We start from the raw sequence: 144,179 nt of genomic DNA, 5'->3' as shown, positions 1-144,179 counted from the left end.
GCACAGAGAGATGGATCCTGGTGCTCAGTTGCTTTCTCCATTTTATTCAGCCCAGGATCCCAACCTACAGAAGCGTGCTACCATCACTTAGTTAGGGTGAGTCTTTCCTTTTATATGGTGCTAACTAGAAATTCCCCTGCAGATGTGTCCACAGGTTTATCATCTAGGCAATTCTAAATTCCATCAAGCTGACAATCATTATCCACCCTCACAGAGCTACCAGTGAGTAGGTGGTGATCCTCATTAGTGGGAGCACTGGATGTGGGGTCAAAGGACCTTGTTCTTGCAATTGCCTTGCTGGTAGGCACACTTGTGGGAAACAGCCAGACTCTGCTGTCCTTCTTGCTTAGTCCTGGGTTCCAGCACCATATGAAATGGGTTTGGAGGTACATGCCTGTGATGATACTACTTGCAGTGCAGTTTGTTATTGTTTGTTTTTCAAGACAAGGTTTCTCTATGTAGCGCTGGCTATCCTGGAACTCACTCTGTAGACCAGGCTGGCCTCCAAATCAGAGATTCAGCTGCCTCTGCCTCCTGAGTGTTGGGATTAAAGTCTTGCACCATCATGCCCAGCTCAAGATTATCTTTATATCAGACCAACCTGGGATGCATAAGACTCTGTCTCAAAAGACAACAAACAAACACAAAACCCCAGTGTCTCCCATAACAGTAGTTAGTTTAATATGACTGTACCATTCATCATTGTCTTCTTCACTTCCTGGGGTTATGTTAAAAAAAAAGGTTAACAGGGTGACTTACATTGTAATGTATCATCTTAGCATTCTAGACTCTAAGGGCTGAGATCAAAGTGCTGAAGGGGTTGTTTCATGTGAGGCCATGTACTGGGTGGTTTTAGGTTGTCAACTTGGCTAGGGTTATCACAGAGAAAAGAGCTTCAGTTGGGAAAGTGCCTCCATGAATCCTGCTGTGGGGCATTTTCTCAGTTGGTGATCAAGTGAGGAGGGCCATCAAGTAGGTGGTGCCATCCCTGGTCTGGTGGTCTTGGGTTCAATAAGAAAGGAAGCTGAGCAAGCCATGGAAGCAAGCCAGTAAGTACTACCCCTCCATGGCCTCTGCATCAGCTCCTGCTTCCTGACCTGCTTGAGTTCCAGTCCTGCCTTCCTTGGTAATGAACAGAAATGTGGAAGTGTAAGCTGAATAAACCCTTTCCTCCCCAGCTTGCTTCTTGGTCATGATGTTTTGTGCAGGAATAGAAACCCTAAGACAAGCCTGGAGGCCTAACTTTGCCCACGTCTCTCTTTGGCTTGTGTTTAGCCATCTTCCTGTGTCTTCCTTCTTCTATCCGTATTTGCTTCTGTGTCCAAATTGCCTTTCCTATGAAACAAATGGAGCAAAAGTCCTTGCAGGCTGAAGTGATGACATGGTGGACAGAATTCTTGCTGTGTGAGCTTGAGATCGGTGATTCTTTTCCCAGTACCAACATAAGCCAGGAGTGACTAGCTACATGCCCTGTAAGCCCAGCACTGTGGTGGGTGGAGACAGGAGGATCACTGGGAGCACTGGCCACCTGCCTAGCACCAACTTCAGCGAGATAACCCCCCTGCCTCATACATTAAAAAAGTAATTTTTAGAAGTCCTTGATTGTAATGGCTTTTAAACCAAATGAAAATGAAAAAGAAGAAAGGCTATTTTTTTCTTCTCAGAAAGACACGGATGCTATTAGGACAGACACACTGTGCTCACTTCAGCCAAGATCTTATTTCTAAATAAGGCCACACATTGAGGCACTAGGGCCAACTTCTTCATAGCTCTTCTCTGGGGAATACAGGATGTTAAATGATTTAGGGGTGTAAGCACAGAGTACATGCAGGGAGCGCCGGATTACAGTGACAAGGCTAGATTGTAAGTTTCAGCTCTGTATTGTTTGAACAAGCTGTTGACAAGGGGAACGGGACCTGCACTCACTGGTTGTTGGTCACTGTCTTCTGAGTTGAAGGTTTCCTAGAGTTTGGGCAGGAGGCGCAGGTGGCAGGCATAAGATGGCAAGGGTTTGCCATCCCTAATTTGTGTGATTTCTCTTCACTGGGCCAAGGGTGTATAAAAAGTACTTGGTAACTTTCTTCCTTCCTTCCTTCCTTCCTTTCTTTCTTTCTTTCTTTCTTTCTTTCTTTCTTTCTTTCTTTCTTTCTTTCTTTCTTTCTTTCTTTCTTTCTTTCTTTCTCTCTGTCTGACTGTCTATCTATCTATCTATCTATCTATCTATCTATCTATCTATCTATCTATCTATCTATCTATCTCTGTCTATTTATCCAACTATCTATCTATCTATCTATCTATCTATCTATCTATCTATCTCTGTCTATTTATCCAACTATCTATCTATCTATCTATCTATCTATCTATCTATCTATCTATCTATCTATCTATCGTGAGACAGGGTCTATGTATTCCAGCCTGGCCACTATATCCTGTACATGCAGTGTTGAGGGTAGAGGTCAAGGTCTCAGGTATGTTTAGCATTCATTCCATTGAGCTACATCCTGACTCCCTTTCAATAATTGATTTCTTTCTGAGACAGGTTCTCTCTATAGAACCTTGACTAGCCTGGAACTTACTATGTAGGCCAGGCTGGCCTGAAACTCACAGAGATCTGCCTGTCTCTGCTTCTCAAGTGCTGGGATTAAAAGCATGTGCCATGATACATGGCTCAAGAATTGAATTTAAAACATGTGAATGTTTCTATTATTATCGAATGAGCCGGGCACTGGTGGCGGATGCCTTTATTAAGAGCACTTGGGAGGCAAAGGCAGGCAGATTTGTGAGTTCGAAGCCAGCCTGGACTTCACAGTGAGCTCCAGGACAGCCAGGGCTACACACAGAAGCCAGTATTGGAAAGAGAAACCTGTCTCAGAAAAAAAGGTATCAATTTAAAATCATGTCACAATAATGACCCAAGCTGCTATGATCATTTTTTCAAAAATGGGAACTAATTAAAAACCTGCCATGGATAAATAGGACCTAGATCCATCTTAATTCAGCATTGGGGAGGATGGGCTTCCAAGCTGCAGCCATGCAAATGCCCCAAGAGACATATGACTCATTAGTAGCCAAGTGCATCCACTGCATTAGGCCAGCCATGACAGCTAGTTAGCATCTAGTTAGCATCTGGATACTGGTGGAGCCACACTTTGTTCCCTAGTCTGTTTCCTCATTGGAAGACAGAGACAAAAATATGAGACTGAAGCTGCTAATTTTCTTTTCTTCTCTCTCTTTTAAAGGAAAAAAATCCTTTATGTGTCTGTTTGCTTTGCTTGCATGTATGTATGTGCACCATGTGTGTGCTTGGTGCCTGTGGAGGCCAGAAGAGCACATCTGATCCTCAAAGCTGAATGGAAAACAGTTGTGAGCTGCCATATGGATGTGGGAACTGAACCTGGTTCCTCTAAAAGAGCAAAAAAAAAAAATGTCTCCTCAATGCTAAGCCATAGCTCCAGTCCTCTCTACCTGTTCTTCAACATTAACTTTCACTTCAAAAGTACTCTCATCTGAGTCATCTGAATGTTTTCAGCATAGGAGAATCCCTTGCAGGGACAAAAAGGAAGTGTTCCTCGCTGTGAGCACTCTGGAGTGTAAAATGGGGAGCCAGGGCCATGACCGCTTGTGGAAAGAAGACAGTGCCATAGTTACTTTGCTATTACTATGGTAATACACTTACCAGTTGAGTAAATGTACATTTACAGTTAAAATAAATGTCTAAGAACAGGCAGAGATGGCTGGAGAGATGAATGGAGAGATGACTGGAGAGATGAATGGAGAGGTGGCAGGGATGATCAGTGCTCAAACAGCTCTCCACGTTCTTTCATCTAAGGTGGTGGTTCTCAAACTCCGGGTCATAACCCCCAATCAGATATCCTGCATATCAGATACTTGCATCAAGAATTATAATATAAGGTGGGTGTGGTGGTGTACGCCTTTAATCCCAGCACTCTGAAGGAAGAGGCAGGCTATTTCTGAGTTCGATGCCAGCCTGGTCTACAAAATTATTTCTAGGACAGCCAGGGGAATGTCTAGTTCTAGGACAAAGAAACCCTGTCTCAAAAAACAAAAACAAAAAAACAAAAAGATTCATAACATAGCAAAATCACAGTTATGAAGAAGCAACAAAGTAATTTGATTGTGGATGGGGGGTCACCACAATGTGAGGAGCTGCGTCAAAGGGTCGCAGCATTGAGAACCACCGCTCTAAGATGAAGTTGCTACTTCTGTATAATTCTATTTACACCATGGGTTTACTGCCTGCAGATGCATAATAAAATCATGGACTTAGAATCACAAGCACGAGGATGTAAAGAGGCTCAGAGTAAGCAGAGGCCCTTGGTGAGCACCATGCTCGGCTCTTAGGAGCTGAGTGACAGTAGCCTGGGGGAACAGGCCATTTGCTAGAGGATCGAGGGCCTGTCTGCCACAGCAACCCAAGGGAACAGCAAGCTGTTGTCATTACATGCACTTTGCATGGGTGTTTTCTCTTACTTCACAGGACTCTCGATCCATGCTACAGAAAAGGAAATTGAAATCCAAGCACTTTTTGTCTTTTTGTGGTATCAGGAAATGAACGCATGGCCTCATGTGCACTATGCAAGTACACTACCCCGGAGCTATACCCTCGTGCTCATTTTTATTTATCTTGTTACAAATAAGACAAATATGGCTCACTATGTTGCCTAGACAGACCTTGAACTTGCAATCCTACTGCATCAGCCTCCTGTGTAGTTGGCAAAATAAGCATACCCTAGACTGGGGAAATGACAGAATGTGAAGTGTTTTGCTCCAGAGCACAGGGATATGTGGTGGGCAGGGATTCCTAGGATCTTTGGTTAATTTTAGATTTTATCCTTTCCCTGGGCTCTCCTACTCTGCAGAGATGAAAGCAGACAGGCCCCAGAATTTGTGCAGTGTCTCATCAATACCAATAGATTCTCCAGGCTTCATCTTTTTCTTTTTGATTGAGACAGTCACACTCTGCAGCCAGGCTAGGCTGGTGTGGACTTCCTCATGTAGCCTTTGCTGGCCTTGAACTTGGGACAATGTTTCTGATTCAGGTTCCCAAGTGTTGAGTCTGCATGTACAAGTCACTGGGCCTGGCAGCCATGTCACTGCTGGCTGTTAAAGGGCCTTAGTTACCTTTCTATTACTGTGCTAAATACCATTGCCAAGACAACTTATAGAGGGTTGGAAGCTATGCTGGTAGAGTGAAGGAATGGCAAAGGCCACTGAGGCAGCTGCTGGAAGATCACATCTTGATTTTGCAAGTAAGAGGCAGAGAAGAAACAGTGGGAATGGCAGGAGTCTTCTGAAGCTTAAAGCCCACCTCATAACACACCTCATCCAACAAATCCACACCTCCTAATCCTTCCCAAGCAGTTCCATCAACTGGAGCCCCAGTATTTAAATATAGGAGACTATAGGAGCCACTCTCATTCAATCCACCATACTAGGATGGACTGCAGATATATCTTCAAATAGAGGTGATTCCAGGAGTCCCTTTCTCATCAGGACTTGTTCATTGAGATATTTGTGCCTAGGCTTCCTGGCTACTGAATAGTTTGAAAATCACACTGGTTTGCCTAACAACAAATTCCTAACAAACTGAATTCCTCCAGAGGGATCCAGGGACATTAACAAAAACTGAGTCCAAGGCTGGATTATTTGCTCTTTAAGATTAGATTTAGCCAGAACAGACTGGGTAACCTGCAGTGAGTAATCTTGTTGCCCCCGGAACACTTAGCCATTGGGCCAGTAATTTCTGAGAACAGAACTCTCCTTACAATGGCTGTATAGCTCCCAGGATCCAGACACCAGTGAGACAGTCCCTTCCCCCAGGGATTTCACTGTCTGGTGGAGACAAACAAAGGACCAAGGAAAACATAAGCAAGCAAGCAATGAAAGATTCTATAGTAGGCTGGATGAGCTTCAGAGGGCATGGACCATGGTGAGGATGAGGGAGCAAAGGCAGGGAGGCTGGAAGAGCCAGCAAGATTCAATAGGGAAGATGCTTGTGCCATATAGAGAGCACAGATTATAGTTCTTTAGTCCTTGGATGAGGTATGGAAGACTGAGGGAGTCAATGGGCATCCCCAGAACTTCAGGGCACTCTCTAGGAGATTCCTGGGATCCTGGCTCAGCCTCCATCCAGGTCATTTTTGCTGTTTACTGACCTGCTCCCTCCATCTCCCATCCTACTGATAACAGTTTAGAATGTGTCACCTCAGCTCTAAGGGGCAGAGATAGGGACATTCCATAGCTCTGTTGCCTTGGATGAACACAGTGTCTGGAAGGCAATGGCCTCACCGTGCTCTGCAGTGTTGTGAACAAATGTGTAAGTAAGTGAAAGAATGAGCAAGTGGGTCAGAGAATGGAAGGTGCAGTAAGCCATGCACAGACACTTGTGTTATTGTCCCGATGGTTTTAGGGAGATGAGATCACAGGTTGTCCTGCTTAGGACACCATGACTAAAAGCAACTTGGGGAGGAAAGGGTTTGTTTGGCTTACACTTGCACACGTAGTTAGTTCATCATCAGAGAAATTCAGGGCAGGAACTCAGACTGAGCTGGACCCTGGAGTCAGGGCCTGATGCAGCAGCCATGAAAGAATGCTGCTTTCTTGCTTGCTTCTCATGGCTTGCTCAGCCTGCTATCTTATAGAAACCAAGACCACCAGTTCCGGGAAAGCTACCACTCATAATGGGCTGGGCCCTTCTCTATCAATCATTAATTAAGAAACTGCTTACAGATGGAGGCATTTTCTCAATGGAGGTATGACTCTGTCCCTGAGATGAATCTACCTTGTGTCAAGTTAACATAAAGTAACCAGCATATACATGAACTTGGGGAGCAGAGAATGAGTTCCAATTGCTGAGAACAGGAGGAAGAACTTGGGTGTTGTTGGTGGTGTTAGTGGTGTTGGCGGTGTTGGTGGTGTTGTTGGTGGTGGTAGAGGCAGTCAGGGCAACATGCTCTTGAGAACAGCATGTAACCTCTGTTCTGGGCTTCTTCTGTATCAGATAAGGGATCGTGCTTTTCATGAAAGCCTGAAACAGGGTCTGATCACAAGGTCAGTGAGGAAAGCCGGCATCCAACTTGTGCTCTTGACCTCTGGGCTCTCCCAGCCTATACACGATTGAGTGGAGTTTGGAACGGGTGTCCAGGGAACCCTCAACTGGAAGCCTGCTTGAGATACATAGGGTGAAGGTATCAGAGGCCCAAGAAACACTCTGGAGTTTATTCTATCTCCTCTCATCCCATATGCCTTAGGTGTCTTTATTAATCCTGGGGACTGAGTGGAGAGTTGTCCCCCAAAAGAGTGAAGACCATCCTGGGAGCATGATGCTCCAACAGTGAGCTAGCCTGGGGAAACACATTGTGTCCTTTTTTTTTTTTTGAGACAGGGTTTCTCTGTATAGTCCTGGCTGTCCTGGAACTCACTTTGTAGACCAGGTTGGCCTCGAACTCAAAAATCAGCCTGTCTCTGCCTCTACCTCCCAAGTGCTGGGATTAAAGGCATGTGCCACCACTGCCCGGCTTAACACATTGTGTCTTCCCAGCGAGCTAGCCTGGGGAAACACATTTTGTCTGTCTTTCTTCCCTGATAGAACAAGCAGGCTGCCTATGACTGCTTACCTGCCAGACAACATCTGTGAGTAAAGGATGCTGAGAATTCTGATGTCACCTCTGTAATGCTCGGTCAGGACAGCCCCTTCTCTAAGGTGCCTGTGGGAATCTCTGGGGCATGTTTTCAGATCTTAAAAGATTCTATGCACACACACTGTTGAAGCTGAATTGCCTGGGAAGTCACAGACTGAGTTGTCTTTGTTCCTGCTAAGTGACTCATGGGTGCCCTTTAAAAGAGAATGTAACAGACATGTTCTGATGGGGAAAACACATGAAGAATGCAGCTGCTGTTTCCCAAACAGCCATCAGCCCATCTACTTTAGGCCAATGAGGGGAAACGCACCCAAAGATCCCAGTTGACCTTCCCCATGAGCATCTTGTGTCCTGGTCCTGGGCCCAGAGTGGGGGTGGGGGATAAAGAGCCTGGCCTTGGTGGCAAAGGGAAACAGCTTTCCCAGGGCTATTTAGAAAAGATGCTGTGTCTACAGTCTGCTGTGCTTGTAGGCGAATCACTTTCTGTAGCAGGATAATAGATAATCCTGAGTCCCCTTATGGAACATTTACTATATGTACAACACAGTTCTTTGCGTTGTACAACCAAGTTTCCTAGCCTCCCAAAGAAAGAACCAGGGCTCATTAAGTGTTAGAGACTTTCCAGGGTCACATAGAGGATGTCTCTGTGGGGACAACCAGGCAGCTAGATGCAGTGCCTATCTAGAGTAGCAGGTCTCAACCTGTGGGTCATAACCCATTTGGCAAACCTCTATCTCCAAAAATATTTACACTACAATTTGCAACAGTAGAAAAAAATTAGTTATGAAATAGCAACAAATATAGTTGGGGGTCACCACCATATAAGGAACTGTATTTAAGGGATGAACTATATTTAAGGATGGCAGCATTAGGAAGGTTGAGAGCCACTGCTCTAGACTGTACCTGATGGATAAAAATTTACTTAGATTTTATTTATTGTTTGTGGATGGGTGTCTTGCATGTATGGCTTTGCTCCACTCAAGTGTCTGCTGACCACTGGGGTCAGAAGAAGGCATAGGATCCCCTGGACCTGGAGTTACAGATGGTTGTGAGGGGCCATGCAGGTGCTAGGAACTGAACCCAGGTCCTCTGAAAGAACAGCTAGTGTTCCTGACTGCTGTGCCTTCTTTCCAGCCCTTCACTTAAAAATTCTAATGGAGGTGGTGGATGATACTGTTATTGGAGGAGACAATCAGTAAACATGAGCTGATCTGGATTGTGGTATGTCCTAAACATCTGCCTCCTAGTCTTATCTGATTCACTCAGGCTTTGAGCCCTCTGTGTGCAATGGTTGGGTGGAGAAGCAGAGGAAGCAGCCAAGTTTTCTATGGGCCTCCAGCACATCCTGATCTGTTGTTATGAGAACTGCTTGAACATACAGTGGTGGTAAATGTGTCCCTCCTATACACACAGCCAACAGGAACCCATCAGTTGTGAACCACAGTACTCCATGCCAAGCACAGATTAATGCTGGCAGTGGTTCCTGCAGCTTTCAACCTTGGTTTCATCAACTTATCCTGGGCTTCCAGGGGGTTTCCAGGAAATGCAGCTGGTTCGTATCAACCTCTTTGAATGGTGGAAATCCCATGTTGACAAAGGGAAGCCACAACAAATCACAGTGAAAGAGCAGGAAGTAGCTCTCTGATTTCTGTCCCCAAGTGTAAGTTATCCAGGGCAGCCCTGGTCCTGAAGCTCTCTCCTTGATTCCTTAACAGGAAGGAAATGATATCCACATGGAGGAGGGGTTTCTTGTAAATGACTTGCTCTGGGTGGGCATTCTTGACCGCTTTACCTCCTCTCCTTGTTGGGAGTGTTTCCCTCTCTCCTTACCCTAACTACGGAAGTCCTATAGAAAGTCCTTAACACCCACTGGGGGGCCACCTAAAGAGACAGCAGTAGGCTGCCCTGCATGCCCATGTGTGGTGATGGCATCAAAGCCAGAGCTCAGAACAATCAGTGCCACACCTCCCATTTTTCTGCCACTTCATTCCCCCATGACTGTGTGCAACTCCTAGGTCTTGCCTCAGGAAGCCAGGCATGCGGTAGCCTCTCTGTGACTCCCCTGTCAGTACTCCTTAGTGGGCAGGTAGGCATGAAAGCCAATCAACATATGTTTCTGCAATTATGTCCCTTAGAATAGGACTTTGATCGCTCAGAACAGAGAGAGCCCTGACTAATACAGAGGGATTTTAGACAGTATGTAGAATGCTGAGCAGTGTTAACTGGTAGGAAGAGGAGACTCCTGGGAGGTGTTGGAGTCTAAAGGGACATCCTCACATGTGTTCTGTCATCCAGCACATCTCCTAGGTGCTCCTATGACTGTGTCCCTGTGTTGTGTCCCTGTTCCAAGTGTGGTCCTTTCTAGGAACACCCTCTAACCTCAGTTGTTAACTGCTGATTATGTATAAGACACTGTGTGAAGTCCTTATCCAAATAAGGTGCTTACAGCAACACAGAGGCAAAACCTCTATTGTTAGAAAAATCAGACTGGTTGAACCAGCTTCAGGAATTCCAGAAGTCAGAACAGAGATATAAATGTCCCTTTGGGTGACTCTTGAGAGCCCAGCTGTGAGGCTGGAAGGTGACAGGAAGGACAGGCAGGGTGGGCTGGTGCCTCACCAAGCTCGGGAAAAGACAGGAGAGACCCACTAAGAAAGACAGGTGTGTGCGTGTGTCTGCTTGGGGACAACTTGATTGCGACTCTGTGAGCAGCAGTGTCATTACAGGAGAGGATCATGACAAACATTGAGGATAATGGGCAGGTAGCTTTGTCACATGACCCTTGAGATCAGGTATGGAGGCATTTCTTACCTGTGGGCTGAATTGGGGCACAGTGTCTAGGCAGAGCTTGAGAACTGAAGGATGAGGTCAAGCCCAGCTTCGCTCTGTGACAATGAGTGTGCCACTTTGCCTTTCTGAACTGCAGAGGGCATATTAGTGCCCACCCCCATTTTGTCTACCTACCGGTAAACCAGATAAAATCTTGTCACTCCTTGCATACCATTTGCATATCTGTTACTAGGGTAGCAATAAAAAGGTACAAAATGTATAAGCACATTTTTACAAAAACCTGAAAATATAAGTAATAGCAATTTGTGGACTAGAATGTGGGGACCATGCCATTTTCTGGGATGACTACAAAGACAGATGGAGTTTGGGGTCTAAGTGATGGAAATAACCTTGCAGGTCTAAGTTAGACCCGGGCCCTAGGATAGGATGAGAGTTTGGACATGCTTTCCCTCCTGCATGCTGCTGCTGTCACAAGGCAAAGCTGTCACTCAGGAAGCATGGCATGTAAAACTTCATCTGCTACATGAAAAGTCAATTATCTCTTCCCAGACATTGCCTTCCCTGGGTGATAGGTGGGAGTTATTAGCGTGCCCTTGTTAAAGACCTTGCCATGTTTTAATTCTGTCTTTCTGGCTGGACTGTCCCTGGCCCAGACACTTCTGGGGACCCAAGTCTGGGAACTTTCGAATCTGTGGAAACTTCCCAAACTCACTTAGACCCCCCCAAGTCTCTCCTGTCTGCTGTGGAGGGACCTCAGTGCCCTTGGCTCTTGTTACTCTCCTATGTGGCTTTTGTTAAATCATCTGTGATCAGAGGAGTTTATACAAAGAACTTTAACAGCAGGAGATGAAACACATATCTCCCTGATGTGGGCAGAGCCCTGTGCTGGTCCCTTTTTTGCAGAGCAACCTTGGACAACTTCACCTTGTGACCATGACAATGGAGCAAGCTGTTAGCTGAGACCTATTTGAGATCACATTGTATTTGAGTCAGCTCAGGCAGGCAGCTGTGAATACTCTCAGTGGGACTGACTGACCATCTAGCTTCCACAGAGAAACCTTCAGTGCTCAAGCTAGGAAGAGGGGGGTTGGTGAGGGTGGCCAGGCTGCAAGGCCAGGCCTACTCCTGGCTTTTTCTCTGGGAGAAGTAACATTTTGGTATCACTATCCTTCTTGGTAAGTTTTCAAGATGGTAAGGAGGACTCTGAAGTGCTATCTCCAAGAGCTGGTAGGCTTCTGGCATGTTCCTCCCATGGACAAAGCAAATACGGCTGTCTCTTCTCCCATCTGATTTTGGCAGCTTGTTTTTATTCCCTTGCCAAGGAAGGTGCACTGTGCACTGTGCAGCCAGCTTAGTTTGAAACCTAAAAAGACATATTCCTTTAGCTTAGGTTATACCACCTCCATATGGACCCTGATCCTTAGAGTCTGGCTTATATAGAACATTCACAGAAGGACAACCAGACAGCAGGGAAGCTCCTGAGCTTACAGATGGGCAAGCACCACTTTGAAGTGATGTTAGCTCACAGAGCCAGCTGACTCTTGTTTGTAATGTGTGCATGGAAAGCCTACCTCACAGATAGTTAAAATGGTGAAGTATGACAGAACACAGGCCACACCTCCTTTCTGTGGTGGTTTGAAATAGAAATATCCCCTAGAGCAGTGCTTCTCAACCATCCTGATGCTGTGACCCTTTAATACAGTTCCTCATGTTGTGGGGACTCCCAACCATAAAAGTATTTCACTGATAACTCATAACTGTAATTTTGCTACTGTAGTGAATCATAATGTAAATATCTTATTTGTGATCCATATGAAAAGGCCATGTGACTCCCCACAAGGGGTCGTCACCAACGGGTTGAGAACCACTGCCCTATAGGCTCAGGGATTTAAACAGCGAATCTCCAGTTGGTGGTGCTGTCAGAGAAAGTTTAGAAGGTATAGCTTTGATGGAGCAAGCAGAGCATAGGGGTGGGCTTTCAGAGTTTATAACTGCTCCCCCTTCCAATTCTGCTCTTCTCCTCTTTCTGACTGGAGTTGAAGATGTGATCTTTCAACCTCCTCTTCCTCCCTCTGTGCCTGTCACTTGCTGCTGTGCCTTCCTGCCATGAGAGACTCGTATCCCACTGTAGCTATGAGCTAAAATGAACCCTATCTTCCATGAGCTGGTTTTGGTGAGGGATTTTGTTATAGCAACAGGAAAGCAATGAACCCACTTTCCCTTTCTATCATCCCATGGGATCTGCTTTCTAAGGAACTGATGGGGAAAAACACAGAACATAGATTTTTGCTTCTATGAGGCTTAGTGTGCCAGCTTAGTCTTATTATCTTGGAAATTCCTCCTTCTTACTCAATGGCTAGATATGCAATGATAGGCCTTGGTTTCTCTCTGGAGAAACATAAGCAGCATCTACTCCCTCCTCCTAAGGCCCCAATGACAAACCAACATATGTTTCTACTGAGGATCATCCAGCAGAACCAATTACTTTACTGAGGTTACGTCCTGGTTAGTTTTTTCTCAGCTTGACACAAGCTGGAGCAAGCGTAGCAGAAAGAACCACAATTGAGAAAATGCCTCCATCAGATTTACTATATGCAAATCTGCAGGGTTTTCTTGACTGATAATTGAGAGAGGACAACCCAGCCAACCATGGATTGTGTTCCCCTAAGCACATGCTCTTGAACAGCATAAGCAACCCATGGGAGCAAGCCAGTAAGCGGCATACTTCCATGGCTTCTTTTTCAGTTCCTGCTTCCAGGTCCCTGCTCTTAGCTCCCTCCCCGACTTCCTGTCATGATTGACTACAAGCTGTAAGATGAAATAAACCCTTTCTACCCCAAGTCACTTCTGTTAACGGCAGTCTATCCTACCAATAGAAAACGAACTAAGCAAACTATTTCCTTACAGTGTTGGGGTGAAGAGTTGCAAGCAGGTACATGGGTGAACCCTAAGAAGCCACACTGGAAACTCTTCACTCAGCACATTTGATACATCCCATCTAACTACATCCCCTCCACAGCCATTGTGCTTTAGTAATCCCTAAGCCCCAAACTAAGTACAATTAGGGCAGAATTGAATTAAATGCCTGCAAGGAGAAGCTGGAGTCTCACCTAAGGATCCAGGGACTCCTTTTTTGAGGGAAGGTCAGCATTCCACAGGTTGCTTCTGATGGTCTCTTGAGAGAATGCATGGTTGATGAGGGAGAATGCATGATAAAGATGATGTCTGTTTTGGTCAGAGGGCTGTGTTCTACAACAATGTTCACCTGCTAAAGGCCCGCTGGCCAGCATTCCAAAACCATGATTCCTGCTATTTATCTTAGTCCTTAGGATTCAGTCCTCTGGGTTTGGGTCAGAGATCAGCTCCATTCACAGTAGCAGCAACAGGTGTAGGACTGAAGGACCCAGGTCTATCCTCTGAAGGTTCCTTTCTACTTCTCATGCCAACTGTTCTTCATCTTTGAGTCCAGCACTTTGGTAAGCCTGAAGACAGAGGTTTGGACACCAGTGTTTTAGCACTAAAAACTTTTCTCATCCAATAATTCCATCTTTTTTTTTCTGAAAACTTATATTTCAGACATGGAAAACTTACCATTACTCTATACAAGAACTGATCCTTGTAAGCAGATGTTTATCATGAATGAATAATCATCAGGCTGCTTAGTATAATTATTTTATAGATGCTAAACTCTATTCAAAAGATAGCTATGAAATTATAAGATTGAAAGCAATCCTATCTACCAAGATCTTTTGAAAGCATAATAAATTTGAATGGTAGCAAACCATAGACATGAACACCATAGACCACACTAAAGCATCCATAACAGTAGAGAGCCTAGGGTAACAGGTTTCATGTAAAATAGATCCCTAATGACTAGGTTGTGTTTCCCAGGGGAGTCCTGGTATGTAATGTAGATACAAACTGTATTCTATATTTGTTTGTTTATAATAATAGGATCTCAATATAACTATGGCTGACCTCCAACTTGCTGCAAGGAGGGAAATGGCCTTGAACTTTGACCTTGCCTCCACCCTCCAAGGGCTGTCATAATAAGCCTGTACCATCCCCACACCCACATTGTGCAGTGCTGGGACTTGAAGCCAGGACTGAGTGAGCACTCTACCAACTGAGCTCTAACCCCAGTCAGTCAGACATGCAGTTGTTTGCTGAACAGATCTTGAAAGAGTTAAGAGCCTGGATACCAAGCACTCCCTCCACCATGAGCTTTACTGTTCTGACCACACTTCCTTTTACATCCACAGCCTGCTCCAGCTCCAGAGACACAGGCTCTGTGGTAAGCAGAGCTATAATAACTGACATGCTATAAAACTCCAAAGAATTAGGAAAAGCCCACAGTCTGCCTTTCTCCTTGCTGCCAAAGAATGTGCTTCACGTTTTATTGCCTAGGAAGATAAAATCGAACACAGAGAACAATCTGGAGGTTGTTCTGCTAATTTGAAGCCCTCCTACCTTATGTGTGCTTGAATGGCATAGAGCCCCTTCTTAGCCTCTTAAATTTTAGATCACTGGAGCAGAGGCTATGACATTTCAAAGGTTAGTGCCAGGGGCAGAGGCTTGCATAACTCAGTCCTTCCACCCTTCTGTTTTCAACACCTCCTGATGTTTGCATCCTTCCAGGATGATAGAGCTCGAGAACCAGAGTTGCATGCAATCATTTGCTCTGTGATCTCATCCTCTTTTGTGCATCTCCAAATTCTGTCAGTGCCAAGAAGCTGCCTCACATGTTGCCAGTCTGGAAGGTTCTTCCTGGAGCCACGGAGATGAATCAATGATTAATGAGAGATGACTCAGCAATTAAGATCTACTGCCCCTTCAGAACATTTGGGTTCAGTTCCCAGCATTCCCAACTGGGGATTGCAACCAGGGGATCACACTCTGGCTTCTGGCTTCTATGGGAAAGCACACTCATGAACTTACCTGCGGGTGAGCCCACACACACACATAGACACAGAGACACACAAACACATGCACACACATAATCAAAAATTAAAAAAAAAATCAAAGTAAATAGTGGCATAAAATTTCATTCCAGCACTTTGGGAGGCAGAAGCAGGCAGAGTTCTGTGAGTTCGAGGCCAGCCTAGTCTATATAGTGAGTTCCAGGATAGGACCTTCTATTGCAGGTCATTGGTATTTCCTGACATGCCTCAGTTCTTAAAGGGAGAGGACCCAGACTGAAACCCTACATTATGTCCTAAACTAAGCACACTTATTTAGCTTTGTAAGTAGCACAGTGGCGATTATAATAGATGCACTAAAAAGGCTTTGTGAGAATAAACTGTGCAGAGTCATTGCTGGGCACAAAAGTGATGCTTGGACCAGAAACATGGCTCAGTAGGTAACAGTGCCCACAGGCATTTCTGACATCTTGAGTTCAATCCCTGGAACCCACAGTAGAAGGAGAAAACTTACTCTTGAAAATGGTCCTCAGATGGGGCTGGAGAGATGGCTCAGTGGTTAAGAGCAGAGACTACTCTTCCAGAGGTCCTGAGATTACTTCCTAGCAACCACATGGTGGCTCACAACCATCTGTAATTGGATCTGATGCACCCTTCTGGTGTGTCTGAATACAGCAACAGTGTACACATAAATAATAAATAGATAAAACTTTAAAAATAAAAAATTTTTTGAAAAAAGAAAAGAAAATGGTCCCCTGACTTTTGCATGCCTAGTGTGATATGTGTGTGATACAAACAGATTAATAATGATAAAAGTGATAAAATAATAATTTTAAAGTGTTAAATGAAATAAAAATATTAGAAAAGCGGTCCTTCATGAACATGTTGAGTGGATGAATGAAGAAATGAATGAAAGAATGAGTGAATCTAAGTTTTCAAGGATTCGTACATAGAAATCAGCTTACCATTTCAGCAAAGATGTTATGTGCATTCCGAGTTCGAGTCCCAACGTGCTTCTTCCTAAACTGATTAATCTCAATTAAAGACTGACAAGATTTAGTCACAAATTCAGTCAAGCTTCTCACTGAAACACCCCTTCTGGTTTTCAAACCTCACAAGCTTTACTATGTCTGGTCAGTTGGGAGCTGTTTTCATCATGGGGAAGTTACCTATTCCTCTTATTTCCAATGTCACCCATAGGCCATGAGCCCAGGAAATCTGCAGGTCGATCTTGCCAACTGTGAAGGTCAAGGAAACCCTTCCTCCCCATAGTTCCATGTCACACAGTCTGCATGGCCTTCTGCCCTGCTTCACTGAAGCCTACTGTGAGTTTACACCTCCCATGTAGGTCTGTCTTCAAGAAACTTCTATTTCAAATCATGCAATATTGGAAGAATGCTCAAAACCCCCCTTCCTTGGACTAAGGAACAGCTCAATGGCAGAGTGCTTGTCTGGAAAGCTTAAGACCCCCCGTTTGACTCCCTAGGACAACAACAGCAACAGCCAAACCTAACCAAATCAATAAAAATAAGCCCTCTTTCCCGTTCCTCTAGAAGGCTGTTTGTGGAATATTAGCAACACACAGGGTCCACCTATCCCTTACAAGATTTTTGGGTCTTAGATGGACAGGGTCCTCCAGTAGTGAAAGACAGTGAATAAAGGCATTTTCTATGATTCAAAGGAGGACCTTTCTGTACTCTCACCACACACACACACACACACACACACACACACACACACACACCAGTATAAATGTATCCACTCAAAGGATACAATTAAATCAAGTGCTGGGTTTTAGGGACATAAAGCTGAAAGGATTATATACCTGATCTGCTGCAAACTCATCTAGTGACAAAGACAGACCTGTGAGTGGAAAGTGCTGTGTGTCACTCACTTATACATCACTGTGACAAAATGAAAGAATCAATTTAGGAGGAAAGAGTTAGGTTTTGGCTCATGGTTTCTGTCCATGGTTGCTTGGCCCTGTAGCTTTGGGCATCTAGCAACTTAGTGCATCATGGTAGCAGCATGTATCAGGTTTACCATGGCAGAGAAGCAGGGAGGGGAAGAGGAGCAAGGTCCCAAAAGAGCCTCAAAGGCATGCTCCCAATGACCTAACTTTCTTCCTCAGGCCACAACTAGAGGAACAATTCTCAAAACTTGGGTCTTTGGCAGACATTTCACATCTAAACTACCACATGCTATAACAGAACAAGGCACCATGGGTAATGTTGAAGATATGCTCAACATGGCAAGGGAAGAAGGGAAGGAGTGCTCTTGAATTTTAAAGCTTGCAAGCTGAGTTTTGAACTGTGGGAATGAATTCATCAGGTAGACTGAAGTGGAAGTCAGCCCTAGTGGATGAAAGGTTGGTTGGTTTCTGTTAAGCACAGAAGACCATGTGGTAATCTGGGTCAAGGCATTTGTTTTGGATTTTGTTTTCTCGAGACAGAGTCTCACTATGTAGCCCTGGCTGACCTGGAACTCACTATGGAGATCAGGCTGGCCTCAAACTCACAGAGATCTACCTGCCTCTGCCTCTCATTTGCTGGGATTCAAGACATGTACCATTATGCCTGGATTTCAAAATGTTCTTTCATTTCCAATCAGGTAGATACTTTGAAAATGCAAAACTTCTTGAAGTGGTTTGGTGACTTTCCATGAGCAGACAACAGGAGTTTGATCCTGTGACCTAAATCATGTGAAGATAGCAACCAATTCCTGAAAGTTGACCTCTGGCCTCATGCTAGGGCTAATGCACACTCCCTTATATGTATGCTCCTTCCCCCCCTTCCCAAACACTAATTCTGTAATGATAAATAAAGCAGGAACTGGGGATGGAGAGATGGTTCAGTGGTTAAAAGCACTGACTGCTCTTCCAGGGGTCCTGAGTTCAATTTCCAGCAACCACAAGGTGGCTCACAATCATCTGTAATGGGGTCTGATGCTCTCTTCTAGTGTGTCTGAAGACAGCTACATGGTACTCATATACATACAATATATAGATACACCTTAAAAAAAATAAAGCAGGAAGTTAATGAGGAAATGCCTGAGTCAATAGATTATGGTTCAATCTCTGGGTACAAGAAAGGTTGGAGGAGAAGTGAGGCAGTACAGTCAGGCATTCTGGGCCATGAAGGATCTCTTAGAGCATATTGAAGAATTTAGGGTTTATTCGTAGACTGTAGGGAGACCCTGGAAGATATTGAGCCACTTAAAACTGCATTTGCTTTTTAGAAGGATCAGTATGGGAAAGAGTCTGGCACCCAGTAAAGAGGGTAATTAGAAAGTTAATTAACCCAGAGATGGGAAGATTTATTATAAAATAATACTTGCAGATTAGGAGAGACCTAAATGGATAAGGGCACAGTGGGAAATGAGGGCTCAGGACCACAGTGCCCGTGGATAATAAACTGAAATATCCAATCCTATGACACGTGGATTCGTTGCCAACTGATTGTCATTAGTTGAAGAGGAAGAGCCTGGAAAGTGGTGGTGAAGCTTCTGCTTAGATAATTAGAGGGAGAAGAACAAAGACAGTGAACCCTGGGCAAGAGAAGCGTCCACTCCCTGTGGGTTGGCAGCCACTGGGACCTCCGTGAAAGTGAGCATGTTTTACTGCCCCAAGTAGTTAATCTGACAAGGGACCTGTTGAAGTCAGGGGTACCATTACTGTGATGAAACAGCATGACCAAAGCATCTTGGCAGAGAAAAGGGCTTATTTGGCTTAGGCTTCCACCTCACAGTTCACCATCAAAGGAAGTCAGAACAGGAACTTGAGCAGGGAGAAACCTGGAGGCAGGAGCTGATGCAGAGTTCATGAAGGAGAGAGTGCTAGTTATTGGTTTGCTCCTCCTGGCTTGCTCAGCCTGCTTTCTTATAGAACCCAGGACCACCAGCCCAGAGATGACAGCACCCTCAATTGGCTGGGCCCTCCCCCACCTAATTATGAAATTGCCTTAATTTCTTCCTTAAGAAAATGCTTTACAAACCGGGCGTGGTGGCACACGCCTTTAATCCCAGCACTCGGGAGACAGAGGCAGGCAGATTTCTGAGTTCGAGGCCAGCCTGGTCTACAGAGTGAGTTCCAGGACAGCCAGGGCTACACAGAGAAACCCTGTCTCAAAAAAACCAAAAAAAAAAAAAAAAAAAAAAAAGAAAAAGAAAAAAAAAAAAGAAAAAGAAAAAGAAAATGCCTTACAGCTGGATCTTATGGAAGCATTTTTCTAAATCTAGATTTCTCCTCTCAGATGACTCTAGCTTGTGTTAAGTTGACATAAAACTAGCCAGGACAGGATCTGTAGGATCAGATTTCAGACAAGAAAGAAGCCTGCTTATATGGGCTATGTGTCCCCTGAGACATGAAGGATGGAGGTTACTCCTGGCTTGCCATCAGTGCTCTTCCTGGTTCACAGTAGTGAGTAGCATCTTCCAGGGATGCTGCTTGTTCCTAAAAGATTTAGGCTAGATCACTGTGTCATCTTTTTTGGAACAAGGGACAAGGACCACATTGATCAGCTGGCAACCCTGCTGTCAAATCCCTTGGTCTTGGCCTTGCTGGGCTTCCATCTCCAGCTAATTACTGAGAGGGACCCAGAGAGTCTGCCTAACTAGACATTTCTACAGGTCTGGCCCATGCAGGGGCCTTCTTTGCTACACTCAGGGGTTCTACCTAGGGGAGGGTTCAGGGCATGCCCCTGGGGAGGCTGGGAGCCCCTAGGAAACTTTGACCAGGATAGGAGCTAGCTGCTTCTGCGTTCACTTCTTGGCACTAGTAAGTGGGACTCACCAAAATGCAATGCAGAGTCAGCCAGTGAGATCAGCATTGGCTGTGAAGCCCAAGCTGAGTGGGAGAGGTCAGGAGAGAGAGGAGAGGAGTACTGGAACAAACAGAACCAGAATGTAACCCTGTTTTTTAAGCACTAACAGAAAAGGGAAAGTTTGGGGGCAAAGTGCCTGGCTCCCCACTGCTGTCTGGGGGATTATGCCCAACCCTCAGGCTGCTAGAGTTAGTTTTCCAAGCAAATCAAAAAGACTCAGGAAAACAATCTATAAGCTTTTTGCAAAGAAAGCCCCCCACAGGGCATCAGACACTAGGAATTCCACTGCACTGAGAAAACAGTCTGTAGGGACTAGGTCCCCTCTGTGATTTGGGCATTGCTTCCACTTACAGGTAGCTCAGAATCCTACAAGCAAATCCCTCTGCCTCAAACACATACCAGGAGAGCAAAGGAGTGATCCAAGCATGGATATTATCCACTTTCAGCTCCACTGGGAACACTTTTGGTCTTAGAAATAACTCTCGTTATATTTGTGTGAGCATACACTAATGTGGAAATCAGAGGGCACTCTGCAGGACTTGGTTCTCTCTTCTACCACGTTGGTTCTGAGAGCTGAACTTAGGTCACCAGGCTTTGTGGCAAGTGTTTGTCCCTACCCTTTGGCCATGTTTATTCTCGAGTCATTTTGTAGACTGATCCTCAGAGGTTTGCTGGATTGTGGGCTCTGGAATGGGCTCACTGCTCACCTACCTCCAAGAATGACCCCCTGCCTGCCTACACTCATAAAGAAATTCCCAACACTCTGGCTTTGAGCTTCTCCACCTAACTGCCACATAAAGCTTCTGAATTTTGTTTGATGGAAAATCCTGGAAATCCTATTAAGCATACAAGCTACCTGAGCTCCTCTCCTGAAGACTAATTTTAAAGGTCTAAATAAGGCCTCCCAGAATCTAGATTTGGAAAATGAGGTCAGGGCAAGTGTACTTATTGGGCAAGCATGACTTGAGTTCAAAGCCTAGCACACATGTGGAGAGGAATTTTAATTCAGCAGCATGACAGCTCTGGCACGGGATCACATCCAAAGAGATGACCATGGCTTGGACCATGGTCATTGTAACCATAGCCCCAGTAGGTGAGAAAAGATGCTGAGGACTGTACCTATGGCAACCCAGGAGTGGAGAGGCCTAGGCTGGCCATGAGAAAAGACACAGCATTCTGAACAGGTGGAGAGGGGAGGTTTTGCTGGAGTATTCTGTGTGTTGGAGTTCATAGCCCATCCTTGGGTAATACTTCTGAAATAACGTGGGGCTGCTGTTGATGGAATGAATCCTGAGGTGAGCACCCACATGGCAGTTCACAACTGTCTGTAACTCTAGCTCAAGGAGATCGAACATCCTAACACAGACATTCATGCAGGTGAAATACCAGTGCACTAGAATGAAAACGAATATTTTCTTTAAAAAAAAAAAAGAAAACTATTGTGGAAAAGTGAAGAAAAAAGATAGACATGAGCTCTCAACTGCTGGTCATGGTGGGGCTTTTTCTCAACAATAGGAAGTAACTAATATGACTGCTGTCCTAATGAAAGGAGAAATGTGGAATGCTTGCCCAGTTCCAACTAGGCTGTCCTCTCATTCTGTGGTCTAACAATTCCCATGCTCCCTTACCAGACCTTCCCTTATATTTGTTCTATCTTCATCTATTTATCCAGCTAAATTTATCTTCTAGTATCTGTCTCCATTAACTACAGATCTCCTGTATGACAATCAATCTCTGTGACATCTTCTTCTATGATCTAGACCTGTCATCTATTTCATCTGCATTTTGGTTTTGTTTTATTTTTAGATTTTCAAAACAAGCTTTCTCTGAATAGCCCTACCTATCCTAGCACTCCTTATTTAGATCAGGCTGGCTTTGAACTCACAAACACCCTATTGACTCTGGCCCCTGAGTACTGTGGTTAAAGAATCAGGCTATCATGCTCGGCTACTTTATTTATCTATTGTCTTTGTTATCTACCTAGCTCTGTCTTCTCTTTTCTTACCTCTTCATCTGCCGGTCATGTACCTTATTATTCCCTATCATCTATAGATAGTATCGTATCTGTCATCTATCTCTCTTCTATTGTCTTTTACCTATCACCTGAATCATTATTTTCTATCATCTTCTCTATCTATCTATCTATCTATCTATCTATCTATCTATCTATCTATCTATCTATCTATCTATCTATCATCTATCTCTCTATCTATCTATCTATCTATCTATCTATCTATCTATAATTTATCTATCAATCTATCTATCTGGTAAACTGTCTTCTATTATTCACCACTATCATCTATAATCTATATTTGTCAACCATTATCTACTTTCCTATTTTGTGGTATTGGGGATGAAACCAGGGTTTCCTGGGTAAATGTATTTATTTATTCATCTATCTCTTTTCATATATGAACTTGGCACAAGCTGGAAGAGTGAACCATAATTTTTAAGAAATGCCTCCACAAAACTGACCTGTAGGCAAGACTGTAGGGCATTTTCTTAATTAGTGACTATTAGGGTTAGGCCCTACCCATTTGGGCACCTCTGGGCAGGTGGTCCTGGAATGTATAAGCAGGTCGAGCAACTCATGAGGAACAAGCCAGGAAGTAGCCCTTCTCACTGGCCTCTGCTTCAGTACCTGCCCTGAGTTCCTGCCCCTACTTCCTGTAATAAGGAACAGTGACAGGTGGAAGCAAAAGATGGAATTAACCCTTTCCTTTCCTTCCCAATTTGCTTTTGTTCTTTGGTTTGTTCGGGGTTGTTTTGTTTGGTTTTGGAGACAGAGACCAGTTTCTCCATGTAGGCCCAGCAGCCCCAGAACTCCCTCTGTAAACAAAGCTGACCTCAAACTCAGAAATCTGCCTGCCTCTGCCTTCCATGTGCTGGATGAAAGGTGTGTACCATCACCGGCTTTGGTCATGGTGTTTTGTCTCAGCAACAGGAACCCTAACTAAGACACAGGGGTTGTTGCATGCAAAATAGTCTACTGTTTCCACTGAGCTTTAATTTGAATTTTCAGTCATTCCTAAATTTTTTTAGGCTATAACCCAACCTATTTGATTTATGATTTTGATTGCGATAATATTTGTAGATGGATATACACACATATTCATATCTGTGTATATGTATATCTCCAGATATGTATTCTCTAGCTATCCAAATCATATACTTTATATAACCTGTAGGCAAGTTTGTAGGGCATTTTCTTAATTAGTGAGTAATTAATTAGTGATTAATTAATTAGTCATGGATTAACATGCAGTTGACTGTGCCAGCTACTTTTCAGCAAAGCTTTTAGGAAGTCCCATATTGGTCTTGGAGGAGACACTTGATGAGAATTAAGAATCCAATGAAAAGTTAGTGCTTGGTCAGGAGGGACTCTTCTAGAGCTCTGATAGACTCTTAAAACCCAGCATCCAACAAAAGCTTCTAATTCTTGCATTCTGCTGCCTGTAGCTCATCACCATGCCCACCTCCATGGCTTGCTTGCTTAGCAGCAGGCAGCAAGGCCAGCACTGCGAGGAGCCCCCTTTATCTGGAGCCCACTGTGGCTCCTACCTTTACTTCCTTGATTCGTGCTGCCAAAGCACACCCATGTATAATTTGATAATGAACCCTGTCATTTTGTACAAATAACATAAGGTAATTAATTTAACAGGTGGATGTAATTTGACTTTATATCACTAATAAGTGCTTTACCATCTGTTTTGGCTCTACCCTTAACCCATGAAATTATTTCTCAAGCAGCCAAAGGAATATGTGTGTGTGTGTGTGTGTGTGTGTGTGTGTGTGTGTGTGTGTGTGTGTGTGGTGAGTGAGTGTAGTGTGTGGTGTATGCATGTGTGTGAGTTTCTGGAGAACTGTTAACATTGGATTGTTGGATATCCCCTTTCATTGCTCCCCTGCCTTCTTGTCTTGTTAAGCTTAGACAGGGTCTCTTGCTCAACCTGATGCTCACCAATTGGCTACAGTGCTGAGCAGTATGTCCCTGGGATTCTCCTGCCTCTGTCTATCAATAACGGGATGAAAAGCTACCACACCTATTTTGTACCCGAGTGTTAGGGGTCTCCATGCTGGAGCAGTGACCACTTTACCTGCTGAGCCATCTTCCCAGAGTCAAGTCTTCTTTGTTTTTTAAAGTGAAAGGACAGTTATGTTAGTTGCAGACATGAAAAACCACACTCTAGAAGGTTCTAGGTCCCTGTGCAGTCAGTGCCTGCCAATGTCTGCAGCACCAGCTTTTGTGAGAGACCATCCCGTGAGAAATCAAGCTCTTCACAATCTCCCTAGGTGAAATGGCCTTTGCTAGGAGCTGGTTATCATCCCCTCCTCCCTATTCCCTTCCTGGCACCTGAGGCTGTAAAAGCTGAATTATAGTCCCCTCTTCCCTATCTCTTCCTGAACTCCCATGCCATCCAAGGCCATGAGTTACGCCTGAGTCCAGCCTGACACCCAAGGCTGTCAAAGGATCTATGTTTCGAAGATAAGATGCAGAGTGCCCGCTGCCTGGTGCCTGACCTCGCCCCCCATGTCAGCAGATGCCCGCTTCTTTGTTCTTTGTAAAATTCCCCCTCGACCCCTCCCTTACTCCCCGAGATGTATGCTTTAAAAAGAAGGCACCTCAGCATAATAAACGAGACCTGGACAAATTTGCTTGGTCTCCTGCTTTCTTTCCCTTCCTCTCATCTCCTTCCAGGTTTGTGGTCGCAACCACGAATAACTGAATATGGCAGGATGAGATAGGCTTTTTTTTCCTTTGCAGGCAGGGCTCTAACCCATGTAAGGCCTTCTTTCTCACAGCTAACAAGTTCCCACCTCAGGGCCTTGGCTCTCTACATTCCTTTGGAGGACTCTCCCCAGCCCCTTAGGCTCAGCTGTTTCTTCTCTTCATCTCAGACTTAGCTCAAAGTTTGCTTCCTCTAGGAAGCCTTTTCTGACTGCCACTGTTGATGTCCTGCCCCTGCCCCAGTTATTATTACGTCACCTCATTTTATTTCTCTCAATAAGACTCACAGGAGGACTGTAGATGTAGCTCAGTGATAGAGTTCTTCTCCAGCATGCACAAATCTCTGAGTTGTAACTCCGCCCACCCCTGTCCCCACCCTGACCCCAGAACAAAATAAACTGTGCATAGAGTGTATTCCCACGTATGAGAGGTAGAGGCAGGAGGCTCAGGAGTTCAAGGTTATCCTTAGCTATTCATCAATTTAGAGGAAAACCTGGGAGACACATGAGCCTAAACACACACATACACACAACTTCAAAATGACACATTCATATGATAGAGACCCAAACCTCTGATTTTTCTTAGATTAAATCCCAATAGTACAATAGAGTTCACATGCTTTGAAATTGTACCCTTCTGACAAGATGAGAAAACAAAGTCCTTGTTTTTGGTGTATCCCTGTGTAAGCTAGAAAAACATCTCTCAAAGGTTAAGTGCAAACGAGTTAGCTCGAGGTCTCCCTAAGTCTTGGTAGGAGTGAGTTCTGCATTTCTACCAGGCTACCAGGCAGCTGCTGCTCTCCAGACCACAGTTGGCACACCACAGATTGAGGCAGGAGTTCCTCTATTCATATGGAACTGTGTTCATGGCTGTCATCTTTAGCCTTAGGCTTCCAACATGGAGGAGGAGGAGGCTTGAAAGTTACTGTGTCTGATTGGGGGCAGTGTGGGGAAGTGCAAGGTGGTCCAACCACCACCCTCCCAACCAGCATGTTCATTCCTCTGTAAATAAGTTTCCCAGACTACTTGAGCAGCATGCCTAGCCTATCATGGATGAAGACCCCATTCTGTCTTGGCAGATGGCAGACCAATGGCTTTCTCAGTAAGGATTTCATGTCGCCTCTCATTCTGCCTTCCAAAAGCTAAGTGGTGCCATGCAATTAGTTTTCTAGTAATGGTTATGGAGTCCATAGAAAGACCCAGTCTCAAAAAGACAAATGAAATTTATGGAGGTCCTACTCTGTGTCTGCCCCATTTTAGAGCTTCCCAGAAGCTGAGTGAAAGAGGTGAGCATCAAGCAGCATATTCTGGTGAGCTGGCTCAGTGGTTAAGAGTGCCAACTGCTCTTCGAAAGGTCCTGAGTTCAAATCCCAGCAACCACATGGTGGCTCACAACCTTCTGGAGTGTCTGAAGACAACTACAGTGTACTTACATATAATAAATAAATAAATAAATAAATAAATAAATAAATAAATAAATATTAAGAAGCAGATGCTTTGGCGATAAGTGCAAATCGTTCTATAATGGACGCTTCTAGAACAGATTGGGGTTGAGATGTATTGTAAGTTCAGTGAAATGAGTGGTCTCACCTTGTTAATTTTTGGCCTAAAACCAATCACTTCACATATCAGTGAGATTGGAGACAGGCAGAGAAATGGGTTGTAGGCGTCTCACTGTGCACCAAGATCTATTAGTATTATTCTTATTAATAATAGTTCTTTTTTCTACAGTCCAGTCATTATCCCCCTCCTGGTCTAACCTCCGACAGTTTCTCATCCCTTTCTTCTTCCCAGTCTCCAAGACGATGTCCCTCCCCGCTGCCCCCATGCATCAAGACCTTAGTGCTGTGCTCTGCTCTGTTTCTTTTCTGCTGCCTCACAGATTCTCTGTCTAATGCTTCAAGGAAGGAGAGTAGCCAAGACTACCAATTTTGCCCAGACAGGCTGAGAAAGAATTGAAAAGAGCTGGACCCTCAGGCTCATGTTTGTGGTTGATTCTGAAAGATGACCAAGACACTTCCTAAGCAGTCAAGAAAAAGAAAGTGTTCCAGGCCAAGGATTTTGTGCGAAGGTGTGAAGGTGTGTGAAGATGAGGAAGCTCACAACAATGTTCCAGGGTCAGAAGCTAGCTAGCCTGTCCTACAGGAAGCCAATGAGGAGCAGAGCTGCTCTCAGTGGGGAAACACAGAGGGGCTCTGTGAGCTGTGGGGAAGGGCAGCTTGAAGTCTCAAGGCTGTGGCTGACACTCTCTGCTGAGAAGGTCTAGTGTACTGCAGATGCTTTAGTGTGGGGCTCTTGGGTGAGTGCTGCAACTTCTCAACTCTCTACAGGTGAATGAATGGTGTGGTCAAGAAAGTTTCTCATACTGGGCATGGTGGCACATGCCTTTAATCCCAGCACTCAGGAGGCAGAGGCAGGTGAATTTCTGTGTTCGAGGCCAGCCTGGTCTGCAAAGTGAGTTCCAGGACAGACAGGGTTATACACAAAAACCCTGTCTCAAAAAACAAAAATGAAAGTAAGAAAGAAAGAAAGAAAGAAAGAAAGAAAGAAAGAAAGAAAGGAAGGAAGGAAGGAAGGAAGGAAGGAAGGAAGGAAGGAAGGAAGAAAGAAAGAAAGAAAGAAAGAAAGAAAGAAAGAAAGAAAGGAAGGAAGGAAGGAAGGAAGGAAGGAAGGAAGAAAGGATAGAGAGAGAAAGAAAGAAAGAATGAAAGAGAGAGAGAGAGAGAAAGAGAGAGAGAGAGAGAAAGAAAGAAAGAAAGAAAGAAAGAAAGAAAGAAAGAAAGAAAGAAAGAAAGAAAGAAATAAAGAAAATTAATTAAGTTTCTCATAGGAAGAGAGGTAAAGCCGGGTCACCTCTGAGGAGACAGTGACGGGCTGGAGTGTGAGTAATGGTGTGGAGTTGTGGTTCTAGATTCTCCCTGGCCTCGACATTATGGGGTGTGCTTGATCATCCCTAGGGTGTCCACTGCATACATGCACAATTTCATCAACAGGGGCAAGGAAACAGCTGCTCAAGTTCAGTCCCAAGGGCCTGGAGATCATTGACTCAGGAAGTGTTTTCCTGGCTGATGAGAAAAATCACTCAGCTATGGTCATCTGTTCCTGTTAGAAGGCTATGCAGCATATTATATACCATGCACATGTTATGAAATGCATAATAAAAAAAGTTTCCCAGGCATTCATGTCTGAGTCCCACAGAACCTGTCAAAGTTATTCTTAGTGGAAGGCCCCTACACATGCAGGCAGGGTTTGGAGGTGCTTAGAGGTCAGAGGGTAGCTGGGAGAAGGGTTGGGGGAAGGGCTAGAGTAGAATCAAGAGCTTCACTTTTATTTCATAGACAATAGGAAAACACTGGAGAAATGGCTGCCCCATCTAAAGGAGAGGGAGAGAAACCTATGAATGCATCCACACGCTGAAGAGGGATATTTTGTTTGTTTGTTTGTTTTGTTTTGTTTTCTAGAAATAGGATCTTACTATGTCTGGCTTCTAATCAGCTCTGCTGCCCGGAATATGTAGCTTCAAATTCCTTAGCTTCCCACTCAGCCTCACAGGTGCTGGGATCACAGGCATGCACCACCACACCCAGCTATGAAGAGAGTGCTGTGATCTAAGAAAAAAAATAAAGTATGCAAGCACTCTTTAAAAGCTTTAGCAAAAGCTATCTGCATATGGAGTGCTAATTAAACTCTTATTTTTTTGTTTTGTTTTGCTTTCCCATGAAAACAAACCCCACCCTTCGCTGGCACTTGTTTGTATTATTCTAAGTGCTTAAAAACAACAAATAGCATTTCCTTAATTGCTGAAACACAAATAATATTTTTAACACTAGTTGCCTTTACTTGCATTTCAGCATATCAGGGCTTTAATCCTATACATATTTAATTCCAGGAGCATGAATCAGAGTTGGGAGGGCCACTGCTCTGCCTATTGGCAGGAAAGATAGAATTGTATTCAAAGTGGACTGGTAAATACTGAAAGGCTAGTCTCTGAAAATAGATGTGTGTGTATTGCGTCCCACTCGACCGGCAAGAAAGATGCAACAAACTGGAATCTTCTGCGGCAAAGGCTTTATTGCTTACTTCTTCAGGAGCAAGAGAGAAAATGGCAAAACCCCGTCCCTTTTAAGGAGAATTATCCTCCGCCTAGGACGTGTCGCTCCCTGATTGGCTGCAGCCCATTGGCCGAGTTGTCCTCAAGGGGAAGGCAGAGCACATGGAGTGGAAAACAACCTTGGCACATGCGTAGATTATTTGTTTACCACTTAGAACACAGGATGTCAGCGCTATCTTGTAACGGCAAATGTGAGGGCGGCTCCCCACATGTGTGTATATCCATAAATACACTTATTTTATGTTTGCTGACTTACAGACTGGACAGCACACAGCCTGCAAAGGATTCAGAGTTATCTGCTACTCTCTAGTGAAGCCCATGTAGATAATTGATTCTCATACATGCTTCCATTGATTTTTGCCAAGTGCTTACATCAATACCCAGTCAGCAGTTTAACCATGCCTGGACAAAATAAGACGTAAAAGAAATGCTTATTATCCAGCTCAGTCAGCAAATAAGTAGCTGCTGTCATTGACAGATGAGTCTCTTTCCGACATCAATGTCAGTTGGCATTTGTTTATGTTAATGAGCAAGCAAGGCTGGTAAAGATGTCTGGTGTAACTTCTTCTGCCCATGACACCTGTGGCCTCCTTGCTATAACAGAGAGGATTGGCAGCGTTTTTGCCAGAAACATCTTTGCTACTCACAAAGCGGTGGCTCAGATGTGCCTGCCTGTGAATATAATCCTCAACAAAGTCACAACACTCCCCTGCCTTGTTTGGCTTAGACAATCAGTTAAACAAGAAGTCCAGTCATGATCAGCGGCTGCCCATTTCTCTGGTGTAAATACTCCTACGAAGCAATTTCAAGCTGCCAGACTATGGAACTGGGAAGAGATGCACAGTGACATACCACCATGTAGTATTTCTACCACATACACAAGTTCCCAAACCCAGCTTTCCTGACTGTGTGGCAGAGCTCACCTGACTAGCCCCCACAGACTCCAGTTTAAGGCTCCTTTATCTAGGAATGTCTACTTTATTTCCGCACGGAGAGTCTACAGACTTTATTAAAATGTCAAAATGAACAGTCTTTGTGTGCTGTTCTGTAAAATAAGCTGAGGATAGATCTGCTTGTCATTCATTTTCTAAAGTCAGTCATAAAGGTGACCCAGAATACACACATTTTCAAATGTTGAGGCCTAAACTGGGCATGGTGGCACTTACTTTTAATCCCAGAACTCAGGAATGTAGAGGCAGACCAGTCTCTGTGAGTTTGAAGCCCGCCTGGTCTACAAGAAAATTCCAGGCTATCCAGGCTACAAAGTAGACCCTGTCTCAAAAAATAAGAACAAACACAAGTGTCTGGGCCCAAGGATGAGCTTCCTAAGGTATTTCTTTCTTTGCAGAAACAAACACAAAACATGGATAATGGGATTGTGAACACTAGAGCAGAGACTTGTGGTGTAGACATGAGCACATCTAGGGCATACCTCAGTGGAAGAACACCTTTTAAAGGGGGGATGATTCAGAGGTTGAGAGCAGGTTCAACGCCCAGCACAGAAGTTTACAAATATCTGTCATTCCAGTTCCAGGGAATGTGATGCCCTCTCTGGTCTCTGAGAGCACTGCATGCATGTGGTGCACAGATATACATGAAAGCAAAACAGCCACATACAATAATGACAAGAACCTTAAAATGTGTGTGTATGTGCGCATGTATATGTGTGCACTTGTGCATGTGTGTGTGCATGTGTATGTGTGCACTTGGACATGTGTGTGCATGCCTGTGAGTGTGTTTTAAAGATAGGGGTAGGGTGGAAATAGATGACTTGGCAGTTAAAAGTTATTTTGCTCCTCCTAGCACTCACATGGTGGCTTACAACTATCTGGCCAGGCAGTGGTGGCACATGCCACCACTGGGACACTTGGGAGGCAGGGGCAGGTGCATTTCTGAGATGGAGGCCAGCCTGGTCTACAGAGTGAGTTCCAGGACAGCCAGGGCTATACAGAGAAACCCTGTCTCGGAAAAAAAAAACCCAACTATCTGTAACCCCAGTTCAAGGGGATCTGACACCCTCTCTGGTCTTTGGGCACACCAGCAAAAAATTGACCCCCAGCTCTAAGTTTCCATCTGTGTTATAACTGTGTGCTGCCAAATCCTCCTCTGCCTCTGTCCCCAAAGCACAAACCGTGAGGTGAGTGACCCATACATGTGGCTTCTCTCACCTTGGGGTGTAAATGGCTTGCTTTCACAACATTATCTGGGGGTAAGTACTCTATGAGGTGGAGGAGAAAGTCCCAGTGACATTTCCCTGTTCACATCACAGGTACTTGTGGGTGTCCCTATTTTATTGCATTGTTTACCACAAAGTTCCTTTAAGGCTCAGATCTGTTCATTCCAAGAGTAATCATTTACAAGTTAACTGCAAGCAAACTGGAAATGTCTGTGTTAAACCAGCCAAACCTCCAGAAAATTCCGGAGCTGAGAACATTACCTTTTCCCTTGGCTAGACAGTGAGAAATCTCAGGTTCTTGGGAATAACTAGAGGCAGAACATTCCTCTGGAAAAGGGGCTGTTAGCCAATCTTACTGGGCACCAGGCATGAGCTTTTCTATCCTTCTTCCTTTGGTTTCCTTAGCTGAATTGAGTAAAGGATGAAGCTTATGTTGGCTCACAGGATTAGAGATTTCTGTCTTTTGGTCTTGCTGGTTTGGGGACTGTAGGTGAGGCAAGACATCATGGTGGAAGAATGCAGGGGAGGGGAGATGCTCACAGCATGACAGAGGGGAATCAGAGAGAGGATAGAAGTCAGACTTCCAGTATTCTCTTCCCTGAAAGGATCTAGTAACACTTGCCCAACAAAGGCCTGTCTGCTAGCTTCCATTATCTCCCAGAAGCACTGTTGAGAGGATGCTGATGATGTCTTCAGAGGTCTACAAGTCTTTATCCAGACCTTTTTAGCTCTTCAAAGTCTCAAAAAGAATCCACTTGTCTGAGAGAGAGTCTCACTGTGCAGCCCAGGTTAGCCACAGCCTAAGAGAGATCTGCCTGTTTCTTTCTTCAGAGTCCTGGGATTAAAGGTATGGCCACCACACCTGGCAAAGGTCTAGATTTTAAAAATAACTCTCAGTGGTAAAACTGATCTGAAGTGCTGGGCATGGTGGCACATGCCTTTAATCCCAGCACTCAAGAGGCAGGGGCAGGCAGATTTCTGAGTTTGAGGTCAGCCTGGTCTACAAAGTGAGTTTCTGGACAGCCAGGGCTACACAGAGAAACCCTGTCTCAAAGAAAAAACAAAAACAAAAACAAAACAAAATAAAACTGATCTGAAATGAACTTGTATGAATTTATGCATAGTTCTTGCTTATCCCAACTTCTGGGATAACAAACCCTTTCTCTCTCTGCTACTGCTCTGATGTGGTTTGTCCCCTAATGGTCCTCGTATTGCAGCCTAGGCCTTGGTGTCATGGTGGGGCTCAGGTGGGGACTAGGAGGAGTTAGGGCACTGAGGGTACTATCCTTGGAAGCAATTAAGGGAGTTTTCTTGGGAACCTCCAATAGTTCTCATTAAAGCAAGTTCTAAAGTAGGAAGTTTGATGTCTGTTTTTCTGGCTTCCAGCCTGTGAACAATCTTACAAGTAAATAATGTCAACATTATGCTTCCACCTACGTGAAGCTACATGGAAGGGGCTGCTTGATCTTAGACTGTACACCTCTGTCCTAGTTTGTTTTCTGTGCTGTGATAAAACACTGATTAAAATGAACTCGAGGAAGGAAAGGGTTTAACTGGACTACAGGTTATAGACCATCATTCAGGAAAGCCAAGGCAGGAACTGGAGGCAGGAGCTGAAGCAGAGACCTTGGAGGAATGGTGCTTACTGGCTTGCCTTCCTTGATCTACTTAGCCTCTTTCTTACACAGGCCAAGCTCACCTGCCTAGGAATTGTGCCACCCACAGTGGACTGGGCCATCTACACCAATTAATAATCGTGAAAATGTCATACAGACATGTCTGAATCCCAATCTGATGGAAACAATTCCTTGACTGAGATTCTCCTTCCAGTTATATCTAGGTTTGTGTCCAGTTGACAAAACTAACCAGGGCAGCTTCAAAAACCACTAGCTAACTTCCTCCCCTCTCCACTCCTCTTGCTGTTCTTATTTTCTCCTGGTGTAGAGATGAACCCACAGGCTCTATATACTTCAGATAAGCACTAACAATGCACCATTTGGGCAACATCCTAGCCAACCTCCTCTTCTTCAAAAATTTCAACCTCAGGTATATTATAGCAACAGAAACAGACCAGTACACCCAAGGGAAAAAATAATAGTCTTTTATATGAAAAATATAGGCTCAAATATATGTGGATTCATAATTTCTCAGACTTTAAAAGTAACATAGTTTTACATGGTATGTATTTCGAACCAGCCCCTAGTGAGGTCTAAAACAATACTGTGTGATCAAAGGCATTTATATTTTACAGCAAAACATAAATGTTTGTATGGTATGGGATAAGTGAAATTGTATATTGCTTTAATTCAGTTTTAGGACAATTTTATCCTTGAGAATTATTATATATTTTTTGAGTCAGGGTTTCTTTGTATAGAGCCCTGGCTATCCTGGAAGTTACTTCTGTAGACCTGGCTGTCCTTAAACTCATAGAGACCAACCTCTCTCTGACTCCGGAGTGCTAGGGTTAAAGGGATGTGACACCATGCCCAACAAGAATTATTTTAAAAAAATAGATATTTCAGATATTTTTTAAAATAAACTTAGTGGTGTCCATGTCTCTAATGGTAATATCAGCATCTTCTTTTCTTGATGCATTAAAAATATGTAAATGAGGGCTGGGGTAGTAACTCTGTGTTCGAGCACTTGCCTATAGGTTCAAGGCCTTGGATTCAGTCCTCAGTACCACATACAAAAGAGTGGGTAGTGTTCTCTTGATTCCTGTTCAACATGTAAACCTTAAATTATGTTCATGTCTCTGTGTGTGTGTCTCTGTTTGTGTGTGTATCCCTTTGTGTTTGTCTCTGTGTGTGTGTGTCTCTGTGTATGTGTGTGTCTGTGTCTATGTGTGTGTCTGTGTCTGTGTGTGTATGTGTGTCCCTGTATTTGTATGTGTGTGTATATGTCTATGTGTATGTCCGTGTGTGTGGTGTGTGTGTGTGTGTCTGTGTGTGTGTCTGTGTGTGTGTCTGTGTGTCTGTGTGTGTGTGTCTGTGTGTGTGTCTCTGTGTGTGTGTGTTTGTGTGTCTATGTGTCTATGTGTCTGTGTGTGTGTGTGTTAGACACATTGATTAGTTTGACTGGTACTATATTATGTCAAGGAAAAACGCTATTTCTCTTAACTTCCCAACTCATCACAGAGACCATGTCTCCAAAAATAAAACCTTGAAAAGTCACAGGGAATATCCCTCAATTTCAGAGAAGAACAAAAGGACTTATAGGTGGGAAGAGAGGCAGAGGGATCAGAAAATTCCCTTGTGAAGGAGAGCCTGTACTATAACACAATACCCTCAAGTTATACATGCTGAGATAGGTGTGTCCCTGAGACACTAAATGGAAGGATGTTCACAATGGTGGAAAGTGGCAGAGAGTTGCAGAGTTTTGGGATTGCAGTTTATTGCCTTGCGCCGGAATAAAAGCTACCCACTGGCACAGCTATTTTTGAAGGCTGAACTTATTCACAGGCAGTGCTGGTAAAATACCAGAAGCCATACATAATGTCTGATCTCAGCTGCTACCTCATACAGTATATTTGTACATGGGAGCCTTAAGAAGATGGACTGCTTTACTGTCCTATGGCAGCACTTTTATTTCCCATGTTGGGCTTATAATGTCCCTCACATTCCCTTCTTTTCAGACCCACAAAAGGTTTTTGTAAAGTTTCTCTAGGCTGTATTGTTGGCAGCAGCAGTAACCATGCCTCTTGCCTCGGGGAGTTAGAGGGTGTGATTTTTGACTAGTGTCTTCAGAACCTCTGGGTTTTTAAAATACAGCTGAGAATTTCTGAATGAGATATAGATGAAAATGTCCTAATTCAGATGATTTATTGGCCCAATTGTGTCTGTGATCAGTCAGCTGTGGGTTGGAGTACTCTCTGAGAACCATGTGTACCTCTGTTTCTCTTGGGTATCCCCCACTTCCCACAGCACATCAGTGCATTCTATGATTTTCTCAGGGTGAAGCCTGGCCTAGCACCCTAAAACTGTCTTCAGGTAACTGGGAGTGTCCCTAATTGTACAAGATTAGGGAACAGGATGCTTAATAGGGGTTGGAGTATTCTTCCAAGTCGAAGGTCATGGGTTTGAATTCCCATTCGGCTTGTACCATGGTCAACTCCCTATGCAAAACACGTACCTTTACCCTTTATCCCTGGCTTCTTAAGGCTGTGAGAAGGAGCACAGACAGAACATGGTTCCTATCATTGCATCCCCATCTAACTGTCCCTACATCTTGTCCTGCTAAAGTGCCCTGGAGGATTTCACTGTCCTGTAGGGGGCGAGCTACCCACACTGTCTCACTGGCCCTTTCCTGAGGTTCTAGTGGGGAATTCAGGGGGTTCTGAGGCTAACGGTGGGGTTGGGGAGCAAAAGGGTGGGCTCCCTTCCAGCCGGGAAGCCAGTATCCCCGGTTCCACTCCACGCCTTCTGGGCAATGTTGCTAGAGGTCATGGCGGGTGCGGGGTGGGAGCCGGGCACCGCAGCCCAGGACAGGGTGAAGAATAAAAATTTACTGAACTCTTCTTCACTCCAGAGCCCGACCCCTCCCAGCTAGAGATTGTTCCCGGAACACTCCTGAACTCTTCATCCCAGAATGCATTCCTGAACTCCTCACCCTAGAGTTCGAACTCTCCCAACTCAAGACTGTTCCAAGAACATTTTTGAGATAAGGGCCTCCTGGAACAACCTCAAAATGAACCGGGTACATTGCCAAATAATAGGACATGACCCCTTAGTTACGTAGATTCCCTTGGCAGAACCCCTTGTCCCTTGGCACAACCCCTTAGTTATGTAAACTTGTACTTTCCCTGCCCAGCTCTCCCCCCTTGAGTTTTCCTATATAAGCCTATGAAAAATTTTGGCTGATTGTCGATTCTCCTCTACACCATACTAGGTGCATGAGTTTCTACCCCAGAGCTCTGGTCCATGTTCCATGTGCTTTCTTGCTGTTGCTCTATTAAATCTTGCCTTCTACATTTTAAGTACGGTCTCAGTGTCTTCTTGGGTCCGCGGCTGTCCCGAGGCTTGAGTGAGGGTCTCCCTTCGGGGGTCTTTCATTTTGGTGCATTGGCCGGGAAACAGCGCGACCACCCAGAGGTCCTAGACCCACTTAAAGGTAAGATTCTTTGTTCTGTTTTGGTCTGGTGTCTGTGTTCTGTTTCTAAGTTTGGTGTGATCGCAGTTTTGGTTTTGCGGACGCTCAGTGAGACCGCGCTCCGAGAGGGAACGCGGGGTGGATAAGGATAGACGTGTCCAGGTGTCCACCGTCCGTTCGCCCTGGGAGACGTCCCAGGAGGAACAGGGGAGGACCAGGGATGCCTGGTGGACCCCTTTGGAGGCCCAGAGACCATTTGGGGTTGCGAGATCGTGGGTTCGAGTCCCACCTCGTGCCCAGTTGCGAGATCGTGGGTTCGAGTCCCACCTCGTGTTTTGTTGCGAGATCGTGGGTTCGAGTCCCACCTCGCACCTTGTTGCGAGACCGTGGGTTCGAGTCCCACCTCGCGCCTTGTTGCGAGACCGTGGGTTCGAGTCCCACCTCGTGTTTGGTAACGGGATCGTGGGTTCGAGTCCCACCTCGTGCAGAGGGTCTCAATCGGCCGGCCTTAGAAAGGCCATCTGATTCTCTGAGTTGCTTGTGGTCGACGCAAAGTCGCCGCCGTTTCTGGTTTCTTTTTTGTCTTGGTCTCGTGTTCGCTCTTGTTGTATCTACTGTTATTCTAGAAATGGGACAATCTGTGTCCACTCCCCTTTCTCTAACTCTGGAGCATTGGAAGGAGGTGCAGGTCAGAGCTCACAACCAGTCAGTGGAGGTCAGAAAGGGTCCGTGGCAGACCTTTTGTGCCTCCGAGTGGCCGACATTTGGAGTGGGCTGGCCACCAGAAGGTGCTTTTGACTTGTCACTAATCGCTGCCATTAGGCGAATTGTTTTTCAGGAGGAAGGGGGTCACCCTGATCAGATCCCCTACATTGTGACCTGGCAGAATCTCGTCCAATTCCCACCTCCGTGGGTCAAGCCTTGGACCCCAAATTCTTCGAAACTGATGGTCGCGGTTGCCCAGTCTGATGCAGCCGGAAAGTCCAGCCCGTCAGCACCCCCCAAGATTTATCCAGAGATCGACGACCTCCTCTGGATGGACTCCCAACCTCCCCCTTACCCCCTGCCCCAGCAGCCACCTGCAGCTGCCCCACCACAGGGACCAATAGCGAGAGGGGCTCAGGGACCGGCGGGGGGGACTCGGAGCCGCCGAGGCCGAAGCCCTGGGGAGGAAGGGGGGCCGGATTCAACAGTTGCCTTGCCACTTAGAGCACATGTGGGAGGGCCAGCGCCAGGACCTAATGATCTCATTCCTTTACAATACTGGCCTTTTTCCTCTTCTGATTTATATAATTGGAAAACTAACCACCCTCCCTTCTCAGAGAACCCCTCTGGGCTTACTGGGCTCCTTGAGTCACTTATGTTCTCCCATCAACCCACTTGGGATGATTGTCAGCAGCTTTTGCAGGTTCTTTTCACCACAGAAGAAAGAGAAAGAATCCTCATGGAGGCGAGAAAAAATGTTCTAGGAGAGGACGGCACACCCACTGCCCTCCCTAACCTCGTGGATGAGGCTTTCCCCTTGAACCGCCCCAACTGGGACTACAACACCGCGGAAGGTAGGGGACGCCTCCTTGTCTATCGCCGGACTCTAGTGGCAGGTCTCAGAGGAGCCGCTAGACGGCCCACCAATTTGGCTAAGGTAAGAGAGGTATAACAGGGGCAGACTGAACCACCCTCAGTCTTCCTTGAGCGTCTCATGGAGGCATATAGAAGGTACACCCCTTTTGACCCCTCGTCAGAGGGACAGAAGGCCGCTGTAGCCATGGCCTTCATTGGTCAGTCTGCTCCCGACATTAAGAAAAAGCTGCAAAGGCTGGAGGGGCTCCAAGATCATACGCTCCAAGATTTAGTAAAAGAAGCAGAGAAAGGCTATCATAAGAGAGAAACAGAAGAAGAGAGGCAGGAGAGAGAAAAGAAAGAAATGGAGGAGAGGGAGAATAGACGGGATCGCCGTCAGGAGAGAAATCTGAGTAAAATTTTGGCCGCAGTTGTAAATGATAGACAGTCAGGAAAAGGTAAAACAGGGCTCCTGGGCAACAGGGCAGTAAAACCGCCAGGTGGCAGAAAAATACCACTGGAAAAAGACCAATGCGCCTATTGCAAAGAGAAAGGACACTGGGCTAGAGACTGCCCTAAAAACCGGGAGCGATCTAAGGTCCTGACCCTAGAAGATGATTAGGGAAGTCGGGGCTCAGACCCCCTCCCTGAGCCTAGGGTAACTTTGTCCGTGGAGGGGACCCCCGTCAACTTCCTGATAGACACCGGAGCAGAGCATTCAGTACTCACTAGCCCCCTAGGCAAGCTAGGCTCCAAAAAGACCATGGTAATTGGAACCACTGGTAGTAAATTTTACCCCTGGACGACCGAACGAGCCCTTCAGATAAATAAGAACATAGTGACCCACTCCTTCCTGGTGATACTTGAGTGTCCTGCTCCCATCTTGGGGCGCGATCTGCTAACCAAATTAAAGGCTCAAGTCCAATTTAATTCAGAAGGCCCACAAGTAAGCTGGGGAAAAGCCCCTGTTGCCTGCCTTGTCCTCAACACAGAGGAAGAGTACCGGTTGCATGAAGAGCAACCCAAAAATACAGTCTCTTCAGGTTGGCTAACTGCGTTCCCCAATGTCTGGGCAGAACAAGCAGGAATGGGGTTGGCTAAACAAGTGCCTCCGGTTGTGGTAGAACTTAAAGCTGATGCCACCCCCATCTCGGTAAGACAATACCCCATGAGCAAGGAAGCTAGGGAGGGCATCCGGCCTCATATCCAGAGGTTGCTAGACCAAGGAGTTTTAGTGGCCTGTCAGTCCCCCTGGAATACACCACTTCTGCCGGTTCGAAAACCAGGGACCAATGACTATCGCCCGGTACAAGACCTCCGGGAGGTTAACAAAAGGGTCCTGGACATTCACCCCACAGTCCCGAACCCGTACAATTTATTAAGCTCTCTCCCACCTGAGAGAACATGGTATACAGTCCTGGACTTAAAAGATGCCTTCTTTTGCCTGCGTTTGCACCCTAAGAGTCAGCTCCTGTTTGCCTTTGAATGGAGGGACCCAGAGGGCAGACAGACTGGTCAACTAACTTGGACTAGGCTACCACAGGGGTTCAAAAATTCCCCCACCCTGTTTGACGAGGCCCTCCATCGGGATCTCGCGCCTTTTCGCGCTCGAAACCCTCAGCTTACCCTACTACAATATGTGGATGATCTCTTGGTTGCGGCGGCCTCGAAGGAGCTGTGTCACCAGGGAACTGAGAGGCTCCTCACAGAACTGAGTGACTTGGGGTATCGAGTCTCGGCTAAAAAGGCACAAATCTGTCAAACTGAGGTAACCTACCTGGGGTATACCCTCCGAGGGGGTAAAAGATGGCTCACAGAAGCCCGGAAGAAGACTGTTATGATGATTCCATCGCCAACCACCCCACGGCAGGTACGTGAGTTTCTGGGGACTGCTGGCTTTTGTAGACTCTGGATTCCAGGCTTTGCAACCCTAGCGGCACCTCTATATCCTTTGACTAAGGAAGGGGTTCCTTTCGAGTGGAAAGAAGAGCACCAAAGAGCTTTTGAGGCTATCAAGTCGTCTCTAATGACTGCCCCCATGCTAGCATTACCAGACTTGACTAAGCCTTTCGTCCTATATGTGGACGAGAGAGCGGGTGTAGCCAGGGGAGTATTGACACAAGCACTGGGACCCTGGAAGAGACCTGTAGCCTATTTGTCAAAAAAATTAGATCCTGTTGCTAGTGGATGGCCCACATGTCTGAAAGCTATTGCAGCAGTAGCCCTGCTGATCAAAGATGCTGACAAACTGACCATGGGACAGCAGGTGACTGTTGTAGCCCCTCATGCCTTAGAAAGTATCGTGCGGCAGCCACCTGACAGATGGATGACAAATGCCCGAATGACACACTATCAGAGCCTGCTGCTAAATGAGTGTGTAACCTTTGTGCCCCCTGCCATCCTCAACCCAGCTACCCTTCTCCCTCTAACAAATGATTCCGTCCCAGTACATCAATGTATGGACATCCTCGCTGAAGAAACTGGGACCAGAAGGGACCTGACTGACCAACCCTGGCCTGGAGTTCCCAGTTGGTATACGGACGGCAGCAGTTTCCTGATAGAGGGGAAGCGAAAGGCTGGAGCTGCGGTGGTAGACGGAAAAAAGGTAATTTGGGCAAGCGCCTTGCCTGAAGGAACATCGGCACAAAAGGCTGAACTTATAGCGCTTATACAAGCCCTCCGAGAGGCTAAAGGTAAGATCGTTAACATCTACACTGACAGCCGGTATGCTTTTGCTACCGCACACATCCATGGGGCCATCTACAGGCAGCGAGGGCTATTGACTTCAGCTGGTAAAGACATTAAAAACAAAGAAGAAATTCTGGCCCTGTTAGAAGCCATACATGCACCTAAGAAGGTAGCCATCATCCACTGCCCCGGCCACCAAAGAAGAGAAGACTTGGTGGCCAAGGGCAACCGAATGGCAGACTTAGTGGCAAAACAAGTTGCTCAAGGGGCCATGATCTTAACTGAAAAAGGTGATCCGCCCAAAAGCCCTGAGGATGGAAGGTATAACATAAAAGAGCTATGGTGGACCAGTGATCCCCTTCCATATTTTTTTGAAGGGAAAATAGAATTGACTCCCGAAGAAGGAATAAAATTTGTGAAAGGACTACACCAATTCACCCACCTGGGAGTTGAAAAAATGATGAGACTAATTAAAAATTCCCGATACCAAGTCCCCAACCTGAAGTCAGTGGCTCAAAAGATTATAGACTCCTGCAAACCATGTGCATTCACTAATGTGACTAAAGCCTACAAAGAACCTGGAAAGAGACAACGGGGAGACCATCCTGGAGTGTATTGGGAGGTAGATTTTACTGAAGTTAAACCTGGAATGTATGGTAACAAGTATCTGTTAGTATTTGTAGACACCTTTTCAGGATGGGTTGAGGCATTTCCCACTAAAACAGAGACTGCCCAGATTGTGGCCAAGAAGATCCTTGAAGAAATCCTGCCAAGATTTGGAATCCCTAAGGTAATCGGGTCCGACAATGGACCAGCCTTTGTTGCCCAGGTAAGTCAGGGCTTGGCCACTCAGTTGGGCATTGATTGGAAATTACACTGTGCTTACCGCCCTCAAAGCTCAGGACAGGTAGAGAGGATGAATAGGACCTTAAAAGAGACCTTGACTAAATTAGCCATTGAGACCGGCGGAAAAGACTGGGTGGCTCTCCTTCCTCTTGCGCTCTTCCGAGCCCGAAACACCCCTGGACGTTTCAGGCTCACTCCTTTTGAAGTTCTGTATGGAGGACCTCCCCCCTTAATGGAAGCTGGTGGAACATTGGTTTCCGACTCTGACCCTGTCTTACCCTCCTCTTTGCTTATTCATTTAAAGGCCCTAGAAGTGATTAGGACCCAGATTTGGGACCAACTGAAGGCAGCCTATACCCCAGGGACCACCGCAGTACCCCACGGGTTCCGAGTTGGAGACAAAGTCTTGGTCAGACGGCATCGAACCGGCAGCCTCGAGCCATGGTGGAAGGGACCCTATTTGGTGTTACTGACAACCCCTACTGCGGTAAAAGTTGACGAGATTGCCTCCTGGATCCACGCCTCCCACGTCAAGAGGGCCGCCAGTCAAGATGAAGAAAACCACGAAGACAATTGGACAGTGGCAGCCACTGACAATCCTCTTAAGCTTCGTTTGCGCCACAGGCGCCACCCTGAACCTAGGGAACCACAACCCTCATGCTCCAATTCAACAGTCCTGGGAAGTGCTTAATGAGGAGGGAAACATTGTATGGGCAACCACTGCAGTCCATCCCCTCTGGACTTGGTGGCCTGATCTCACACCTGACATCTGTAATTTAGCGGCAGGATCCCCCAATTGGGACCTCCCCGATCATACTGATCTTAGCAACCCACCCTCTGAACAGCGGTGTGTCCTGGGCGGGATAGGGAACTCGTATGGATGTTCGGGGCAGTTCTACCGAGCTAATCTTAGAGCTGCACAATTTTATGTTTGTCCTGGTCAGGGTCGGAGCAAAAGACTTCAACAAGAATGTGGGGGGCATCAGATTACTTTTGTGGTAAATGGACATGTGAAATGACAGGGGAAGCTTACTGGAAGCCCTCCTCTGACTGGGACCTAATCACGGTAAAACGAGGTAGTGGCCATGATAAGTCAAACCAAGGAGAAAGAAACCCCTATAAATATAAAGATAGTGGGTGTGCTTTTAAAAACAGAGCACCCTCAGGACCATGCAAAGATAAATACTGCAACCCCCTACTTATAAGGTTCACCGAGAACGGAAAACAACACCGTTTGAGTTGGCTTAAAGGAAATAGGTGGGGTTGGCAAATATACATTCCACTAAGAGATCTGGGGTTCATTTTCACAATCAGACTGACAGTGAGAGACCCGGTGGTGACACTCGTGGGGCCCAACAAGGTCCTTATAGAACAGGGCCCCCCAGTCGTACCGGCTCCCCCAAAGGTCCCGACCGTACCAGCTCCACAAACTCCACAGTCCAACACAGTGGTACCCTCCCTAGGAACTAATACTCCCCTCATAAAGCCTATCTTGGCTTCCCCACCGCCCCTAGGTACAGAAAACCGTCTGGTCAGTCTAGTCCAGGGAGCTTTTTTAGCTTTAAATAGGACTAACCCTAATATGACTCAATCATGCTGGTTATGCTATGCTTCTAGCCCCCCTTATTATGAAGGAATAGCTCAGATCAGGACTTATAATACTACTTCAGATCATTCTCAATGCCTTTGGGGAGAAAACAGAAAGTTGACTCTAGCAGCAGTTTCAGGAAGAGGGCTTTGTTTGGGCCGGGTACCTCAGGATAAAGGGCACCTCTGTAATCAGACCCAGGACATCCAGTCTAGCAAAAGTGGTCAGTATCTAGTGCCTCCCCTAGACACAGTGTGGGCTTGCAATACCGGTCTCACTCCTTGTGTGTCTATGTCTGTTTTTAATAGTTCCAAAGATTTCTGCATATTGGTTCAGCTTATTCCCAGACTCTTGTATCATGATAATAGCTCTTTTTTAGACAAATTTGAGCATTTGGTCCGCTGGAGAAGAGAACCCGTTACCTTAACTTTGGCAGTTCTATTAGGATTGGGAGTAGCGGCTGGAGTAGGTACAGGAACCGCTGCCTTAATTAAGACCCCCCAATATTATGAAGAACTACGTGCAGCTATGGATATTGATCTTAGAACTATAGAACAGTCTATAACCAAATTAGAAGAATCTTTAACTTCCCTGTCCGAAGTGGTGCTGCAAAATAGAAGGGGATTAGACTTATTATTCCTTAAAGAAGGAGGACTCTGTGCTGCCCTAAAAGAAGAATGTTGTTTTTATGTTGACCATTCAGGGGTAATCAAAGATTCTATGGCCAAACTTAGAGAACGCCTAGATATACGTAAAAGAGAAAGAGAAAGCCAACAAGGATGGTTCGAAAGCTGGTTTAATAAGTCCCCTTGGCTCACCACTCTCCTCTCCACTATAGCAGGACCTTTAATTACACTTATGCTTTTGCTTACTTTTGGCCCCTGCATCCTTAATAAGTTAGTAGCTTTTATTAGAGAAAGGATAAACGCAGTCCAGGTTATGGTACTAAGGCAACAATATCGAGTCCCCCAAGAGGTTGAAAACTCGCTCTAAGATTAGAGCTATTTTCTAAAAGGAGTGGAGAATGAAGAATAAAAAATTACTGAACTCTTCTTCACCCCAGAGCCCGACCCCTCCCAGCTAGAGATTGTTCCTGGAACACTCCTGAACTCTTCATCCCAGAATGCATTCCTGAACTCCTCACCCTAGAGTTTGAACCCTCCCAACTCAAGACTGTTCCAAGAACATTTTTGAGATAAGGGCCTCCTGGAACAACCTCAAAATGAACCGGGTACATTGCCAAATAATAGGACATGACCCCTTAGTTACGTAGATTCCCTTGGCAGAACCCCTTGTCCCTTGGCACAACCCCTTAGTTATGTAAACTTGTACTTTCCCTGCCCAGCTCTCCCCCCTTGAGTTTTCCTATATAAGCCTATGAAAAATTTTGGCTGGTTGTCGATTCTCCTCTACACCATACTAGGTGCATGAGTTTCGACCCCAGAGCTCTGGTCCCATGTTCCATGTGCTTTCTTGCTGTTGCTCTATTAAATCTTGCCTTCTACATTTTAAGTACGGTCTCAGTGTCTTCTTGGGTCCGCGGCTGTCCCGAGGCTTGAGTGAGGGTCTCCCTTCGGGGGTCTTTCAAGGGCGCGCCCTCGAACCCCAGCACGTCCGGAAGGCAGATGCAACGCAGCAGCCCACAGCCACTGACAGGCCCTGATCCCACATAGCCCTCCTTGCTGAGGCCTCCGCTTCCTGGCGGCGCGGTAGCGGCGGGCGACCCGATTGGTGGTCAGGCCTGCGCCCGGCACCGCCGGGCGGTCCTCCGCGCCATCCCCAGCCGGGCCCTCCCCTTTCCGCGGGAGGCGTCCGGGACAGCGGGTTGGTGGCGCGCAGTTCCCCTTGACTGTGCGCGCCCACGTCTGGGCTCCTTTGCAGAGGACTCGGTAGCTGCAGCTCCCGGAGCACAGCAGACAGAGCTGCAGGCTGCGTGCGCCCCTGCTGCCACCGGACCTGCCGCGGTGGCTCCCGCGCCCCGCTGCGACTTCCGCACCCGCGCTTATCTTTGCTTAAGTCCCCGAGCGGCGGCGGGGTCGGAGCCCGCGCCTTGGGCGACTGAGGCGGCCGCAGTTCGCGTCCCGGCGCCCTGGCGATGCCGGACCAGATCTCCGTGTCGGAATTCGTGGCCGAGACCCTTGAGGACTACAAGGCGCCCACGGCCTCTAGCTTCACCATGCGCACGGCCCAGTGCCGGGACACCGTGGCGGCCATCGAGGAGGTGAGCGGTAGCGTAGCCCGCGCCGGGCGGGAGGCTAGAGTCGCGGGGATCGCGCTGCGCCCTGGGCACCCGGTAGGCTTCCGCGCCTGTTGCCGGATACCCAGTGCCCTCCGCCTGCGCCCACACCCGGGAAAAGTTTCTGGTACCCCAAAGCCGGACGCAGCCGGACCAGCAGTGCCCGACACAGAAGCCCTTTGTTCCCTGCTCTAGAGAGAGGCTGCTTGGCCACCTTGGGCCTTTTTTGGGAACGCTCCTGTCTGTTCCCATTTCCCTCGCAGGGTTTCAGGTTCTTTGCTCCTATCCTGGGAGAGGTCAACTTAGGCCGCAGAGTCTGTGGCGGCTTGGAGCCAGGGACCCCTGCGAGCTCTGCTCCCCAGAGTGATGGCTCTCCCTGCGTGGACCTCTCCAACTTGTTCCGGACGTAGCCCGGCGGGGGCAGCTGTGGATTCTGAGCCAACATGTAGAGCAGATCCAGGGACCCCAAGCTGCTTAGGCACAGGTGCCCATCCCATCTTGGGAGGCCTGGCAGTGCCTACTACTTGCCACAGAGCAGCGCTGTAGAGGGATGTGGAGAATGGTCTTTTTGGGGTCCAAAAGGTCTTTGGTGGCCACTTCTGGGCTACCTGTGTGGTGCCTTTTGACAGTATGATCAGCTCCTGTGCCATTAACCTGGAAAGGGCCTGCATAGTCATTGTATTGAGTGGCTAAGCAGAGAGCTCTCCAGATCCTGGGGGAGAGGGACAGTGAGAAGGAAGCAATTTGGGTTGAAAATTGAAGCAGGCTTGGAAGAGGCTGTGTGAGTCCAGAGACCACGCTGTCCACAGCTTGGGAAAGCCTCACTTACATCATTTTCTTTACCTCCCCAACAGAATTTAGAGTTTCGTGTTTTCGGCTCTGTAGGCTTTGTTCGTCCATCTGGACTCACAAAAGGTAGCTGGAGAATGAGACACACATGTGTAGCAGTAGTGAACCGATGACTACATTTCCTTTGCTCAGAATTTTAACATCAAGGTACATATTTTAAAATACTTGTGTCAGAGGCTGGTGTTCAGAGAGCTTTTAAATTAAGCTATGTCATTACACCCTTTCCCCTTGCTTGAACAAAGCATTCGCTTTTAGGCTTTGCCTTGGGCGGGGGGGTGGAGTGGGGGACTAGACTATTATTCTTTCTTGTAAAATATTTGTCTTTGTAGACCTACACAGTCAGGACTAGACTCAATGAAAAATACTAGGTTCAGCATCCTGCTCTTGGAAGTGAGCTAGGGTATCCGTTCTTCTCCTTCATCCTCTTCTCCTTTCTTTCCTCTCACCTGTCTTCCCAAAGATCTGCTTGTAAATCTTTTGTAGCAAATTCAGTGAGAGCAGATTGCTTTAGTCCACTTTTCTCAACCTGGCCTTTAGGTGGCACTGATGCCTTTAATGAGGCAGGTGGGGGATGAGGGGGATGAGAGCCCATCCCCCATGAGGGCCCTTGAAAAGTACTAGGAAGATAGTCACAGTGTTTTGAAAATACGTCATTAATGCTTATGAAAATGATTACATCCAAAAAGGTAGGATTCCCTCTGTGGAAAGGACACTTGTGTGTGATGTCCTTAAAAGACAGCCCATGTTTATAAAGTTAGGACGCTTCTTTCATTGTATTGAATCAGTTAGGTATCAGTAATACTGGCAGATGTTGGAAAGCCTGGCAAATAGGAGTTGCAATTAAAGTTGGCATGGCCTCTCTCTCATTAATTTTAGTTTATTTTGGATGAACCCAAAGCTGCCTTTGCATGCAGTGTAGGAGATTACCCAAGAGCTCAGTTACTGAGTAGATTAAAGAGAGACTGGATTTGGTCATTCTGTCAAATTGCAGGCTGGCTTCACTCAGCCTCCAAAGCAGAAAATGGATTTGAGTCGGAAACAGGGAAAACCTGAACTCTTTGCAGGCTTATCTCATTTTAAGTGAGGCCAGCATCCACTCTAAGCTAATAGTGTGTATGAACTGATTTGAAGGGTGAAAGGACTCAGTGTGGATTACTTAAAATAATGCTCTTTCTCCTCCTACATTATTTAATGTTTACTTCCAAAACAAAAAGTTGTTCTCTGTCTAGTTTAATAACACACCATGTTTACAATACTTAGACTTTAAGCAAATGTCTTTTTATGGTCAGATGAGACATTAGGGTAGGTTTTGTGACATACAAAAAGTTACGCATTTCATAGAAATACAACTAAAAAAATAAGTCCCTGGCCTTCTACTTAAATGAGTTATGGAATTAGTAAACTTATCTGATTAACTTTGGCAAACCTGATTGCTCCCAATGGAGAATATGTCTAGCTGTTGTCATTTTCTGACTGAAATAGGCTTTCTTTCTTTTTTTTTTAAGATTTATTTATTTTTGTTATATGTAAGTACACTGTAGTTGTCTTCAGACACTCCAGAAGAGGGAGTCAGATCTCATTAAGGATGGTTGTGAGCCACCATGTGGTTGCTGGGATTTGAACTTCAGACCTTCAGAAGAGCAGTTGGGTGCTCTTACCCACTGAGCCATCTCACCAGCCCCTGAAATAGGCTTTCTTGACTTGCACACCTGTAGCTAGAATGTCAGTAGTTAGCCAGTGCCTGACCTGTATTACAGGTATCAAACTGTTGTGTTTAATCTCTATCCCTGCTGTGCAGATAAGGAATTTGAGGCTAGGTGATTAGTTCAGGTTATAGACACAGCAAGTGGAGTTTAAACTTGACTGGATGCTGCTTTCTCAAACTGCATGGCGTTATCTAATGCTTAGTTATGGTGCTTTCTCAAAACTGCCCATAGCTAGATCAGCCACCTCCAAGTCAGGCTCTATCACTTTCCAGTTGTATGAATTGGGATGAGAACCTCCCCGCCCACACACTCTTTTACTGTTTTCAGTCCAGTTCACAGTCTAGATAATCATGTCTATTTCTGAAGGTTCTGGTACAGTACCCAGTAGACTTAGTAAATGGTAGCTGCTTTACCAGATTTCACTGTAGTTACTGTATAGACCCTGGAATGAGAATGGAAGGTGGGTAGAAGAAAATGGATGAATGGATGAAGGTGTGCATATAAATGGAAATTGTTGTCCCTCCCCCTAGGTGTGCCTGTGTGTGGATGTGTGTGTGTGTGTGTGTGTGTGTGTGTGTGTGTGTGTGTGATGGCTCCTGTGCTGACTGAGCAGAGAGGCTGAACTTGCAATGCTTTGCTGAATCAGTTCCCCACAGCCTGTCTCTGCTTCCCCTGAATCCTGGGGATCCCCATGCAGGTTCACAATCTTGTGCAGCAAGCACCTGACCCCCTAAGCTGCCTTCCCAGCCCCCATATATTCTCTCTAAGGAGTTTATTGTCTTGGTAACAGGTGAGAGTGTAGGTGGTTTGAAACTTTTCACTTCCTGATGACTTTCTCTGGGTGACTTACTTTGCCCAGTTTGCAAAGTGCAGAGCGCAACTGGTGTCAGCTTTGTGCTTTGGAAATAAGGGAGAAAATAAGTAATTGTGGCATAAATCTGAAAACTGAGCGGCGCCACCCCCCACCTTCTTCCCAGCTTTGATTTTTGTATCTTAGTTTTTTTAAGCCTCTGGTTACTTCAAAATACTCTGGAAATAGAGAAACATTGTGTGCATTCTTGGGACAGTCCTTTTGTTTCTTAGGGCTTCTTCATAGCTCCATTCATTCCTACCCTGCTTATTTGGCATTGATGTAGTTTTAAAAATAAATTTGATATTGACTCTTAAGTATTAAAATTTAACTTTTTCCTTCCATGGCCATGAGTCTCTTATTCTGTTGTCCTTGGTTATCTTGGAAATCGCTTTGCTGTTCTAACTGCCAAAGGAGAATGAACATCTAGACTGTACAGACTCCCACGGGGTGCTGTTCATTGGCCCAGGCTCTGCCCAGCAGTTCCAGTGGGAACTGGCCTTGCATTTGATTCTGAGTTGTAGTCCTTTGTGACATCTTGTTTGTAAACCAGCTCCTTCAGAATCCCAGGCTAACAGATTTTGAATCTATGGTCAGAAGGATGCCCCCTTTTTCTCAGTGTATCCTTGGAAGGGAGTAGGTTAACAGGTGATCATTTTATGCTGCTCTGAAATCTGAATTGGTGTCTCTGGAACGTCTTGAATCAGTTAGGGTGGAATTGGTTTCCCTCCAGCTGAATTCAATTTCTCTTTTATGATTAGTAGTGCAGTTACTATGATACCACTCCTTGTGCATCCCAGCTCTTGCTGTGGTTCATTTGGGACCTGCTGCTGTGTGTTAGGTGAAGGGATTAGACATCTCTTCTCTTTGAAAGAATCTGTGGTTCCGTGGGGAGAAACCGATTCTCCAGGCAGATCAGTGATGTGAGGTCATGTCTGCGAGAGCATCTATGGTGATGATGTAGAGAACAGGAAGACTGGGACCACTTACATGTGATCAGAGCATCTATGGTGATGATATAGAGAACAGGAAGACTGGGACTGCTTACATGTGATCAGAGCATCTATGGTGATGATGTAGAGAACAGGAAGACTGGGACTGCTTACATGTGATCAGAGCATCTATGGTGATGATATAGAGAACAGGAAGACTGGGACTGCTTACATGTGATCAGAGCATCCATGTCGATGATGTAGAGAACAGGAAGACTGGACTGCTTACATGTGATCCGGGATGTGGATGAAAGGGCCTTGAATGGAAGCCTGGTGTAAGAGGCTCCAAGGTGGTTTAATCCAGTCTTCCATATCTGTGTCCCTACCTTAGAGAAATATTTATCCACTCTTGGGTTGGTGATCAACTAGGCCCTTGGTGGAATTTTCCTATCCATCCAGGCTGTAGAAGGCTCCTTAGGCCAAGAAATTACAGAGTCCTTTCATGGTGGGGAACTGCACTTCTGGCTTTTGGTCAGCATTTTAGACCAAGAATGAAGTCAGCTCTTTGTTTACATTACTTGGTCTCAGATACTTGGTGGCCACATGGGTTGGTGGCCACTCTGTTGTGTGATGTAGATTCAGGACTTTGTTCTCCATACTTGTAGGAAGTCTTGTTGATGAGCACAGTTTTAGGCCCTTGCAACTGCAAAATGCTTCACCTGACAGCACCAGTCAGTGTGGTGTGGAACTTGCAGAGCCTCAGATTCCATGGCAGAGCTGTGGAAATAGAGTGTGCATTTTAACAGCACTCTCAGGAGCAGTGTGTGCACCAGGGTTTGAAAGTACTGTTGTAGGCTGCCCTGAGTCCTGGCTGTGTTCAGAGTTGCCTGGCTGGGGAGGGGGTGTCTGTGGACTGGAAGAACCTGGTTCTGCTCTCCTGAATTCTGATTTCATAGAATTTGGGTGAGGCCTGGAGCTTTTATATTTGTAAAAGGCTCCTCCCTAGTTGATAATCACTGATAGACAGGTGATTATGTCATGTTGTGTGCCAGGTAGTGATGAATCAAGGTTATGCATAACTTGGGGATAGGATGTGGTTTTGGAGGGGAGGAAACTGAAGTCAAGACAGGCATCTCTGCAGAGGTGACCTTTGAGCAGTCTGGAATGTAGAGGCTGCCTGCTTGCAAAGACCTGGGCATAGAGGAGTCCTGGAAAAGGGTTGAGATGTGAGTATCAGGGCAGAGAGAAGGTCTGTGGTCAGAGGTGAGGGAGAACAGAGGGGCCTGTGTGGAGGGGTGGCTTAGGTCCAGATAGCACTGGGCTTTACCTTGAGGAGAGAATTTGCACTTTGGCCGTGGAGTGGTGCGAAGCTGTTTAGAGGGTTTGGGGCTCAGACTCCCATGGTCTGATTTCCTCTTTAGAATTTACTTTTTATTGATTTGTATCTGTGTGTGACACTCAGAATGCAGATGTCCTTAGAGCTTATGCAGCTGGAGTTGTAGGCAGTTGTGAATTGCTTGGTTGTGGGTGCTGGGCATGAAACTTGGTACCTCCAGAAGAGCAGGAAGTTCTCTTACAATAAACCATTTCTCCAGTCACTGCTTCACAGTTTAAAGACATTTCAGTGCTTTTCCTAGGCCTAGGAGAAAAGTGGGGAGACCAGCAAAGGAGTAGGGGTTCATTTGGATGCTGCGGTGGTGTCAGTGCAGAAGATTCCTTTGAACTGGGTGTCATTCCCTGGTACTTGAAGCATGGGTCTCCTATCATCCCCAAGGTAAAAGTGGCACTGTCCAGCATGCCTTAGTGGTAGAGACCAGGTCTACTGTGAAGATTGGCTGGCTGGAGGACTTGTATTGAAAGCAGTCTTTTTTGTTGTTGTTGTTTTTGTTTTTTTGTTTGTTTGTTTGTTTTTGGTTTTGGAGCTTTTTTTGGGGGGGGGGGTTGAGACAGGTTTTCTCTGTATAGCCCTTGGTGTCCTGGAACTCACTTAGTAGACCAGTCTGGCCTTGAACCCAGGAATCCACCTGCCTCTGCCTCCTGAGTGCTGGTATTAAAGATGTGCACCACCACACCTGGCTATAACTAGCATTTTTATGAGGCTTTAATTCTATGTTAAATAAATGTGCTTTTGTCAGTTGGTTGCCTAATACCAAATGGTCAGCACCGAAGCCAGGCATATAAATAATATTATACAGATTGTGCAGGCTGTGTTTATATGTTTAGGGAATATACATATATGTATAAAATAACAAAGGAAAAGAGAGGTTATGAATTTGAAAGAGCGGAAGCAGGGATATGTGGGTTGGTTTGGAGAATAGAAATAATGAGATTATATTACAATTTCAAAAAATAAAGAAAAGTAATTGTAAAGTAAGAAAGCATTAAATGGGCTCATTTAAGATTATTTCTTTATGAGAGAGGTCATATTGGCACCATGGAGTCATGTGACTCTGGGTTTCAGCAGTTTACAAAACAGGAATTCTGACCACTCTGGTTGGTTCTTCAATGTCCTTTCACTGTACAAAGGTGGGTGGGTTTACTTAGTGCAAGCTGGTGTCCAGTGAGTCTCTGCAGGCCAGCTTCCATTGTTGTCAACTTAGAGCGCCAAGACTGACAACTCCAGAGATATCAAGTGCTAACCCCTGGGGAGGCATCAGAGACCCTTTTTTAGAGGCTTTTCTTTTCTTGTTTTACTTTTTAGTCAGGGCTTCAGGGTTGCCTTGAACTCTATGTACCAAATATAACTTTGGATTTCAGACCCTCCTGCCTCTGCCTCCACCTTGGAAGGCTGCAATTACAGCATGTGTTATCATGTTTGTTTTATGTGGTGCCAGGGATCAAACGCTGGGCCTCTTGAATGCCAGGCAAACATTCTACCAACTGAGCTGCCTCTGTAGCCTCTAGAGGCATTTACTGAGAGGCCTTCACTACCACAGAGTGAGTTGTCTAATAATATACCTGGTCCCTTAGGGCTGTGGGTTCCAGAAAACCATCTGGGTTGTGTACATAAAGGCCTCATAGTGAATGGACTCAGGCTGGGTCTTCTAGGCCAGGAGATCTGAGTGTGGTGGCTGCTGCTTCTTAGAGGGGCACAAGATAAACCTTGCCAATTAAGGTAACTGTTAGGGACAGACCTTCCACCTAGGGCTGTCCTAAGCATCAGGATCCATTCTTCTCAGATCAAAGAAAAAGTCTCCAAAACTAATACCCACAGGAACATGGCAGAAGAGTGGCTAAAAAGAACATCAGAGGACACATTTGGTAAAACACTGGTTTTCTGGATATAATGCGACCATTGCACCCTGGGCAGTGCCATTCCATTTATATGCACAAGATCCAGCCTAACAGATATTGAGTAATATTCCATCAGGAAGCACTAAGTGACCTTAGTAATGATGGTGATTGTGATGAAGAAGGAGAAGAAGGAGGAAGAGGAGGAAGAAGAGAAGAGGAAGAGGAGGAGGAAGGGATGGAGAGGGAGGAGAAATGGGGGAACTAGGAGGAAAAAGAAGACACAATGGAGACATGAAGGTGCAAGTGTGATTTGCTAGTTTGATTTTTAAAATTGGTATTGGAAAGTACTTATTTCTTCAGAATTCTGGTACATAGTGAATATCAGCTGTAATAACCTGCAACATGAGATAACTCATCTTTGATTTTTTTAAGTTCCCTTGGCCAAGAACCTTTCTATATTAGACATTAGAGAGACATTCTATTAAATTTCCTTTCAATATGCACAGAGAAATTCATTCTGATTTGAGATATGTTTATCTAGAGAACCTGTCCTAATACAACTGTGGCTTTTCTCTACTTTGCCAGTGATGGCGATGTGCTGGCTAACAAGATGGCTCAACAGTGTTTCCCTTACATTTCTGGCTTTCCTCCCAGGGTTGGTTGGTACCTATCATCTGGGAAAGGGAGCTGCAGTCTCCCTGAGCCCAGCACTGAGCCACAAACAGAACTCTTGTTTCCTAAAATTCCTCTTTAATGTTCATTGCCTGGGCACCCTCCCACTCAGATTGATAACCCCACTGCACCTTGGGTAATGGGCTATGCATGCTCTTCCCCTGGATTTCAGGAAGAAGGCAAGTGATGTGAGGCAAGCTCAGCCAAGGTCTGAAGTCAGGTCCTGGTAATGCAGGATCATTGCTCACAGAGAACAGGGGCAGGCAGCTGACTAGCCTGAGCTGGAATGTGTTGGACACTAAAAGGGGGCCCTGGGCAAGAAAGGAAAGGGGGGAAGGCTCACGCCCTGCCAGAGTTCCACCTATGCTCTGGACAGAGATGTGGGAGAGCTGCCATACACTCTCTGCTCAGCCCCGGGTGGGCATCTAAGCCTTTGACCCACTCTTTGGGTCTGAACAAGGGGCAGCCCAACCTGGGAGCTCCGGGGCTACTTTCCTAAAGCCCTGGAGTTATGGGAGAGAGGGATGAGGGATGAGAGGTTCCCACACTGGTGAGAGTGAGCACAGTGGATCTGGACTGGAGCACATGAAGGCCTTCCATCTGGAGAGTAGAAATGGCTCATTATGAGAAAGCCTATCCCATCCTCCAAGCGCAGTGGGCCTTGATGAGCAGAGACATTCTATGGTTTTAGAGCTTTATTATAGAAAGGCAGGGAGAAAGAGAGAAGGTAAAAGAGAGAGAGGCCCCCCTAGAAGGCTAGAAGAGGGAAGGCTAGATAGAAAGAGAGTAAGAGGGAGAGAGGAGAGGAGAGGAGAGGAGAGGAGAGGAGAGGAGAGGAGAGGAGAGGAGAGGAGAGGAGAGGAGAGGAGAGGAGGGGAGAGGATAAAGACAAAGGAAAGAGGAGAGAGGAGTGCAAAAAGTGAGAGGTAAGAGATAGAAGGAGTGAGAGCAAGAGAGATAGGCGGGGCTGAACAGCCCTTTTTATGGTCTTTACTGTTGCTAGGTAACTGTGGAGGAGTTTAGCCTGAAGGTCAGAAGCTTGGGATATTGCCTACCTGACTTTTAGCCGTGCTTCACTTGTGGTGGCTGGGGTGGGGGTGGGGGATGGTAACTTAGGCAGGAGCCTGAGTTCCAGAAGCATGAGGGAATTGATGCATTCCTTGTCAAGTGAATTATCACCCTCCCAGGGTTTAGACCTCAGCTCAACTGAAGACCAACCTGTCTGTGCATAGCCCAATGCCCCTCATGAATGTTGAGTTCTCCCCCAGAGCTGGGAGGGGTGAGAGTCCTCTTGGGGGACTGGCTCAAATGCTAATGTAGTGCAAACCACACCTGAGATATGGAAAAGGTGTGGCCCTGGACGTGAAGCACACTTTAACCTTGAGGAAGGGTGAGACCCACTGGCCAATCAAGGTCTCCACAGGCAGACCTGCCAGTCAGACAAGGAGGCGGGATCTTCCAGGTGCCTTTCCCCAAGTTCACTTTGGCTGTGCAGGCTTGAATGGTTCTGTGTCCTGCTCTGAGCTCTACTGTTGGGTGCTGTGAGAGGACCTCAGGGAAGCTCTGAATTCGAGGCATGGTGAGCACAGGGTTACTGCCCACAGAGGGTAGGAGCAGGGTGCTGAGCAGTGGAAGCTGGGGTGGTGAGTCCTCTCTGGGGCTTGATGGGAAGTATAAGCCATATGTGAGCACCTGTGAGGTCTCTCGTGTTGCTCCTCACTTGCTCCATCAGGGGTGACCTCTAATAACTTGCCTATCATTGCCCAAATCGTTTGGACCTTAGTTAAGCTGGCTTGTGAAAACAAGGGTGGTTTCTTTGAGTCTGTAGCACAGGTGTCCAAACCCCTTTGTCTTTTAGTATACATTACCAAAACAAGTAAAAATCTAATAGGTCTGATTTCATACATTATACTTGTTTTTGTTTTCTTAATTTTTTTTTCTGTTGCAGTTTTTTCATATTTTTTTGCATCACATGCTAAATGAGTTGATTATTATTTGAGAAAGGGACTTTAATAATTTCAGAATTTTTTTGTGGTTTTATTGAAAAATGATAGACCTCTGAGCTGATATTCTTCTATTCCAATCGTTTGTAATTTTCGCCTTCACATATTTTGCAGAAGTCACAGTTGTTTATTGCCATGAAACTTTTAGAATCCACATTTTTTAAATGAGATATTAATTTTTTCTCTTCATCTTGAATCCCTGAGATTCTGTCTTCCTTTCCTGTTCTGTGGGTGAACCTTGCCTCTGTAGTTGTCAGTGTACAGGTAATCTCATGTCCTTCTCTTAGGGACTTAGCAACTGCTTATGTCATTTCCTGCCTCCATCCCCTGTGTCTGTTGTCAGGCGTTCTTTATATACATGGACCACCAGCTATAGCAGCTCTCTATTTTTGTTCCCTGTCTCTGTTCTCTGCACATGCACACTCTCTGTCATCTCTCTCCTCATGGCTCTCTTTCTCCTCCCTGTCTGTGTGCCTGTCTGCAGGTCGTCTTGTGTACTTCTATCCCTTCCCCAGGTTCTCACTCCTCTCCCTTCCCCCAAACAACCTCTTTTGCACTTTATCTGTTGCATGCTTTAATTTCTCAGACCTGCTGTGATGGCATAGCTTTGATTTCTTGGTTGCAATTGTTCCTGGCTGTTACTCTCTATGTTGCTATGCTGGTGTGTAGCCATCTCTGTTTGGGTGATTATTGACCTAGGTACTGGCCTCTGGGTTTATCTTTTTGGGTGGGAGTTTTGTTCCTGGGTTACTGTTTGATGCATGGATTTGAAGAGAGTGTTCACTGACAGTTTCCTATTTTACTGACCTATTTTGTGGGTATGGTCAACAGGGGATGCTTTGTGATATTAAAATCTGGGAGAAGCAACAGGCAGGAACAGAAGATCTTAGTAATCCACAAGGAGACATAGACAGGAGAGAGGTCAAGCAGCCCATGGTATTTAATACAATGTTGGAACAACTGGGAAAATTGAATCTGGGGTAAATCAATCAGTCATGAAGTTGATCTATGGAAGCTTACCTTGTGTCCTTTCAGGCATGGAATGTGGTTGAACAGGGAGTATCTGCCCAAGTCGGGGCTGAGACACAGGGATGAGGCAGGAATGGACAGGCAAGTGGGCATTGTCTATGGTATCTATAGGAGGCTTGCACAGGAGGAGAGGAAATTTCCACTGCTACTCTTTTCCAGTGTTAAGGGCAGCTGATATTAGGGTCTGCAGTAACAGATAGTGAGGTAGGTATTTGGACAAAGTCTAGTCTACAGACAGGCATGGTTGTGGTTAACCAGGAGTTTCTGTCTATAATCAGGGGGTTAGGAACAGAGATGAGTTTGTAAATCCCAAACAGTTTGCTTTTTGAGAATGTACATTTGTACATTCCAGCAAAAATCCCATGACAAAATCCCCTTATCAACAGCCAGTTAAGGTACATCAGCAGGGTCAAGCTACATAGAGATAACTAAGACCTCCTATAGAAAACAAAAACAAAAACAGCTTACCCATCATGGTTGTTAGATTTTTTTTTTGTACTCCCTTGCTTGGTTCCTGCACATTATGCCAGACATACAATTTTTAAAATATTACAATGCTGATTTGTATGCAAACTCCCCACTCTTGTTGTAACTACAATAAATACTCAAAACCTCTAGACTTGATCTCTCAGTTTGTACCTAATGGGAGTTTGACTGCTGAGAGTCCTTGTTACTGAGCTCATAAAAAAGACCTCTGTGTGTTTGCATTGCAATCGGCTCTGTGCTGGTCATTGCAGTTTCTGTGATTTAGGCATAAAACCTTGATGCTTTGACTGGAACCCCAAGACCCTCAGGACTCCCATTGGAAGGGTTGAAAGACTGCTGTTAGGATGTGTCATTGCTGTTCTTTGTGTCAGTGACCTGTCTGTTAGAAATGTGTCCGTGTACATGGAGCTTAATCAGTTGTTCCCATAGGGTCTGGAAGATTGGAGTGTTGATAGTAATGCAGCCACACGAAGTTGAGGTCATACTATTTCAGTGGAGAATAGACTGAAAAACTTTAGGAAGAGGTCATTTCCGTGATATTTTGGCCAAACAAACAAACAAACAAACAAACAAACAAACAAAAAAAACAGAAAACTTTTGTACTTGGCTTATGCTCTGAGATATTGAGTAGGTCAAACAAACAAACAAAAATATTGCCTGATTTGTATATTTTTATGTGATTGATAAGTATTTGTTCAATCTTCCTATTTCTTTTTTTTTCCCTCTGAGACAGAGTTTCTCTGTGTCTCCCTGGCTGTCCAGGAACTTACTTTGTAGACCAGGCTGTCCTCGAACTCAGAAATCCCCCTGCCTCTGCCTCCAGAGTGCTGGGATTAAAGTCGTGCTTCACCAGGACCTGACTTCCCCTATTTCTTTATTCAATTTACATTCTAATTGTTACACCCATCCCATTCCACCTTCCTCAGTCCCTCATCACTGACTCCCTTTTATCTCCCCAGGGAGGGTGGGAACCACTTGAGTATCCCCCAACTATGGCATGTCAAGTCTCTGCAGGGTTAGACACATCCTTTCCCACTGAGGTCAGACAAGGTCAGTTAGGGAAACAGTTTGCACAGACAGGAACAGCTTAAGGGACATGCCCTGCTCTGGATGTTGGGGACCCCATGACGACTGAGCATCATATCCACTACATATATGGTGGGGGCCTCCATCCCAGCCTGTGTGTGCTCGTTGGTTGGTGGCTCCATCTCTGAGAGTCTCCTAGGTTCCGGGTTAGTTGAGTCTGAGGTTCTCTTCATGGACTTCCTATTCCTTCAGAGGCTGTCAATTCTTTCCCCAACTCTTTTAAAATAATCCCTGAGCCCTGTCCAATGTTAGGCTGTGGGTCTCTGCATATGTTTCAGTCAGATGCTGGATGGAGACGCTCAGAGGACAATGATGCTAAGCTATTATCTGCAAGTATAACAAATTATCCTCAGTAATGCCAGCCTTGGTGCTTGCCCATGGGATGGGTTACCAGTTGGGCAGGGTATAGTTTGGCCATTCCCTCAGTCTCTGTTTCAACTTTGTGCCTGCCTTACTTGCAGACAGAACAAATTTTGGGAGGAAAGGTATTTGGTTTTCTTGGTGTACTGAACACTTCACTGGTGGGTCTGCCTGACTGCAAGAAGTCACCTCTTCATGGTCCATAACTCAATGCTAACTATCTCAGCTAAGATCACCTCCCTAGCTGCATTTGTGCCCTCCCATTCATATTCTCAGGCACATTCTACAGGTGCCCCCACCCTAACCCCACTCCCTCACAGCATCTGCTGATTTCATTTCATTTTCCTGGCTCTCTGGCCTTCCCTTGTCTCTTACCACAATTGTTCCTAACACTCCCCTTCTTATTTCTTAAATACTGTCCCATCCAGTTTCTCCCTCCATCTGCCTCTTCTGTCTCTTTCAGACCCCGTTCTGAGTGAGGTTCAACCATGCTCATTTGTGCCTTGTCTTGTTTACTGTCTTTAGGTCTATGAAGTGCAGTGTGGGTATCCTGTACTTATGGTTATTATTCACTTGTAAGTGAGTATGTACATGCATGACCTTTTGGGCCTGAGTTACCTCATTCCAGATATTAGTTTCTAATTGTACCCATTTCTCTGCAAAATTCATGACGTCCTTGTTTTTTATACCTGAATTGCATCCCATTTTGTAAATGAAACATGGTTTTTGTGTCCGCATTTCAGTTGAGGAACATCTGCATTCTTTCCTGTTTCTAACTGTTATAAATAAAGTGGCTATGAACTTAGTGGAGCAAATGCCCTTGTGGGTATATACCTATGAAGGTACCCTGAGTGTAGTACTTCCTCCTGCTTGCCATGTTTTAAATTAATGGAAGGAGTATTCAAAGTGTTTCCTCATCCCAGAATGGAACCTTAAACAAAACCTACTGCAAATGTGGTCCAAGGGAGGCAGGGTCCATTAATTTAGAAGCCAAACTTCACAGGATCATCCATATTGTGCTGCTTCTAGAAACTGAAAGATGAAAATAGCATGGTCATAGATTCTTTCTCTATGGTTTCAGTTTAGCAGCACTCCAGCCATCTTTTGACAGAGTCAGGATCCCAGGGAAGACTCTGTGAGAGTTCCTTGCATTTAAGTGGTGAGGTTGATGCTTGAGTTGCATTTTGTGACAACAGGTTGTGGAGAAAACTAACGCATTGAGAAATCTGCCATGGAGAGATGCTTACAGGGAGATGAAGTACCCAAACTGAGAGATGTATGAGAAGTTACAGGAAGAGCACCATCTATGCCTTTAGGAATTGAAGTCCAATGTGTTTGAGACAAAGCTATAGGATTTGTTGTTTGCCCTGCTGTTTTTCTTGCCTTTGTCCAATCTTCTCTCCCTACGTGCACATTCCTATTGATTGGAATGGGAAGGGGTATTCAGTGCCAGTTTATGTTGGAAAGATATAACTTGCTGTTTGATTTTTGCAACTTTGCTTTCTGATGTGGCTGTCAAGATATTGTCTTGAGTGTCAGCAGAGACTTTAGTCACTTGAACAGTGCAGGAGGAGCCTTTCTAGATTCATCTTGGGGAAGATGAAAGTGTATATACACTCAAAATTTCCTTTTTCTTTCTTTCGTTTTTTTTTTTTGTTTATCCTATAATTTAGATATTCATTATCACCCTGATCACTGTCCCTACTCTAGGTCCATGCCCTCACAGACTCCCTCCTCCCAATCTCCTCTGTTTCTCCTTTGAGCGGAATTGGGGCCCCCTGTCTAACTGCTGGGCACATAGGTTATATTCTATTATTTTAGCATGGCATATGCTCATGACATCAATACTGCCTGAGGCTTCAGAGTCATTGGATTCTGGGTGTTGATGTTTCCCCAAACTCTTGTGTTTGTTTTGAAATTTTTAAATAAATAGGAGTGTTTTGGCTGTGTGCCTTTAAAATGAATATCATGTGTCCCTCATCGTTAGTGTTGTTGGAAGGTGGACTCAGAACTCCTGTTCATAAAACCATGGGTCATGTAAATGCTAGTAATTGACCACTGTTATCTGGAAGACCAGCAAGAGCTTTCCACGGCTGAGTTATTGCCCTCTCCTGCTTTATGTTGCTTTTTGTGTTCAACACTTATATTATTAGTATTTTCATCTGTCCATTGGTCCACTAAATGTGCCTTGATTGCCAGTAAAGTTTTACTAATGGTGCAGTTTAAACTGGTACACTTCCTGTTTCTGCTAGATGAGTACAGAAATGCAGGGAATGTATACTTCTTTGTAGGAACTGTAGTACACAACTGAGTTCTTTCTATCATTTTTGTCTCCCTGGTTGATTTTTGCAGTGGAGTAAGGGTCTTAATATGTAACTTTTGCTGTCCTGGAATGTGTTACATAGAACAGACAGGGATCCAGCTCAATGACGTATACCTACCCGTGACTCTGGGATTGAAGACTTGAACAAATACACCCTGCTTGTCCATGATTTTTCTCGTTAGTGATTCGTCATACAATTTCTAGGATGTGTCCTCAGTACTGTTGATCTGTTTCGCCCTACATCTCACTCTCAATTGGAATTCCTCTCGAAAGACTTTACCCTATTTATTTAAAATTTTCTTAAGCAACACAGGTGAACCTTCAACTCAATTTCTTTTAAAATGTTATGGTACTTACATTATGACGTCTATGTCCAGAAGTCAGTGGAGGAAGCACCAGAATTACATGAATATATGGTCAAGGAAGTGTACGTTTACTTTACAGTGATGTCAGTACCATGTCTTGTGATGTACACATGTATGGGACATTTTAGGATGCAGTGACTTATGATGATGTACATGTGAACTTCACTGGGGAAGAGTGGAAGTTGCTGGATCCTTCCCAGAAGAGTCTCTACAAAGATGTGATGCTGGAGACCTACTGGAACCTCACTGTTATAGGTATGACTGTGAATTTTCTTTTGCTTTTAAAAATAATGGGAAGACATGTCTCTTGGTTAGTGATGGTGGTCTGTTATTACAATTGAGAACAAGGAAGACTGAGCTGAATAAATAGTGTCCAGTGATGTGAAAATTTACAGTACCTTGAATTTTGCCTTATTTCCAATACTATATCATTCATTTTTCTGGTACTGTCTTTTAGGCTACACTTGGGAAACCCATCATATTGAAGGACATTGTCAAAGTTCGAGAAGAAATGAAAGGTAATTTTCATGTGCAAGCTGATGCAATTATGCCTCTGAGGAAATATTACTATTTTATGTAAGCTCTAAAGAAAAGCAGAAGTGTAAAATGTCAATACTTCAAGTGTAACTATAATTACAATATTTTTTTAAAGATTTATTTATTTATTATATGTAAGTACACTGTAGCTGTCCTCAGATACTCCAGAAGAGGGCATCAGATTTCGTTACGGATGGTTGTGAGCCACTATGTGGTTGTTGGGATTTGAACTCAGGACATTCGGAAGAGCAGTCTGCTCTCTTAACCACTGAGCCATCTCACCAGCCCTAATTATAATATTCTTTTAAAAAGTTCTGCCTCAATGTAGTTATCTGATTTATCTGTCAAAGAATTCCTCCTTTAAAAAAAAAAAAAACAAGGAAACATTGCCTTAAGAGATACCTTTATTCAATTTGTACCTCTATTAGACCTATACTGATCTGACAATGTGTATAGACTTACAAGATATTGCACATCGAATAGTGATAAATATATATAGTATATAATATAATATAAATATTATATAATATAATATAAATATTATATAATATAATATAAATATAATATAATATAAATATAGTATAAATATAATAGTGATAAATATATATCCAAAACCTTCCAATAAGCAAATAATCCATTGGAAAGTTGGTGATACTCATATTCTTATACTGAAATTGATCATTTGTTTAGGGTACAGTTTATGAGAGTCAAGAGTGTTGTCATAGGAGAAACCTTAATTCATGTATTACACGTCTATGAGGAACAAAAGGTCAAACAGTGTGAATGCAATGTGGAAACCTTTCATCTGTTATTCTTCTTTTTATATGTATGTCATGTGTCACAATGGATAAAAGCCATGTGAACATAGGTATATTGAAAGGAACAATGTTCTGCTTTCTATCCCAGAATAATGAGAAAATATGTCAGATTCTGTCTTTGGTAGACAATCTGAATATGATAAAAGTTTGCAGTGAATTGGTTTTCTAATTTTACTGGGAACTTCCCCAAGCTCACACTGAAGAAAATCTTTATGGGTACTAGAAATTTGGAAATTCTTTTGTTTCTCCTGGTTCACAGTCAAATGTGGTATAATTCATGGTATAGGAAAAATTATGAAAGCAATTAGTTGTATAAAGCTCTGAGGTGTTCCATTTTCCTCATATAGATGAAATACATCATATAAATATCCCATATAAAAAGGATGTTATAAATATCAGCCATGTAATAACCATCACAGATATCTCGAAAGATGCAAAACAACCCACAATGAGGAAGAACACCATGAACATATGAGTGATAAAACCAGATGATCTGGTCCACCTTTATCAGTAGACCAATTTGTAAACTTTATTCATCTTGATGAAATGACTGAACAGGGAAATTAATGTAGTAAACATATCACATGTGCCAATTTTCATTGCAGGTATGTAAGTAATCATAGTGGAGAGAAACTCTATGAATGTAATGAACGTTCTAAAGCCTTTTCATGTCCCAGTCATCGCCAATGTCATAAAAGAAGACAAATTAGAGAGAAAATACATGAACATAACCAATGTGGTAAAGCCTTTCCAATACCCAGTAATCTTCAATATCATAAAAGAACCCATACTGGAGAGAAACCCTATGAATGTCATCAATGTGGTAAAGCTTTTACAAGTCACAGTGGTCTCCAATATCATAAAAGAACACATACTGGAGAGAAACCCTATGAATGTAATCAATGTGGTAAAGCCTTTGCACGTCACGGTCATCTCCAATGTCATAAAAGAACACATACTGGAGAGAAACCCTATGAATGTAATCAATGTGGTAAAGCCTTTTCTATACACAGTAGTTTCCAACGTCATAAAAGAATACATACTGGAGAGAAACCCTATGAATGTGATCAATGTGGTAAAGCCTTTGCACGTCACAGTGATCTCCAATTTCATAAAAGAACACATACTGGAGAGAAACCCTATGAATGTAATCAATGTGGTAAAGCCTTTGCACGTCACGGTCATCTCCAATGTCATAAAAGAACACATACTGGAGAGAAACCCTATGAATGTAATCAATGTGGTAAAGCCTTTGCACAACTCAGTATTCTCCAACGTCATAAAAGAACACATACTGGAGAGAAACCCTATGAATGTAATCAATGTGGTAAAGCCTTTGCACGTCACAGTGATCTCCAATTTCATAAAAGAACACATACTGGAGAGAAACCCTATGAATGTAATCAATGTGGTAAAGCCTTTGCACGTCACGGTCATCTCCAATGTCATAAAAGAACACATACTGGAGAGAAACCCTATGAATGTAATCAATGTGGTAAAGCCTTTTCTATACACAGTAGTTTCCAACGTCATAAAAGAATACATACTGGAGAGAAACCCTATGAATGTGATCAATGTGGTAAAGCCTTTGCAGAACTCAGTCATCTCCAATGTCATAAAAGAACACATACTGGAGAGAAACCCTATGAATGTAATCAATGTGGTAAAGCCTTTGCACAATTCAGTAATCTCCAATGTCATAAAAGAACACATATTGGAGAGAAACTCTATGAATGTAGTCAATGTGGAAAAGCCTTTGCACAATTCCATAATCTCCAATGTCATAAAAGAACACATATTGGAGAGAAACCCTATGAATGTAATCAATGTGGTAAAGCCTTTGCACAATTCAGTAGTCTCCAATGTCATAAAAGAACACATACTGGAGAGAAACCCTATGAATGTAATCAATGTGTTAAAGCCTTTGCACAACTCAGTAGTCTCCAATATCATAAAAGAACACATTCTGGAGAGAAACCCTATGAATGTAATCAATGTGGTAAAGCCTTTGCACAACACAGTCATCTCCAATGTCATAAAAGAACACATACTGGAGAGAAACCCACATCATTGTGGGAAAGCATTTGCACATCACACTCATCTCCAATATCATAAAAGAACACATACTGGAGAGAAACCCTATGAATGTGATCAATGTGGTAAAGCCTTTGCAAGACCCAGTCGTCTCCAATGTCATAAGAGAACACATACTGGAGAGAGACCCTATGAATGTAATTGGTAAAGACTTTGCATGTCACAGTCATCTCCATCGTCATAAAACTGAACATACTGGAGAGAAACCCGATGAATGTAATCAATGTGGGAAAGCCTTTGCACGTCACAGTCATCTCCAGTGTCATAAAAGAACACAAACTTTCCTGATATAGCTGTCTCTTGTGAGGCTGTTCCAGTGCCTGGCAAATACATAAGTGGATCCCCACAGACATCTATTGGATAGAACACAGGGCCCTCAATGGAGGAGCCTGAGAAAGTACCCAAGGAGCTGAAGGGGTCTAAATCCCTGTAGGCAGAACAACAATATAAACTAACCAGTACCCCCAGAGCTCATGTCTCTAGCTGCATATGTAGCAGAGGATGGCCTAGTCTGCCATCATTGGGAAGAGAGGCCCCTTGGTCTTGCAAACTTTATAAGCCCCAGTACAGGGGAACGCCAGGGCCCAGAAGTGGGAGTGGGTGGGTAGGGGAGCAATGTGGGGGGAGTGTATAGGGGGACTTTCAGGATAGCTTTTTAAATGTAAACGAAGAAAATATCTAATAAAAAATTGAAATGTAAAAAAAAAACACACACACACTGGAGAGAAACCCTATGAATGTAATCAATGTGGGAAAGACTTTGCAGGTCACAGTTGTCTCCAATATCATAAAAGAATGCATAATGGAAAGAAACCTTAGAAATATAATCAATGTGATAAAGCCTTTTCACAAATTTATTGTCTCTATAATCATAAAAGTACCCATATTAGATAGAAACTCATGAATGTCGTCAGTGTGCTAAAACCTGTGCATATCCCACTTGTCTTCAAAACGTAAAAGATTCCACACTGGAAAGAAACCTCATAAAAGCAATCAATGTGGTAAAGACTTTTTACAACTCTATAGTCTCCATTATTTTTAAAGAACACATAGAAGACAGAAACCTTTGGAAGGTAATCGGTGTTGTAAAGCATTTTGATGTCACGGTCATCTACGATGACATAAAAGATCACATACAAGTGAGAACCCATGTCAATGTTATGAATGTAGTAGAACAGTTCTTTAGGCATACACAAGACAAACCACACTGCAGAGAAACCCCAATTTAAATGTTTGCTTTTCTGAGAGTTGGTTTGGTCATGAGATCTGTTCCTAGCCATTGAAAGGCTGAGGGAGAAACCCTCTGAGTATATTTAATATGGCAAAGCCTTTGCACAATTTTGTAGTCATCTTCATCATGGAAGAATTTGAACTGGGTAGAAACATTGTGAATCTATTTAGTATGATGAAGCTTTTTCACTGAACGTCTTTTTATGTATATTCTTCTTTTTATGAGACTATTAATACTGGAGACAGATGCTATGAATGTCAGCAGTGTGGTAAAGCTTTTAAGTTGTTGGGTCCACTGAGGTTCAACACAACTCACACACCAGGACAATGCAAAGGATAAGAATTTATTGGGCTGGGTGGTGGTGGTGCACTCCTTTAATCCTAGCACTCGGGAGGCAGATGCAGGCAGATTTCTGAGTTAGAGGCCCAACAAGTCTAGAGTGTGTTCCAGGACAGCCAGGTCTACACAGAGAAACCCTGTCTGGGGGGGGGGGGAGGGGGGGAAAGAACTTATTAGAATTAAGTCACTACTTATCAGTGAGAGACACAAAAGCATACTCAGAAGTTTATCTTCAAAACCCCACCGCCCACACCCAACCTGAGACAGAAAGTTGTATAGCTTTCAAACACAAAAACCTCAAAGTCCTGGGCCAACTTACAGCTACATTTTCTCCCAAATCAAAACTTATTTTTATTGAATGAGTCAATAAATGGTGATTGCTAACTCCTTGTATTTTGTTGTTGTTGCAGCTGCGGGTGGTGTTGGTGTTGGGCTGTGTGTGTGCCTTCCCTTCTTTTGTAGACAGTAAGAGATTATTTACTACCTGTGTTTTCACGTGTATCCTTAACTTCCTCGGTTAGATTCTACCTCTATCTCTTTGTGTTGGTCAGTATGTTTAGAGAGAGGTTGTTTAAATTTGAGTTTATCGTGGACTATCTTAATTTTTTCCATTAACGGTGTAGTCCTTTTTTTACATATTAAAATCCAGGCATCTGTTGTTTTTGCAGCACATGTGTGCAAACCCTTCTGGCGTCTACAGACTCCAAGAAGACATCTGTGATCTTTTTTTTTTTTGTTTGGTTTGGTTTGGTTTTTTTTTTGTTGTTGGTTTGTTTGTTTGTTTGTTTGTTTTTGAGACAGGGTTTCTCTGTATAGCTCTGGCTATCCTGGAATTCACTTTATAGACCAGGCTGGCCTCGAACTCAGAAATCCGCCTGCCTCTGCCTCCTGAGTGCTGGGATTAAAGGTGTGCGCCACCACGCCCGGCCTGAAGACATCTGTGATCTTAATAGATCTTCCTTTATGTTTTTCCTGGCTTTTTACCTTTGCAGCTTTTAGTATTCTTTCCTTGAACTGTATGTTTTGATTATTACACAGGAAAGAGACTTTATTTTATAGTCCCTTCTGTTTGGTGTTTTGATGATTCTTGTGTTTTCTTTATGTTAGGAAGTTTTTCTTCTAGGATTTGGTTGTCAGTACTTTCTGAGACTTTGAGGGAGGATTCTCCTTCCTCTCTTCCTAAGTATTCTTATGTTTAGTCCTTTTACAGTGTCCTGGATTTCCGTGATATTTTATATCAGGAAGATGTAGACTTACCGTTTTTTTTTGTTTGTTTTTTTTTTTTTGTCTGATTTACCCATTCCTTCTATTGCTTATTCAATGATTGAGATTTTTTCTCCGTATCTCTGTTCTCTGGGTGAACTTTGCCTCTGTAGTTCCTTTTTGCAGTCCTAAATTTTTATTTCCACTATTTCCTAAGATTTAGTTTTCTTTTTTTGCTTCTATTTCCACTTTTATGTATTGAATAGTTTTGTTTACTTCACCCATTGGTGTGTTCTTTCTACGCTTTGTTTATAGGAATTTTGGCTTCCTCTACTTTTTGGTTTGTGTGTTCCTGGCCTTCTTTATGGAATTTATTGATTTCCTCTAATTTTGTTCTGTTTTCCTGGATTTCTCTAAGTGATTTGATCATTTCCTCTTTAAGGAACTCTGTCATCTCCATACATTTGGGGTTAGAGTGTTTTTCTTGTAATTTAGCTTTGTTGGAATATTTAAGACCTTCTTTGACAATATAAATGAGATCAGAGTCATTAGCCAGAGAGTGATAAATGCTGGTCCTTATTACATTATCGAGTACCAACGTCATGGAATGGAATGGCGCTATCTAACCTAAGTATTCAGCTTAGATTTAACCCAATGTTTGATTAATCCCAAGGCTGTCCTTTCCCTTTACACTGGACAGGTAGCCAAGTGAGGCACTTTTTGAAAGAGTTACTTTTTGTGAGACACCTGTTTTTATCACTAACCTTGGAGTCACCATTTAAAAAAAAAAAGACCTGATGTTTACAGGGTGACTGACTTTGTAATTTTCCAGCATGTATTTATTCATGTCTTGTGAATGAATACAGACCAGATTGATAGATATGTAAATTGGGGACTTTAGCTTGATTCAAGCAATATTGAATTTCTGACTTTGGAAATATGTCCAATGCACTTTCAGGCTTTATTCAGCTCAGATGATTGTGACACAGGCCATTGGCTGTAGTTATGTGTCATGTTACAGATCACAGCAACTGATATTGCACACAGGAGCCAGGTCAAAGAGTATTGTATTAATGCCATTGTTTTCTGCCAGATAACTTCTCTCTCTCTCTCTCTGTATATATATATATGTATATGCATATATATGTATATATATATAATTATGTTTCATTTTTCCTTTTTTAATTAATTAATTAATTTATGTACATCCTGTTCCTGTTCCACTGTGGATAGAGAGACAAGGCAGTCCTCTGGTACATATGTGCCTGAGGCAATGAGCCAATCCCTGGATGCTCCTTGGTTTTTGCTTGGAGGTCTGAAGTGTCCAGGTCAGCTCAAAGTTTTGTTCTTATCGGGTTGCCATCTTCTTCACCCCCTTAAGTCAGTACAGTGACCTGCCCTTATGTAACATTTCAACCTACAACAATATATCGATATATCGATCTACATATTTCTATATCTATCTATCTATTCATCTATATATCTATATAGCTTTAATCTATACATCTATATATCTATATATCACCTATTAATCTATATATCTACATATCTATATGTATATATCTATACACCTATACATCTATATATCTATCCATATATCAATAAATATATATAATCTCTATATATTATCTATAAATCTACATATCTATAAATCTATATACAAAATCTATATATCTAAAATATATATACACATATATGTATATTTTTAAATCTATCTATCTATCCATCCATCTATGTATCTATAAGTCTATCCATATGTTTAGCTTGATGTAGCTTTTTTCTTTTTCTGCCAGATAACATATACATATATATTCAATTATGTTTCAATTTTTATTTTTTTAATTAATTTTTTTATTTATTTAAGTACATCCTGTTCCTGTCCCATTGTGGACAGAGAGACAAGGCAGTCCTCTGCTACACATGTGCCTGGGGCAATGAGCCAGCCCCTGGATGCTCCTTGGTTTTTGGCTGGGAGGTCTGAAGTGTTCAGATTGGCTCACGGTTTTGTTCTTCCTATCAGGTTGCCATCCTCTTCACCCCCTGAAGTCAGTACACTGACCTGTCCTTATATAACATTTCAACCTACAACAATATATCAGTATATTGACCTACATATTTCTATATCTACTATCTATTCTTCTATATATCTATTTATCATCTATATATCTTCAATCTATACATATATATATCACCTATAAATCTATATATCTACATATCTATACATATATATTTATATATCTATACATCTATATATCTGTCCATATATCAATAAATCTAGATAGATAGATATCATCTATCTATCTATCTATCTATCTATCTATCTATCTATCTATCTATATAAATCTATATAAAATCTATATATCTATAAATTCTATCTCTATCCATCTGTCTATCTATATGTTTAGCTTGATGTAGCCTTGTCTTAAAGGACTGTTATGTTCTAGGTTTCAGACGTTCAGGCTGAGAGGAAACAGTATGAGTAACATTTGATCTAATACCAGATCCTCGACTCTGGACCCATATTTTATGATAATTTTGGGATTATGATTACATCATTCCTACCTCCTGTGATCAATCAGTAAACACATCTAATGCCAGCAGCTGGCAAGAAGAAAGGTTGATGGCATTTCAGTTCTCGGCCTCGGTGTCTTTGGAAGAGACCATGACGGAGAGGGAAGAAGAAGCAGGAAAAAGGTCCCATGGGTGGATGGATTGGGAGAGCATGTCCAGGAGGGCGAGCCTGAGAGTATGAGCAGCCTGGGCAGAATATGGCAAGTGAGCCGGGCATGGTGGCACTCGCCTTTAATCCCAGCACTTGGGAGGCAGAGGCAGGCAGATTTCTGAGTTCTAAACCAGCTTGGTCTACAAAGTGAGTTCCAGGACAGCCAGGGCTATACAGAGAAACCCTGTCTCGAAAAAAATTTAAAAAAAAAGAATATGGCGAGTGATATCTCACAGTTCTTAGTAAAGAAGTAAAGAAATTAGCATAGGGGAATGGTATCTGCCCCATGCTGGTGCTTTAATGCTTATAATTATAATTATTATTATTATTTCTTATTTTATTTTTTCACATTATCATTTACTACATTATTATATCATATTATTTAATATTATTTCTTTTTATTATTTCATATTATTTATTTTATTATTTGATAGCATTGTTTCTTATTCTTATTATTTCTTATTAGTTTATTATCATTTCTTTTTCTCTTCTTCGTATTATTATTATTTCATACCTCTATAATTTATGTGGTGGTAAGAGATCCACAAGTAATATTTACCACAACAAGTTGGATGCAAAAACAGCTTGTACCCAATGAGAAATATGGCCAAAAGTTATTTTCTTGGGATACAGGAAGAAAGTCCTCTGGGGTCTCTGCTAATAAGGTCACACACACACATACCCCATACACATACCCCCACACAAACATGCACACACACACATACTACATACATACATTAACACATATACACACACCACACACACATAAACATACATGCACCACACATACACCAAACACACACACATAACCATGCCCCCACAAAAACACGCACACGCACATATACCACATACTTACATTCACACCCATACATACACATACACCACAGATACACATGCACACACACCATGTACAGTAACACAGACACACCACAATACCCTCACACAGTCACATACATACCACATACATACATTCACACATATACACATACACCACACATACACATGCACACATTCACACACATACACCACAGCACATGCACACACATACCATATACATACATTCACACGCATACATAGAAACACACCACACACACCTCCCTTTTTGATTCTGCTTCATTTTGCTTAACAATGATTTCTAGTTCCTTCTGTTTCTGTGCAAGTATCATGATTTCACTTTTCTTCCTGACTGCATGAAATCATGTCATGTGTACACCCTGTGATCAATTTGGTTAACAAGAATGAATGCATAAAGCAGGGCCTGGGCTGAGGAATTTGCATTGTGGGTATTCCGCATAGCCAAGAGTAACAAGGCATGTCCCAGAGTCTCTTCTCCCTCAGTGAGCCCCTTGGAGCATGGCTCTTGACCAAGGTTGTGGGGAAGGCAGGATAAGGAAATAAGTAGCTGACATTGTTTGTATACCTACTTGCCTGGTGATTTCTGCTGCAACCACCAGGTTGTGTGTCTGATGAACTTCCACAGGTTCCACCATCTGCCTGCACTTTGACCCCATGAATGTCAAATCAGAACTCCTGGAAGCTATTGAATCTGGGGGCTTTGAAACACTTTGAGAAAATATGGACAAGGTGGAGCACGGGGTATCCGAGGTCAGTGAAGCTGGTCTGTATACATTGTAGAAGACATGCATCTGTGAACCCAGAACATGCAGCTCAAAGCATGAATGCTGTGTAGGCTGTAGACCGAGTGAGGACAATGATTGTCCATGCTACATATGCCCCATCCTGGTGGAGAGTGTTGACCAGATGGGCCCAGGGAATGTCTCTGTGCCTGTCTCTCAATGTTTCTATGAATCTAAAACTGCCCTAAAATAAAGTCAGTTAAAAATACATATGGGACCCAAGGAGATGAAGGGGTTTGCAGCCCAATAGGAGAAACAGCAATATGAACCAACCAGTACCCCCAGAGCTCCCTGGGACTAAACCACCAACCAAAAAGAAACCCATGGCTCCAGCTGCATATGTAGCAGAGGATGGCCTAGTCAGTCATCAATGGGAGGAGAGGCCCTTGGTCCTGTGATGGTGCTATGCCCTAGTATAGGGGAATGCCTGGGCCAGGAAGCAGGAGTGTATGGGATGGGGAGCATAGGAAGGGGGGAAGTGATAGGTGATTATCAAAGGGGAAACAGGAAAGGGGATAATATTTGAAATGTAAATAATGAAAATATCTAATAAAAAATACATATGGGGACTGGCGGGGTGGCTCCCTGCTTAAGAGTTCTTACTGTTCTTTGAGCAGACACTAGTTCATTTCCTCCCATGTTGAGAGGCTCACAATCACTGGTAACTCCAGCTCTGGGGGATCAGGTGCCCTCTTCAGGCCTCCATGGGCACCTGCACTAACGTGCATATTCTCACACTAATGTGCACATATCTGATAGGGAACTGCATGGCTTTTCTAGTCCAGATCTTGGATTTTTGGTCTGAGTCTGAATTCAGGGGTAGTCCTTTGTAAAGCACTGAGTATTGAGTGCCGGCTTTGTTTATAGCTCCTGGTTAGGCACTAATGCAAGGTAATGAATGAAGTGATGCCCTCTTGACTTCATGGTGTCCAGTCAACCTGGCTGGGTGGGAGGAGGGCAGACACACAGTCCTCACCCCTACCCCCAGTCTGCAGAGCAAGGGGAGTCCTAGGTCCTCCTGCTCTTTAGAACACACTCTGGGGCAAACCAGTGTTTGGTTCAGGAAGAACATTGCAAGTATGATCATTGCTGTGAATGGAGAGACTGCACCGTAAGGGGAAACAGAGACAGTGCTGTAGCCTAGGAAGAGAAGTTGTGCTCCGGTGACAGGACTTTCCTGTCCCATTCTGACTGCCACTTAGCTCTTGAGTCAATTACTAGCCTCCCTCTGAGCCCCATCTTCCCTCTTGAGGAAATGGAGGTAACACTGGGCCTCCCTCCTTGGTCTGTCCTGAGGATCTCAGTGGACAATGACAGCTTTGAGTGAGGTACAAGACTATTCAGGAACAGTCCCATAATACTGTTCACTGGGAAGAGGCCTTCAGTCCCCAGGTGGGGAGCAGACAGGGAGGAAAGAGATGGCCTTCTGAGCTGGCTCTACAAGGGTGGCTAAGTTATATTCATGATGCTGACTGTGTATCTTTGACCAGATTGGTGATGGTAGTGTGCTGTCTGAGTTGGGATATATTTTTACTCCATGTGTACATCTTCTTTGTGCCCTTTTCTGAGCCAGCGAAGCACGTCTGGGCAATATGGGCTTTGAGGAAAAGGACTGGCTCAGGTCACTCGCAATAAGGTCCAGAGCAGGACCTTGGGTGCTCCTTTGAGCCTTCCCAAGCCTAGCCAGGATGCTCCATCAAGCATCCAAATGACCAGAAGGCAAAAAGGTCCTGGAGCCACACACAGCTGCATCTGGATAGCCCAGTTACCTGAATCCATAGAGCAATGGCCATGACCATCACCCACATTGGCTTGGTGACAATGTTATTCCAGCTGAGGGTCACCAGTATCTCACTAGGCTTCTGTCAATGGGGGATCATAGGAATTACACACACACACACACACACACACACACACACACACACACACAGAGAGAGAGAGAGAGAGAGAGAGAGAGAGAGAGAGAGAGAGAGAGAACATGCATACACAAATGCACACATAATACACACGTGCATACTCACGTAAACACACACACATTCAGCTTTACTTGGGTACTTGGGGTAAGTGAAGGGATGTTGTGAGCTCATCCAGGTGCCAGTGCCCTATGTGATCTGTGGTATTCTTTTCCACGGGCATGGTCTAGCAGCTTGTCCAGCCTGTGCATCATCCCCCAGTGGTTCTGATCACTGCTCTGCCTTGTCCTACACTTGGTCCTAGATAAGTCACCCCAAGGCCAATAGGCCTGAAGAGCATTAGAGCTGTGGATGAAAGGGGTGCCATTTGCAGAGACTGTGGGGACAGTCTCTTTAGGAATCTCAGAGGACAGGTAATGAAACGGAGGCTGAGAGGTAAGAAGAACCCTGTAAGTACCAGGATGAGCCAGGCCTACTTAACCATGAGGCCAGCATCACCACCATTGTTCAGAGTTTGTGCATGTGTCATGGTTCTTTCTAATCCCAATGGCTGCTACCTCAAGAGGTCTGCAAGATGCAGAGGCAAATGTCAAGTGGTACGTCTGGCCCTGGCTCTAGTAAAGGCAGCTAGTTCCCTAGAGACTTAGACCAGCAGTTCCCAGCAGACCTGGGAGTGGCTGGGTCTCCCTCACCCCTATCCCCAGCCCCAGACACCCAAGCTCCTATAGCATTCATAGAGGGAATTTCATGGCACAGGGTGACCTCAGGACTTCCTGTGGGTGGAGTTCCTTTCTGGCCTTCATCTCCTGGAGGGAGAGGATATCTCCTGTTGCCTTTTTCTTCACTCCCCCACATTCCATAGACACTGTCCAGGTTGTCATTGAGTTTGAAGGAGATACCCAGAAAGAGGCCCTTGTCTTCGGAAAGAGGGTCTTTGGGTCCCCTCAATTGAAAATAAACACAATGGAATATGGTGTGCACTGCTGGGGCTAAAGAGAGCAGTTCCTGAGTCTATATGACTGAATGTCACCTGCATACATGCCTCCAGGCCCCAGGGTCCTCGACTCCAGGTGCCATCCATGCACAAGTGTATGGCAGGGTCCAGTCAAGCCTGGAAACTGATGTCTGGAAGCTAGAGCAGACAAAGAGGTCAGAGGAGTACAAGTTCTAGCCTATAGTGCCTCTTCTCATCCTGAGGCTCTTGGATGCTTTGGTGTACACCCAGTGACTCCTCTGTAGCCAAACACACCTCGGCACTGAATGAGGAGAGTCTGGGTCAGATAGTTCTTAATCTTATGTCAGAACTTTGCTATGATGTCAGAAGTCAGAGGATGGTCAGTAGAAAGATCCCTCTGATGATGGGCACCTCCTCCATTCCCACCCACCTGCCTGTGGATGAAAGCATGTACAAGTCTGGGGCACAGCCTTGCTGCTAGCTGTCTACCTTGGCAGGCAGTATGGCTGTGCTCAGCATGTATTAAGAATATATTCTGTCCCCATTGATCTTGAGGGCTCTGGCTTCTAACGGCAAAGAAAAACAAAGTAAAGCCTGGGCCTTGAACTCATTATAATATTGGGAAAAGTAAAGCTGGAAAGAGGTTAGGCTTAGAAGGTTTTGTGTAGAGGCTTCCCTTTTCAACCAAGTATTCCAGGAAGGCTAAGAAATGTGAGCTTGGAGAGAGCCTGAAGAAGGTGTGGGAGCAAGGGCCCAGTGGCAGCCATCAAGATGGATACAGAAGCAGTGGATATATTCGTGGCCAGAGAGGATGGGTAGATGGTTCAGGCTGATGGGGGTGTAGTGAATCTCTGCAGCTCAGAGCTCAATGTGTACTGAGTGACAGCGCTGCGGTAGTAGATAATGACCTGCTCCCTCCCTACCTAATTTACCCATATGTTCCTGCTCTCTCTGTGTCATAGTGACTCACCTCTGAGCACAGTGAGGCTTCCTCTGAGCATCCATCTTTACCGTCCACCAGTCAGCATCTTCTCCATCTGCCCAAGTTTAGGGTCATTCCCTCAGCACATCTTCAGGCCAAGTCCATGCATACTTGGTAAAGGTGGCTGGATGAATGAATGAGCAAAGCACTTGTTTTCCTGTGTGTAAGAATAGCGAGCTCCCAGGGGGGATATCTTCCGGAGTCCTATGTGTGCTCTGAGGAGTCCTCCTCCTAACAGCTCTTTCTCCTGGGCTATCACTGGAGCCAGGAGGGATGGGAGCCTCTGAGTAGTCAGTGAGGTAACACATCTCTGTGTTGGGGGAGGGATGTTCGGCTGTGTGTGTGTGTGTGTCTGTAAACTTTACAATGCGTATGATATAAAGTGTGAGCCACTGCCTGAGGGTCCCTAACCCTCACAATCCTATTCCCAAGTAGTAGGCATGGACTTCCCAGGATACCTGCTGACATGAGAGAAGGGGCCTTCTTCCTTCTGAAAACTCACCCCTGTGTCTAGCAAGCCCTTGGTGCTTGGGCCCCTGTACTAGACCTGCCCCTCAGCAACAGGACCCTCTGCGGTCCCTGCCCTGATGTTTCCCTGGCTACATCCTTCCTTCCCTCCCCTTATTTCCTCTTTGAAGTACAGGAGTTAGGATGTCACTGGCCCTACCCAGGGATGCTTCCAGATCACAGTGACCCCAGGCTCTTTACCAGCACAGAACATGGTTTTTAATGCCACTGCACTAGGTGTGACCTGCAAGAGAAGCTTTTCAGGTCGGTGGCTTCCCTCCTCACAGGGTGCTGTACTCAGATGGAGCTCATTGAGGAAGCCTGTGGTCTTTCACAGTAAAAGTCCTCCAATGTCCCCACCAAGCATTTGCCTGGTGGTTCAGTTTCTCTGTCTCCTCATAGCTTCTGTTTCCCTTCCTTTCATAGAAATAGGCTGTAAACTCCACACACAGGGACCTTCACTCTTGGTTTACAGCTAAGGAGACAGGACTCAGAGAAATCAAGGTAGCAAGAATATATGGGTAGAAGGGAAGGCTGTAGGCAGGGATTGACCCAGGGGCTACCAAATCTGCTTGTCCCATTAAAGCCTGACACAGTGAACTGCAGTTCCTTTTAGAGAAGGACATACTACATAGGTTCAGTCACGAGCAATGAGAGATATTCTACACTGTTCTATGCTAGGCCTGCCTCAGCACCCTTGGGTTACTGCTGGACCCTTCCAGGACTGTTGAGTGCTGGCCCCTGGACAGGGCAACCTCTGTCATTGACCATGGAGAACCAATCTTAGAGGCCCCGTGCCATTCCCCTGGTTACTGGGGAAAGGCCATTGCTGACTTCTTGGCCTGCAGCATCAGAACAGAGTTGATATGACCTGTCATCCCAGCCAATCAGGAGCCCATGTGTGAGTCATTCCATAGCTGGCTCAGGGACCCCAAAGAACCTGCTGCATCAAGCCTGGGGCCAAAGTGCCAACCTGAGCCTCGGTGTTGAGCAGTAAGGCAGAGAAGCCTATTCTGGCTCAATCCCACCAGGACTGATTGCACAAGACGTCCATCTGTAGAGGGACTGGCGGAACGAATTGGAGGCCTCTGCCCTCTCCTGCCTGCAGCAATGTCTATCATATCCTTCAAAAGAGCACTTAAGGCATGCTGTGTTCCAGTAATTTCAGCAGACTGAGGAGTGTCTTGAGTGCAAGGCTGGCCTGGGCTAAATAGAAAGACTCTATCATAGCCAGATGGTGGTGAGGCTCTCCTTTAATCCCAGTATTCAAGAGGCAGAGGTAGATGGATCTGTGTGAGTTCCAAGACAGCTTGGTCTCAGAAGGAGTTTCAGGACAGCCAGGGCTACACAGAGAAAAGACTGTGTCACTGGAAAACGGGAGGGGGAGGGAGAGGAGGGAGGATAGGCTGGAGTTGGCTATGACTGTTGGTAGAATGCTTGCCTAAGATTCACTGAAGTCTAAATCTATCCCTAAGTGCACCATAAAATGCATGTGGTGGTGCATGGCTCTAACCCCAGCCCTTGGGAAATCGAGGCAGGAGGATCAGGAGTTCAAGGTCATCGTCCTTTACATAATGAGTTCAGTGTCCAGCCTGGGATACATGAGACCCTGTCTCAAAACCACAGGGTGTGGACTCAGCCCACAGGAAGAAGACTGTTTGTATAACACAGGTGTCTGTTCCTCTGGCTCAGCCTTGAGCTTCTACTGTGCAGTTGAGCATTGATTGTATCCTGATATTTTGACTTGCTAATTCCCTAAGGTTTCTATAAAGCTGGACATTAGGTGAGGAATGTGAGGGCCTGGATCTGCCCTGCCTTTCATGTCTTTACAGCTATCCCCATTGCCAGTTCCTAATCTGCTTGGGTTGGTCATCTTGGTTGTGCTCCATGTTACCTGGCCGACCTCTGTCCCTGTGGGGATACTATCACTTCCTCATTGGGCAGCTGTTGTGTGCTGCAGGGTAGTGAGTTCTCCTTAGCTCTGGCCCTGGCACACACCCACACATTGCTTTTTGCTTTCCCCTCTTCCACCACAGGGAACTGGCTGCCCAGATGTCCTGCTGGTCCCATACAGAAGCAGAGGCCTGTAAAAGGTCTGGTCTGGTGATGAGCCTCTTTGATTAATGACCTCTTGGGAAGCAACAAAAAGCCTTACTTGGGACCCCATAGCTGGATTGCTGTTCAAAAGGAAGAACATCAGCATACGGCAAGTGAACACCTCCTAGTGTGGCACATTCCTGAGTGTGTATTCTACTGTTGCTATTGTGCCAGAATGGAGCTTTCTAGAAGACTAATTCACCCACATCCCTCACATTCCTTCCTGAGTCCCTAACCCTGGAGGTCACAAAGTGTTTGAGCCTCCAGAATAGGAAGAGTCTCTTGGGTCTCATGCAGAGCCTTTGAAATGTCATGCAGCCCCGATTCATAGTTATAAACAGTGTGTGTACCCTGCCTTGTTTTGGGGCACTGTGGGGGTTCACGGTGGCAAAGTAATAAATACAGAAATGCAGGAAGCCGCAGTCTGAGAGGTGGAGTGCTCCCTGTGTGTAAGCATAAGGACCTGGTTTCAGATCCCCAGCACCCGTGTAAAGCGCCACATATGTCCTTGTTTGCTGTGACCCTGGCACTGTGGGATAGAGACAACAGAAACCAATTCTAGGGTCCTTCTGGCCGGCTAGTCTAGACAAAATGATGAATAATACTCTCTGGGTTCAGAGAAAGGCCCTGACTCAAAAACAGGGGCAGGACTCTGAGGCCTGTAGACCTGGCTCTGTGCTTACAAACAACTACTACTGTTTCAGAGGACCTGAATTCAGTTCACAGCACCCACATCTGGCTCTGTGAGCCACCAATATCTTCCGTTCCAGAGCCCTGACTTCTTCCTGCCTCTCTAAGCATACATACACACACACATACATGTGAATAGAAATTTGAAAGTCCTTTTTAAATCAAAAAAGATAGCTGGGCAGTGACAGCACAGAACTTTAATCACAGCATTCGTGAAGCAGATGGAGGTGGGTCTCTGTGTGTTTGAGGCCAGCCTGGTCTACAAAGTGAGTTCCAGGATAGGCAGGGCTACACAGAGAAATCCTGTCTTGGGAGAAGTGCAGAATAAAGAAAAGCAAAAAGAAGGAAAAAACATTCTCATGTCGACCTCTATATCCTGCATGGGAAAGCATGCCTGTGTGTATGTGCATAAGGGTGCATGTGTGTGTGCATGAGGGTACATGTGTGTGTGCATGAGGGTGTGTGTGATGGTTTGTATATGCTTGTTCCAGGAATTGGCACTATTAAAAGGTGTGGTACTTTTGGAGTAAGTGTGGCCTTGTGGGAGTAGGCATGTCACTGTGGGTATGGGCTTTAAGACCCTCATCCTAGCTGCCTGGAAGTCAGTATTCTGCTAGCAGCTTTCAGGTGAAGATGTAGAACTCTCAGTTCCTCTTGCACCATGCCTGCCTGGATGATGCCATGTTCCCTCCTTGATGATAATGGACTGAACCTCTGAACCTGTAAGGCAGCTCCAATGAAATGCTGTCCTTTGTAAGAGTTGCCATGGTTGGTCATGGTATCTGTTAACAGCAGTAAAACCCTAACTAATATAATGTGTAACACACACACACACACACACACACACACACACACACACACACACACACACACACACACAGGAAAAGGGAGTTCAGTGTCTGATCTGAGGAAGTGCTCTGAACAAAACAGGACCGGAGTCTGAAGGTAGATGAGAATTGATGTTAATCCTAGAGGCCTCTTCCAAGAGAAAACACATATACCCAAGGACTGACCCTCTCTTAAACAGACAGCAAGAAGGGCAGAGAGGTGGAGGATCTACAGATGCAGAGACCCTGGGGCTGAAACATATTTACCAGGGTCCAAAGGGGGGGGGCGCGGGGGGGAACACAGTAATGATGTCCCACAAGTGTAAGTCTTAACAGAAGGTCAGAAATGCCATTCGGGATGTTGGGGAGAGTGGCCATGGAGTCTGGTAAATCTGCCCCCAAGGAGTGGTTGGATGTTTGTGTCTGAACAGGCTGCAGGGTGTGAGTAGGAGCTTCCTGGGTGACTGGAGTGGGTGTGAACCAGATGAGCCTAGCTTAGTGAGGAGAGTCACCCACATGGCTCCCATCCTGTTATAGTAGCAGTTTTTATTAAGAAAAAAGTTCTTGGGGATTTCCTGTTGTTTTCTTCACCTTCTCTGGATCCCCAACTCTTGTAGGGCCTCTCGGGCTTGGGAAAGAGCATAGGGAGAGAGGTCTGGCAGTGCAGCGTGTGGCTTTCCGTGCAGCCTTGCCAGCTGCCACTCTTTTTCCTTTTACATTGCACTTTTACCTTGTTGCTTAAGTTTTATGCATATGGATTAATTTGTGTGTGATGGGCAAGTGTCCCAGTTAATGTAGGTCAGAGGACACAGCCTCTGGGATTCAGTTCTCTCCTCCTACCACGTGAGTTCTCAGGCTTAAACTCAAGTCATCAGGCTTGGTACCTGGTGTCTTTTCCCAGGGAGTTATTTCAATGGCTCTGATGCCTTTTTTTTATTATTATTTAAAAAAAACAAAAACAGAAAAAAAAAACAAAAAACAACAAAACAGTCATTGATGCTCTGGGGAGTTGGGAGTTTGAGCTCTTGGGGTGTAGCTTGGGAGTCTGGAAGGATTTGCAGTGACAGTGCCTTGACATGGGACTGTGGCTCAGATGGCAGGCTGAGGTTGCATGCTGGTACCCAGTAATCCCCTATCCTCCCTCCCATAGATCTCACTGCGTGGCTGTGTGTTGTCCCACTCAGAAGAGGAGGGTACATCTCTCACTGTAGCCTTCGCCCTCCCTGGCTGGGGTCAGAATGGCTTGTCCAGAGAGGTACAAGTATCACTGCAGCCTAGGTCTGTGGACCTGAGGAGGACTGTGGGATGGGAACACATTATCTCTCACTCTTGGTATCCATGAGTAAAGTGATCGATCACTGGATGCCATAGGATGCTAATTGCTGTGAATAGGATCCCTGTGTGGTGGCATCAGCTCCAGAGTCCTTGGTACTGCCCAGCACTGTCCAAAAAAAATATGATGACATTCATATATAATATGAGAGTTTTCTACAACCACGTGGAAAGAGGAAAGAAGAACGAGGTGAACTATGTCCACAGTCTGTTGGTTTTAACGCTTTGTATACCAAGCGGGCCCAATAACTGTGTATTTTACCCTAAGGACTTACTTAGTTTGGACTAGTGGTTCTCAAACTTCTAATGCTGTGACCCTTTAATAAAGTTCCTCATGTCATGGTCACCCCAACCAAAAAAATTTTTTTATTGCTACTTCATAACTGTAATTTTTGTTATGGTTACAAATCGTAATATAGATATGTGCTTTCTGATAGTTTTAGGCAACCCCTATGAAGAGTCCTGCAATCCCCAAGGACTTTGGACCCACCTATTGAGAAGCTCTGGTTTAGACCTACTATGCTTTCTTGCCTAGTTTAGAAATTGAAAGGGGTGCCTGCAGAAAGTTAGGGAATCCGCCAGCCAGCCTGCGCCCTATCGTGTCCGTTCAGACTCAGTGCAGCTTGTGTGGCTCCAGGTGCATCTCCTGCAGCTGATGGCCATTCTGAAGTGGCTGCACTGAAGTGGAGGCTAAGGCTGTTTGAGTTTAAACTACAGCAGGATGGAGGAGGACAAGGGAGAGGACGAGGACGAGGACAAGGACAAGGAAGACGAGGATGGGGAGGACGAGGAACAATATTCTGTCGGTCACCATAAGGAAGAGCACAGTTGAGGCTGATTTCCCCCTGCCACCTTCTGTTCCACCTGACATGGAACAGGCTCTCCATCAGGCAAGCCCAGATGGTCTGTTGAAGTTCAAATTCACAGAGAATGCATCTAGTCTCTCCTGAGTCCAGGGCTTCATAGGGATTTGGTACCCACGTCTCCCACCACCTTCTTTCCAGGTTCTATGTCTAGCAGTCCTTGAGGTTTGGCAGTCTGACTGATGATATTGCTGCGTGGTGGGATGAACTGTACCATGCGTGTTCCTAGCCAGCACTGAGCTTTGGTTAATGGGACATTGGAGCTCCCAAGGGCCTTTCCCAGCGACAGCACATCTGTGCTGTTAGCAAAGCTTTTTACTCGCAGTGCCAAGCTCAGGTTAAATATTTTCACAGAGCTCCCCAGCTACTTGTTTGGTCTTTCTTTAATTTACAATTCAGTGTGTTAAGGACAAGAAGAGCATAACAGACCCTGGGAGAAGGGGTAGGGGCTGTTAGCTCCCTCCCCTAATTCCCATTACTGTGAAGTCACATATCCTCGATGCTCCAAGGCTGTTGTCTGTCAGATCTAAGCCCTGCTAGAATATGAAGTGAGAGGTTGCCGTGTGAAACCAAGAGACCCTCATTCCTCCCCACTAAAATGATGAAAGTAGGGTTGTCTGATCAATGAAGCCTGGGTTAGTCTGATGGCTGGAGCTAGGTAGGTATTTTTCTTCAGGGGAGCAGGCACAGTGATTTTTCTGTCCCTGCATAAAAGCGTTCTTTTTTTGTCAAGTGTTTTACCAGATAGCTAAACATCACTAAGGTTGGCTTGGTTGCTTAATGAATGACAGAGGATAAAGTGGTGTGTACCATTGAGCTCGTCACACATCTTTGCTGCTGTCCCAGTGCCTCCAGGAGAGGTAAAATGAGTTCTCTCATATTAAATGTTTTATCCAGGTCTCTGTTAGGCATCTACGAGTGAGCCCCAGGAAGCATCTGTGAGGCTGGCAGCATTTGTGGGCTCCACTTAGCAGGTTCATGAATGTGAGCATTAAGAGATCATGGCTTTGACAGGCACTTTATTGGCCAGGATCTTCTTTGGGTACCAGCTAAACGCACCTTGGAAACTCATTGCCTCTCAGGATGATAGCAGGGAAGGGGCCCAGGATAGATCAAAACCCAAAGGACAGAGCCCAGCTCTAACCTAGATCTTTTCTTTCTCAATGGAACTCTTTCTGCTAACTCCTAGTGTAGGACCCCCAATATGGGGACCCCCACTCTTTTCCAGGGATAGGGTGCACCCACGAACACGCAAGAATTCTTCTTGTTGCAATACACACGAGGCTTTATTGGCAGTGCTCTGGGCCTACACGTACCTCACACAGGAGGCAAGGGAGTCGACTCTGAGTCTCCAGAGCTAGGGGTTTTTATGAAAGAAAAAGGGATAGGGGTGCGAAGAATTTCAACAAAGGTAAGGGATTGGCTCATTCAAACATTAACAGTAAGATTACATGTCAGCCAAAGGGCATCAGGACCTTGTTCCTGTGGGCTGGGGGCTTATCTTTGTTCACATAGCAACCAGTTGATGTATGACTTTACCCTGGCGCCAAGGGTCAGTAGACAGGGAATGTTCTGGCCAGATGGTGTCGACTCAGACGAGATAGCCTTGCCTGCGTCCTTGCATTCTTTTTCATCCTTACAGTCAAGAGCCCTGCCCTGGCATCTGGGCTCCTAGACAACTCTTTTACATGAATCACAAGTTACAAAATCTCATTTTCCTTCATTCCCCTTTTCTTCTACTAAATAATTCTAATCCTAGAATTTTAAAAACCTGTGTCTCCTAATTCTTCTTCTATCTGAAATATGGGTTGATATTGTCATTGTAAAACCCGGAGTTTGACTGCATCTATCCTACTCTGGATAAAAGCTATTCCCCTATTTATTATGCAAGGGTCAAAGATCAAAATTAAACATATGAAAATAACTGGTCCAGCTAGGGCAGAAAATAGGGATGTCATCCACGGTGACCGAGAATACCATGACTCTAACCACCCCTGTTGGGCCTCTCCTTCTCACTTTCTCTGTTCAAGTCTTTCTCTCAGCTTTTGCATAGAATCCCTGACTATCCCGGTGTGATCTGCATAAAAACAGCATTCTTCTCTTAGGGCTAAGCACAGTCCTCCTTCCTTTAGAAAGAGCAGATCAAGGCCCCTTTGTTTTGTAGTACTACTTCTGTTGTGAGGACAAAGATTTTTCTAACGCATCAATAGATTTTTCTAACACCTCTAAGTCTTCATTAACAGCATCTCTTAAGGATTGGATCCCTTGTCTCCTTTCGATTAAGGCTGATACTCCCATCCCCACTCCTACTGCCACCCCAATGCCTAAAAATGTGGCTAAGGTTAAAGTAACAGGTTCTCTCTTAAATCTTGTATCAGCGTATGTTTCTTCTAGACTAGATGCAGAATGATAATACGCTCGAGGTAACAGTTGGATCATAACACAGAAATCATGGGAAGATTCAAAAACCTTGGTTGATACACAGGGGGTAAGCCCTGAGTTACAGGCCCACCAGCCAACCGGAAACGGCACAAGGTAATAATTAGTTTCTGTTTTGGCTACAGACTGAATTTGGCCACACAAATGTTTGTGGGTAGGAGGGGGAGTACCTATACAGAGACCTGGGTTTCTTGCCGATACTTTGGTCAGGGTCAGTTTCTGCCCTGTCCCCCATGAGCAGAAGGTATGGCTGCTAGTTTTATTGAAATCTCCATTAAGGGCAATTCCTTCATAATAAGGGGGGCCCGAGGACAAACATAGCCAACAGTCCTCTGTAGCATCTGGATTTGTTCTATTGAGGGCATAGAAGGCTCCTCTCACTAAGTTAAACATTCGCTGTCCTGTCGAAGGGTTTGTTGGGGCCACAGTCAGAGGGTTTTGTAAGGTATCAGTGGGAGTGAGAGTGTCAGTATAAGAGGGGCCCGTGGGCTAGGCAGGCATTTGAGCTGGGGGTTTGGATTTGGCTGGGGGGCCCTGTTCCAGAAGGACCTTGTTGGGCCCTATGGGAGCCACTGCCAGGTCTCCCACTGTCAGTCTGATCTTAAAAATGAACCCAGGGTCTCGTGATGGAGTGTATACTCGCCAACCCCACCTATTTCCCTTAAGCCAACTCTGACGATCTTGTCTCCCTTTCTTGGTGAATTTTATAATTAGGGGGTTGCAGTATTTACCTTTGCATGGTTCTGGGGAGCCGCTTTTAAGAGCACGCCTGTTCTCTGGATACTTAGAGGGGTCCCTTTCTCCTTGGTTTGACCCATCATAGTCATTACCCTGTTTTACTGAGATTAGGTCCCAGGCAGAGGAAGGGTTCCAATTGGCATGTCCTGTTGTTTCACATCCCCATTTATTGCAAAATAAACAAACAAAAAACAAAAAAAAAAACAAACCTTGATGTCCCTCCACACTCCTGTCGAAAGCTTCTGCTCTGACCCTGACCAGGGCAAACATAGAATTCTGCCGCTCTAATATTAGCTCAGTAGAAATGCCCCGAACCCATACGTGCTCCCTATCCCACTCGGGACACACCGCAGGGGGTAGGTCATTAAGATCTGTATGATCGGGGAGGTCCCAGGTAAGAGACCCTGCTACTAACTTACAGATGTCAGGTGTGAGATCAGGCCACCAAGTCCAAGGGGGGTGGGTGCACTGCGGTGGTCGCCCAGACAGTGTTTCCCTCTTCACCAAGCACCTCCCAAGTCTGCTGAATTGGAGTGTGAGGGTTAAAGTCCGGTGGGGCTGCCCCTGAGCAGCAGGCACAGCTTAAGAGGATTAGTAGTCCTTTCCAGGGTCCACTCATCTGGATCAGCCTCGGGGGGAGCCTTCAGGACGTGGGATGCATGAACCCAGGCGGGGATTCCTTCTACTTTAATGGCAGTGGGTGTTGTCAGCAGTACCAAGTAGGGTCCTTTCCACCATGGCTCGAGGTTCCCCCCTCGATGTCTCCTCACCAGGACAGCCTCTCCCACTTCAAACTGGTGAGGCACCTGAGTATCACCAGCAACATAGGTTTCTTTTAATTGTTCCCAGACTTCTTTCCTCACCATTTCAAGAGCCTTGAGTCGGGCTAAAAGGAGAGTAGAAGGGACAAAGGAAATGTCTGGGCAAATCTTACTTTCTACAGTCATATAGATGGGTGGTGGTGCCCCATATTGAATAATATTTTAATTATTTGAATTTGAAAATAATATTTGAATTATCATTCAAAAGGTGTTAGACCTAGTGCTCTGGGGCTGTTCTGAACCCAGAATAAAGCACAAGGGAGAAGGGCTGTCCAATCGTTCCCACCAGATTCTAATTCTAATTTGGTCAAGGACTCTTTTAGAGTTCTATTTATCCTTTCTACCTGTCCTGAACTTTGGGGTCTGTAAGCACAATGTAATTTCCAATTTGTCCCCAGTTGTCTGGCCAATCCCTGGCTTACCTGTGAGACGAAGGCAGGCCCATTGTCTGACCCGATTACCTTGGGTACTCCAAAGCGAGGAAGAATTTCTTCAAATATCTTCTTGGCTACTATGGTAGCTGTTTCTTTCTTGGTGGGGAATGCTTCAACCCACCCTGAAAAGGTATCTATAAAGACTAACAGATATTTATTTCCATATCGGGCTGGCTTTACCTCTGTAAAGTCTACTTCCCGGTAGGTCCCAGGTCTATCTCCTCTTAGGCCTACTGGATCCGGCATTGGTCAGTGTGCAGGCTCGACAGTTTCTCACTAAGCCCTCTGCAGCCTGTTGTAGTCCAGGGATGTGATAAGGGGACCTACTGACCAGCTTTATCATCTTTTTAGCTCCTAAGAGAGTCAGGTGGTGAATGTCAGCTAAATATTTTAGCCCCTCTTCTTCTGTGAGAACTCTTTTTCTCAGTCCACCCTTCAACCATCTGGAGCACTTTTTTGATCACCAAAGTCATTGTCCCCTGGGCCGCCTCCTTAGCCACTTGGTCTGCCATCTGGTTTCCTCTCTCTATTGGTCCAGTTCCTTTTTGATGTCCTGTACAGTGGATGATTATCACCTTGAGAGGTAGGTGGACAGCCTCTAGCAGGCTGAGAATCTCTTCTCTATTTTCAATGTCTCTCCCTCAGAGGTTAACAGGCCACACTGTCTGTAGATTGCCCCATGGACATGAGCCGTTAAAAAAGCATATCAGCTATCCGTGTAGATGTTGATAGCCTTGCCCTCTGCCAGTCTCAAAACTTGTGTTAGAGTGATAAGTTCAGCTTTTTGGGCTGACGTTCCTTCAGACAAACTGCTGGACCATATAACAGATTTTCAATCCACTACTGCTGCCCCTGCCCTGCGCTTACCTTCTACCACGAAGCTTCTCCCCTCAGTGAACCAGGTTGCTGCTCCCGGCCACGGCTGATCTGTGAGGTCTGGTTGAGTTCCAATTTCTTCCGCCAATATTTCTTTACAGTTGTGCACTGGAGTGCCTACATCCTTGCATTCTTTTTCATCTTTACAGAAGAGCCTTGCCCTGGCATCTGGGCTCTTAGACAACTCTTTTACATGAATCACAATTTACAAAATCTCATTTTCCTTCACTAGCTGAGCCATTTGAGATGGCTTACCACTCACTGTAGGCTCTATCATTTTCCAACATCCCATCTGGGCCTTCAGTTTTAACTGTAAATTCCATCTTCTTGGCCAGAGCACCTAGTTCTCCTGCCTAGGAATGTGCATTTGTAGCACAGGGCACTCGAGAGTAGGGACCACAATCCAGCATGACTCAAGCATCTATACTTCAAGAACCCAAGAGACTGGAAAACACTGGAGCAGGTCCTGACTGCTTGCTAAAGTATGGGCTTCTCTGGTGATGCAGTCTCCCAGGTGACGGGGTGTTTCTGTCAAGAAAGAGGCTAAGGTGGGGATGGGGGGCTTTCTGCTTCTGGGAGCCTGCTTTATTGTCCTTCTTGGAGGGTTATTTAGCTAGCTTGCTCTATGACTGTTGGTCCTCTGTCCGAAGCATCTGTACTGAATCCTTGTCCCCTTTGGAGGGGAATAGTGTCACTGTCACTGACTGCAGTGGCTGAGAGTTCCTATGGCTCAGGGCTAGCTGCTGGATATTGAAGAGTCTCAGCAGCACTTAGCATTGTAAAGGTGTGTTTTCCCGTCTGGGTGTAGTGGAACATGGCAGGGTGGGAGGACTATGCTCCACGGAGTCCCTCTAGGACTGAGGCTTCTTTACATAGAGCCCTTCTTTACTGGAGTTTCAGAAAAGGATCAATCCTACCCTCTCTTTCTCCTTATCTCATACTGCTTGTGCCATTGGTCCCAGGTGCTTAAGATGGCCAGACATATTCCCATTGTCACCACCCTTTCTTTGAATGACATTGCATGCAGGAGCAGATCTTCAAGCCATTGCTCCTCAGAACCAGGTCCTGAGGATCAGACCCTTCCTTTTCCCTTTTCTACATCTCATGAACCCCCAGCACCTCAGGGATAGCCCTGAAACATGGATTGAAGGCTCCCGAGTGGTCTCCATCCTCCTGATGCTTACGCCTTGTTCTGTGCATCCACAGAGGGTCACTTGGGATCTGCTTGGATGTGAGCTATGTCAAAGTTCTCCCTGCCTCCAAATTAGTATTAGTACATCCTGGGAACAAGGCCATCTGTGTATATGTGTGTGTGTGTGTGTGTGTGTGTGTGTGTGTGTGTGTGTGTGTGTGTGTACTATAACCACAACAGCAAGAATGTCCAAAACCAATGCAATGCATGAATTTTAATTAGCAGCCTGATACCAGGAAGGAGGCAAAGGCTGGGCAGAGGCACAGCCCTGTGTTCTGGAGCTCCCACCTCTGAAATATTTGGTAAGGAGCAGAATTTCAAGCCATTGGGAAGGGAATGAGAAATAAGGGAAACGAAGCATCTCCTCCAACACCTCCAAGGCTGTCTGCACTGCAGCCTCCTCCCGGCAGATATCTGCAGAGCGGGTACAAGAAGTTTGGCATTCTAGTAGCATCTGTTAGATGATAAATCACAGACACAGCAGTGATGTGTGTTCAATGAGGTGAGTGGATGCTGCGTGTATGAGCTGGAAACTAAGGGTCTGTGGCAAGGCTCTGGGTTGCAGAGCTGTTGATCATGAAGAGGAGCCACAAGCACAAGGCTAGCTATGGTGGCAATGCAGCTGTCTCCACATTGCCCTCTCTGGGACTGTCATACCAGCACAATCCCATACCCGGGTCCTGGAGTCAGGTCCTGGCTCACATAGGAGAGGTTCTGCAGCTCTGGTTAGCAAGATGTATCTGATGGGTGACATTTCTAAGTGAACTCCAGGTCAGAGACACATTGTAATTTTCCCTGTGTGAATGGTTCAATGGCGAGGGCCTTGAAGCTACATGGCTTCCCCGGGTCTAGGTCTTTTCTCTCCATTACTAGTATTTGAGCAGGGGACACCACACCTCCCATCTTGGTTCAACCTGGCTTCTCTACCTTTTACCTGCTACTACCGTAAACTCTGCCCTCTTTTCTGGGGTCTCCTGCTCACCTTGTTTCACAGTTTTGTCTACTTCCTGAGGGCCTCCCGAGGGCCTGCCTCTTATAGTAACATCCTAGTAGCCACCTCCTGGGCTCAGCCCATTGTCCCTTCCTCTAGGTACTCCAGTTCCCTTCTCTCTCCCCTCCTTTTCCCTCTCCTTCATTTCTTCCTTTCTTCCCTCATTCTTTCCTTCCTTCCTCCTCCCCTCCTTCCTCCCTTCCTTCCCCATCAATATTTCTGGATTATCCCCAGACATCTCTTTTTGCACCTCTTGTCCTGCTCCACTAAGGGATTCTTTGGACCAAACATCACCAGGTGTACTACCCTCCCACTGTTGGCTGCCCTATTCTTACCTACACCTCCGTGTTCCCAGGGTGGCTTCAACTTTACATGTGTTTTGTTAATTGAGTTTCCAAAATGAATTACCTACAATAAAACTAGGGCATTTCTATCCCTTCCCAAAGAGTCATGATATGGTCTTACTCTATGTTGGGGTGTGGATTAGAGGCCTGGGTAGTGGATTCCATGGAGAGCAGCTCATCTGTATGCTTATCCTAGGCCTGTGGTGACCCCTCAGCCACCAGCAGTCGCATTTGTCCTCTTAGGGCAGAGTCTCTGTGGCTGGAGAAGTTGGTATTATGTGCTCCTGTTCAGAGCTGGATGTAGGTAGCTTCTGGGGGTACTTCCAGCCAGCACTGGCCACCCTGTCAAGCTCAATGTCCAGTGAGCAAGGGAGAGGTTGGCTGACTCGTGGTTGAAGCCCAAGCTGTAGGTGATAAGGAAAGAGGACACTAAACCGTGGTAGAAGCAAGGCTGTGAGATAGGAAGTGCTTGTAGCAAGAAAAGAGAGGATCTGGCAGTCAGCCATCACTGAGGGACTTAAGAGAGCCTGGGCCCCTCTATGCAGGCCCTCCAGGACTGCAGTTCTATGTTTCGGTTGTTTTTTGTTTTTGAGACAGGGTCCTCTCTCTGTAAACCAGTCTGGCATGGAGCTCAAAGTTTTCTGGCTGCCTCTGCTTTCTGACTGCTGGGATTAGAGCTGTGTGGCAGCGCCAAGTCTCTGTCTCTATTTCTTGTTCCTGAAGCCCCTCCCAGACACATGCCATCAGTCAAGAGATAGAGGCTGGGCGACTATGATTTGGTGATGCTTCTTCTTTGAGTAGAAAATAAAATCTCAGGGGACTGGGATCCTGGAGAGAGGGATCTTGCTGTTCTTGCAGAGGAGCCCAGTTCAGTCCTGTTCCCTACACCCACATGGTGGCTCACAACTTCTGTAACTCCATTTCCAGGGATCTGACATACTACTCAGGCCTCTTCAGGTACCAGGCAACCTCAGAATGTATTATATAACAAAGAAAAACATTTGTAACATACTATATAAGTAAATATTCTTAAAGCATTGAAAGAGAAAAAAAATTAAAAGAACACATGTACAAATTTTGACATCTTAAAACTGCAAATGACATTTAATCACAGCACTAGGGAGGCAGAGTCAGGGGGATTTCTGAATTCGAGACCAGCCTGGTCTACAAAGTGAGTTTCAGGACAGCCAGGTCTATACAGATAAACCCTGTCTCAAAAAACAAAACAACAAAAAAACCAAAAAACAAAGCAAAAAAAAAACCTGCAAAAGAGCCAGGCTTTGTGGCTCACACCTGTGACTGCTAGACAGGGGAGGCAGGAAGGCAAGGGTGCAGGTTGTTCTCAGCTACGTAGTAAGTTTGAAGTCAGGATGAGGTACTGTTGGGAGCAGATGTGGCAGCAGTCCAAAGATGGCACCCGGGACTGTAGCCAAGTCTTATGACTTGCCCCTGACTTCCTCATACACCTGAAAATAAGCCACCACCATCGTGAGAACTGTGCAGGTGCACCATGATGCAAGACCAGACCATATGACGAGTGATTATTCTGGCCAGTGGACTGCTGTTATGTGAACTGTGCTGATGGGGCGTGGATGAGGGGTTATATAAGGGATTTCGATTGGGGGCAGAGAGATACACAAGAGACTATTCCTGGAGAGAGATTCATGCATGCATGTTGAAAGGTTCCTGAATAAACTGCTTTGAGAAGAACGTAGTGTCATCGCTCCTTTCTGCTGGTCGGAATCGGAAGTTACAAATGGTGGCCCCTATAGGGACGTTCAGAGCTCATCACAGTCAGGGCAGCTAGCTGGTAAGTTTCCCGGGTAAGTGGGACAATTTAACTTCTTGGATTGAGACTATAAGGTTCCCGGTTTTGGGACAAGTTAAGGTTCCCGGTTTTGGGACAAGTTAAAGTTCCCGATTTTGGGACAAGTTGCACCAAGCACCATGGGGAATTCAACCTCAGGTCAAACAGTTAGCCAAGCCCTTAAGGACTTGCTGAAAGTGAAAGGAATCGGGCTGAAAAAGGAGAGACTGGAGAAGTTTTTAAAAGTAGTGGATCAGGTCGCTCCTCAGTTCTCCGTATCAGGACTTCTTACAGGGCTCAGGTGGGAGAAGTTAGGGAAGGACTTGAAGTTTGCAGAAGAACAGGGAGTTCTTGCTAAAGGGGTGTTGCCAGTGTGGAAGCTAATATGGGATTGTATCAAGGATAAGGAAAGATGTGGAGCAGAACTCCAAAAGGGCAATGAGGCACTGAATTAGGTGAGAGAGGAGCGATCCCAAAAGTCAGAGGCAGAAGGAACTTCTAGTGATGGGGATATGTCTGAGGACATCTGGAGAGTATAGCCGACAGTCTAGAGAAAGTAAAAATGAAGGTAGAACCTTCAGGGCCAGGGCCGCCGTGGCCGCCTCCGTAAGCCCCTAACAGAGGATCCAGGCGTAGTCTGCATTCAGAAACCTGGAGGGAACTGTGAGCCCAGTGCTTTCCTGTATTTCAGGATGCACAGCAAGGTCATTATCATGAGCTGGTTGATTGGAAGATTGTTCAAAGTATAGAGGAAGGGGTTTGTACTTATGGTGTCAGTGCTGCTTTTGTAAGAGCACAATTAGAGAACCTGCACTGCTACTGCATGACTCCAAGCAATTGGCAGAATCTGGCTCGCACCTGCTTGTCACCAGGCCAATATTTAGGCTGGAAGGCATTTTTCATTGAGTTTGCTGCCGAGCAAGCAGCAATAAATGCTGGCAATGGCCACCCAGCCTGGGATCAGGACATGCTGCTGGGACAAGGGAGATTTGTAGCAGCTCAAACTAATTATCCCATCCAAGTGTATGTCTTGACTGGTTGTTGGTTTGGGAGAGAGGGTCTGTTTGTGTGTTTCCCCAGGATCACCGACAACTGTTGTGGGTCCCAGAGCGGCTGACCAGAGCAATTCAGGGCAAGCAGAGCAATGAGGACGTGGATATTCCTGTTGCTGGGAATGCTCCCGCTAGTGAGAACTGAAGAGCTACGTTGGGAAATTAAGTCTGTATTCCCGAAAACCATGCCGTTGACGTATTCGGCACAAGTGTTTCCTCCATTCTTTACATCTAATGCTTTGCTACAATTGCCTTTTTTATCATGGGATGGAGAGATAGCTCCAGTGCGGGAATCTATGCTGCTTCAGCTAAGGGGATTGTTGTGTTTTCAGATGATTCAAAATATTTCACAGATGAGTGATTGTGTTCAGCTGTATCTACAAAGCTAATGCTACCTGGATTCAAGGGGTGTGGCCTGCCAGTATATCCAAGGGCAATACCACTATACCCTCCTAACCTAGATGGGACCCTTTTTTGTAGGAGTGTTCGTGATTCCCTTACACCTTGGACCGGCTGTCAATCTAGAAAATTACCTTGGGCTGTGAAGAATTATTTTTCATTTTCCCCTTATATAGATACGGTCCATAATAGTTCCTTTTCAGGGTATAATTGGGCATATCAAAATCCAGCTCAAGTAGGAGCTAGTAATCCTCTTAATGTATGATTGTTAGGTGGGGTGAATGGTAGTTGCACTGATCTTCCCCCCTTAAACATGGTGGCGGGAGGGGCCTTGGGCAATGCAAGTTTTTATTGGAATGGTTCTAATGTGTTTAAAACTTCTGTATTTCAATTTGCTGGAGGGAGGAATGCTTCTTTTCAGGCAACATCTGTTTGTATGTGATGGTAGTTATGAGAATAATGTTGTGAATTGTAGTAGTGATATTTGTTATAGTATGTGCTGGAATGCATATGAATATCATTTAGCTGTTGTGACTAGGATGCCTCGCTTTGTACCTTGGCCTGTTCAGGCTCCTTCTGCTATGACTTTGTTTGGACCTAAGAGGGATTTTTGGCATTGCTGCAGCCATTGTCACTGCTGTAGCAATCTTTGCCACCGTAGCCACCGGTGCGGCCATATCCCTTATAGAGTGCCGCAGATGTGAATAATTTAACCGTTGGTGTTGCAGAAGCTTTGGATTGCTGACAGCTGTCTCCCACTTGAAAGAGTGAGCCGGAATTGATGGACTTGCCCTGTGTCTGATATTAATCAGCATCCTGGCCTTCTGGTGCACCTGCTGCATGCAGAGTCATCAAGAGCCCAAGCCTTGATGATACAGGCTTTTGCGGCAGCGAAAACAGGACAATCTCCTCATGTGTGGCTTGGCATGCTAGAGAAGTAGTCAATGACGGTTAGACTCCCTGGGCGTATCACCAACCTAAGACAGGGATCAAACCAATGCTGTTTGTCTCCCGATGATGGGTAAGGGGCATTGCCAGAGGGTGCAACCTAAGTCGGACATTCTCTCTGCCAATACGTAAAGAAGGGGGAGATGTGGGGAGTGGGTGTGGCAGCAGTCCCAAGATGGCGCCTGTGACTGCAGCCAAGTCTTATGACTTGCACCTGACTTCCTCATACACCTGAAAATAAGCCACCACCATCGTGAGTACTGCGCAGGTGCACCATGATGCAAGATTGGACCATATGACGAGTGATGATTCTGGCCAATGGACTGCTGTTACATGGACTGGGCTGATGGGGCGTGGTTAAGGAGTTACATAAGGGATTGCGATTGGGGGCAGAGAGATACACAAGAGACTATTCCTGGAGAGAGATTCATGCTTGCATGTTGAAAGGTTCCTGAATAAACTGCTTTGAGAAGAACATAGTGTTGTTGCTCCTTTTCTAGCTACATGAGACCCTATCTCAGAAAACAAATGAACAAATAAAATTATAAAGGAAAACACGAAAAGATCCTACAAGTTACCTGTCCATTCAGGCAATTCCCCACTTCAACTTTACCTTTCCAGTAAGTTCTTCCACAGGAGGCCTCCACTCACAAACCCATCGGACTTGTTCTCACTGATGGCATCAATCACCACATGCCCTTGTGCATAATCTTCCATTTGTAGATCTCTCTGTCTCTGTTTCTCGGTTTCTCTCTCTCTCTTTCTGTGTGTATGTGTGTGTGTGTTTCTGTGTATGTCTTTGAGAGAGAGAGAGTGTTTGTCTGTGTAGTCCTGGCTATCAAGAACTTGTTCTGTAGCCCAGGGTAGCCTTCCTTGAACTCCTATCTGTCTGCACTGTCACTGAGTGCTGGGGTTAAAGGCATGCACCACTACTGGCCTTCCTGTTTTCTTTCTTTTAATATAACTTTTTTAGACAGGGTCTCATGTAGCTCAGGCTGGTCATGAACTTGCAATATAGTCATAGATGACCTTGAACTCCTGATAATCCTGCCTCTACTTTCCCGTTCTGGAATTACAGATGTGTGGCACCTGGATACCTGAGTTGATGATTATTTCTGATCAAGATACTGTGGACATTTGAGTTGGTTGTTTGTACAGGGGAGGACATGTTTAGATAAGTAAATGTGTGCTTTGAAAGGCAATATCAAGGTGCCATATGTCTGTGTTGGACAAGGAACTTTAAATATCTCCTAGTCCTGTAGATAAATAAATAAAATATGTACATAGAGCACTAACATCCTGGGAAAGAGGTGAAGAAGATGGGCGGTAGCAGGTAATACTGAGTGCATGTCTCATCTTCCTTAACAGGACCTAGCACCTAGTGCTTAGAATTCACAAGCTTCTGAGCAGTTCAGAGTGGTTTCCTTTGGGACTTGGGTAGAGGAGACTCACCCACACTAGTTCTTCTACACATTTCAAAAAAAACTGAGCTATGCAGGTGTGTTATTGTGAACGAAAGAAACCAAAATTGAGGTAGGGAAGTGAACGAGCATTCATGTCCGGTGGCCAATCACTGCAGGATCTCACACTTGGGCCTTGTGGGAGACTGCAGTGGGGTGTGCTGGACAATGGAGCCCAGTTCTGAATTTCCATTGAGCCTGTTTCAGCTGTTAACATTCACATCGACATTCACCGACCAATTGATGCTAATTGTAGACCTCCCTAGCAGAACAATATCTCATAGGCATAATAAAGAGTGGCGACTCACATAAGGTCCCCAGGTGTCTCTTCTAGGGTTAAAAACAGCATGGCATGTGCTGGTAACTTCTCCCAGTTTTATATGGAAGGGGAAAGGGAGGTCTTAGGGGGTCTAGAAACCCCCTGTCAACATGTTTCAAAGCTTTAATACCTGGGTCCGCATGAAACCCTACTCACCCAGATTAACCCAGAAATCTGGGTAAGAATGGGGTTTTAAAATATCATTTATAAAATTAGGGTTGCTGATAAATGAAGTTGAACTTTGAAGGGCCAAAGCCATGTTCCTGTTCTCTGGTATCATCCCTGAGTCCACTCAGGATGGGTGTCAACTTAGTTCTAAATTTACCCTAGCTGTGTTAGGTAGGAATGTGAACCACTAGCATCCGCCTACATAGGCAAGATTTATTTACTACGCAGCATCAGCAAATGTATCTGTGACAAGGAAACAAACACACACACCGGGTCCCCCATGAGAAAAAGAGCTAGCTGTTCAAAGCAAAGAGTCAGCATTGGATCCATGAGACCCCTTTGCCCCAAGCTGATGAGCTGAGGGGTTTGTCTCAATCCTGACTCTTGTGTAACCCTTACAGGACATTTGACAAAGCTTCATTCCACTGATTTTAGGTTGCCTCTTCCTGTCCCCTTATACCACGATTCTGCATGCATGCTCCAAGTAGACTGTATTTAGCCATAAAAAGATATTCTTTCTGTCTTTCCTAGAGTGTTCTGGGTCTTGCCATGTTATATAGAACCATTTTGTACCTCCTGAGGAGAGCCATCCTGAAAATGCTAAAAGTCAGAGCTTGCACTATCATGGTCTTGAGTTCTTCTGACCCAGAAGATCTCAACCTGTGTTATCATAACCCCTTTGAGGATCGAATGACCCTTTCACAGGGATTCACCTAAGACCCTCCTGCATATCACATATTTACATTATGATTCATAACCATAGCAAAATTACAGTTATGAAGTAGCAACGAAAATGACTTTATAGCTGGGGGTTCACCACAACATGAGGAACTGTATTAAGAGGTTGCAGCTTTAGAAAGGCTGAGAACCACTGCTGAAACTGATGGCACTGGACATACAGAGGATGTTGCTTAACCAGCATGGTGGTAGGGTGTGATAGGAAGGCAGACTTGGGGCTTCAGGTATCCACAGCTCACCTTGTGTCTTGGCCTTGCAGGTTTAGTCTCCACTGCCAGCTGCCATGGGCAAGCAGAACAGCAAGCTGGGTCCTGAGGTATTGCAGGCCCTGCGGAAACACAGGGAGTTCACCAATCATGAGCTTCAGGAGTGGTACAAGGGCTTCCTCAATGACTGTCCTACTGGCTACCTGACCATGGACAATTTCAAGATCTAGGCCAACTTCTTCCCCTACAGAGATACATCCAAGTTCGCTGAACATGTCTTCCACATGTTTGACACCAACAGCGACAGCACCATCGACTTCCAAGTGTTCATCATTGCTCTTAGCATGACCTCTCGGGGCAAGCTGGAACAGAAGGTCAAGTGGGCCTTCAGCATGTCTGACCTAGACAGCAATGGCTACATCAGCTGCAGTGAAATGCTGGAGTTAGTGCAGATACCTGCACTTGACAGGGCCTGGTGCATGGGGATTGCAGGGATCCAGGACCCCCATCCCCAACCCCATACACCAGGTTATTCCTCTGCCCACTTGCTACCTGGTGTACTAAAGGACTGCATGTCTTTGCAGAGAGTAACGATAAAAGCCAAGCATCTATTGATTGCTTGCTGGACATCAGGCCCCAGCTGAGCTCATCCATAAGGTTTATTCACACAATTCTATAAAATGTGTCTTTTTTTTAAGCTCTAATGAGATCTGAGGCTCAGATAGGTGATTAAGAATTGTCAAAGCAAGAACTGGTAAAATGGCTCAGTGTTGAAGAACGCTTGATGCCCAGCATGAGGACCTGAGTTCTGATCCCAACACCCACGGAAAAGTCAGGAGTGGCTGAGCATGCCCGAAACCCTAGAACTAGGGGACAAGTTAGTCCCAGAAGCTTGCTGAGCAGGCACCCTAGCTAAAATGGTAAGCCCCGGCCGGGTTCAGTGAGAGAGAAAAGGGAATATTGTGAACACCGGGATTCCTGTTTGGCCTCTGCACAGATGAGTGTTCATCTGCACACACATGTATAACATACACACACATTAGCTGTCTATAGGGCTTCCTATAGAAATCAGAACGACACAGTAAAGGATGAGTCAGCAGTCAGTTCTTCACAGGAGCGATGCTTATGTGCACACTGTATCCTTCCTGCTCCATGCTCTAAACCATCTCTGTATTTGGTCCAGTGGGCTGACTCTGTGGGTAAAGGTGCTTGCTACCAAGCCTGGCAGCCTGGGTTCGATCCATAAGACCCACATGGTAGGAAAAGAGAACCAGCTTCCACAAGTTGTCCACTGAATTCCACATGAGATCATCTCCCCCAAATAAATAATTACATACATTCATAAAATAAGTAAAGTAGTTATATACAGTGCCTAATACAATGTCTATAGATGTTAATAATAATTTGTATTATTTGGGAAATAAGAAGAAACTGTCTGTGTACCACCAGTTTCATTTTCTAGACTATTTCCCACCTGTAGTTTGTTGGATCTGCAGATTCAGGACCCATGGGTGGGCAGGGCTCAATGTATTTCCACTTTGACCTTCCCTCCAGGATTTCCCAGCTCCCCACCAAATATTGTCCATTCAGACAGATGCTTTGCCACACAACCTCCCCTCTACTCCCAACCAAGGAGCCCTCCATTCTTCCATGCCCCAGCTATATCCTGTGCTCTTGAACGTCACTTAAACTTTCCTGGCTCCCTTTGCCCAGCACCTTGTCTGTGAGACTTGTTCTGATGAGAGAAGGGTCCTGACTCTGCCCTGTATATGCTCCTTGGTTAGCTGAGTGAGGACCATAACCCACCCTCCGTCCTCCAGAGCACACTCACAGATGTGCCTTTGCAGGCCATCTACAAGATGGTGTCCTCCATGATGAAGATGCCTAAGGACGAGTCCACGCCCTAGAAGCGAACAGACAAGATCTTCAGGAAGATGAACACAAACAATGAAGGTAGGAAACATGGCAGGAGTGAGAGTGTGGGGAGGGAGGAGGGGATTGGGAGAGGGAGTGGGGGTGGGGAGAGGGGAGTAGATGAGCCTGTGAAACTGTTGATGGCCCAGATCTGTTTGGGATACACCCTCTGCCCTATGCAGCCCTGCTCCTTCCCAGCCCACTTGATTCAGCTCTGATTGAGGGAGGGAGACTAGAATTCAGGGTCAGGTACACCTAGCCTGCATCCTGCACCTTTCCTACGGCTCTTTAACCATGGGCATTTCAGTAGACCCTCTGAGCTGTAGGCTTCATCCGAGTTGTCTGAGTTAGGATTTCCATTGCTCTGATGAATCACCATGGCCACAAGCAACTTGGGGAGGAAAGGGTTTATTCACTCACAGTTTCCATATAACTGTTCATCATCCAAAGCAGTGAGGGAAGGACTCACACTTTGTCAGAACCTGAAGGCAGGAGCTGATAGAGAGACCATGAAAGTGTTGCTACTTACTGGCTTGGTCCCCATGGCTTGCTCAGCCTGCTTCCTTATAGAACTCAGGATCACTACCCCAGGGCTGTACCACCTACAATGGGATGGGCCCTCCTCTATCAATCACTAGTTAAGAAAATACCCTCTGGTCAGGCATGGTGGTACATGTCTTTAATCCCAACTCATAGGAGTCAGGAGGTTCTCTGTGAGTTCAAGGCTAACCTGGTCTAAAAAGGGAGTTCTAGGACAGCCAGGGCGGTTACACAGAGAAGCCCTGTTTCAATAAACAAAACAAAACAAAAGGGAGGAAAGGAGCAAGAGAGGGAGGGAGGTAGAGAGACAGCGACAGAGAGAGAAAGAGAGAAAGACAGACAGACAGACAGACAGACAGAGAACGCCCTGCATGTTTTCAGGCTGACATTTTATAGAGATATTGAAGTGAGGCTCCCTCCTCCCTGATAACTGTAGCTTCTGTCAAGTTGACATACCATTAGCCAGCACACATGTTGACAGAAGGAGTGGTCTTACTATTTCCACAAGTATATATGCAGAGGGGAGGCAGGTGTACTGGTGGCTGAGAGATGAGACACTGTGAATCAAGGGGCTTTGAGTCTTGGGATTCTGAGAGGCCGTCCAGGCCATCATCCTGTGATGTGAGGCACCCCGGATACTCATGGGGCTCATCAAACATAGAAGCCACTGAGCCTCATCGTACCTAGGACTCTGAGGTCCTACCACAGCTGCAAAAAGGCAGGTCTCAGAAGGAGGTGAGGTGGTGAGAGGTCCTGCTGTGCCTTGGCTGAGTTTCTCACAGGACCTCAGCAAGGGTGAGGTAGCTGCATGTTGAGTTGATTCTGCCAGTCTATGGCTTTGTAGAGCCAAGACTGTTTGGGTTTTGTTCCAACAGGAAATGCAGCATTAAAGCATGAAAGGCTCCCAGGTCGAGCTGAGATTGAATGTAAGTTTATGCACAGGAAAGAGCAGTGAACAGCCTCCAGTGCTCTGTGCAAGTGAGCTAAGGACCGGGCTCAGCGGGACTCAAGGCTCCCATGGAATTGTAGACAGCAAAAAAGCTTTCCAGATATCAAGGAAATGCTTTTCAAAACATGTCCACACACAAAGCAATGCAGCCTCTTGCCTGGTGCTGCCTTTCAGTCATTTTCTAGTGTTCTTTACTCTCTTGTGTACTCTGACACAGAGGCTTGTGTTCCAACAGACCAAACTGAGGATGCCCACTTCCCAGGCCTGCCTTTCTTCTCCGTGAAATGGGGATAAGCCCACTTGTGTGGGTGTGAGGCTAAAGTAGCACTATGTTGGTGGCACACTTAACATGGATGGCCATTGTTTCTGATTGTCAAAGCCGTCCCCACTGTGCACTTGTCCAATTGTTTGTGTCTCATGAAGGAGGCCACTGAGTGCATACTCTGCCCTGTAAGCCAGGGCCCACTTACTAGCACTTAAGAGATGAGAAGTCTGGGCTGTCAGAGAAACTGGTACAGAATAGGACAAGAATAGGACAGCAAAGGTGGATAGCTCGAAACACCTGAAGCTGGCAAGAGTCTACACTAGGGGGCGCTGTGATGGTTTTATTGTCAACTTGACTCAGTTTAGAATCACCTCAGAAGTCTTTTTTTTTTTTAATTTTAGATTTAGTATTTATTTTCTACATGAGCGTTTACCTGAATGTATGGTTGTGTGATATGTTACAGGCCAGGAAAGGGCACTGGGTCGCCCTAGAACTGGAGTTACCAATGATTGGGAACCGCCCTATGGATGCTGGGGACTTTATCCAGGACCCTCTGCAAAAGCAGCAACTGCTCTTAACTGCTGAGCCATCTCACCAGCCATAAAGGACACTCTTTTTTTTGCTTGTTGGTTTGTTTTTTAGAAACAAGGTTTCTCTGTGTAGCCCTGGCTGTCCTGGAACTTGCTGTTTAGACCATGTTGGCTTCAAACTCAGAGATCCACCAGTCTGCCTCCTGAGTACTGGGATTAAAGATGTGTGCCACCACTGCTCAGCTCAGAAGAATCTTACTGAAGAATTATCTAAATCAGTGGTTCTCAACCTATGGGTTCCAGCCCCTTTGGGGGATCAAATGAGCTTTTCCCAGAGGTGGCATAAGACCAACAGAAAACACAGATATTCATATTCAGATTCATAACAATAGTGTAATTACGGTTATGAAGTAGCAGTGAAAATAATCTTATGGTTGAGGGTCACTACAACACTAGGAACTGTATTAAAGGGTCAGAGCATTAGGAAGGCTGAGAACCATCCATCTAGATCATGGCAGCCTATGAGCATGCCTGTTGGGGGTTGTGTTCATGGTTAATTGATGTGGGAAACCCCATTACTATTCTCTAGACAGGGGTCCTGAACAGTGTAATAAAGGGAAAAGAAGAGTATCAGAAAAAAAGTGTAGAGTCTCATTATGAGCCAGGTGTTCATACCTCTATTCTCTCTGCCCTGTGAGGTTTTAAAGCCTTGACTTCCTGAAGTGATGAATTGTAACCTAGAAGTAAACCAAAGAAAACTTCCTCCCTTAAGTTGCTTTTAATCAGGGGATTTTTATCACAGTAAGAGAAATGTAATTTGACCTGCAGCCATAATTTGTCCTGTCTCCCCAGTTGCCCCAGATTGTGGTGGCTCTCCAGGCCTCTAGGTGGGGCTATCAGCTTACATCAGGCCACAGAGTTCATTACCAAACCTAACCTCAGGACTAATGCTTAATCCCCACGATCTATACATTGAAAGGAGACCCAGCTCTTACAAGTTGTCCTCTGACCACTTGTGTGCCTCAAAATGGCATATGTCCCCATATGTGTGTGTGTGTGTGTGTGTGTGAGAGAGAGAGAGAGAGACAGAGACAGAGACAGAGACAGGGGCACAGAGAGAGGGAGGGGGTTAGAGACTGGACATTGTCCATTTTCCAGAGGGTTCCAGACTTTAACCAGAGCACTGGCTAATCCTAAGTCTCCCTCTTCCATTCCTCAGGCAAAATGTCCCTGGAAGAATTCAACAAAGGTGCCAAGAGGGACCATCCATTGTCAGGTTTCTGCAGTGTGACCCCAGCAGTGCTAGCCAGTTCTGAGGGGAATGGGCTTTAAAACAGTTGTGAGAAACACAGGCTTGATCTGCCATCTTCAACTTTGCTTGCAAAAGTGGACTTCTCTGTGATTTCTCCTGCTCTCTCAGGACCTGGGCCCAGGCAGCACATCACACTCACCTGGTCTGGCTGGATGCAGCTCCCTCCTCTATCTGACCCAATAGATGTCCCTCCCCATCCAGTCCAGGCTGGTTCCTTCCAAGGTTTCAAGTGTTCTCGGCTGTAGGGCTCCTTCTCTGCTCACAGAGGGTCTGGAGGCCCTTAAGGACACCTGACAGGACTTTTCAGTATCTTACCGAGACCAGCTGATTTATTCTATGATCCCAGCTGACTTTGTGAGGATGAAGAAGATGGAGAACAGACAGGCAAGCCCTTCCTCTGCATGGTTCCACCTAGCCTTTTTCATTTTCTCCGACCAAAGCTGCTTGCATGTATATACTGCGGTATCCTTACTTTTAATATATAAGTTTTGTATAAAGTGAGAAGGTTCAGCCCCTGTATTTAAAGCCTCTGACTGCCTTTAAGGCATGGTCCCCTGTGGCCTGTGATTCTCCCCACCCCCCAAGTCTGACTGTGCTGTGGTATTTATGTATTCATTTGCCTAATTACACAGGAGATACATGCATGCCCAAGGCTGTGGACATCTGCCCTCCGTCCTGCAAACACAGGTGTTCCTGTGTGCTCCATCCTTCCTTTCCGTTGACCTGGCATATTAAAATGATCAAATAAACCAAGGTCTGTGAGTTTTCCATGTTGCCCCAAGCACCCTGTTCATGGTTCACTCTCCAGTGAGTGTGGGGATGAAGCAGATAAGTGGTAGACATGGGGAAAGTCCTTGGAAGTCTGGAACAGCCGAGAATTTAGTCAGATAAGAGTCCATGCCAGCCTTTCCCCACTCAGTGCGCTCCACACACAGCAAGGCTATCGGCCCTCCTGCTTAAACCCACAGAACTGTAGACTGAGCTCCAGACCATCTGAAGATGTTCAAAAGCACCCACTGATCACCTGTCCTGGGTGAGCACTGGATACTCTGAGATTGGCCAGACATTGTCTTTGTTCCCACCTCACCTCAAGGAGAAAGGTGATGTTGGTTAGAAGGTGTTTTAGATATTGGACAGAAACAGTCCCTCGGGGCCAAACAGGGCATGTGCCTTGGCTAATGTCACCCACCAATCTTGCAAGCCATCCAGCAAGCACTAGAGTGTGTACCTGTTGCTTTGGTGTCTGATATGATCCTTTTCTTTTTCTTCCCGTGGAGCTCCACATGAAACAGAATTCCTTCAGCTTCTTCCTGAACTTCTTCAGGTCCCAGTCCAGGCGCCAGATTTTTGTGAGCCGTCCAGCGGCTCACCTGGATGGGGTACAACTGAGTGGCAGGCCGGCACTTAAAGAAAGGGAAACTAGGCTGATGAGAGAGAAATGGAGCCAAGACAATGTTCTGATCAAGGCTCAAATATTTAATGGCAAATGCACTTATAAGGAAGGGCGGGGGGAGGCCTATTCCAGCCAATTCATCTTTGGAGACTGGAACCAACTGCAGGTGATGACGTGCAGGATAGGGCATAGTCTCCAGAATAGCTCTGGGGCCTCTCAGCTGTAGCAGTATCTTGAAGAGGAACAGTGAAAATGGCTTAACAATAGAGTGATCTAGGGAGGAAGGCTCCACCCTAGGTAATCTCCTTAGTGGCAGCAAGGTGAAGGTCTGGCTCAGCCAGCTTCAGGCTGAGGGAAGGTTACAATTTCCTTCCTGTCATTAATATTAAAAAAAAAAAACCGGACCGAGGCATATAATTTATTTATGCTCCATAGTCCTGCCTGGTAATTATGGTGGCTGGCAGCCGCGCCTGTCTTAGAAAATCGTAGATCATCCCGAATCATCCAATTCTGTCTTGGATGCTACGTGCAGCTAGTTTGTTTTATATTTCACACAAACATGGCTCTGTGGTGTGTTATCAACAGCCAAGGCCTTTTGGCATGTACCCCTGTCTTAGATTGGGATGGTTCTGAGATCTGGGTGCCCGTCATTGAGTGTCCAGCCCTCATTTGCACACCTTATTCCCAATTCAGACCAAAGCCACAATATGTACTTAGAATGCTTCTTGATGAAGATTAATAACTGCCACCTGCACTGTTGGAGGCGAGGCTGTACACCTGCTGCAGTCAGGCTGACCTGCTTGAGAAACAAGGGTGGGACATTGAAAAGCAACAGTATAAAAGCTTCTTTGGAGAAGTCCAGGTACTCCATTCAGTTGCAAATTAGCAACAATCAAGCTTAGACTTAGAGCAACCAGTGTGGGGAAGGTGGCTTGGAGAATTGCAGAAAGGCTGCAGCTTCTCTGGGGGGGTGGAGACTGTGCTCCAAATTAACTTTTCGGCTAAAGAGGATTTTTAGCCATAATCAAGGTTAGAGTCATACTTAGTAGACGATTCAGGATCTGAGGAAAAAGCACAGACCGAGCCCCTTCCTTAGATTAGGACCGGGTCATAGTTAATGGGTCCCACCACTTTACCATGGCATAAGAATTAGAAGTAACTGGATGCCAGTGGCATCCCACTGCAGACTGACCTTTAACATCAGTTTTCAAAAAATTTAGAACAAATAAAGCAAAAGCAAGATGTGCCTTTGGTGACCTTGGGGGATATAACTGCCCCTGTTTTGTCTTTAAAAGCCAATTTTTTTAAGTGCGATGAGCACGTTCAACTATTCCTTGTCCCATGAGGTTATAACGAATTCCAGTTTTATGTTTGATGCCAAATTCTTTACAAAATGAAGTAAAATTTTTGCTAGAATAGGATGGCCTGTTATCTGGCTTAATAAGTTTAGGCAATCCCATGGCATTAAAAGCTTGTAGGCAATGATCAATTACATTTTTGAAGGCTTCTCCAGTATGCAGAGAAGCAAAAAGAAATCCTGAACAAGTGTCAATACAAACGTATATATTTTAATTTTCCAAATTCTGCATAATGAGTTACATCCATTTGCCAAATATGATTAGGCATAAGACCTTGAGGATTAACTTCTAAATGTGGCACTGGAGATAATGTAATACATTTAGGACATTATTTTACAATCATTCTTGCCTTGCCGGCTCCTTAATGATCTTATGTCGGAACCTTAAGGTATGGCTAGAGAGATGAAATTTTTCATGATCACATTTGGCCAAAGCAGCAGGATCTGAAATTGAGGCTTCTCCTATTAGAGCTCTGTTGATACAGTTATTGCCTTCAGCTAAAGGTCCAGGAAGACCAGAAGGAGATCGTATATGGTCAATATAGATCGGGTGTTTTCGGGCAACAATGATGTTTTGCAATTGTGAAAATAGGGATCCTGCTGGCGTATTAAAGTTAAATATGCCACAGGTCTCCAATAAGGGTACCGCCAATTGTGCAACATATAAACTATCAGTAAAAATATTAAAAGCCTCATTCACAGACTGAAAGACATTCAGTACTGCTGTTAATTCTGCTAATTGAGCTGAGAGGCCAGGAGTCTTTATGATTACCTGTTGTTTATTTATAAGAAATCCAGCTTGCCCTTTAGAGGAGCCATCAGTAAACACCAGAACAGCATTGTGTAAGGGTTTTAAAGAGGTCATATTAGGAAATATCAACTCATGTACACTCAAATTTTTTATCAACCTATCTTGAGTGTAGTGGCTCTCTATAGTTTCTTTAATCCCTATTTGAGCAAGCAACCCATCTGTACTGTGCTGTTTCAGCCAAGTGTCTTGACTTACATTGTAAGTCTGAACAATAATATCTGGTTCTTTGCCAAAAGTAAGTTAGTGCCTGCTTCCTTCCAAGGATAATCATCTGAGCTACTGCTTCATAATATGGCAAGATACTACGTTTTGGAGGAATCCTTGAATGTATCCACACTAGAGGAGACTTTTACCATAACAATCCTGTAGGCACATGAATTGTATTAAAAATTAACAGATATCAAGGCAAAGAGTAATCTATATAAGTGACAAGTTGCTCTTCAATACCTTTTTCCACTCGTAAGGCCAGCAATCCTTCTGAGGTTAGAGATCTAGGGGAGGTAGGATCAGAACTCCCTTTAAGAATATCAAATGAATGTTTCAACTCCCTTATAGTAAGCTTTAAATAGGGGCAAAGCCAATTAATATCACCTAACAATTTTTGAAAATCATTCAAAGTCCTTAAGTTGTCTCTGCAAATAACTATCTTCTGGGGAAAAACACCTTGATTAGTAAGTCTAAGACCAATTAATTATAAGGATCCTGAGTTTGTATCTTTTCAGGAGCTATCTGTAATCCTTTCTCAGCTAAAGCTTTTTGTAAATCTCTATAACACAAAAGCAAATCCTGGGGGTCTTTTCCCACCATCAAAACATCATCTGTGAAATGAATGATGTAAATCATAGACCATTGTTGTCTCACAGGATGAATGGCTTGTGCCACAAACTTTTGACATAAGGGAGGACTATTAGCCATGCCCTCTGGGAGAACTGTCCATTGATATCTCTTTATAGGTTCCTTAAAATTTATAGAAGGACCACTAAAAGCAAATCTTTCACAACCCTTTGGATGCAAAGGAATAGTAAAGAAACAATCCTTCAGATCTACCACAATTTTATAATATCCTTTAGGAAAGGATACTAGGGATGGAAGCCCAGGTTGTAAAGGTCCCATAGATACCATGGTCTCATTAACTTTTCTTAAATCTTGTAACAATCTCCATGTACCAGATTTTTTTCTTGATGATTAAAATTGGTGTATTCCAAGGGGACAGAGATTCTACTAAATGTCCTGCCTCTAGTTGCTCCTGCACTTGCGAAGAAGTGGCTTCTATTTTTTCTTTAGGTAAAGACCACCCACACTGGAATATCATTAAGCCATTGAAATTTATCTGCCTGGGATACAGGCAAGATAGTGGCCATTGCCGAAAATACTCCAAACCTCTTGTGTCAGAGTGAGGTTTAGGATCTTCAAAATTCTTAATTTCTTGTCCCTTCTTTTTTACTCCATGACCAGGCAAAAGTCCCTGTCTGAGTGTCTGCTTAGTCACCATCTCATTAGGACTGTACATTAAAACGCTTATCTGTGACAAGAGATCTCTTCCCCATAGAGTTACACGCAAATTTGACATAACATACAGCTGAATTTGTCCTGATTTACCTTCTCCATCTCTCCAGGTTAGCAATTTGGAGCTTCATTTTGGGTCACTAGCATAACCAATTCCTTGAAGGTGTGTAAGTGTATAAGTCAAAGGCCAAGTTGAGGGCCAATCCTGTCCTCTAACAATTGTTTCATCAGCTCCAGTATCTCTATCAATCCTTCAAAGCTTTTTCCATTAAATGTCAATTTAAGGTTAGGTCTCTGATTAGTAATAGATTGACCCCAATTCACACCAGAGGAGTCAAAACCACCTTGTCCTCTCTCATTCTTAACAAATATGGACAGTGGTGGATGTAGAGGAATTAAAACAAGTCGAGCAATTCTTTGATTAGTGGGCACAGTTATAACACCATGAGGGGAAGCAGCTATGATTTCAGTTTTTTCTTCATAATCATTATTTATAACACCTAGATAAATCTGCAGGCCTTTTACAATAGAACTGTTTTGTTCTAAAAGAAATCCACAAGTTTCTACAGGTAGAGGTCCAAAGACGCTGGTAGGCAGAGTTTGGATTCCCATTTCTGGGGCTAATACTGCATGGGTGGTGGAAGAGAGGTTCAATCCTGCACCTCCTGGTTTTGCCCTGACAAGTTCAAAAACTGATCTCTTTGGCTGGGCAGCAGGTTCATGGTCCCATAAGCTGTTTTCTGTGAGTAAGTCCGGGCCTGGGGCTGGCCCCTCCTCTCGTTTCCCAGCAATGTACGGCCCAGAGTGCCTGGCTTGGATTTTCACACCTTAGCCCAATGGTTGCCCTTCCTGCACCGGAGACAAATTCCTAGGACAAGGCCTGCTTGCCCACTCTTGCCAACTGTTTTCTTAGAACAACCACTTTTAAAATGACCCAAATTGCCACACTTAAAACATGCATTATTCCTTCGTTTCCATGAGAACATTGCTTGTACGGCAGTCCCTTGCAAAGCAGCACCGAAAGCCAAACCCTGATTTTATGCTGGGTCAATCTCTGCACAAAGTTGGACATATCCCGCTAAATCTGTTTGTCCTTTGTGGGGATGGATAGCTGTGCAACACATTGCATTAGCGTTCTCATATGTGAATTGCATAACGAAAGGACTTCCCGTGTCAGATTTCCCAAGGATTCTACTAGCTGTTATTAATAGCCTATCCACAAAGTTCTGGTAAGGCTCATCAGGACTCTGCCGAATGCTGGCTAAACTCCCACCAACATCCCCTCTAACCGGTAACTGTCCCCAGGCTCAGCGGGCAGCTGCCACGATCTGTGCGTACACTCCAACGGGAAAACCAATCTTATTAGCCTGGCCCTCATATGGACCATCACCAAGAAGCATGTTACTATCCCAGTCTGGATTACCAGTCTGAGCATTTAAAGCCTTAGCTTTCTTACTGGCGTCTTGCCATTCAGAATCCTAAAGTAAGAAATCTCCTCCTGACAGGGTAGCCTTACATAGAGTCTAAAAATTCTAGGGGGGTTAAGTGTGACTCCACGACCGTATCCAGTAATGCTTGTGTGAAAGGGGCTGAAGAACCGTATTGCACAACAGCTGTTTTAACTCCTTTATCAACTTGAAATCCAAAGTCTGGTAATGTCTGACTCTAGTATCTTGCTGGTCAATTGATTTGATGACAGGAAAGGCTAGCACATCAGATGTATTCTGTCCTCTCCCATGAGCCTGAGTCACAGCTCTTCCTAGCGGCACTTGGTACATTTCAGAAGAGTTACTCCTTCTTGTATCTGACATCCTTTTTAGCTCCCGAAGTTCATTAGTCAATTTCTTCAGCCTAACTTCAAACTCTAATTTGCTTAGTTGTGTGTCCCTATGAGTAGCATCTCCCACAGTGGAGGGTATAGATGGAGCGGGAGACTTGCAAGGAGGCCAATCCTCTTCAAAATATTTGGCAGCTCCTCTTTCTTGGGATCTTCTTTGTCTAAAATTAGGTTATCATCAGAGTCTCTATATCTATCAAATTTAGAATTGAGAGGACCTTTTTCTGAGAAGTCCCTCTCTGAAAGGCGCTCTTCCTGCGATTTATCAAGCTCTGCCTGGGTACTATCTAACCCCTGTGAGATCACCTTTTCAATAGCATCTTTTATGAGCGCCCAGAGGCAGAGGGTGAAATTATCTGCCTGAGTGATTTTCTCTGATATCTAAACTTTCTTCTTCCTTGAACCATGGGCAACAAGAATCTATCCTATCTAAAAGATTTCCTAACAATTGTACTTTGATCCCTACTCCTCTTGCTTGAAGCAACTCTTGAAAACTGAGGATAATTGCCTGATGCATTTCTTTTTTTAAAATCCGTTTCCTCTCACCTGAGGCAGCTTTTGGAAAGAGAGTTCCATTGGACATGCAAACTTTATATGCCCCAGTACAGGGGAATGCCAGGGCCAAAAAGTGGGAGTGGGTGGGTAGCAGAGTGTGGGGGGAGGGTATGGGGCACTTTTGGGATAGCATTGGAAATGTAAATGAGGAAAATACATAATAAAAAATAAAAATATATAAATAAATAAAAGCTGCGGACAACCGCCTGATCAGTTCCTAGTTCCAATAATTCCGCTGAAGACCTAAGTGGATCCAGCGCTGGATTAGCCATATCTTTCAACACCTGTAGCAGCCCCTTAAAAAATGAAGTTTTAAACTAGCACTAGAGTGTGTACCTGTTGCTTTAGTGTCCAATACGATCCTTTTCTTTTTCTTCCCGTGGAGCTCCACATGAAACAGCATTCCTTCAGCTTCTTCCTGAACTTCTTCAGGTCCCAGTCCAGGCGCCAGATTTTGCAAGCCATCCAGCGGCTCACATGGACGGGGTACACCTGAGTGGCAGGCCGGCACTTAAAGAAAGGGAAACTAGGCTGACAAGAGAGAAATGAAGCCAAGACAATGTTCTGATCAAGATTCAAATGTTTAATGGCAAAGGCACTTATAAAGGGAGGGGGTGTTAGAACCACTCCCTCCAATTCATCCTTGGAGCCTGGAACCAGCTGCAGGTGATGATGTGCAGGATAGGCATAGTCTCCGGAATAGCTCTGGGGCCTTTCAGCAGGTAGTGAAAGAAAATAAAAAAAATTGAGATCTGTGATTCATGTAATGTATGTCAAATAGCCCAAAGAGTTTTTTGTGAGCTTTGCAACCTGGAGCTGAGAAAATAGCAGAACAGGCCGGGACATGCCCGAGCAGGCCCATCGTTACCTGTCCTGACTGGCCTGGTACCTCCCTATCTCCCACCCTTCTGACAGTCTGTTGATGTTTAGATGAACCAATCATGTGAAACTGTGCCAATTCCTCCCTGCTGATGTTTAAATGAACCAATCATGTGAAACTGTGCCAATTCCTCCCTGCTGATGTTTAAATGAACCAATCATGTGAAACTGTGCCAATACCTCCTTGCTGATGTTTAAATGAACTAATCATATGAAACCACGCCAATTCCTCCCCCAGCCCCACCCCTTTTCTATAAAAACCCCTAGCTTCCAAGCCTCGTGGTCGAAACCACTGTCTCCTGCGTGAGATACACTTCGACCCGGAACTCCGCCATTAAACTACCTCGTGTTCTTACATCAAGTTGGTTGTCTGTTCATGATTCTTGAGTGCACATTGAATCGGGAATTGAGTGGGGGTTTCCCCACTAGGTTCTTTCATTAGCAGTATCTTGAAGAGGAACAGTGACAGTGGCTGAACTATTGAGTGATCTAGGGAGGAAGGCTCCACCCTAGGTAATCTCCTTAGTGGCAGCAAGGTCAAGGTCTGGCTCAGTCAGCTTCAGGCTGAGGGAAGGTTAGACAGCAAGTTCAGGATCAAATAAGGGGGGATAAGAGGATGGATGTATGTGTCTGCCCAGTTATGAAGACTTCTCTCTCTCTCTCTCTCTCTCTCTCTCTCTCTCTCTCTCTCTCTCTCTCTCTCTGCCACCATGTGATTGTTGGGATTGGAACTCAGGATCTTTGGTAGAGCAGTCAGTGCTCTTAATAACTGAGCCATCTCTTCAGCCTTGGGAGTCTTCTCAAATGGAGAACTCAAAGACACACAAAAGGTGAGAGTATAGTGAGGGGCAGAAATGACAGCATAGAAAGGGGCAGCTGAGGCAGGAAAGTCATGAGTTCTAGGACAACCTGGACTCCATAGCAAGACCTAAGCTCAAAAATACAAGATCAGAGACCAAGTCTGATCTCCCAGACCCACATGGTGAAAAAGAAGAACTGACTCCCATAAGTTGTCCTCTGGCCTCCACCTGTGCTTACAACCCCAGCAGTCTGGGGACCTGACAATCACATCAGGAGTCCAAGGCCATTTCTAGCTACATACTGAGTTTGAGGCCAGTCAGGTTTTCATAGTGAGACCACATCTCAAGAATAAAATGTGACAATTGTCATAGAAAATACTAATTAAGAATTGGTGGTTAAGAGCACTGGTGGCACTTCCAGAGGCCCTGAGTTCAATTCCCTACACCCATATATCAGCTCACGACTGTCTTTAACTCCTGTTCCAGGCGATGTGGCACCCTCAAACAGACATGCATACAAGCAAAACACCAATGTCTAAATTTATTGATTTAAATAAATTTAGATAAACCTTTAAAAAGAAAAAGAACTTATTCAAGGAAGAAGCTTTTCTTGTGGCCAAACCCTGAGCTAGCCTTGTCCATGGGAACCCAGAACACCCACAGGATGTCTTGTTGGAAGTAGAGGTGCTAATCAGCTTTTATAGCCTTAGGGACATACCAACACATCCCTAAGATTACAGTCCCACAGTCTATTTTTAAATCTAAAGATGAACTTCCTGTCAGGAAGACAGGGCCATTCAAGCACGTGAAGGAAGCACCAACCAAAAGGGACAAAGTCTTGGTGAGCCTTGCAGAATGTGGCTTTTGCACTTCTGTGGATGTGGGTGAAGCTAACCCCAATCCACTCCTTGCCCTATACCAAACCTTGTAGCCAGACAGTGTTGGAGACAGTGGTAGCAGGAAGCCCAGAGAGGGAATGTCAAGGTGGGGAGGTGAAAGGTTGGAGGAAGTTTGGAAGCAAGATGGACTCCTGAGCCCTCCTGGAAGTTCTAGCCAAACTACCTGTTCTATTTAACTCAGTGGACTTTTAAGATTTATTTTATTATTTCAATTTGTGGGCCTGTGTGTGAGAGAGAAAGACTACATGCATTTGCATATATGCATGCAGGTGCCTGTGGAGGCCCAGAGCAAGATATTGGAACTCCTGAAGCTGGAGTTACTGACAGTTGTAAGCCCTGGTATATAGATGCTGGGAACCAAACTCTGATCCCAGCAGAAGCAGTAAGTGCTCTAACCATTGAGCTTCTCTCCAGCCACACCTCATCCACTTTAAGCTTAGACCAGGCCAAACTCAATGAAATGCACTCAGCACAGTGGGACAATTCTTACTAAAATGCCTTTGTACACACGGTTCCTGATCTGGATTGCCCTTCCCCCTTTGAATGGAGAACTCCTACTGACCTTGTGAAACCTTGTCTCTCTGTCTCATTTGTGTAGCCTTCTCTGTTTTCCATAACTCCTTCTTAGTCTTACTAGCTACCAGTCAGTAAGAAGTATATATACCTTCCATTTGGAGGCTCTATTATGTTCCTCGTGGTTCACATATTTTAATGGCCATGCTGGCCTAATTAGGGTCAGGTCACTAGTACTGTTTCCCACTAGGTATTAAAAACACCAGTCTTGAAAAGTTTAAGTGGTCCACTCATGATGGTTCAACCTTCCAATCCCAGCACTAGAGAAGCTAAGGCAGAAGAATCTCAAAGTTGAGGCCACCTTTGGCTCCCCAGGAACGCCCTGTCTCATAGAATGAATGAAGAGTCCTAAGTAGTTTGTTCTAGGTCCAGTAACTAACAAGGGACAGACTCACGACTCAAACCCTGACTCTGAGCCCCTAGATACTGTCACCACTACTTGGCTCTGTCCCCTTCCAAAGGGTGTGGGAAGCCTTGTCAGCTTCATCTCAGGGTCCCCTTGACCCCCAGCTTCTCTACTCTAGACTTCCTTTTTCTGGGAGTCATTGAAATTGACTAAATTGTTCTCAATGAAAGGCCAAGGAACAGTCTAACAAGGCTTGATTCCAATATATTCAAGAGCCACCCTATGGTGCAACACTAAACGTGACACCTAGGTGGGAGTGGTGCACTACTCAATTACTGCTTCTGCAGCCTGCAGGACTATTTTTCCACTGGGTGAGTCTGGGGCTTCTGTTTACAGACCTCCAACATCAGAATTCATGGATGGAAGAATTAATATGCTAGTGAGTGACTGAAAATTGTGGAGCAGAAAATTGATATAAAAAAGATAGGCTGTTTCCCTCCCCCTTGTTTCCGTGGGAGTTTACTTGCTAGGTTTCTCAGAGACTGTCTCAGTAAGGAAAGACCCCTCAAAGTGTAGAATTAACCAAAAAACAGAAGCACCCCCAATGGTGTCACTTGTGCACGGAGCTATGCTTTAAGCTTATGGCACGGACTTCAGGGTCACTCCAGCATCAGCTGCAGCTGTTAAATGTAATCGACAAATCATGAAAGTGTATTTTCTTTGATTCAAGCTAAAATTAACACAAGGCCCTGCAAAGCCTTCTAGACATGTAGCCTTTTCTGGTAAATGCAGCTTAGAAACTAGTCCATTGTGATTTCTAAGCTGGTTATTTACCACAGGATGGACCACAGGGGGAGGGTACTCAGAAGTGAGCCTGAGCAGAAAGCCGCCTGGACAAAGGGTACAGAGAGGAGGAAGGGACAGGAAGAAAGGGTACAGAGCCGAGGATGGGGCAGGAAGGAAGAATGCAGAACCGAGGATAGGGCAGGAAAGAAGGGTACAGAGCCGAGGATGGGGCAGGAAAGAAGGATGCAGAGCCGATGATGGGTCAGGAAAGAAGGGTACAGAGTCCAGGATGGGGCAGGAAGGTTCATTATTAGGAGACCCTAGGATCGCCTCCCCACAGAATCTTCTCTGCAATTTTCTAACCATAGGAAGAGCCATCAGTGACAGTGACAATGCAGATCTACACATTCTCTGAAACTGCATCAGATACCATGCACACAGAATGTACGTGCCTGTGTGCACGTACACACACACACACACACACACACACACACACACACACACACACACACACGATATGACAAAGCTGTGTGTATGGTAGCAGTGTCCCTATCCCTGACTTCAATGTCACTGTAGCTGTGCAGGACAGGTCCAGGGGCTGAACCTGAAGGACAGATGCATGGACCCAGCTACAGCTTCCCTTGGGTCTGTCATTACTCAAACATCAAAACTTTTATTTTATTTTTTAAACAGGGCTGTGAGGAGACAATGGCTTAGTGCATAAAACATGCACAGTGTAGGCATGAAGACTGGAATGCAGATCTCTAGACCATGTAATAGCTGGGCAGGTATGGCAGTTACCTGTAATCCCAGCATCTGAGAGACAGACGGGACATCCTCAGGGCCAGCTGCCTGGCTAGCTTAGCTGGAATCAGCAAGCTACAGTTCAGGAGACCTGGCCTCAATAAATACAGTGGAGAGTGGGTAGGGAGACACCCAGTATCTAACTTGAGCTGCCCACACATGCACATGTGCCCACAATATGGAAATACACATGCATAGTGCATATGCATACACATGCAAAAACATTAAAATCAGAAATGTAAAGAAATCTGTAGGCCCGTGTGTTTGAGACCAGTCCATTCTTCTGACCTCAAGCTGAGGTTTGTAAATCTGGCCCTTTCCTCTCTACATATCCCCCATATTTCTCAAACTAGCTTGGCCTGAAGGAAACCCATCACTGCCTTGATCCTGAATTCCAGGCCCACTCCATGCTAGAAACTGGGGTCCTCCTTAGCATCTCCTTCTACGTTCACTTAAAACAATGATTCTCAACCTTCCTAATGCTGTGACCCTTTAATACAGTTCCTCATATTGTGGTGACCTCCAGCCAAAAAAATTATTTTCCTTGCTACTTCATAACTGTAACTTTGCTGCTATTATGAATTCTAATATAAATATTTTTGGAGATAGAAGTGTGCCAAAAATCTTAACCCTTAGGTTGGGAACTGATAAATCTGCCTTGCTCCGGTTGGGGCTTGTTTCTCCATCTTTAGACCTGTCAAGAGTTCAGGCTCTTGACAATTGTCATCTTGAGCAATTGACACTGAGAATAGACCCAAATTCCAGACCCATAACCCTGGCCAGGAGCCTTTCCAGGCAGAAAAATCACCTGGCATTTCCCCTGTGGGTTGGGTACCTCCCTTACAGGGTAGACCTGTGGTGGACACAGGGTTTGTCTTCATAGGTAATGTCCTCCTCTTTTGTGGAAAATTTAGATAAACTCAGTGTCTGAAGACATGAAGATTTAAGGAGAGCTTCAGAATGACAGACAAGCAGTCTCTAGAGAGACCAGGTTCTATCTGGTCAGAACCAACTAGCCAAACCTGATCCTCTGGTTCCAGAGCCATGGCTGGCTCCAAAAGTCCACTCAGAACCTCTCAGGCATTAGGCACCAGATAAGAGGCCTGGAGCAAGCTTCCACGGGAGCAGGTGGCCATGTGATAGGGGAGTTTGGAGTATAAGGACATTTTGTACCTCAGCTGCTCTTCTCACCCACAACTAGGACCCGTGTGACCTATGTGTGAGCCCACAAGTCACACAACTTCCCAAAACTCTGCTCCTTCCTTTGTGAAGTGAGACTAACTAAACACATGCAGTACTAAAATGCCTCCTCTGGAAGGGCAAAATGGTACAGTTCCCCCTAAGGTCTCAACGTCAAATAGAAACAAGATTTGCCAAAGTTCATTCTGTAAAGCCAATGAGTTTATTGAGCTTCCTTTGAGAACATAAGGGGGAGGTGTTTGAAGTAGTGTGGGTGCTCCTCACACAAAAGGCTACACCTAGAAAACTTTTATCCTGCAGGGAGCAGTTCTTCTCCATAGCCATATTGATGACAGAGCCCCACCCCTAGTCTTCCCAGATGTCCTGGCCATCTTGGAGGGTGTTTGTTTAAGCCAGGGTGGGGCAGTCTACCTCAAACCCACAGATGTGCAGGATGGGATGCAAGAGATAAAGAGCAAGCAGGGACCAACCACACCCTAACTCTCTCATCTGTGCTTGCAGTTGTATAATCTACTGGTGCACAGACATAGCCAACAAGTTTCGATTTTAGTTGATGCCAGATGAAGTCAAGATAACTGGCCAAGATCAGTGGTTATGGGGGTAAAGAGAGGCTGGGCAGCACTTTCTTCACTGTCACCAGTTGGATACCAACTAGGATGGATTTTGTTGAGCCTGGAATGGTGCTGGCATGGAAGAGGTGTACAGTGAGGGTTAACTGTGGCAGGGAACTTGGATAGGAGGTCAGCAGTGAAGAGAGTCAGTCCATTCAACAGACACTGTGCTCAGAGGCCATACTGCTAGATCCTTGGACTTCCATTCACAGCTGCGACTGAACAATTGTAAGGAATTGGGCTGCCGACTGTAAGTCATCAATAAATTCCTTTACTATCTAGAGACTATCCATAAGTTCTGTGACTCTAGAGAACCCTGACTAATACAGGGGCCATAGCCATGCTACAATGTTGGCTCTTGTCAGGAGTTCAGGCTCCACTGTGGAAATGGACATCGGGAGTTGGCTGTAATATGAAACTATAGCCTGCGGGGATGTGGTCTCTGAAGCGGTAGAGCAAAGACTTGAGGAATGATGCTTGGGAGTGGGCCCCTCACTCTAATGGAGACTCCAAGGAATTACACACTCAGTGCTTCACTGAGCCACATCTGACGTCCCCTAGGGCAGATCTCTTAAGGACACTTCCTCAGCTCAGAGTGGCTGAGCAATGCAGCCAGAGCTGGCAGGGTTTGCTGATTTCTTCTCTGGTGTCTGTGACCAAATATCTTCAAGAAGCAACTCATGGGAGGAAGGGTTTCTATGGCAGATGGTTTAAAAGGATGCAGTCTATCATGGCAGCAGGAAGCACAGAGAGATGAATACTGGGACTCAGCTGGCATTCTCCAGTTTATGCTCTCTATAATGCTAGCTGGGGGAATACTGCTGCCCATATTTAAGGTGGGTGGCTCTTCCCATTTCAATTAACCTAACAGACAATCCCCTGAAGACCTACCCTTTGTCATATCTCTATGGTGATTCTAGATGAGTAGGTCTCGACCTGTGTGTCTCAACCCCTTTGGTGTGGTTGGTGGGGTCACATATCAGATATTTACAATCTGATTTGTAACAGTAGAAACATAAAGTTTTGAAGTAGCAACAAATAACTTTGTGGTTCAGAGTCACCACAGCACAAGGAACTGTATTAAAGGGTCCCAGTGTTAGGAAGGCTGAGAAGAGAATCGCTACTCTAGATCCTGTCAAACTAACAACTAATATTAAGCAACCACAGAGGGTCAATCACAAATCTCTTCCAATGGAACTAGATCCATACCTGGCCCACTGAGTCTCACTGTGCTGATTCTTAAAATTTGGGTAGAAGAAAAGTTGCCACCAATGTGTCTCCCCAGTGGGCACAGACTAATGACAGGGAGATAAATGCCTTCCTGACCTCCAGAAACCACTTTGAGCATGGCATGTTAGGGGCCTTGGAGTGAGGAAGGCCAACATTAGGCACTGTAACTCAGCGTGGAGAATGACCGCCCCTTCAGGTCTTGGGGCTGAGCAGAAGTCCATGTCAGAGGACCAAAGGAGGAAGAAAATTCTATCGTGCTCAGGGCTGCATGGAAAAGGAATGGAGGTCAGAGAGCCACAGTCCAGAGATGCAATTACACTGCACAAGTACTTAGAACTGACTGTTCCCTATGTTTGTCCCCAGCCATGAAAGGCAACTCTGTTAACAACAGTGTTCATGTTCAAGGTGTGGTTAATCCATTATTCCTGCACTAGTTGTCAGAGAGTGGCAGCTAAGGCCAGGACTATACAAGGCTTCCATTTGGAGTTTCAGCTGATACCTGCTAGTGGAGATATCCCAGGCCCAGAAAGACAGACATGGCAGATAGTACTGAGGTAGCCTCCAAGTTCTGAATGGAACCCTGCTCAGGTCTCTGTGGGACCTGGAAGAGAGATGCCCAGTCTGACCTGGAATGTTCATACAGGTTGCCTGAAGCTGGTACGGGGAGTTATGGAGCTTAGGCTGCAAGCAGGGCCATCTGGGGAAGAACAAGAAGCATAAGATAGAGGCAAGATGATCAGTGGGAAGGGAGGGAAGGAGAAGGGAAGGAAGGGAAAGGGGATGGAGAGGGGAGGGGAGAGAGAGGGGAGGGAATGAGGAGGGAAAGGGGAGGGGAGGGAAAGGGGAGAGAGAGTGGAGGGGATGAGAAAGGAGAGGGAATGGGGAAGGAGAGGGGAGAGGAGGGAAAGGGGAGGGAGAGGGGAGGAGAAACCACTGTCTGGGCCTTGCTGGTACTTGTTAACAAGCTATGAGATGAGCCAGGGTGCAGGTCAGTTAGAGGTCAGAGGGAGGAAGGAAGGAGACTAGACTGACATCAGAGCTTTCTCCCTCAGCCACACAGACAGGACTGGTAAACTCTCACTAGAGCATTCTTTGTCATAAGAACTGAACATCAATCCCGAGAGATGCAGTCAAGCAATTTTGGGATATGGAATGCAGTATGCAGAATGTGTGATACACAGACATAGGTACATACATTCACAAGACTAAGATATATCTAAATAGCGACATGAAAAAGCTTGGCATTCTTCTGTATATAAGAATAAGGCACCAGGCAGTGGTGGAGCATAGCTTTAATCCCAACAGGAGGCAGCAATAGCTCAATCTCTGAGTTTGAGGCCAGCCTGGTCGACAGAGTGAGTTCCCAAACAGCCAAGGCTAACCAGAGAAACCGTATCTCAAATAAATAAATAAATAAATAAATAATCATTCAAATAAATAATAAAAATAAAGGAGAGAGATGAGAGGCAACCTCCTTATGAGTCCTCAACGGTTCCAACCTGGAGCTACGGGTGACTTCTAAGATTTCGTGATAAAACAGGCCCCTGAGTTGGTCTCTATCAACTTATTGCCCACTCATTATGAGGAGAGAGGCTACCTGCCAGTGTTAGTAGCCCTATAGAGAGGCCAAGGTAGCAACAGGCCACAAGAACCAGGGCCTGCCAGGTGCCACCTGAAAACATACAGAGAGACTGTTTCAGAAAGGAAGAGAGAGAGAGAGAGAGAGAGAGAGAGAGAGAGAGAGAGAGAGAGAGAGAGAGAGAGAGAGAGAGAGAGAGACAGAGAGACAGAGAGACAGAGAGACAGAGACAGAGACAGAGAGACAGAGAGACAGAAAGAAAGAGAGAGAGGGAGAGAGGGAGAGAGGGGAGGGTAGAAAGAGAGGAGAGGAGGGAGGGAGGGAGGGAGCATTGGGCTGAAGTAAAGAAATGGCCCACTCATCCCATCCTATTTCCCACCATGTCAACTGCTGGTCTCCAGCACAGACTGGCCAGCAAGTAACAGAGGGAGAATCAGTCCCAAGAGTTTCTCAAGACACACTGAGATAGGTGCTCAGTGCTTTCACCTTCTGTCTGTCTGTCTTTCACGGTCTCTTCCTCTCTGTCTCTGTCTCTCTCTCACACACACACTCACTGTTTTAGTCCGGGTTTCTATTCCTACACAAACATCATGACCAAGAAGCAAGTTGGGGAGGAAAGGGTTTACTTAGCTTACACTTCCATGCTGCTATTCATCACCAAAGAAGTCAAGACTGGAACTCAAGCAGGTCAGGGAGCAGGAGCTGATGCAGAAGCCATGGAGGGATGTTCTTTACTGGCTTGCCTCCCCTGGCTTCCTCAGCCTGCTCTCTTATAGAACCTAAGACTACCAGCCCAGAGATGGCACCACCTACAAGGGGCCTTTCCCCCTTGATCACTAGTTGAGAAAATGCCTTACAGTTGGAGCTCATGGAGGCATTTCCTCAACTGAAGCTCCTTTCTCTGTGATAATGCCAGCTGTGTCAAGTTGACACAAAATTAGCCAGTACAATTGACCCCTTGTCAACTTGACACACAAACACATCACTAGTAAGCCTCAACCCTTACATTCTTATTCATCCCCAAGGTCTAAATAACTTTAAACATTCCACAGTCTTTACATATTCTTAAAATTTCAATCTCTTTAAAATATAAATCTCTTTTAAAATCCAAAGTCTTTTTACAATTAAAAGTTTCTTAATTTTGGGCTCCACTAAACTAGTTTCTTCCTTCAAGAGGGAAAATATCAGAGAACAGTCACAATCAAAATCAAAAATCAATTTCCAACCATTCAATGTCTGGGAGCCAACTCACGATCTTCTGGGCTCCTCCAAGGACTTGGGTCACTTCTCCAGCCATGCCCTTTGTAGCACACACGTCGTCCTCTAGGCTCCAGATGCCTGTACTCCACTGCTGCTGCTGCTCTTGGTGGTCATCTCATGGTACTGGCATCTCCAAACCACTGCATGACTCTTCCAGTCCTGGGCCATCAATTGCAACTGAGGCTGCACCTTCACCAATGGCCTTCCATGGCCTCTCACAGTGCCGAGCCTCAGCTGTTCTGCATGACCCCTTCATGCCTTCAAAACCAGTACCACCTGGGTGACCCTTACACATTACCAAGTCCCACTGCAGCAGGAGTACAACCTTGGCTATCTCTGGAACACAGCCTCTTTGTGCTTTCAGAAAACACTTCCCAGAAGATGTCTCCTCAATAATGCTGGTCTCTTCTTAATAACCGCTAATTTCTTAGCTCCAGCTAACCAGCAACAATAGTCCCAGTAATGCAAAGTTTTTCCTTTAATAGTTCTGGTATCTTGTTAATCACAGCTTATTCTTCAGCCCCAGCTAACCAGAAGTACAGAATCTTCAAATTAAAACAGCAATGGCCCTGAAAAGAGTCTTTAATTTTCCCTCTGAAATTTCACAAGCCAGACCTCCATCTCCTGCACTATTCTCAACATTATCTTCCAAGCTCCTACACAACATCCGACAGAGCTCTTAACACCGAGTGGATTTTCTGGCCCAAAGTTCCAAAGTCCTTCCACAGTCCTCCCCAAAACATGGTCAGGTTGTCACAGGAATACCCCACTTCTGATACCAATTTGTCTTAGTCAGGGTTTCTATTCCTGCACAAACATCATGACCAAGAAGCAAGTTGGGGAGGAAAGGGTTTATTTGGCTTACACTTCCATGCTGCTGTTCATCACCAAAGAAGTCAAGACTGGAACTCAAGCAGGTCAGGAAGCAGGAGCTGATGCAGAGGCCATGGAGGGATGTTCTTTACTGGCTTGCATCCCCTGGATTGCTCAGCCTGCTCTCTTATAGAACCTAAGACTACCAGCCCAGAGATGGCACCACCTACAAGGGGCCTTTCCCCCTTGATCACTAATTGAGAAAATGCCTTACAGTTGGAGCTCATGGAGGCATTTCCTCAACTGAAGCTCCTTTCTCTGTGATAATGCCAGCTGTGTCAAGTTGACACAAAATTAGCCAGTACACTCACACACACACACACACACACACACACACACACACACACACACACACACACACAAACCCACCTCACTGCCTGCACTGCCCACTCGCCTACTCCAGAGTTGTTAGTGAGGTGAGCGTGCCCGTCTGAGAGCTGGGAACAGTAGAGGAAGCACAACAATGGACTGTCTATGAGTAAAAAGAAACCTTTGGTCTCAGAGAGGATGTCATTGCTAGGAGTACCGGGGTGGAATGGGCTCCCATCCTGGCAGGGACTATGAGGAAGTCACCTTCCTCAGGGTGGGGAGAGGGCCCTTAGGGAGCTCACCGGGGACTGCAGTTGTCCTCTGCTATGTGCTCTGAGGCCAGTTTGGAACCTAGAAGAGTCTAACCCACAGTTCACCTGCTTTAAAACATCTCTGATTTGTATGGGATATCTTTTCTCACAGCAAATTATACACTTAATACATCGATGTAATTTAAACCTTCCCTTTACCAAGGGAGGGACTTAGAAGGGCCATGCTGTTCCTGCACTTCTACTCCATCCCAGACACCCTTGCCCCATTTTGGTCCTCAGAGCCAGACCTTTAATGAGTCCCATGTAGAAGGGTCTGTAGCAGTGACATTACAGAAGATTATCCTATGGGACAATTGTTTCTTCTTTGTGTTTCCTCATGAGCTTTAAAAAGACGGGCAGTCACAGTGAGACTCTCCCTGCCACCAAGACTGTGCTGTCCCCTGTCTCCAGAAGACAGCCTGGTGAGTCACACAGAACCATGAAGACTGTCCCCTTGGCCAGCATCTCCATGCCTCCTACTGGCCCCTGTAGCTTAGGGTTTCATCAGTACCAAGAGTGTGTTTTAATGAATAGATTCCCCATAACAGTTCATCAATTAGTTTAAAATTGCACCTGACCCACCCCACACACACATTGTGAGCTTGGGCTGAGGCCACTTCTCCAGAAAGAACATTGGCTGCCCTCCATGTCTGTCTCCTCTGCTGGCCAGTGACTTGTCAAAGGGTAGAGGGAAATAGCATCTAAAGTTAGGAAGAAGAAGTGCCTTTCGTATCACCCACCAGCATTCTTTCAATATATTTGTTTTCATAGCAACAAACCAAATGTTTTAAAACAGAAACCAGAATTGATGTGAAGCAATTTCATCACCTGTCTTCCACAGCTCAATTGGTGCCTCCATATTAAGTCCTGAGTGTCCTGTCCTTCCTCCTTTGGGGGCTTCTGTTGGACACGGTTTTCTCTTTTGAGCTACTCACTTGCAGCTGAGAAAGAACCTTTCTTCCATAGTAAAGAGACCCAGAAGTGGGTAATCCAAGACAGCAACATGTCCTTATTGCCATCATCAGAAAAGAGCCAGGCACCCTTCCAAAGCACAAAGTGGCACAAACCTAGGAAATTCCCAGCTCCAGCTTTCCCCACAAAGCGAGCTCAGTGACATTTTCCAAGTGAGGAGGCAGGAGAGGAGGTGCTGTCAGTCTAGACTAGACTGATGAATAGGCTTTCTCATCACACTCATAGCAGCATGTGTGGACACTGACACGTGGGGCTGTTTGTTGAATTTGCTCCAGAAGACACAAGCCCTACAGAGCCTCACCCAAGAGCCTGAGTTCAACTGAATATTAACTAACTCTCTTCCTTACTCACAGATACAGCTCAGTCATGGTCAGAACAGACATGCTCATGGGAATTCAGAAGGGAAAACTGTTAGCAGTGAGATGGGTCCTATCCTTCCTGAGGGAGCTGGTTACAATATTCAGGCAAGGCAACCTCTAAAGAACAAACATGACATGCTTATGCAGCAAGGAGAGACCTGGCCCTGATAGAGCCAAAGAGGATGTTTGGAGTAGGAGAGGGACAGAGAAGATAATAAAGAGACCTGTAGGTGGATATGAACAGGAATACCAGCAGCAGATATATCTGTAAGGAACTGATACATCTTCCAGCAGCCAGGGATTTCAGAAAGAGGTGAGGGCAAAGAACAAGAACCCGTGCCTATGGTTCGTGAGGTACAAGCCTCCTTGGGGCTTTTGAGGCTGCAGGTGACTCTCAGAAACCATGTGTCACCAACCCAGGTATCCTGAGCCTGTTCCCGCCAGCAGAAACAGACACAGGACGCCAGATTCTTCTGTGGTTAACTTTACTTCATAACATATTGAGGTAGACAAAGAAGGCTCAGAAAGTGTGTGGCTTAAATACTTTTTGGTGACGTGTCTAAACTAGGACTGGTAGCAACACCCACGATTCTCATGCACCCTAGGGATAGGCTAAACACCTCAGGGGTTGGGCTAGTGCCCTGGGGGATGGACCGGTGCCCCGGAAATGGGCTGGTGACTTTTGGCGGGTTTTTGCTTTTAGCACATGCGCATATAGCTTGTTCTTTGTTTAGGTGGCATAAGGCACTGCGGAGCCAGCGCCATCTTAAGATGGTAAATGTTATTGCGGCTCTCCACACCCAGGTGGAGATGGAAGTTGTTGGGTAGAAATTTAGAAGTCCTCATTTGCATTAGAAGTGTCTGCCTTCCCACCATCCCTCAGAAGCCCAAGAAAGTACTTCAGGCTCCAGCTTAGCAAGGTTTAAGCAACTGCTACTAATATGAAGAGGTTTATTTTTAAAGCAAATTCTCCCTTGTAGCTACAAAATAAATCATAATCGGGCTGGTGGTCGAGGGCTTGCCTAACTTTCATTACACCCTGGGTGGGGTACTCAGTGCTACATAAAACTAGGCATGGTTTCACACATCTATAGTCCCAGAACTCACAGGTGGAGGCAGGAGGACCATAAATTTAAGGTCATCGTCATCTTCTGAACAGCAATCATTATGTTTGGATCTACTTTGGTTTATATACATCCTATCCTAGAAACAAACAAACAAACAAACAAACAAATAAATGACATTTGTAAAAATTCAAATAAGCCAGGCAGTAGTGGTGCACACCTTTAATCCCAGCACTTGGGAGGCAGAGGCAGGTGGAATTCCGAGTTGGAGGCCAGCCTGGACTTCAGAGTGATATCCAGGATAGCCAGGGCTATACAGAGAAACCCTGTCTCAACTCCCCCCCCCCAAAAAAATTCTCCAGATGGTTCCAGCCCTCCCATTGCCTTTTAATAATCATATACCTCTCTCTCTCTCTCTCTCTCTCTGTCTCTGTGTGTGTGTGTGTGTGTGTGTGTGTGTGTGTGTGTGTGTGTGTCTTCCTGTCTTCCATTTGGGATATTTTTTCAGTCCATAATTCCCTAGAGCCTCTTTATGTCTAAGCTGCATTCCACAGCACCAGTGCATGGCAGCTGAATTACCAAGTCACTATTGAAGGACATCTGGACAGTGTTTATGGCCATTACACACAATCATTTTGAACACTTACAAAAAGGTGTATCTGTGAACACGAGTTTCCATGTCTGTGGGATAAGTGCACAGGAGTACAATGGTTGGACCTCACAGCAATTGTATGCTCAACTCAATTGTTTGCTTTAAAATTTTATTCATTTACTTCTTTCATATGTGGAGTGTGTGAATGTGGAGGTAAGAAGACAAATTGAAGGAGTCAGTTTTGCTACATTGATCCTGAGATTTAGCCTCAGGTTATCAAGCACCATTTCCCACTTAGTCATCTTATCAGCCTGTGTGCTGTTGGTCAATGGGCTATACACAGACAGTATGGTCTCCAGTCAAGCTGAGGTGTAAGCCCAGGACCCGGTGGTGATAATTCACCTACATGAGACAGAAGTTCTCTCATGTCTCCTGGACATGATCCCCACCCGGGTCCGAGTGGAAAGCGTCTGGCAGCCATCCTATGTCTGCCTGCCCAGAGCATAGGAGGAACTCTGCCCAGACGTGGGCTATCCTCCATTCTCCCTCCTGCCCTTGCCCCCCATTAGTACCTGAAAGAAAATAAAACTTGAGACCTGTGATTCATGTAATTTATGTCAAATAGCCAAAGAGTTGTTTGTGAGCTTTGAAACCTGGGGCTGAGAGCATAGCAGAACAGGCCAGGACATTCCAGGGCAGGCCCGTTTTTCAGACATTCCTGAGGCTGCTTAGTCATAAAGATAAAGAGAATGACATGCCAGACTGGCCCAGCACCTCCCTATCTCCCGCCCTTCTGACCTAAGTTAAATGCTATCTGCATGTATAGTCTGCTGATGTTTAAATGAACCAATCATGTGAAACCGCTCCAATTCCTCCCCCATCCCCAGCCACAGCCCCAGCCCCAGCCCCAGCCCCAACCCCTTTTCTATAAAAAAAATCCTAGCTTCCAAGCCTCATGGTCAAATCTAATGTCTCCTGCGTGAGATATGTTTCTACACGAAGCTCCGCCATTAAATACCTCTTGTTTTTACATCAAGGCATTCTGTTCTGTTCGTGATTCTTGGGTGCACAATGAATCGGGAATTGGGGGGGGTTTCCCCACGAGGTTCTTTCAGTACCCACAGTGTGCTATGTTTTGTTTCTTACAAAACAGCTGAACTGTTTTCTAGGAAGGTGTATTAGGAGACCTGAACAGATAGCAAACCTATACAGAGACATAAAAGGGGGATTTATTAGAGTGTCTTGCAGGCTGTGGTCTAGTTAGTCCAATAATGGCTATCTACTGGTCCAGGAATCCAGTAGTTTTTCAGTTCATGAAGATGAGCATCTTGGCTGGTCTTCAGTAGACACAAGAATCCCGAAGATATAGAAAGCCAGTGTAGGACTGAGCTTGCCAGTGAGAGCAAGGGCAAGCAGGCAAAGAGCAAAAGCTTCCCTTTTCCATGTTCTTTCTATAGACTACCACGGGAAGGTGCAGCCAGATTAAAGGTGGACCATCCCACCTCAAAGGATCTAGATTACAGGTTGGTCTTCCCACCTCGGAAAACCTGGATTAAAAGTGGGACTTCCCACTTCAAAAGAAAAAAAGTTCTTACAGGTGTTCCCAGCAGTTTGGGTTTTACTTCAGTCCAGATGCAGTCAAGTTGACAACCAAAAGTTGCAAGTACAGGTGGCTGGGACATTTTACATCCCCACCCACAATTTATGAGAAATTCAGTCACTGTGAAATTTGCCAGTGTTTGGTGTGTCACTCTTTTTATTTTAACCATTTTGACAGAGAAGCAATGATAGTTCACTATGGGGTTTATTTGATTAAAAACAAAGAGAAGGGGATAGAAAGATGACTCAGTGGTAAACAGCAATTTATGTTCTTCCAGAGGACGGGAGTTCAGTTCCCAACACCCCCATCAGACAGCTCCCAACCAAGTGTAAGGCCAGTTCCAGGAAACGAACCAACTCTTTACCTTCCATGGGCACTGCACTCAATTGCATGCATGTGTATATGCACACACACACACACACACACACACACACACACACACACAGAGAGAGAGAGAGACACACACACAGACACACACACACAGACACACACACACACACACAGACACACACACACACACAAATCTCTACATAATTAAATATCAAGGAAATTTTAAATAAAACATTCACTGATGTAAAATGTCCAGGGAAACAGTTTTTATGCATTCATGCTAGAGGTGTACAGTGCATGTGTGTCTGCTGCCTGTGGAGGACAAAAGAGAGCATAAACCCCACCCCCCTCATCTGGAACTGGAGTTACCATGGTTTTGAGCAGGTGCTGGGAATCAAACCTGGGTCCTCTGCAAGAAAAACAAGGACTTTCATTGATCCATTTCTCTTGTCCTGGAGAACTTGTTGGTTTTTGTATGATTGTCTGGATTTTTGTTGTAGTTTTTGTGTTTGTTTTTTGGTTGTGTGTTTGGTTATTTGGTTGGATTTTGGTTTTTCAAGACAGGGTTTTTCTGTGTAGCCCTGGTTGTCTTGAAACTCGCTCTGTAGACCAGACTGGCCTTGAACTCAGAGATCTGTTTGCCTCTTCCCCACACTCCAAGTACTGGGAATAAAGGTGAGAGGGCAGCCACCACCATCACCACAGCCTGGCTGAAAAAGCTTGTCTTTTATCTGCATGCTCAGGTGCATTCTTTAGTTTTCTTAGTTTATTTTCTTTTCTTTAGGTTCTTTCGTTTTCAGGTTAGACTTAACTTTCTGTCTTTAGGGCCCAGTCCCCTGAGGTGCCGGGAGTAAAGCCCTGCCAATGCAAGACATTTTTCAGTTGATTCGTGATAAAACTAAACCATCTCTGTTCATCTGCTCCCCGCCTCCTAAAGTTATTGCTAATCTCCCTGACACCCACACACAGTCATGTCTGGATCTATGGAGGATAACCTCCCTCCAGTATTAACTGAACACGGCTCTTCATGGTCCCCAAATGCCAATAAAACCAACATCTTACTCACTGAACTACTTTGCTTCCTATTGCTGCGTTAAACACTATGATCAGAAGCAACTTGGGGGAGAAATGATTTCATTTCATTTGGCAGCTCACAGTCCATTATGAAGGAAAAGAAGGAAGAAACTCAAACAGGCAGGAACTGAAGCAGAGACCATGGAGGAGGGCTGCTTATTGTCTTGCTCCTCACAATGTGCTCGGCTTGCTTTTTTTTTTTGAGACTTATTTATTTTTAGCATATGTATTTATGTATATATTTATTTACTTATTGCTTGTCTGCATAAGATGTACATGCTATGTTCAAAGCGGCCACCAGAGGGCAACAGATCCCTGGAAACTGGAACAACCAATGGTCGTGAGCCACCATGTGGATTCTGGAAGTTGAAACCAGGTCCTCTAGAGGAGCAGCCAGTGTTAACCATTGAACCATCTCTCCATCTCCTCAGATAGCATTTTTTATATAAGCCAGGCCCACTAATCACAGTGGCTGGGCCTTCCCACACATCAACCATTAATCAATACAATGTCTCAAAGACTTGCCTACAGGCCATCTGATAGAGGCATTTTCTCAATTCAAGTTCTCGCTTCTCAGATGACTCTAATTCATGTTAAGCTGACAAAACCACTAACCAGCACACCCCCTACCAAACACCTAAGAGAATCCATCTTGTTTTACAGGTGAGCAAGCTGGAACCCCTACACGGTGTTGCAACTCACCCAGCAACTCACCACAGACTAAATATCAATGGATGTCAGTGCTGCAGACCCTCTTGGTCCCTTATCTGCATAGAATGAGTCTCTGATACAGGTGGGCAATGAGTCGACAGGAATTGACAGACAGACAACACAAGGGAGTGTGGATCTGAATGTAATTTGTCAAATCGAGCATCGAACTTTTTATACAGAAGAAAATAGGGGTGTTGGGTGACACACCAGCAAGGTACAAAGAGGTTACTGGATTCTTACACAAATCAGAGGAATACAAACACGGAAGAACTGGCTGGAACCAACTGGGGTAAAACTCAATGTTAACAACTGGGATCAAAAGCAGCTCCCCCTAAGGTCCACTTAATCTTAGAAGCCAGGGGCAAGGGCTTCTTGCCCTTGCCATAGCTCCTACTCTAGTATATTGTGTAGTCCACCTTTCCCCTAGGTCATTGTAAATACTTGTTTGTGTATGGGTGTAACTCAGCTACCTATAGTTCTAAGTATCTACTCTGGTTCCTCTTTAGGTCACAAACTTCCTTCTTCCTAGATAATGGTAAATTTCTGAGTAGGGCAGTGATTTAGCAAGGTTGGATCAAGGACTGCCTAGAATCTACCTTAGCTATATGTCAAAATATCAATCCTTAGGAGCACTTGTAATAAAGCAATATTAAGGGAAAGCACACAGATTCGTTTAGCAACTAAAGCAAGGACATTGGAGCATTCTTTATACAGGAAGCCACGGTTCCAGCAGACCTAGTTTCCATGAACATTTTGCCTCGGGACAGTGCCCAGGTTTTCAGGGCCACCTGTCACTACTTGAGTGGATGTAGCATGTCAGAATCCCAGAATGTGTGTCTGTGGTACAGGTAACATCTTCTATTTGTCCAGTTGTCTGTCCGGTCTATCTGGCCACCCTTTATAAGGTCCATTATCACAAGTTTCTTCCAGGCTACAAGGACTCTCTCTGATCACTGATTTGAGTATCCAGACTGAATCTGTCTCTGTCAAACAAGGAAAAACCTTTGACTGTTCCCTGTGCCTGAGGATGTAATAAACTCTGTAAGCCGAGTCAGATCCACCTAGTGGGAAACTAAATAGCTCTCCCCCGCTCCTGTTTGGACCTGGTGCTCTGGCACAGGAATGCAAAGACAGGCCCACCCCCATGCCCCTTCTCAGGTGTCCTACCTGGCTGTTTCCTTCCCTCTAACTCAGAAGCACTGCTCCCCAGTCCCTTCTCTCATCCTCCTTCCTGAGTGAACACAGTCAACATAGATTTTCACAATAAGACACATGACTCCCAGCTCTGATGCAAGTTAAGATCAGTTGAGTAGAAAGTTGAAGAATATTCATGAGGCCTGGCAAGACGGCTTTAGTGGGCAAAGGAAGCTTATTAACAAGCTTAATTGATCCTGTGGAAAAATGTGGTGGAAGGAGAGAACGGACTCTATCAAGTTGTCCTCTGACCATGCACACCACGCATGTATACAAATACATAAACAAAATGTTTAAGAGAGAGAGGGAGAGAGAGAGAGAGAGAGTTAGAGAGAGAGAGAGAGAGAGAGAGAGAGAGAGAGAGAGAGAGAGAGAGAGAGAGAGAGAGAGAGAGAACCGTGGGCAGGTTCCAGCTCGCAAGGTTCTGGTCCAATCCATGTCTGCTGGGAATGTTTAAATCATTTGGGTGATTCTAGTATGGCTTCAAGGATGAAAATCAAATTCACAATGTGAATGAAAAATTAAATAGTAGAGGGGACAGGCATAACTACTAAAGCACAGGGAAGGTTTTTATTGTAGCTATAAGGAAGAAAGCAGACAGAGGAAAGAGGCCAGACTGAACTTGCGGACAGATTAAACCATGAGAGAAGAGAGGGAGGGAGGGAGGAAGGGGGAGGTGGAGGGGGAGAGGTGGAGGGGGAGAGGTGGGAGAGGGAGAGGGGGAGGGAGAGGGAGAGGGGGAGAGGTGAGGGAGAGGGAGAGGGGGAGGGAGAGGGAGAGGGAGAGGGAGAGGGAGAGGGAGAGGGAGAGGGAGAGGGAGAGAGAATTACTGACCAAGAGAGGTGGCCAGGGTCAAGAGAACATATGTATATGTTGAGTTATACAGGGATCAGGCTGGAGGAAGGGAATCTAAAGCCTAGCTCCCAGGAAAGAGAAGTTTAGGGTAGGGGATAGGGTGAGAAATGCTAGGAGGAGCCATAGGTACTGAGGGATGCTGGAAGAGCTGGGAGGAGACACAGGCACTGAACAACACTCCTCCCTGATTTGCTAGAGACCCTAAGTCTGTTCTTGGATGGTGTGCTCATGTCTTCCCCCTGAGCATGGGGGCCTAGACTCTGGAAGGTAGATTCTTCTGTCAAGGGAGGCAGCAGGGCTAGTGACAAGCTTTCTTCTGCCCTATAAAGCAGAAGTTTCTGTATCTGTATCTGTCTGCCACTGACTCTTCCTTTAAGCAAAAACCCTTCTGTTTTTAGAAACTGAAATCCCAGAACTATGGTCCCAGCCACCTTGTACAGTGCCTAGTTCCTGGCCCTGGTCCTGAACTAGGATTTTATTGTGAAAAGGAGGCAAGAATCCTTCCTGGGGTGGAAGACATCAGCTGAAAGATCTAACTACCCCCCTCTACCATCAGAGAATGTTCAGAAGCCACAGCTGGCAGCAGGGTCCTGAGAGAACAAACATCACTGTACATAGTTGACACGGGGTTCTTGCTGCATAGTGCCTGACCTAGTCTGGGTCCCTCTGGAGATCTGGGAGTCACCCAGATCTCACAAATAAACTCCCTTACTACTTCCATTAGCCAAATTAGATGCTGCTTCTTTGGAACAAAGAGCTCATTGGCTGTGAATTCAGAGGAAGGAGCAAAAAAGAAAAAACAAAGCAAAACAAAACCCTTGTCCTTCATGGGACCAGCCAGTCTGACGAGCATGCTCAGGTCTAGGGAGGGTTCTGAGTGTTCTTCAAGCCATCTCCTGGCCTGTAGGCTTGTCAGTCTTCAGTAGCCAGAGAGGCAGCAATGTGCCTGAGGTTGGATCTCCTGGAATGCAGCTCCTTGAGCCTGGCCCCAGGCCACAGCATCACAGTACTGGAGTGTGGCACTTCGATTCCTACACCTCTCCTGAGGCAATTCCTTTGGGAGTGAAGCTTAACAGCCCTGGTCTTAACCTTCAATGCAAGCCTGGAGCAGCTCTTGAGAAAGCAGGGCTCTCCTAATGGAAAGAGACTGAAGTCTCCCAACAAAAAAACCTTCATTTTTCAATGAGAAAACTGAAGCTGGGGAGCCAAGTAGTTTATTCAAGAGCCATTGATTTGTGAGGATGGGAGTGTAGACCATGGGATACTAGAAGACAGGAGCATTGTTCTGAGAAGAGGGAGCCCACAGCATTCATTCTAGATTGCACCCCACTAGAAAAGCACAAAGTTCATTGATTAGATAGGTCAGCTTGGAGCTGCAAACTCTGTTGGAGTTATCAGATTGGAAAGCAGGAAGAAACTGTGACTGTTCTGGTGAAAGAAAATTAAAATTCAAGGTCCATGACTCATGGGCTTGCTAGTTAGGAGGGCTTTTGGGGCTTAGAGCAAAGAACAAAGGCTGTAAAGTCATCCCAGAAACCAACTAGCCATAAAGATAAGAAAGACATAAAAGAATGTCCTGACTGGCCCCGTGTCTCCCTATCTCCCTCCCTTCTGACCTGGGTTAAATGTTAACCAGATGCTCTGCTGACTTAGATAAGCACCCGGCCCTCAGAATTCCTGATGCCCTGACCTGAACATACTCTTTTTCTGATGTGTAATCATTCTGCTGAAGTTTAAATGAACCAATCATGTAAATCCGCTCCAATTCCTCCCCCAGTCCCAGACCATTTTCTTTAAAAACCCCTAGCTTTCGAGTCTCGTGGCCAACAACTGCTGTCTCCTGTGTAAGATACCTGTTGGCCCAGAGCACCCACATTAAACTACCTCATGTATTTGCATCCAACGGTCTCTCGTGATTCCTTGGGTGCTGGCCGAATCGGGAGTTCAGTGAGGGTTTCCCCACTACGTTCTTTCAGTGGCAAGACCAAGGTTGTTCTAAAGACACACTTGTGCCTTCCCTTCAGTTTTTCTGAGGACTGTGACAATAGACCCCAAGGAACTGGAATTTTCACCAGGAATTTCAAGCTGACATTGGGAAAGTACTGGGACCCTGACACTAGACAGAGCAGGAGTCTGTCTCTAGTGCTGGCAGCCTGCATGACAGATATGGGGAAGGGTTGTGTGCTGAGAAGAGACAAGGATGGGTCAACCACGGGCTGAATCTTGACCACGACTGCCAAACCTAAACACCTCTGTAGTCAGGAGCAGAGAGAGATGGATCCTGGTGCTCAGTTGCTTTCTCCATTTTATTCAGCCCAGGAACCAACCTACAGAACGGTGCTACCAACACTTAGGGTGAGTCTTTCCTTTTATTTGGTGCTACCTAGAAATTCCCCTGCAGATGTGTCCACAGGTTTATCATCTAGGTAATTCTAGATTCCATCAAGTTGACAATCATTATCCACTGTCACAGAGCCATTAGTGAGTAGGTGGTGATCCTCGTTAGTGGGAGCACTGGATGTAGAGTCAAGGGAGCTTGGTCTTGCAATGGCCTTGCTGGTAGTCACACTTGTGGGAAACAGCCAGACTCTGCTGTCCTTCTTGCTTTGCCTTGGGTTCCAGCACCATATAAAATAGGTTTGGAGGTACATGCCTGTGATGCTAGCACTTGCAAACAGTTTGTTATTGTTTGGTTTTCAAGACAGGGTTTCTCTGTGTAGCACTGGCTATCCTGGAACTCACTCTGTAGACCAGGCTGGCCTCCAAATCAGATATTCAGCTAACTCTGCTTCCTGAGTGTTGGGATTAAAGTCCTGCACCATCACTGCCCAGCTTAAGTTTATCTTCATATCAGGCCAGCCTGCGATGCATAAGACTCAGTCTCAAAAGACAACAAACAAACACAGCAGACAGGGATTCTGTCACACATCTTGCAATAATAATACATGTATAAAAATGTAGGAAGCCGCCCTCACATTCGCCGTTGCAAGATGGCGCTGACATCCTGTGTTCTAAGTGGTAAACAAATAATCTGCGCATGTGCCAAGGGTAGTTCTCCACCCCATGTGCTCTGCCTTCCCCGTGACGACAACTGGGCCGATGGGCTGCAGCCAATCAGGGAGTAATACGTCCTAGGTGGAGAATAATTCTCCTTAAAGGGGACGGGGTTTCGCCATTCTCTCTCTTGCTCTCTTGCTCTGGCTCTCTTGCTCTCTGGCTCCTGAAGATGTAAGCAATAAAGCTTTGCCGCAGAAGATTCCGGTTTGCTGTGTTCTTCCTGGCCGGTCGTGAATGCGTGTAAGAGTTGGTGCTGAAACCCAGGACGAGAAAACCCGGGGCGAGAAATCCTGGGATGAGAAAACCTGGGATGGTTACCATCACCGGCGCAAGGAAGATCCCTCATTCCGGAACCAGAACTGCGGGTCACGGTCATAAGTGTTCCCGTAAAACAGACTGTTGAGAAGGATCCAGCATGGATTCAGAACTCCTCAGCTGGGGAACGGTGGTAATGAAGTGTTCCCGTAAAACAGACTGTTGAGAAGGATCCAGCCTGGATTCAGAACTCCTCAGCTGGGGAACGGTGGTAATGAAGTGTTCCCGTAAAACAGACTGTTGAGAAGGATTCAACTGCGTGAATTCAGAACTCTTCAGCTGGGGAACAGGGTACCCGTAAGTATAGCTTTACAAGGTACGTCTGGTCTTGAACTTTGTAACGAAATTCAAGACAGTCTATCAGAAGTAAAGTGGGAAATAGCTTTACAAGGTACGTCTGGCCTTGAACTTTCTAACGAAATTCAAGACAGTCTATCAGAAGTAAAGTGGGAAATAGCTTTACAAGGTATGTTTGGCCTTGAACTTTTTCTAGTGTTAGGAGCCTTTTTGTTCCTTTTCACATGTTATCAAGCGGTTAAGGAAGGGCTGAAAATTCTGGATGAAATTCAGGGCAATCTATCAGAAGTAAAGCAGGGAGAGAGAGTAGGAGCAAAGAGGACAGGCCTTTCCACGGGTCTTGAACCCGAGGAAAAGTTTAGGTCAGGTAAGAATACCTGGGGAGAGATTGGAAGGAAGGAGAAGGAAAAAGAAAAGAAAAAAGATCAATCAGCGGAGGCTTCTAGGAGAAGGAGCCTATACTCATCACTAGATGAGCTCAAGGAGCCAGTTCTTAGTAGTTCTGAATCAGATGAAAAGGCTATTAGGGCCTGGAAGGCGCTCTCCCGAGCAGGTGAAGCCACTGGACAACTAACAAAGATCGTCCAGGGACCTCAGGAGTCATTCTCAGATTTTGTGGCCAGAATGACAGAGGCAGCAGAGCGTATTTTTGGAGATTTGGAGCAAGCCACACCTCTGGTAGAACAGCTCATTTATGAGCAAGCCACACAGGAGTGCCGAGCGGCCATAGCCTCAAGAAAGAACAAAGGTTTACAAGACTGGCTCAGGGTTTGTCGGGAGCTTGGGGGACCTCTCACCAATGCAGGCTTAGCGGCCGCCATCCTCCGATCCCAAAAATGCTCCATGGGCAGAAATTAATCAATGCATAGATCTTGTCCAGGAACAACTAGATGTATTATGGCAAATAGCTCAGCTGGGATGTGAACAAAAGTTTCCGGGATTGTGCGTTACTTCCATTCAGTATGAGAAATTTACTAGGGCAGCTAATTTGTCAAAAAGTCTTTCTCAGTATATGTTACAGAATTGGACGGCTGAATTTGAACAGACCCTTCGGGAATTGAGACTTGCCATCATTCAGGTCAACTCCACGCGCTTGGACCTGTCCCTGACCAAAGGATTACCCAATTGGATCTCCTCAGCATTTTCCTTCTTTAAAGAATGGGTGGGATTATTTGGAGATACACTTTGCTGTGGATTAGTGTTGCTTCTCTGGTTGGTCTGTAAGCTTAAGGCCCAAACTTAGGAGAGACAAGGTGGTTATTGCCCAGGCGCTTGCAGCTTTAGAACATGGTGCTCCCCCTGATATATCTATGCTTAAGCAATAGGTCGCTGGCCATTCAGCTCTTGCACCCCACGAGGCTAGTCTCATTGCACGGGATAGAGTGAGTGTGCTTCAGCAGCCCGAGAGAGTTGCACGGCTAAGCACTGCAGTAGAAGGGCTCTGCGGCACATATGAGCCTATTCTAGGGAGACATGTCATCTTTCAAGAAGGTTGAGTGTTCAAGTGTCCTTCTCCCCAGGTAAAACGACACGGGACCAGACCAGGACCCCTCTGGGTGATGAGCCTGGGAGGAGGTTATGTGTACGGCTCCTTTACCTGCACACTGGGGATTTGACCTCTATCTCCACTCTCATTAATATGGGTGGCCTATTGCTCTTATTAAAAGAAAAGGGGGATATGTAGGAAGCCGCCCTCACATTCGCCGTTGCAAGATGGCGCTGACATCCTGTGTTCTAAGTGGTAAACAAATAATCTGCGCATGTGCCAAGGGTAGTTCTCCACCCCATGTGCTCTGCCTTCCCCGTGACGACAACTGGGCCGATGGGCTGCAGCCAATCAGGGAGTAATACGTCCTAGGTGGAGAATAATTCTCCTTAAAGGGGACGGGGTTTCGCCATTCTCTCTCTTGCTCTCTTGCTCTGGCTCTCTTGCTCTCTGGCTCCTGAAGATGTAAGCAATAAAGCTTTGCCGAAGAAGATTCCGGTTTGCTGTGTTCTTCCTGGCGGGTCGCGAACGCGTGTAAGATAAAAATGTATTTTTAATAGACCCATCAAGTAGTAGGGATTTAGTGAACTGTCTTGTGGGAGCTTCGAAGGGAATATTGAGAGCAATGCAGACAATGGAGGCATGGCAAGTGGGGTTTCAGAGGAATATTTGAGAATCCCTTGAAGATTCTACCAGGGCAGTGTGTATGGTATATTTGACTTATGAATCTGTGGGTCTTGTCAATTGGAGTTGAAAAATGTGGTGTGATTAATAAAAAAACCAGTACCACTAAACTGAAACCTTTGCTTTACTGGGAAAATAGAGAACTGATCAAAAGTAGCAGGAACTGAGAAATTAGTGGTGATTAAGAAGAGACCATCATCGTTGAGGTGAGGTTTGGGAGTGTTTCCTTAGAGTAAGCACACTAAAGCTGTTGTTCAGAGGGAGCCAAGCACATAGGCCATGTGAAAATTAACTCACATCTACCTGGTTTTGAAGACACAGTCGGGTCATGTAGAACAGCTGAAGCTTGGCACTCTGAGAGGCCAGCAGAGGTCATCAGTAAAAGTGCAGCCTCAGCTGTGGTGGGAACCCAAAGACTGAAGGAGCCATGGAGGGAGGCTGAGGCTCGGCACCATATGTTAGTGTCAGGGTCCCTGAAGAGAGACCAGGAGGCTATGTGAAGGTGCAGCTTTTGGAGCCCCCAGCAGATGGAGATGTCAGGATGGTGAGGCCACTGTCTGTGAGAGCAGAGGCTGTAGAGTGGAGATGGCCTGTGCCTATGAGTTGAGTTGAATTTGTGTGTTTTAAATGTCAGAACCTGTGAAGCAGAGTTGTATAGAATTTATGAAGCCCAGAAGATCATGAGGACAGGCCATGGGGACTGAGTTATTTGCATGGTTGGAGTTTAGCTTTGTTTTGTTCAGACTGTGGCTATTCCCTGGGTCTTCCCTCATGAAATGAGAAAATATTATTATTTTTTTATTTCACAGGAGTCTACAGTTTAAAGACATTGAACTTTTAAAAAATTCTGTATTCATAAAAAGACTTTGGACTAAAAGTCTCAGAAAATGTAAAGATGGTTGGACTTTTAAAGTTATTCATGCCTAATTTGACATTAATATATGAAATATTGAGGATAAATAAGGAAGGAAGAGTTTAAGCTTAATAGTAGTGTGTTGGTATAAAAAGTTGACAGGGGCCAGATTTTCTGATTGACGTAAGCTAGAGTTATCTGGGAAGCAGCATCTCAGTTGAGATGATGGTTCAGATTAACTGTGGCAAGTCTGTAGGGCATTTTCTTGATTGGTGATTGATTGGAAGGTCCCACAGTCCCATCCCTAGACAGAGGGTCCTGGGGTGTATAAGAAGGTAAACTACCACCAAAGGGAGAAAGCCAGTAAGCAGCATTTCTCCATGGTCTCCACTTCACTTCTTCCCCCACGTTCCTGCCTTGATTTGTTGCCCTGACTAGCCTTCAAGATGTAGAATAAACTGTAGACTGGATAAACCCTTTCCTCCCCAAATTGGTTTTGGTCCATGTTTTATTACAGCAATGTAAATGTAATTAAGACATTGTCTTCTTAGGTCATGACATCTTTCCATCATTTGACACTCCAGTTGAAGACCACTTCCTTTTCCTCCCCACAAAGGACTCTCCTATGCTGACAACATCCAGAACCGTCTTCACAGATAATTTCCTTTGACAAGTCTTCCTTTTAGAAAGGAAGTGTTCTGAAGAATCATGTCAAGATAACTACCCAAGCTGCTATGACCATTTTTCAAAATTGGAAACTAATTAAAAAGCTGCCATGGACAAAAAGGACCTAGATCCATCTTGGAGCTCTTAATTCAGCATTGGGGAGGATGGGCTACTGAGCTGCAGCCATTCAGATGCCCCAAGAGACATATGACTCACCAGTAGCCAAGTGCATCCACTGCATTAGGCCAGCCATGACAGCTAGTTAGCATCTAGTTAGCATCTGGATACTGGTGGAGCCACGCTTTGTTCCCTAGTCTGTTTCCTCATTGGAAGACAGAGACAAAAATATGAGACCGAAGCTGCTAATTTTCTTTTCTTCTCTCTCTTTTAAAAGAAAAAAATCCTTTATGTGTCTGTGTGCTTTGCCTGCATGTATGTATGTGTACCATGTGTGTGCTTGGTGCCTGTGGAGGCCAGAAGAGCACATCTGATCCTCAAAGCTGAATGGCAAACAGTTGTGAGCTGCCATATGGATGTGGGAACTAATCCTGGTTCCTCTACAAGTGCAAAAAAAATGTCTCCTCACTGCTAAGCCATAGCTCCAGTCCTCTCTACCTGTCCTTCAACATTAACTTTCACTTCAAAAGTACTCTCATCTGAGTCATCTGAATGTTGTCAGCATAGGAGAATCCCTTGCAGGGACAAAAAGGAAGTGTTCCTCGCTGTGAGCACTCTGGAGTGTCAAATGGGGAACCAGGGCCATGACTGCTTGTGGGAAGAAGACAGTACCGTAGTTATTACATTACCATGGTAATACACTAACCAGATGATTAAATGTACATTTACAGATAAAATAAATGTCTAAGAACATGGGGAGATGGCAAAAAAGGTGGATGGAGAGATGGCTGAAGAGATGAATGGAGAGATGAATGGAGAGATGAATGGAGAGATGGATGGAGAGATGGATGGAGAGATGGATGGAGAGATGGATGGGGAGATGAATGGAGAGATGAATGGAGAGATGAATGGAGAGATGGATGGAGAGATGGATGGGGAGATGAATGGGGAGATGAATGGAGAGATGAATGGAGAGATGAATGGAGAGATGAATGGAGAGATGAATGGAGAGATGAATGGAGAGATGAATGGAGAGATGAATGGAGAGATGAATGGAGAGATGAATGGAGAGATGGCTGGAGAGATGGCTGGAGAGATGAATGGAGAGGTGGCTGGGATCATCAGTGCTCAAAGACAGCTGTCCATGTTCTTTCATCTAAGGCGGTGGTTCTCAAACTGTGGGTCATGACCCCCAATCAGATATCCTGCATATCAGATACTTGCATCAAGATTCATAATATATATATAGGTGGAACCAACAACAACAACAACAAAAAGATTCATAACATGCTATGCTCTCTGGTCGAGTCAACTGGACAAGCCGAGAGGCTTAAAAGTCACTCATGAGGCAAAAGAGTTTCAAGGAATCTCTCCTCCTGGAGTCTAGCGTTCCCTACCCATACAGTAATTTTTCATTCCCGCGTTCCATTCCCGCGTTAGTCTAGTGTATGGATCCACGTGCTCTCTTTCAATATTTTCCTATCATAAGTGCCTTTTAAGATTGAATATTGACATAGCTAAAGCCGTCCGCCAGTGTTCCAACAATCCTAGTTCGTCCTTAGCAAGACCTTGGGCTTGGAATTCAGTACTGCCCCTGGTATTACACTATCACTTTGAGTAAAAGTTAGGTCACTGCCCTTCACAGGAATCTACCATCACCAAGGAAGAAAGAAGTTTCTGACCGTAGGGGAAACCAGAATAGATATTTAGAATTATAGCTGAGTTACACCTATATACAGGAATTTACAATGGTTTAGGAAGTAGATCCGGCTGTGGTTTTAGAGTATTGCATTATTCATGAGATGGTTAGCTAGAACGGAACTCCCTAGTTAGAACCATGACTTGGGTGTGAAAGCCCTTTCCCTAGGAGTGAAAAGTTCTCACACCTGGCTTCTAAGACTATAGCTGACCTTAGATAGGGCTGACTCTGTCTGTTATTTTATTGCCCAGTTCCTGCCAGTCTTTGCGTTTTCATTTCCTCTGTTCTGTGTAAGAGTCATTAAGCATCTGGTTACCTCATTTGTACCTTGTGGGTATGTCACCCAACTACCTTGTTGCCTTCTGCATAAAAAGTCTGATGTTCGATTTGAAAAATTACATTCAGATTTCACACAAACTCTCCTGTGTGTGTGTCTGTCTGTCATTCATCCACGCTTTGCACACCCGCTTCGAGAAACACCGTTCCACGCAGACACAGGGACCCAGAAGGTCTGCGGCAATAACATAGCAAAATTACAGTTATGAAGCAGCAACAAAGTAATTTGTTGGTGGGGGTCACCACAATGTGAGGAGCTGCATCAAAGGGTCGCAGCATTGAGAACCACCGCTCTAAGATGAAGTTGCTGCTTCTGTATAACTCTATTTACACCACGGGTTTATTGCCTGCAGATGCATAATAAAATCATGAACTTAGAATCACGAGCACGAGGATGTAAAGAGGCTCAGAGTAAGCAGAGGCCTTGGTGAGCACCATGCTTGGCTCTCAAGAGCTGAGTGACAGTAACCTGGGGAACAGGCCATTTGCAAGAGGAACGAGAGCCTGTCTGCCACAGCATCCCAGGGGAACAGCAAGCTGTTGTCATTACTTGCACTTTGCATGGATGTTTTCTCTTACTTCACAGGACTCTCAATCCATGCTATAGAAAAGGAAATTGAAATTCAAGCACTTTTTGTCTTTTTGTGGTATCAGGAAATGAACACATGGCCTCATGTGCACTATGCAAGTACACTACCCCTGAGCTATACCCTCGTGCTCATTTTTATTTATCTTGTTACAAATAAGACAAATATGGCTTACTATGTTGCCTAGACAAGCCTTGAACTTGGAATCCTCCTGCATCAGCCTCCTGTGTAGTTTGGCATAACAAGCATACCCTAGGCTGGGGAAATGCCAGAATGTTAAGTGTTTTGCTCCAGAGCACAGGGATATGTGGTGGGCAGGGATTCTTAGGATATTTGGTTAATTTTAGATTTTATCCTTTCCCTGGGGTCTCTACTCTGCAGAGATGAAAGCAGACAGGCCCCAGAATGTGTGTAGTGTCTCATCAATACCAATAGATTCTCCAGGCTTCATCTTTTTCTTTTTGCTTGAGACAGTCACACTCTGCAGCCAGGCTAGGCTGATGTGGACTTCCTCATGTAGCTTAGGTTGGCCTTGAACTTGTGACAATGTTTCTGCTTCAGGTTCCCAAGTGTTGAGTCTGCAGGTGCAAGTCACTGGGCCTGGCAGTCATGTCACTGCTGGCTGTTAAAGGGCCTTAGTTACCTTTCTATTATTGTGCTTATTACCATGACCAAGACAACTTATAGAGAATTGGAAGCTATGCTGGTAGAGTAAAGGGATGGCAACAGGACACTGAGGCAGCTGCTGGAAGATTACATCTTGATTTTGCAAGTAAGAGGCAGAGAAGAAACACTGGGAATGGCAGGAGTCTTCTGAAGCTTAAAGCCCACCTTCATAACACACCTCACCCAACAAATCCACACCTCCTAATCCTTCCCAAGCAGTTCCATCAACTGGAGCCCCAGGATTTAAATATATGAGACTATAAGGGCCACTCTCCTTCAATCCACCATACTAGGATGGACTGCAGATATATCTTCAAATAGAGATGATTCCAGGAGTCCCTTTCTCATCAGGACTTGTTCATTGAGATATTTGTGCCTAGGCTTCCTGGCTACTGAATAGTTTGAAAATCACACTGGTTTGCCTAACAACAAATCCCCAACAAACTGCACTTCTCAAGAGGGATCCAGGGATATTAACAAAAACTGAGTCCAAGACTGGATTATTTGTTCTTTAAGATTAGATTTAGCCAGAACAAACTGGGTAACCTGCAGTGAATAATCTTGTTGCCCCCAGATCACTTAGCCATTGGGCCAGTAGTTCCTGAGAACAGAACTCTCCTTACAATGGCTGTATAGCTCCCAGGATCCAGATACCAGTGAGACAGTCCCTTCCTCCAGGGATTTCACAGTCTGGTGGAGACAGACAAGGACCAAGAAAAACATAAGGAAGCAAGCAATGAAAGATTCTATAGTAGGCTGGGTGAGCTTCAGAGGGCATGGACCATGGTGAGGATGAAGGAGCAAAGGCCAGGGAGGCTGGAAGAGCCAGCAAGATTCAATAGGGAAGATGCTTGTGCCAAATAGAGAGCACAGATTATAGTTCTTTAGTCCTTGGATGAGATATGGAAGACTGAGGGAGTCAATGGGCATCCCCAGAATGTCATGGCACTCTCTAGGAGATTCCTGGGATCCTGGCTCAGCCTCCATCCAGGTCACTTTTGCTAGTTACTGCCTTGCTCCCTCCATCTCCCATCCTACTGATAACAGTTTGTCCTGTAGAATGTGTCACATCAGCTCTAAGGGGCAAAGATAGGGACATTCCATAGCTCTGTTGTCTTGAATGAACACAGTGCCTGGAAGACAATGGCCTCAGCGTGTTCTGCACTGTTGTGAACAAATGTGTAAGTAAGTGAAAGAATGAGCAAGTGGGTCAGAGAATGGAAGGTGCAGTAAGCCGTGCACACACGCTTGTGTTATTGTCCTGATGGTTTTAGGGAGATGAGACCACAAGTTGTCCTGGTTAGGACACCATGACTAAAAGCAACATGGGGAGGAAAGGGTTTGTTTGGCTTCTTACACTTGCACATGTAGTTAGTTCATCATCAGAGGAAGTCAGGACAGGAACTCAAACCGAGCTGGACCCTGGAGGCTGGGACTGATGCAGCAGCCATGAAAGAATGCTGCTTTCCTGCTTGCTTCTCATGGCTTGCTCAGCCTGCTTTCTTATAGATCCCAAGACCACCAGCTCCGGGAAAGCTACCACTCACAATGGGATGGGCCCTTCACTATCAATCATTAATTAAAAAACTGCATTACAGATGGAGGCATTTTCTCAACGGAGGTATGACCCCATCCCCGAGATGACTTTACCTTGTGTCAAGTTGACATAAGGTAACCAGCATACACATGAACTTAGGGAGTAGAGAATGAGTTCCAATTGCTGAGAACAGAGGAAGAAATTGGGTGGTGGTGGTGGTGTTAGTGGTGTTGGTGGTGGTGGCGTTGTTGTTGGTGGTGGTAGAGGCAGTCAGGACAACATGCTCTTGAGAACAGCATGCAACCTCTGTTCTGGGCTTCTTCTGTATCAGATAAGGCACTGAGCTTTTCATGAAACCCTGAAACAGGGTCTGATCACAAGGTCAGTGAGGAAAGCCGGCATCCAACTTGTGCTCTTGACCTCTGGGCTCTCCCAGCCGATACACAATCAAGTGGAGTGTGGAATGGGTGTTCAGGGAACCCTCAACTGGAAGACTGATTAAGATACATAGGGTGAAGTTATCAGAGGCCCAGGGAACAGTCTGGAGTTTATTCTATCTCCTCTCATCCCATCTGCCTTAGGTGTCTTTATTAATCCTGGGGACTGAGTGGAGAGTTGTCCCCCAAAAGAGTGGAGACCATCCAGAGAGCATGGTGCTCCAACAGTGAGCTAGCCTGGGAAGACACATAGTGTCTTTTTATTTTTTTTCTGAGACAAGGTGTCTCTGTATAGTCCTGGCTGTCCTGGAACTCACTTTGTAGACCAGGCTGGCATCAAACTCAGAAATCAGCCTGCCTCTGCCTCTGCCTCTGCCTCCCAAGTGCTGGGATTAAAGGCATGTGCCACCACTGCCCATCTTAACACATTGTGTCTTACCCAGCGAGCTAGCCTGGGGAAACACATTGTGTCTGTCT

The 144,179-nt window shown here is 45.3% G+C and overlaps 2 protein-coding genes across 2 annotated transcripts; both read left to right on the top strand.

The window, feature by feature from the left end:
- The first annotated feature begins 44,531 nt into the window (after window positions 1–44,531).
- Gm10476 (predicted gene 10476) lies at window positions 44,532–97,412 on the top strand. The gene is made up of 4 exons (XM_011243957.2): window positions 44,532–45,196; window positions 61,235–61,361; window positions 61,564–61,624; window positions 96,839–97,412. The coding sequence occupies exons 1-4, from the start codon at window positions 45,071–45,073 to the stop codon at window positions 96,990–96,992; spliced, it is 468 nt and encodes a 155-aa protein (XP_011242259.1). The 5' UTR covers window positions 44,532–45,070; the 3' UTR covers window positions 96,993–97,412.
- Gm46340 (predicted gene, 46340) lies at window positions 63,224–64,637 on the top strand (the record flags this gene model as incomplete). The annotated part of the gene is made up of 1 exon (XM_017315308.2): window positions 63,224–64,637. A coding segment is annotated over one exon (1,353 nt), but the record flags the coding sequence as incomplete, so codon positions are not given.
- Window positions 97,413–144,179: the final 46,767 nt, after the last annotated feature.

This window comes from Mus musculus, chromosome 12, assembly GCF_000001635.26.
Source record: "Mus musculus strain C57BL/6J chromosome 12, GRCm38.p6 C57BL/6J".
Taxonomy (NCBI): Eukaryota; Metazoa; Chordata; class Mammalia; order Rodentia; family Muridae; genus Mus; species Mus musculus.
Note: the sequence above shows the minus strand (reverse complement) of the source record. Positions and strands in the feature narration are given on the sequence as shown.

What these genes read in the sequence shown, in the direction of transcription:
- Gm10476 (XM_011243957.2), top strand. Translation starts at nt 45,071, where the DNA reads ATGCCGGACCAGATCTCCGTGTCGGAATTCGTGGCCGAGACCCTTGAG. An exon ending in CCGTGGCGGCCATCGAGGAG is followed by an intron (nt 45,197 to 61,234) that starts GTGAGCGGTAGC and finishes GGGACATTTTAG; the next exon opens with GATGCAGTGACTTATGATGA. An exon ending in AGTTCGAGAAGAAATGAAAG is followed by an intron (nt 61,625 to 96,838) that starts GTAATTTTCATG and finishes TTGGCCTTGCAG; the next exon opens with GTTTAGTCTCCACTGCCAGC.